Source organism: Prionailurus viverrinus, chromosome A2, assembly GCF_022837055.1.
Source record: "Prionailurus viverrinus isolate Anna chromosome A2, UM_Priviv_1.0, whole genome shotgun sequence".
In the NCBI taxonomy this organism is placed as follows: Eukaryota; Metazoa; Chordata; class Mammalia; order Carnivora; family Felidae; genus Prionailurus; species Prionailurus viverrinus.
The window spans coordinates 13,477,078-13,616,448 of NC_062562.1; the positions used below are offsets into that span (position 1 = coordinate 13,477,078).

The window sequence follows — 139,371 nt, forward strand, 5'->3', positions numbered from 1 at the left end:
AGTTTCTGGCTGCCATCTCGTCCGGCAATGAAGCTGACACAAGGACAGCAGAGCCAAGAGATGGAGAAAGATGCTACCCTGTGAGGTTGGTTAAGTCCCTTGATCCAGCCAAGCCTGAAGCTGTCATTGTCTATTCCATTAGCCAATTAGTTCCCTTTTGGCTTTATGCAGCTAGAAATTCTCATGGATACAGCCTTTATTAGTGGTGTGATAAAGATTGTTAAACCACCTCTCCGGGCCTCAGTTTCCTCATCTGTAAAACAGGTTGTGATGAAAGGACGATGAAAGATGAAGGGAGCCTGTGTGGCGAGTGCCCTGTGCTGTGCCTGATGTTCTATAACATCTGATGTCATCCAGGACACTCCCAGCTCACCTAGGCTCCTGCTTACTCGACACTGGAAAGTTTTCTGAGGGACACAGCTGAGCCCAGCCATCCCCGCCCACTGCAATAATCCACCAAGAATGCTGACGACCAGAAGATGGAGTGGACAGCTCAGGTCCGGGCTCCGGGGGGAAGGGTCACACAATGGCCTGAGGTCGAGGCTGCTCGGACACAGCTTCATGGAGCGGAGGCATCACTGCACCGATGGAACTGCTTGGAAAATCCTTCCTGGTAACTGTATCGGATCATTTTGCCAAACAGCTGCCCATCCAGCACACAGGGGCCGCGGCTCTGTTTCTCTTGGCCCACTTCGGGGCAGGAGAGGCATGTACAGGGGACTGGAGGACATGACACCCTCCCCCCTGGCCTCTAGCACCTGTGGCCTGCCCCTGGAGCAGAGCCTGGGAGAGGATTTGCGGGTGAGTGATTTTTAAAGAAAGCTCCGGGGCAGACAAGGGCGGGGAGTCTGTGCGGTGGGGGGGAGGGAGGGGTGAACACGAAAGGGGGTGCCTCCAGCAGAGTTCCTTTGGCTGCGGTTAAATGGGGGTAGGCATCCAGGGGTGTGCACGGCACAGCACGGTGCCCGCTTCCACTCCTGCCCTTCCAGATTACTCTTTTACAAGTATAAATCGAAGAAGCCAGACACAAAAGGTCACACGGTGTGTGATCCCATTGATAGGAAATGTCCAGAACAGGCAAATCCATAGAGACAGAAGGCAGAGTGGTTGCCAGGGGCTGGGGGTGGGGGACTGGGGAGTGATGAGTCATGGGCGCAGGGTTCCCTTTGGGGGTGATACAAACGTTCGAGATGATGACTGTACGATGTCGTGGATGTGCTAAATGCCATGGAATTGTTCACTTTGAAATTGTGAATTTGATGTGGGTTTTATGATTAAAAAAGTACAAATGGGGCTATTCCCCTGCTGTGCTCTGAAGCCTCCCATGGCTCCCCATTGCCTCCAAACATAATAGATATTTGTCTCTCCCCCCCCCCCCCCACAAGCCCCTCAACCTTGACTCCCTCCCGCCCCTCCCTCCCACAGCCAGGCTCATTTGTACCCCAGAGCCTTGGCATGTGCCATCCCCTCTGCCTGGCATGCTCTTATTCATCCTCATGACACGTAACCTCCCAGACCGGGCGCCACTCCTTCGCTTTCTTTGTACCTTGGATGTTCCCTTCAAATCACTGACTACGCAGCTCGCAGTTTCATCGTGGGGTTTTAGATGCTGGATAGAAAGTTCCCCCAGTTAGGCGTGTGGCAAACGGATGAATGAGCGAGTGAGTGAAATCAACAGATAGAGGGAGGAAGGCAACCGAGAGACTCTGCCAGGGAGAAGCTGGAGAGACTTTCACGTAGACAGAGGTCCTGAAAGGAAGCTTTATCTCCAGGTCGACGCGGAAAGAGACCGGCTCCATGCAAATCTGGTGCTTTTTTTCCTCCGAAAAGCACAGCTGTCTCCAAAACAAAGACCCACAATTGCTGCCAGCATGGGCTTCGTCATTTTCACTTCCTTTGAATATTCTTCAATGGCTTTTTTTTCAAACCGCGCAGGCATGCATGTGCACGCGACAGGCGAGGGGGGGGGGAGGCGGGGGGGCGGGGTAGGAAACACCCCTCCCCCCCTGCCCCGCCCACTTTCCCAGGTTAGAAGCTCTGTCTTCTCGGCCTCTCCGTGTCCTCCTATATGGGGGATCCTGTCCACATCTTCCAAAAGTTTTGGGAAAATCACACCACCCTTTGCGACCGGATTTTCTCTCCCAGGGTGTTAACTGCTTTGTTCAAAGCTGCATCACATTTCATATCCGAAGTTCCCTTAATTTTTCCCTTCCTTCCCTCTATTTGCTTTGTCCCCAGGATTCGGCCAGCACCAGCAAGGCTCCTGGAAGCCCTGTGGATAGGCCTCCCGCCCTGGGTTGACCTCAGTGGGTTTGCCCTTGCGAGGGACAGAAACAGGCTTTATTTATTTATTTATTTATTTAAAAATTTTTTTTTAACGTTTATTTATTTTTGAGACAGAGAGAGACAGAGCATGAATGGGGGAGGGTCAGAGAGAGGGAGACACAGAATCCGAAACAAGCTCCAGGCTCTGAGCTGTCAGCACAGAGCCCGACGCGGGGCTCGAACTCACGGACCGTGAGATCATGACCCAAGCCGAAGTCAGCCGCTCAACTGACTGAGCCACCCAGGCGGCCCCAGAAACAGGCTTAAAAAAAAAAAATTTTTTTTTAATGTTTATTTTGGAGAGAGAGAGAGACCCACACAGCGCAAGCAGGAAAGGGGCAGAGAGGGAGACACAGAATCTGAAGCGGGCTCCAGGCTCTGAACTGTCAGCACAGAGCCCAACGAGCCCGATGCTGGGCTCGAACTCACCAACCATGAGATCATGACCTGAGCCGAAGTCGGACACTTGACCGAGTGAGCCACCCAGGTGCCCCTGCGAGGAACAAGGCTCTTAAAGACATCGGCTCAGATGGGTTGGCGGAAAGTCCGATGTAGGGTCCAACCCCCTGTGGAAAATGGCTCGGCACTTCCTCGAAAGGCTAAATGTAGAGTTACCTCATGATCCGGCAATCCCATTCCTGGGAATAGACCCAAAAGAAGTGAGAACAGGTGTTCACACAAATCCTCGTACGCCCCGTTCGCAGCAGCCCTGTTCGCAATTGCCAAAAGGTAGAAAGTGCCCAAATGTCCATCAATGGATGAACGGATAAACAAAATGTGGTCCATCCCTGCAGTGGAATATTATTCAGCCGGAGAAAGGAATGAAGCCCTGACACGCGCTACAACGCGGAGGAAGCTTGGAAACGTTGCGCTCAGTGAAAGACACCAGACGCACAAAAAACCCACATAGTGTATGATTCTATCTACGTGGAAAGTCCAGAACTGGCAGAAAGTCCAGAAAGTCCAGAACAGTCCAGAACAGACTTAGGAAGGAGATTAGTGGTCGCCAGGGCCTGGAGAGGTTAGGAGAAATAGGGAGTGACCCAGGGTCTCCTTTTGGGGTGACGGGAATGTTCTGGAACCGGACAGATCTGCTGGTCGCACGACATTGTGAATGTACTACCCACCACTGAGTTGTTCACAATCAAATGGTTAATTTTATGTGATGTTTACACCAGTTAGAAACCAAAAGGTTGGGTGATCCCAGCAGGGAGGGGATGTTGCCCTCCCTCGCCAACCAACACAGGCAAGTATTTGGTGTTGGCAATTTTTTTTTTAAATTTTTTTGATGTTTTTATTAATTTTTGAGACAGAGAGAGACAGAGCATGAGCAGGGGAGGGGCAGAGAGAGAGGGAGACACAGAATCCGAAGCAGGCTCCAGGCTCCGAGCTGTCAGCACAGAGCCCGACGCGGGGCTCGAACTCACGAGCCGTGAGATCATGACCTGAGCTGAACTCAGACGCCTCACTGACTCAGCCACCAGGGCTTCTTCTCGGCCATTTACTGGCTGCCTGCATTGCCGTCCTCCGAATCCCTTACACAGAAACTCTTCTCGGTGAATACAATCCTGACCCTTCCGCTATAGCTATCAGATGACAGAGAGGGAGGGCGGGAGGAATATCCTTATTACACAAATGAGGAAACTGAGGCACCAAGGGGTGAAGTGAATTTCCCAAGGTCCCCCACTGTGACCCTTGTACCACATCACAGGGGTTAGGTAAGGACTGGGGACCTTTATCCGTAGCAGGAAGAGCAAGCGGATGGGAAAGTGACAAGTCCGCAGTGACTCAGGACGGTCATCCTGTGCAGCTGACGTCTGTGAGCTTCGCAGTGTCCTGCCTTTGATTCTCAGAGCCCTGGTAGGAGACACTACTTCCCCTGTTATCAATGAGGAAACTGCGGCTCAGAGAGGCGCATCACCGGGCCGCAGGTCACACAGCACAGTGAGGACACGTTAAGACAGGGTGTTCCAGACCTCAAGTTCCCCTTTGCTTTGAGCTGCCTCCAGGCAAAAGAGCCAGTCATTTAGACGTGGATGTTGAAATCTCTAAGCGGAAACCTCGCCGCTCCCCCCCACCCGGACCAGGAAACTCCGGGAACTGAGGGCGGCACTCCCACAAGGCCGACCTGAGAAATCTCTGGAGAAAACTGGAGCAGAGCAAAGCTCAGCTCGTGAGGCCCCCTCCTGGGGTCTGAAGGAAGTGGCTGGTGCCGGATGCATAGGGGAGTTGCAATTCCTGGAAACGGCCAAGTTCCCAGGGCCGTGAGCATGGGCTTGGTGGGAAATAGAAATGGCGTGTTTGCGTGTGCATGTGTGTGCGTGTCTGCGCGTGTCTTTGAGCCTGCACGCGCACACGTGTATCTCTGTGTATGTGCATGCATGCGTGCATATGTTTGTGGCTGCGCATGTGAGCACACGTGTGTGTGTGTGGGGAGCTTCAAAACCAGATTAGATCAGGTGGAAATCCTGACATTGAGTGTGGGTCTGGAGTCAGATTGTCCAGGGCCTCAGTGTCTCCACTGAGAAATGGACCAGCTTCTGCTGGATGTGAGAATTAGAGTCCAGGGGGCCAGTAACAGAAGATTGGTCACAGTAAACAGTCTGTGCTATGGGCTCTGAAGTTGACACTTGTGATCTCCTTTGGTTCTCAAAACAAATCCAAGGCTGAGTTTATCATCCACATTTTCATCGACACTTAATTTTTTGTCATTCAAAAACCATAACAAGCAAAGACTTCAAGCCACACAGAAATGTATGCGGTAAATAGTGCAGATTTCATCCACGACCCAGCCCGCTTTGCAAAGGAAGTTCTGTTAATAGGTGGGTGCGGGTTTTTTCAGAATTAGTGACCTTGCATTTATATATTTGAGTTTGGGGGTGTTTGAGTGGCTCAGCCGGTTAAGTGTTTGAAACTTGATTTCAGCTCAGGTCGTGATCTCACCCCTCATGAGTTTGAGCCCCACGGCGGGCTCTGTGCTGACAGTGTAGAGCCTGCTTGGGATTCTCTCTCCCTCCCTCTCTCTCTGCCCCTTCCCTGCTCACACACTCTCTCAAGAAGAAACGAACATTAAAAAATTAGAAAAAGAGTTTGTATTTATATTTCTAAGTAGTCCAATATATTAATACAGTGATGTAAATACCATAGAAAAGTGGCTTTTCAATCAATAGGGCATTCTTGACTCTCCTAGCTCATGCTTCATTATCCAGTGTTATGGATGAAGGAAATGGGGGCCCCAGAGTGCACAGAGCTTGCTCAAGGTCACCTGTTGTTACACCCCCAAGCTGAGACCCGACTAGAGTCCACCCGTCCATCCCAAGGCGGGTCCCATCTGTAGGAGGGAACTTTAGACAAAGTTCCCTTGCTCATTGTCCTTTCACTAAACATTCACTTAATGCTGAGGGTTTATTATTTAAAAAAAATTTTTTTAATGTTTATTTATTTTTGGGACACAGAGAGAGACAGCATGAGCGGGGGAGGGACAGAGAGAGAGGGAGACACAGAACATGAAGCAGGCTTCAGGCTCTGAGCTCTCAGCACAGAGCCCGACATGGGGCTCGAACCCATGAGCCGTGAGATCACGACCTGAGCCGAAGTCGGGCGCTCAACCGACTGAGCCACCCAGGTGCCCCTAACGCTGAGGGTTTAAAGATAAGATGCAGTCCCCTGTGCAGGAGGCCCCAGCCTGGGTGACACAGAGCCGGGCAACCTCAGCTCAGGGAGGTCAGGGACAGGTCTGCGGAAGCCAGAGGGGCAGCCAGGTCTTGGTCTGGAGAGAGCAGGGTGGGCTGCCTGGAGGGGATGTGGGAGGCGGGCCCTGGAGGTTGAATGGAGGTCCCACAGACGTAGCAGAGTCTGGGGGCATGGTGAAGAGTCACCTACCTCCACTGATGGCCAGCTGGGTGTCTTAGGAGCCTCCTCAATACTTGACATTTATGAGTAGGAACCGATACCTGACCCTGGGGCTAAATTCTAAGTCCCCGCCACTGGCTGGAAAGGCTGCTGCCTGTTGCAACACAGGGCTGCCCCCCGCCCCCAGACGGGGAAACAGGGCGCAAAGGCTTTAAAGAACCGACGCAGCCTGGGGTCAGGCTCTTCCTCTTTCTGGACCGCAGTTTCCCCGTGTGTACGATGGGGGGACGGCGGGCAGAGTAGTAGCCGGGCGAGAATTTGACTCCAGCTACAGCACTGTCACCCTCCCTCCTCCGGGCAACCGACACCCGATCCCCCAAACACATGGGAGTTCCGCAGTTTACCCCTCTCTGGCTGACCCTGGGCCTCGACCCGCCTCTGCCAAAGGTGGTTAGTTTGGAGGTGTGACCTTGAGCCCTCCAGCCGGCAGGGGGGCAGGGGCCGAGGGCACCATGACTAGGCTTGGGGATCCTCACGCGTAAGGTCTGCCTCACAAGGGGAAACAAGCTCAGAAACGAGACCAGCCCCTCTGAACACTCTCTCGATGAGCGTTCCTAGATTACTGCTTTTAACTCTGCAAGCCCAAGGCCCCATCTCACTGGAAAGAAACCAAGGCTCGAAAAGTCCCGCCGCTCACCGCCCGTGGGGAGGGTTGGCTGTGGCCTCCTCCCTGCTGGCGCATCTGCGGCCTTCAAGATCCTCCTCGCCGTGGGTGGGCATCAGGCAGTCATTGCAGAGAGGGGACATCAAGACCCAGAGGGCCAGGGTCCCCTCTGCCCAGGCCAGACAAGGTCACCGGCAGCTAGGTGGGCACCGGCTCTGGGAAGGTTGAAGTTGGGGGGAGCGGCGGTTGTGGCGGGAGTGATGGGCTCAGAGTAGGAACACCTGGAGGAAGCAGAGAGGGGTGCAGAGCTGGGTCCCCAAAGGGAGCAGGGCAATGGGGACAGGGTCTGGAGGCGTCAGGGCCCGTGCTTTATGGTTCAGTCCACCTGGAGGGCAGAGCCCGCCTCTTGCGGGGACCACAGCCCCCCGTATCCTGGAGAGGCAGGCACAGCTGGGGAAAACCAAAGTGCCGACAGGGTCACCTCAAAAACCACATGGCATGGGAATGCTGTGGAGGCAGTGAGGTGGGGAGATGCCGGGGAGCACCCCCTTGGTCCCAGAAATGCGATTTCTAGGGCTTTAGCCACAAAGAGAGTGTTCTGGGATACAGGAGCCAAGGCTTGGGAACGATTCAAATGCCTCTGGGTGGGGCCCCTAAATAAATGGCAGTCCCTTTGAGAAAGGTTCTACCTAAAATATGCCTGTGTACACAGTCGTCTACATGTAAGGGATCCGAGACCTGGGTGCTGGGGGGTCGGGGAGACATTTTTCCGTAGGACACACTTCTGTAGCTTGTGATTTTGGCCAGGTGTTACTTATTCACAAACAGTACTAGAAGTTTCTACTCCCGTGAGAAGACTGGAGACCTCCAGTCGCACGAGGACACGTGTCTCCAGGCAGCAAGTATGTGGTCTTTTTATTTTTTTTCTAATGTTCATTTATTTTTGAGAGAGAGAGAGAGAGAGAGAGAGAGAGAGAGCGAGCATGAGCAGGGGAGCAGCAGAGAGAGAGGGAGACACAGAATCCGAAGCAGGCTCCGGGCTCCGAGTTGTCAGCACACAGACCGACACGGGGCTCAAACCCACAGACCGCGAGATCATGACCTGAGCCGAAGTCGGACGCTCAACCGACTCAGCCACCCAGGTGCCCCTCAGTGTCCAGCAGCACCTTCTGCTTTTGTCGGGGCCCTAGGGCATCCAGAAGGCTTCCAGGAGAGGACGCTGGAGAGAATGAGCGAGGTGGGGCCCTAGAGGCCGAGAATGACATATGAAAGGTCCCAGTTCGCTCTAAATTAACAAGAGAGCAGAGGAAATTTCAACTTCCAAACTGGAAGAAATCCTTCCCAGATCGCAGAGGCGAAACAAGCCTGAGGTCAAAGCCTAGACGGGTGTCCCAGGAAGGAGACCCACACTCCAGGTGTCCTCATCTAAGGAATCTTCAGTAGCCCCGGAGGTGAGAAGAGGAGCTGTCGGCCAGTTAGGGGCATCTGCTGGAGAGTTCTGCTCACCCCCTACCTCCAGTCTCCCGAGAGGGGGTGGGAGATGAGGTGGGGTGGCCGTGGGGTTCTGGGGGACTTTCTCAGGGAGGGCGCTAAAGCCCAGTCAGACACTGCCCTCGTGGGTGGGCTCTTGTGAAGATGAAGGCAAGGGAGGGACATTCTTGACTGGCAACAGCTCCCATCACGGTCAAATGGACCCCTGCCACTCCCGTGTGTCCTCCAGGACACAGCAAGGAGAAGGGAGGCTTAGGTCCCCACACCAGCTCCTAGGGGGCCGGTTTCACCTGCCCCTAACCGGCCGACAGACACCCCAAACCCTTCCTGGGCAACCCCCTGCGCTGGGCACAACAGCAGCCTGGCTCCTCCCCATTACTCTGCTGTCACGTGGAAGCCCCTGCGGGTCTGGTACGTGCCCGCTGTAGCCTTTGCCCTCACCCCTTCCCCCAAGGGCCAGGCGCTGTCGGTGGAAGAATCAGACGCAGGCTGGGCAGCACATGGGAATAGCAGGGAGCTTTGCAGACAGCGCACAGGCCGTCCTCAGTCAGGGAAAGCCTGGGTGGGCCCTGGTCTGACAGCTGGAACCCCGACCGTGGGAGCGGGTAAAGCCTGAGGGGACAGGAGAGTCACCGGCAGCAGGGCATGTCTCTCCGACACTCTGTCCAATGTAGGTGTTACAACATCTCTCATGTGTTCCCCGGCCAGCCAAGTTTTAAAAACACAACAGAGACCATGGAAAATTGGGTTTCCTCTACATTTATTGCAACTGCTAAATGATTAACAACATTCACAACTTCTTAGATTTAAAAAAAGGAAAGAAAAAAAAAAAAAAAAGAAAAAACCCAAAACTTCCATTTTGTAACATCACAAATGTCTTCTAGGTTTTACCAAGGACCAAAACGCTAAAATTCTCTATATGATTTCCAGTGATGGAAACAAGCCAGAGACAGTAAGCACCCAAAGTGGTGAGTTAGTACTTTCCGGATGCCTGTCGTCCTCACGGAAGAGACCCTGGAACTAGAATGACAGAAAAGACACTGTGACTTTGACAAGGCTATGCAACCACACACCACACTCGCACGCACGCTCCCCGTGAGCAGACTTCGCCAGAGGGAGCAAGGGCGAGCTCGGAGGGCCAGTGCTGGTCCCTGGCCGACAGCTGGCACAAGGACTCGCCACCAGGCTCCGCCCCGGCTCCTATGATACCACACCCACAGGAAAAGCATCGCCTGAGTGCTCAGAGGACTTTCCAGGATCAAGAAGGAGGTGTTCTCTTTGACGTGTGCTAAAGGCTCACGGGGTCAGCTCGAAGCGGGATATCCCCAGGAGAAAGGGTGGCAGGAGGCTGCGGGGACAGAGCTTATACCCTGGTAATTCCTAAAGCATTTTACTCACAAACAAAAGCGGAGAAGTCCAAGAACGAATATACTAGCACAAAGTGAATATGATGGTCAGAGCTATCTATGCTGGAGAGAAAGAGCTAGAACCTATTTGGGGAGTACATGCCTTGCTCAGGGCCGATGGGCACTCTGTGAAAGGCCAGAGGACAGAGGCCCTGTTCTCAGAGTTCCATCCATGTGCCCAACCCACAGCCAACAAGGAAGGCTACTGGAAGGATTAGGAAAGAAAAGAGATGAACCCCTACGGCTGCGGTTCCCCCAAACCACACCACCTGTGCAGGCTGCTTCAACTCTGCGGAGGCATTTCCAGCATCTCCCTGGCCATAAAGATCTGCCTGTTGCCCATGCAACAGAAGCAACCAGAAGCAAGCAGAGCCTGGAAGAGATACGGCACAGGCCTGTGACGGTGGGTGTGGGCCCGACAAGACAGAGCTGGAGCAAGCTGGGACCACGGTTGGGGCCTGTGGCTTGAAAAAAGTGAAGACTGGCCAACACGGTAACTCGCTGCTGTGTCCCCCAAGCTTGTAGTGTCAGCAGGATCCCAAGTTTCCCAGGTTTTAGCACGTATTTAAAACTTCAACACTGCTGCTTTATGAGGAAGGGCTGAGATTCCCACAGCCTGAGAACTTCGCACGTAGCTGCGAGGAGCGGAGCGCCGGGAGAAGATGGAAGGGAGGCAATCACGCGCCTGGAAATAGCAAACAGCTGCGGAGCCCGCCCCACGAGGATGCTTTCTGTTCCGTACAAAGGCTCTGAGAAAACAATTCTTTACCCTACTGCACATGCCAAAAATGAAGCGTCTTGAAGAGTTTACACTCCCAGCCCCTTGTAGGAGAGACTCCACATGTGGTTTTAAAACGAAGCACACTGTAGTTGGTGGATTCTAAGGAGCCATGTGAATTTGGGGGAAGTTTCATCAATGTAACGATTACTCCCCACTGAATACGGCTCTATTATACTGTTGCTAAACTTCCATTAAGTCTCTTGGGATGCACTTAAGAGCTGAGACTCCATAAATAACACGTTCATCGAATCAAGTATCTCCACTTGTTCAAAGAGCTCCGATGCTCCGACCGGCAGGCCGCACTACCAGCATGGACTTGGCTAATACTGAATTCTGTCCCCCATTTACAGTCTGCAAGCCACACAAAGACACAATCTGTCATCAGTTTGGCATCAAGGTTGCTAACAGAGCACTTCTAGAGAGAGTTCCCTGGGACGGGAAACCCGACAGGAGCTGGCTCTTGAGCACTATCCAAGGGCAGTACCCCTTCTGAGGGGGGACCAGGAAAGACCTGCAGGGGACTGGCTGCCACAAGCATTTAGAAGAAGGGGGGAAAGCAAAAGCAGATGGGGAATGATGCACTCTTTTATCCTTTAAGAAGAAGAAGAAAAGCCAGCGGAACCTCCGTACAGGACCTGCAGAGACGTTCTGTTTCTCGTGGACACACCAAACCTACTTGGGCACTGGCTCCAGGGCAGATCCAGGGCAGAGGTGGCGCTCTAAGAGTAAGTGCTCCTTCAAGCCTGATCTTTCTCACCAATGGTTTCATCTATTCAGGGAGAGAACGATTTTGTTCAAAACTGAGTTGGAAATTACGGGTGGGGAAGGCAGCTAAAAAGAGAGCAGAAAGAACGGGATATTTATATGGGCCCAAGGCCCTTGAGAACGAAAGGATTTGAAGATGCTCAGAAAGGGATGTGGCAAAGCCACTGCCCTCTGCAGTGACGGCTTCCAGATCGCCCTTACACGTGCAGGACGCAAGGCCATTTCCGCGGTGGCCTATTTCCCCGGGATGGCCGCGTGCAGTTGAGCCTGGGAGCCCTGCACCAAGGCCCGCTGTTGAGCTGCACATAGCTGTGCGGCCGTGCTTGGTGAGCGTGGGGCTCGCTCCTTCAACCAAACCTGGAAGGTGAGAGGCGGGACACATCCATGTCTAAACGCTCCTGGTTACCCTCATAGAATTTTTTGATTTTTTTTGTGTACGTGTGTGGTTTGACGTTTGGTTTTGGGAACGGGGATCTCTGACTTTTCTGGAGAAATCGTCTCTACGTACCAGAATGTCAACTTAGGCAGAAAGCCCCACGCACTAGCTCACACACATACCTATTTGTTGGCCCGTTTGTGTCTGTACATCTGCATCATCCTCTGACGGAACACGTCAAATGTGTCTTCCTTGCGCTCCTGCCCGTCGGCACCTAACCCCTCCCCTTCCGAGGCAGTTCCCCTAGGAGCAAAATGGAGAGTTAGCCACACCTGAGCACAAAGCCTGGCCACCAGGAAACTGGAAACGGCACGAGCAGTCAGAGTGGGATGGAAGCATGTGGGACACACAACAGGGACAGCAAAGGAAAGGGAAAGTGAAGACACGATTCACAGCGCGGAACAAGGGGTACTCACCTGTGCAGGTGTGTGGACCTTCTGAGGAACGAGCTCAGAAGCCCCCGATTATAGCAGAAAGCCTCCCCCCGCAGGTGACAAGCTCAGTTTTAAATGAAATGCCTGCTGGATGTTAATGGGCCCTGACAAACTCTGGGCCACGGTTTCCCTGGCTAGCCTGCTTAAGGGTTCCAGGCAAAGGGAAAGTGGTTTTTATTGTTACTACCTAGAATTACCACTCAGCTTTTATGACAATAACGACTGTGGCTGAAATGCCAGGGGCCAAGGAGTCATTTAAATAGTCTGTGCAAGTGCAGCAAGGGGCCTGTAGGAACACCTGCATATGTAAACGATCTGCTTCTCATCTCATCTGAAGACTCCCTTTGTTAGGAAAACAAACCTGCCGGCTTTAAGCCATGTTTAACATGAGGGGAGCCAAGAAATCAGGCTGCAGATCAAAGGACTTAGGACCAGAATCCCAAAGAAAGCTTCTTATCCCAAGCACGCTGCCCATTCCCACCCCGGCCCCAGCGCCTGCTGCGTACACGCTGACGGGTTCCCTGATGCCCTTCCCACAGGAGCCTAGGCCATGGCCCTCCTTCCAGCCCATCTTCTGCAGCATCTGGAACCCCAGGTTCTTGTCGGTTAACTTCTGCTGGGCAAAGTCAAAGTCCTTGGGTTTCTGAGGAAAGAGAAGAATATGGCAAGTGGGCTGCAGCAAGCACGTGGAGTGAGAGTCTGCCTGTGCTGCTCCTGACACGGTCCAGTACTGCCCCCCACCCCCCATCCTGGATTCCATAGACACTTGGGATCAAGCCATAGGCCCCTCCCCAGTTCCCAGCAACATTCTCTGAGGTGCTAAGACCATGAGGAAAACCCCACAAGAGGCAGGGGTGGGGGGTGGCCCTGAGGCCAAGGGGTTAGTAGAAAGAATCCTAAGTGGTGATAACTTGCGATGACCAGAGGGCACACCCCAGGCTGGGGGTAACCAGGACAGGGCATAGGCTTGAGGCAGGAAGGCCCCGGGAGTGCAGAAGTCAGAGGGGAGACGGGGCTGAGGCAGGAGGGGGCCAAACAGGCCATGAATCTGCTGCAGAGACAGACTGTGTGGAAAACTGGCTTGCAAGGTCCTTTCTACTCCATCTTGAACACTCTTGTGGGCTTCCAGAACTCTGAGCAGAAACCTCTCTGGCCGCCCTCAGACATTGCTCGGCAAACCCAAATGACTTGTCTATTTGTCCAGCCGGCCCTTCCCAGATCTGGGAGCTCCCCAAGGGCAGAGACTAGGTTTTACTGGCACTCTGGGATCCGTGGTCTAGCACAAAGCAGACCTCACTGAGAACTGGTACAGCTGGGAAGAAGGACAGGGCTCGAAAAGAACCTGCAGGTAAAGCCCCAGACAAGATCTGGGCCCCAGAGCTGGCTGTGGGAAGATAGGTTAAAAGGCCTGGGGGTGGGGGGGACCTCTGGAGGAGGGGCCTGCCTGGTGTGAGCAGAAAATATTTCCATTTACTCATGAATATTCATGAGCACCCACTGTCCCTACCACCCGAGCCTGTTTTTTAAAAACATTTACTAAATAAACACTGAGGACAGCCTGGGGAGGCTGAGAGGGCCACACGTGCTTCTGGGGAATGGACTCGTCCATCCTGATCCAGGCAGCTGGTGCGGAGGGGTAATGGTGAGGTTCTGAGGATCTGAGCAGGGAACAAGTATGGGAAGGAAAAGGGTGGGGAAGGCAAGGGAAAAGCTGGCCACAGGTCCCCAAAAGGCTAGCCTGCATCCCTTTAGGAGAGCTGCTCGCCTAGAGAAAAGCTGTGTGGGAAGGCCAGGCTGAGGTGTGCACAGAGAGTTGCAGGGGAAGCTTCCTCTGGGCCTGCCATCACCCCAAGGAGAGATGCTGTTTGCAGGGCACTGCTGCACGCCAGGTTAACGTGCATTTACTTTCACTCTCGAGGTATCTCCGAACCAAAGGTAGGTGCGACTGCCCCACTTTACAGATGCACAAACGGAGACTCGGGAGTTAGATGCCAAGACTAAGTGGCCAGGTTGAGCCTGAACCTGGCTGCTGCCTCACCAGGTTGTGCCCTCACCCGGGCCACCTGATGGGCAGCCGGGTGCCAGCACAAATTCAAACTGAACACGTCGATTAGGACCATGAGCTTTGGGCTCAGAAAGTCCCTCCTCCCTGCTGTAACCGGGGTCACGCCGACACCTCACCTGGCCACTGAGACTGACCGTCCATTTGCAACCGGTGTCCACCACACAGGCTCTCTTTTCCTCACCACTCGACACCAGTAGAGACCTCACTGGGTGGCTGGCTCACCTCCCTGACCTCTGAGGACCTGGGATGTCCCCACATACGTCCCAGGTGACCTCACCCAGCCTTACCTGCCCCCGCACATATCCGCCTAGCTGTCTGGAGTGCAGCGCATCTCCTTCAAATGACCTGCCCCCACAGGGGCTCTCCATTTCACTCAGCGGCAGCTCCATCCTCCTAAGTGCCTGTAGACAACCGTGCAGGTGCCCAGAGCTCTGGGCTTTGGCTCTTCCACACGCAACCCATCAGCAAGTCTCACTGACTGTGTCTTCACCTTCCCAGCCCTTGGCTTCTACCAGCCCCCCAACCACAGGCTGCTCTCAGCACAGCAGCCACCGCGGCCCTGTCTTCCACCCAACTGCCACAGGTCCCCAGGGCCTCCCCCAGAGAAGGAGCCACGCTGCTAACTTCCGTCTACAGGCCCTATGTGACCTGGGGACTCACTGCCTCTACTTCCTCATCTCCCCACCCCCATCTGGGTGCCACAAAGGGCTGCTTGTTGACACAAGACCAACCTGGGGCCTCTTCCAGGCCTCCTTGAATAAATGGCACCCCCAACCCCACATTACTCCCCATCTCCCTTTGACCTGCTTCTCCGTACCCATAGCACACAGGCCACAAGACTCACACACATTCCTGTCACTGTTGGCCCTGCTTGCTGCGACCTCTGGTTGGGCAGATGGGGCCTGGCACACAGGAGGTGTCCATCAGTTAATACACAAGGACACACATATTAGCATGCTCTTGAACCACAGTTATAGTCCACTAAATCTGAACTTAAGGGCCGGGACATTCCTTTGTTCATCTGTCCAACACTTTGCACATATCAGATCTCACCTATTTGTTAAATAACTAATTACTACCCTCCTGTGCTTTGGGCAAAGCAAAACAGTTCCAAGAAATCCCTGAGAAAAAAGGCTGTTTGTTGTGCTTTGTACATTATGCCAGTCTGAAGCATGAGAGTACCTTAGTGACAAGTCACAGTGTCCTTTGAAACACTGACAAATTCTAACTAACTATGTCATACATGGGAACTGTCATGCTCACCTTCTTTTTGGACACGGGACGACCCCGAGGTCTGTCATAGGCGATGCGAACTGGCTCATGAACTGGAAGACATAAGAAACATGTATATACACACACACACACACACACACACACACACACACACACACACGTACTCTTTCCAAATTACTCAGAAAGTGAGGGCGCTGCAGTTTAGGCTAACAACCCCTCTGGTGACAGAAGGCAGCTACAACCCAGACCCCAAAGCCAGCTGTGCCCCCTGCCAGGGTCCTCTCAGGAATCATGTGATCCATGACCAGAGAGCAGAATACGGCCCACTGGGGGCTGCCTCCATGTGGAAGAGGCTACTTAACACAGGACTCCCCGTGTTTACGACAAAGGGCTCAATGCACGGATCGTTTTCCTGACTGCAGAAATACGCTTTGTTTCAACAAATAAACTATTTGCAACCTCGTGCCCTCCTAGTATCTCTGCAACTGTTCTGCTGATAAGGAGTTAAAGTCCACATAGAATTTCCAGTAAAAAACAACCAACCATGCTTCTCACACAGAGCACCGGATCACATCATATCATTATTTTTGATGAAGGAGAATCAGCAGGTCTGGTTTTTTTCTCATCAACCACCCAAGGAAATGAGAGCTTCCAAAATAGAAAGAGCTCCCTCCACTTCTCTCCCACGAAGGACGTATGAGGCATTCAGATAGGCTGCTGCCATCAGCAGTAAGCTCTGAAGGACGTTAAGAGTAGGGCAGAACAGCTGGCAATCTGTGGTAACGCCAAGGTTTCCAAACACAAACCAAAGAACTGTTCTGTTAGCAGGAGAAGCTGAACTGATGCTCCTGGGGGTGAGTGCGACCATCTCAACAACGTAGAGCACACTGGTGACACAAGACGGGGACCGTTCACTACAACCACCTCACGCGAAGGGACTGCGGCGTCAACCCCATGTGTAAAGCACAGCCCAGGCCTGGTTGTATGGAGACACCTGGTGGGGCGGGAGGCACAAGGAATAACCTGGGCCATAGCCAGGCCATCAAAAGGCTGCATATGATGCCGTTCTGCCTACTGACAGTCTAGAAGAGGCAGAACCACAAGGCCAGAAAATGGGGAGGAGACCACAGGGAAACACAGAGACACTTCTGGAGAAAGGCTCCAGCTCCACTGCACTGGAGAAGTTCATGCCTATACACATTTGCCAAAACTCATCAAACTGTCCCCTTAAAAAGGATGCATTTTATTGCTATTAAATAGAATCTCATGAACTTTGACCTTCCCCATGGGAAAGGAGATGACCTTCCACGGCCAAGGCAGCAGACCACATGGCTCCCACCAACCACTGCCTGAGACCAGCCCCACCTGTGTCCTCCTTCCTCATCATTACTAAGCAGGCATCGTTCCCCCGGGCCTTCCAGGGGCTCAGAAGGCTGGGTACTCCCCAAGGTCAAGGGCAGGAAAGAGCTGAGATGACCCAGGCCCTTGCCCTCCACAGCCAGGACCCCCCTCACTGGACTGTGAGCAATAATGGGAGCACCAAGCAGCACCCACCACAAACGCACCGCTGCTGCACTAACACAGCAGCGTGTCCTCGGAGTGCTGACCTTACACCAGCTGGCAACGTGAGCCTCACAGGAACATTTTGGGGTGATGTGCCAACCCGCTAGAATTATTCTAGGTTAAAAACACAAGACCAAACAACCCCATGTTCTGTTGGCCCTGGGGGAAGCTGGGGAGGGAACATCCAGGTCAGCAAGTGTAATCAGAGGCAGGAAGGGTGACAGGGACCAGTTTGGTCATCTTGCGGCTGAGCGTGGGCTGAGGGCAAGTAAATTCTTCCAAACGATCGGGCGACATCGCCTGATCTCTGCAACTTTTCATGGTCCACAACTGAACACCACGGTTCCTCTTCAGGTGCTAAATGGAAGCTCCACGCGAGGGGGGCCGTGGTGACGGCCAGGTACTCACCTTTGGGCTCCTGGATGAGACACAGCCTCTTGGGAGCTGGAATCATGCCAACCTTCAACGACTTGCTGCTGACCCTCTTTCGGGGGAAGCAGGCGCCCGAGGAGGCCTGTGACAGGGCAGGCGCACCAGCTGGGCCATCTTCGGCTGCCTCGCTCGGGAGGCCATCTGTGGGGGGGCTGCCCTCAGAGCACTCAGACTTGGCAGCCGCTCCTGCTGGCCTGGAGGTCCCTCTAGGAGTGGAGGCCTCTTCGCCCCCCTCCTCCTCCTCCTCCTCGTCTTCCTCCTCCTCGTCTTCCTCCTCCTCCTCCTCAGGCATCACCTCCGGGCTCTCCAGCTCAGCCTCGTGCTGAGGGGGATCATCTTCAAACTCTCCTTCCCCTTCCATGGGGTCATGGGGGCTCTCCTGAGAATCAGCACTCTCCCCGGCGTGGAGGTTCAGTGGAGATGACGTAAAACAAATCGATGGGCATAGTTCAAATACTTTCTTCCGATAGAATTTGAAGGCTGAACTATCTTGGTCATGGAGAAACCTGGGATAAGGATGAAATACACTGGTTAACCAGAGGGTCCTCTGAACATTCATATTTGCTGACATTGTCCAGAGTAGATCCGACAAAGCTGGGAGGGGGACCAAGGAGCAAATAACCTGACCTCTTTCTACCAGCTACAGTTGATGGTGCAGCTTCACAATGAGACAGAGAAGTCTGAGGAATATTAGTAATTTAACAAAGGAGCTAGAATGTAGGAGGCCTGATTGCTTTTCAGGGGAAGAGGGTGGAGGAAAAGGTTTGAGGGAATGACCAGGGCCTGTGCTGGAAAAAGCGCCAATGCTGGAGCCAGAGATCCAACCTGGCCCTCGCCTCATCCCTTTCTAGTCTGTCACCATCCACCCTGGGCCTCTGTGTGTTCACCGTGACTGCCTGGTTCCTCTCACACTGCCAGGTAGGAGACGGAGGAAGGGGTGTCACTTCTACCCCTTGTTTTACAGTGAAGCTAAGTGAATGTGGTGGCGATAACGCCTCTCTGCACCTCAGAGTCCTGCGGCCACCGTGACCTGGGGCTGTGGCTAGTGTGAGAAAACTGAAAACATGCCCGAAGATACAAAATATACTTGGACCCAAGGAAAGAAGCCCTTGTTCTTGGCTGGGACAACTCAACCTCATGACTATGTTGATTCTTCCCTAATATATTAATGCATAATCCTATTCTGATAAAAGCGTCATTTTTTTCTGGATTTGAACGTGATTCTAGACTTCATAGTTAAAAATAACTACGTAAAGGTATCTGGGAGAACTTTGAACAAATCAATGAAGGGTTCCAGCCCTACCAGGTATTATAAGGTGTATGAAGCCTCTATAGTTAAAACGGTGTGGTACTAGTCCTTGGACACATGGACAGAAACACCAAGAGAAAGGCCAGAAACAAGGCATCTGATGAAGGTGGTCTCTCAAACCAGGGCAAAAAAGATGATCTTCTCAACAAATGGTGTCAGGACAACTGGGGAGCTTTCCAGAAAAATATTTAATTGGATCCATGTAGCACCCTCTGCTCTGGAATAACCCCACACAGATAGGGGATCTAAATGTAAAACTGAAGCCATACAAGTGCTAGAGAAAAAGATATAAATGTCTTTATAACCCGTGTATGGGGAGAGAACTTCTATGACTCAGTATCCAGGTGCAATTAAAAAGAATTGAGAAATTTGATTATATGAAACACTTCTGCACTGCAGAACAAAGCATAAGCAAAAGGAAAGATAAACATCAAACTAAGAAGAAAACGTGCAACTATTTCATAGGTAAGAGCTCCTAAAAACTGAGAAAGAAGAGGCACCTGGCCAACTCAATAGCCAATAGGGCATGGGACTCGTGATCTCAGGGTTGTGAGTTTGAGCCCCACGTCGGGTATAGAGATCACTTACATAAATATTTTAGAAAAGATTTTATTTTTAAGTAATCTCTACACCCGATGTGGGCCTTGAACACACAACCCTGAGATCAAGAATTGCACGCCCTTCCTACTGAGGCAGTCAGGTGCCTCAAAAACACAATCTCTAAGAACTTGTGCCCCACAAAAGACTGCTAGGATGAGAAAACAAGTCACAGATGAGGAAGTATCTGCAAATCATACACCTGATAAAGGACGCATACAAAGAACATACAACGAAGCCTCCAACTTGATTAATAAGTAAATAAATGTGGTCCAATCAAAGCTGGACCACAGATCCAAACGGGACACTTACATATAGAAAGCACATAGGCATACTTGAAACACTCAGCATCACTAGTCCTTGGAGAAATGAGAACCAGAGAGTGACACCACCTCCCCGCACTGGGACACTAACATGGACACTGACGCTAACAAGTGCTGATGAGGACGGGGAGGAATTAGAACTCTCATCCAGGCTGCTAAAAATGCAAAATGGTTGCAACCACTTAGAAAGGCAGCTTGGCAGTTTCTTCAAAAGTTAACCATGGACCTACCATGGAGCCAGCCTTTGCTCTCCTTGGTATTTACTGAAGAGAAATAAAGGCCTATATGCAAATTCTCACAGCGGCTTTATTTGTAATCATCCCAGACTGGAAACGTCTCAATGCCATCAACAGGTGAATGGGTAGATAACTGGTCCAGCCACACAATGGTATACACTCAGCAACAAAGAGGCGTGAACTGGGGATACATGCAACAAACACCGCTGAATCCAAGTAATCGTGCTGAGTAAGGAGCCAGACAAAAAGCAAGAACAAGGTGCATTGACACAAAATTCTAAAAAAGGCAAACTATTTACAACAACAAAGCTGTTTTTTAAAAGACAATCTTTTTTTTTTTTTTTAAGGGACAAATGAATAGGTTACAGAAGGATACACAAAAGACACTGAAGTTTATGAAAAGATGTTCATGGCACAAAAACAGATATCCAGATCAATGGAACAGAATAGAGAACCCAGAAATGGACCCACAAACGTATGGTCAACTAATCTTTGACAAAGCAGGAAAGAATAGCCAATGGAATACAGACAGTCTCTTCAGCAAGTGGTGCTGGGAAAACTGGACAGCGACATGCAGAAGAATGAACCTGGACCACTTTCTTACACCATACACAAAAATAAACTCAAAATGGATGAAAAACCTAAACGTAAGACAGGAAGCCATCAAAACCCTAGAGGAGAAAGCAGGCAAAAACCTCTTTGACCTTGGCCGCAGCAACTTCTTACTCAACACGTCTCTGGAGGCAAGGGAAACAAAAGCAAAAATAACTATTGGGACCTCATCAATATAAAAAGCTTCTGCACAGCGAAGTAAACAATCAGCAAAACTAAAAGGCAACCAATGGAATGGGAGAAGATATTTGCAAATGACATACCAGAAAAAGGGTGAGTATCCAAAATCTATAAAGAACTTATCAAACTCAACACCCAAAAAACAAATAATCCAGTGAAGAAATGGGCAAAAGACATGAAGAGACACTTGTCCAAAGATGACACCCAGATGGGTAACAGACACATGAAAAGATGCTCAGTATCACTCATCAGAGAAATACAAATCAAAACCACCATGAGATACCACCTCACACCATGGCTAAAATTAACAACTCAGGCTGTTGGCAAGGATGCAGAGAAAGAAGATCTCTTTTGCATTGCTGGTGGGAACTGGTGCAGCCACTCCGGAAAACAGTATGGAGATTCCTCAAAAAATTAAGAATAGAACTACCCTATGGCCCAGCAATTGCACTAGGTATTTATCCAAGGGATACAGGTGTGCTGTTTTGAAGGGGCACACGCACCCCAACGTTTATAGCAGTGCTATCGACAACAGCCACAGTATGGAAAGAGCCCAAATGTCTGTCGTCAGATGAACGGACAAAGATGTGGTATATATATACAATGGAGTATTACTTGGCAATCAAAAAGAGTGAAATCTTGCCACTTGCACCTATGTGGATAGAACTAGAGGGTATTTGCTAAGCAAAATTAGTCAGAGAAAGACAAATATCATATGACTTCACTCATATGAGGAATTTAAGATACAAAACAGGTGAACATAAGGGAAGAAAAGCAAAAATAATATAAAAACAGGGAAGGGGACAAAACATAAGAGACTCTTAAATGTAGAGAACAAACAGAGGGTTGCTGAAAGGGTTGTGGGAGTGGGGATGGCCTAAATGGGTAAGAAGCATTAAGAAAGACACTTATTTGGAGGAGTAGGGGGTGTTATACATAGGGAATGAATCACTGAAATACGCTCCTGAAATCATTGTTGCACTATATGCTAAGTAACCTGGATGTAAATTAAAAAACAAATAATTTTTTAAAAAATTACCAAAAGAAAAAATGTTCAATTTCACTCATAAGAAAAATGAAAACTAAAATTTCACTGTGGAAATTAGAAATTTCTCATGAATCCTATTGGCTCTAAGGTATGTCAAAAGGTAAGAGGTGGGGACTGGTACTCCTGACACTGCGTGGGGAGTGGCCCTTGGGGAGGAGAAGCCGCATTATTTACTGAATTACGTTTGCAATGATCTTGGACCCAATAATCCCCCTTCTGAGAGATAACGGAAGATTTTCTCCACAAACACAAAGCCATTGTGCATGAGGCCATTAAAGGGGCCATAAGAGCAGTGTGAATGCCTGCAGCTACGGAGTGACCCTGGTGTGGCTGCATGTGGAGAATGACACAGAGGACAAGAGAAGGAGGGTACAGGTGGGACAGGCAGAAGGGGACTTCTGGATAGGTTGTGAAAGGAAAAAAACAAGGTGCAAAAGTGTCTACTACATACAGAAGGTCATTTGTGGTGTAAGAACAAAGGGGGAAAGGCACACACACTAGAAATGAACGAAAACAGTTTCCTACTGATAGGTTGAGGGGATGAGGTTTCTCTGAGCTTATCTTTTGTTAATTTTTACTTTAGAACCATGCAAATACCATACTTATTTCTTACATTAAATTAAAAAGGATAGGAAAAATAGTCTCAAAACTGAACCTCTGTAGAAATAAACCTGACTATATGTCATTGTTGACATGACCACACCCACAAAATGAATGAACTCAAACAACTACTGAGCACATCAGAAGTATCATTTTTCTAAAGGAAAAGAAACAAAAAGTCACCTCGGAAGGTCTTTCCTAAATAGGGGTGCTATTGGGTGCCATCATTCTCAAACTACTCAGTGAGCACTGGGGGACAGGGTAAATCATTCCACCTAATGTTACTGTACAATGAGGGGCTCTCTGTATGGGCAAGGTGGGGACAGAGCCTTCTAGGGAACACTGCTGAGAAAAGTCTGTCAGAGAGGGTGACAATGAACCAAAACCATGGCAGTGCCAGGTGCCCAGGATGATGGAGTTCTCGCTGGGGAAAACAGCCAATGAAATGCTCCTGGGCTGTCCCCTTCAGCCGGAACTGCCTGAGCGAGGTCGTGTGTGTAGCAGGTAGCCCAAATACGAGAACCGTTAAGGCCCAGCAGGCCCCAGGGTCACCAGGACTATAAAAGACAGGATCAGGCTGAGCACCCATGAAACCGTCAGTGCTCCAAGGGGCTGGTGTGGGTCTCACAGGAAAACAGGAGGCATGCCAGTGCAGAACTTACTCAAGGTTCCCATCAAGCATGCTCGGTCACAACTGGGTCCCAGAAATGCTCTAGGAAATGGGAAGTTTTCAACGACAGTCTTTTATTTTTTTAAGTTTTATTTATTTATGTATTTTGAGAGAAGAGGCAGAGAGAGAAGGGAGAGCGAGAATCCCAAGCAGGCTCTGCACTGACAGTGCAAAGTCCAGATGCAGGGCTCGAACTCACAAACTGTGAGATCATGACCTAGGTGAAGTCGGAGGCTTAACTGACTCAGCCACCCAGGCGCCCCTCAACTGTAGTCTTAATTAGACTAAAGCATGACTCTCCAGCATGGAAGGAGTAGGGCAAGGGTCCAGAGTTCCCAGGCAACTACTGGATACAATTCACACAGCATGGCAACGGTGCCTGCGATGAGTGGAGCCCAGCAGGGTTACGGCTCAGTACCAGGAACACATGGCTCCCAGGTAGCCTCCCTCTGGAGGGGAGCCTGCACCCCTCAAGAAAGAGCAGGTTTCTGGTTCTGTCACCTGCAGGCTGTGTGGTATTGAGTGGGCCACCCCATCTGAGGAATGGCGAGGGTAACGGCACCCCTTCCTGGCAAAAAGATACCAGGCCACCACTACACGGAAGTGCTTGCTGCCCACAACTGGAATAGGACCCATCCATCACTGTAGGAGCAGCAAATTCTCACCATCCGCCCACAGCACTGATGTGACCAGGGACAGTACCCTGCCCTCTTCCTCCCACTACTCCACACTACTCCACCTCTGCAAAGGTTCTGGGGAATCTATTAGCCTCTCTGTGTGGGTGCTCTCTCCCCCGCCCCTGGTCAAAGCCCAACTGACCTTCAAATACAGCTTAAACTTCCCTCCAGGGCAGGTTTTTCCTGATGTCCCAGAAGAGGGCAGCACCGCCCAATACCACTAAGCAGATGCTTCCCTCTTACAGCCCTGAGCTCACCAAAAGTGAAGCCAGAACTTATCCTGGGGTGCCTCTTGGGGCAGAAGTGTGTCTGCCAGGCCACCCAGTGGGTTCTCAGGACACTTGTGGGATAAACACACTCAGTCAAAAGGGCATGATGGCTACATACCATAAGTCAGGGTTGTCGGTGCTGTTTTCTATGCTGAATTGTTCGATCTCTGGTCCCACCTGAGCAACAAATCTGGCCAGTTTCTCTGCAGTCTCCATTGTCTTGACGTCAACTATAAAACAAAGCAACTGTCGTGTGTCAGTTCTAGGCTGCTGCTTCCAATTGCAACTTTGGGGGACTGTGGAGACTAATTACAGAGACAGCCCTTGTGTCCCCTCACTGCATCCTTGCCCTTTGCCACAGGACTCTGCAGCTCTCTCCACAAATTGGGACTGGCCCTGGGACTCCTGCTGACCAACAGAATGTGACATAAGGGTGGAACCTGGGCTTCGGAGGTCTCGAGCCCCCCTACTGCCTCTTCTGGAGGCCCAACCCCAACTGTCAGGTGAACAAACCCAGGCTAGCTGCTAGGGGGTGACAGGCATGTGGCCCCCATAACCCTGCTACCCCAGCCGATGGCCCCAACCAGTTGCTGCCCATAGACACAAATATAGGCCCAACTGAGTTCAGCAGACTCAGAGCAACACTGGATACCCCCAGTTTGAAGCCACAGTTTGGAATGTTTCGTTATATGGCAGTAGCTAGAGAATGTAGCACTTGTGGACATTTTTTTTCCCCTCTCATTCCCACCTAGTGCTAAGTGACAAATACTGGTCAGGGAGGGGCAGGCCTACTGCAGAGAGAAAAGATAATAGCCAGGAGAAACCAGAAAGTGCAGGTCAGCTAACCCTGAGGATAGCAGAGATCCTAGGGGAAAAAGAGGCAGCAGAATGAGAGACAAGGGCAGCCCAATGGAATGTAAAGAAGGGCAAGAATGGAGTGAGAAATGGATCAAGGAGCTTAAAGCCCCAAGCACGGGCACACGGCACAACCCGGTAGCCAGCAGTAGGACCTTGCAGGGAGGCACAGTCACCAGGTAGCTCGCTGAGTCAGGTCCACCCTCAGGACAGGAGGAATACTGCTACGGGACTCGAGGGCGAGCCCCTCTAGGAAACTAGAAAAAAGAAAGTGCCTCCACGTGCACCTGTCCTGGCCAGGTTCCTACTGCTTCTGCCTGCTGCTCAGACCATCCAGGTCGTACCCCCCCAACCCTGAAGACTGGTGAATCAGGGCCGGGGCCCAGAAGAGGGGGACAGGAATGAGTACTCACCGTCAGCAGATGGGCAGGGAGAGGAAGTTTGAGGGGCTTCAGGGACTTCCACTCCTGTTAGCTTGGGGGATGGGCCCGAGGCTTCTGGGCTGGGGTCCCCAGGAGAGGGTCCGGCTGGGTCTGGTGGGCAGTCCTTGGCAGCAGCATTTCCATCTGGCTGGGACAGCTTTCCCTGCAACGAACCTGGAGCCTGCCGGGCATGGTGTTTCAGTCTGGCACCCGAGGACAGGAGGGTCTGGGTCCCAGTGGTTGCTCTCCTCACCTTCCAGCCCCGGAGCCCTTGAGTGCGGAGCAGCCCCCGCCGCCGGCTGGGGAGGAGCTTCTTCTTGAGGCTCCGGATTGCCCGAGCATACAGCATGGCCCGGACCGCACACTCTGCTGCTGTGGGCTTTTGATCTGCTCCTGGTAAGGTATGGCTCATCCTCTGCATTTCTGCCAGCTTCAGTTTGTAATATTTATACTCCAGACTACTATCATCAGACAAAAACCTGTATAACAAAACAGGCACCGAAGGATATTGGTTAAAACACCACCCGATACCAAATCATTGCTACAACCACATTTCTGCACATCCTTTCTAAGTGGCAGCCTCCCTGCTGCGTGAGAAGCTCTGCTCCATGGACGGCCCAGGTCCCCCATCCTGCCCAGAGTAACTGTAGGGCAACAGGGAGCTCTGATCCAGCACTCGATTCCTCTTTGGGTCCCACCATCACCTGCCACGAAGGAACTCACAACCCCTGGTGGCCTTGTAACACAAACCAGTCACTCTGGAGCCACAGAGACACTGCCATTCTGTCAATTGTAGAACCCATTTTTGGGAGGTGACACCCTTCAAAGGGCCCAGGGCGGCTGGGTGCTCAGTAACCCTTCAACAGCATCACTGAGGCCAGAGTGCCATGGTTGTGAAATCGTGTGCCAGAGCTGTAACAAGAGCAGTACAGGAAAGGGGAGGAGGCTGAGTCACGAGTACTGACACAGAAAGACATCCACCATAGGGCCAAAGAAGACAGCAAGCTACAGAGGAACACCAACATTGGTAAGGACCCCATGAACTTGCTTTGTGTACATACATCCACGTGTATTTACTTTTCTCACATAGGTTCAAAGAATTTAAAGCAAACTTAATTAGCTCTGGGGAATGGATAGAAAAGAGGCATGGAGGGAAACTTACACATTCTTCACTTTGTTTCCCATTTCACTGGCCCCTTCTTTCATCTCTATTAACCCTTCCCTTCTAGGGTCGGTTTTTTTTTTTTTTTTTTTTTTTGCCATTTCCTTCTAGCTTCATGTGGTGAATGCTTACGTTTACTCTTATTTCTGACAGATGCGTCCCAGTTTGCATTTTTCTCTACATGTGGTTGCAGCTGCATTCGGTGTATAGACCTCCCATGGCTGCTTCCCTCTAAAGAGTTTCCAATATCAGTTCTGATTCCCCTTCACTCAAAAGTTATTTAGAAGCAGGTTTTATTTTGGTTGTTGCTAGTTTTGACTTTTATGCGTTGGGTAATGTGACCCACGTGATTTTCCTTTCTTGGGATGTGCTGAGATTTTCTCTGTGACCTTATATATAACAGGTTTTTGTGAATGTTCAATTTCAGTCTGTGTTAAAGAAGAATGAATATTATTTGGTGGGTATGGCAATATTTCAGGTGGCCTTCAGACTGTTAGACATTAAGAGGCCACTTACTAGGTGAGGTTCCTGATCACCAAGGACAGAAATCGAATGGATGCCAGCTGCCTGCATGAAGCAGGGTGCCAGCAGCACCACGGGACATGGAGTGTCCCTGGCGGGCAGCTCCATGGAACACTCCTGCTGCTGCTATCTGCACAGTTAAAGTCTGGCTGGATGTGAGGAAACAGGCTGCATGCTGCCTGAGACACTCTGCTGGGCCAACAGCAGCATCCTGCCAGATGGCACCCTAAGAAACAAGGATTCCTACATAAAAGAACACTGACCAACACAGATGGTCTGGTTCTCTTATCAAATGCAGCCCCAGCAAGGGTACCCTTCACCCGGGGCAAAAAGCAGAGTCAGCACCCAGGTCATCCAGAACCCCAGGATGCAGGTCCCTTTCCCCTGGACAGCTCTGATGCCAAGTTCAGTCTGAGGATGTCAGTCACAAATTAACTTCCCCAAGTTCCAGTGGACCATAATGTTAAAAGCATAGAACAAGAGTTGCCTGGGTGGCTCAGTTGGTTAAGCATCCGACTTTGGATCAGGTCATGCTCTCATGGTTCACGGGTTCGAGCCCTACATTGGGCTCTGTGCTGACAGCTCAGAGCCTGGAGCCTGCTTTGGATTCTGTCTCCCCCTCTCTCTCTGCCCCTCCCCTGCTCGTTCTCTGTCTCGGTCTCTCTCTCAAAAATAAACATTAAATAAATAAATAAATAAATAAATAAATACACACACACACACACACACACACACACACACACACACACACACACAGAACATTCCCAAGCCAGCCTGCTGGGTTCAAATCCCAGCATAGCCACTTATTAGCCACGAGATTTACTGAATTTTTCTGTGCCTCAGTTCCTCTATCTGTAAGATGGGATGGACAGATGGCAATAATAAACTACATCATCACGTTGTTGTGAGGCTTGAGTTATACACTTTTACTTGTAAGGAAAACCCTTTAAACACTGCTTGGCATTCATTACTGCTCAACAAACATTAGCACATCATCTTTACCTGCTTATACCCGCTCACTGTGTTGTAACTATTCCCTTATTTAGATGACATCTACCCATCTCAGAGAATTATATTCAAGTCTCCTGACACGATACAGAGCGATCAATTCCTCTTGTATTTCCAAATATTATTTATTCACACAACTCTAAGCTGCGTAGTTCGGGCATCAAGATTCCTAACTGTTGCAGCGAAGCAGCACCTGGAAACTGTGCCTGGGACTTCCAAGTCTGGATAATACCTTACCCAGAGGGTTTGGCCTCTGCTTTCCCCTACCAATCCGAGCCTCTCTAGCTTCCTTCCTTCAGCATGCACACTGATTGAGAACAAGAGCCTGGATGAGAATCTCAACTCTGTCTTACTAGCTTTGTACTCTTGAGGTAAAAGGACTCCCTAGGCCTCAAGTTTCTGGTCTGTAGAAGAAGGATGGCATCAGACCCGCCTCATGAGGTTTACGAGGATTCAACCAGTTAGTGCTTAAATCTATAAAGCGCTGAGAAGAGTACCAAGTACAGAGAAAGCAAAAGTGTTTGAAAATGAAGTTTTCAATAAATAACGATAGAACAGTTAGGTTGCTGGTTTTTTTAACTTTTAAGTTATATGCTCACCTCATTCTAAACATGAAAATAATCCAAATGAGTGCAAGAATTCTGTAAAAATAAAACCAAATAAGATCCAACCGTTCCCCTTCATGCTGCTTAAGACCAAACCTCTGGTACTGTTACATGGAAATTTATGCCTTTCAAGCATCTTTAGTAATTACAATAGCAAGAATACTAAGTCCTGGGTGCCTGGGTGGCTCAGTAGGTTGGGCATCTGACTTCGGTTCAGGTCATGATCTCATGGTTCATGAGTTTGAGCCCTACATCGGGCTCTCTGCTGTCAGCATAGAGCACACTTCTGATCCTCTGCAGCACCCCCCCGCCCCTCCCTACTGGTTGGTCTCTCTCTCACTCAAAATAAATAAACTTAAAAAAAAAAAAAAAAAAGGCAGGGCGCTTGGGTGGCTCAGTCGGTTGAGCGTCTGACTTTGGCTCAGGTCATGATCTCACAGTTCATGGGTACAAGCCCTGCATCGGGCTCCCCGGTGACAGCTCAGAGCCTAGAGCCTGCTTTGGATTCTGTGTCTCCCTCTCTTTCTGCCCCTCCCCCCCTCACACTCTCTCTGTCTCTCAAAAATAAATAAACGTTATCAAAAAAAAAAAATTAAAAAAAAAATACTAAGTCCAGTATAGGTACAATGCTGATCAGACAAGGCCTGAATAGACACTGAAAAAAAGAAACTACAACTAGATGTACTATGAGGAAATGTGTAATCTTTGTTAATTAACAAAGGAATATGAGGTAAAACATCACACTATGAAATTATCTCGAAGTCAAAACACAGTTGAGGGCACAGCATGCTTACAGAGGATAGCGAGTGTCAACTGGGACAGATAACCCACAAAAAATAACCTGATGATAAAGATCGACGGTCTCCACCAGGGACAACTCCTGCCCCAGGTGGGTAGCATTTAGGAGGGAGGATTCTACTGGCATCCAGCATCTGGGGGAGGCCAAGGATGCCACTAAATAATCTGCAAAGCACAGGACAGTCCCCACCACAGAGGCTTATCCAGAGTCAGAAGTCAATCATGCTGCAGCTGAGAAACAGTGACAGAGATCAAACAGTGACAGAGATCAAAGCCTCTAAAGTTAACTTTGGGGCGCCTGGGTGGCTCAGTCGGTTAAGCGGCCGACTTCGGCTCAGGTCATGATCTCGCGGTCCGTGAGTTCGAGCCCTGCGTCGGGCTCTGTGCTGACAGCTCGGAGCCTGGAGCCTGTTTCGGATTCTGTGTCTCCCTCTCTCTGACCCTCCCCTGTTCATGCTCTGTCTCTCTCTGTCTCAAAAGTAAATAAATGTAAAAAAAAAAAAAAAAAAAAAAAAGTTTAAAGTTAACTTTGTCTTTAGCCCAGCAATTTCATGCCCAGATATTCCCCTAATAAACTGCCAGACATGTAGACAGAAATACAAGCAAAATGTTGTTCATCATAAAAGTATTTACAGTGGGGAAAAACTAGAAAGTATCCAAGAACCCACCAATGGGCATTGGTCAAGTATGCTATGGTACCTGCATACGACGGAAGGAGTGCAACCACCGATTAACAGGGACAGTGATGTTACATTTGAAACGCAGGACATACTAAGAGGGAGAAACGGTGGAGGTGAGTGATGGTATCTTTACCTTTTTATTTTTCTCTATTTTTACAAAGGGCATATGCCACTTTTAAAATATTTTCACTTGCAGCAATCAAATCTAGAGATAATCCTAAACACATAAGAAAATATGAGACGTTAAGTGATTCACTGAAGCAGTTTCAGACAGTATATAATCAAAATCATTCTGAAAATCCAGTAAGAGAGGAATGGCTAAACTCTGGCCACCTTCTCTATGGAGTGTAAATGCAGCTCTCTGAAAACGCTTATGAAGAATAAAGAATATGAGCATTTTCCTGTGTTCTCTAAAATGAGCAGGAAAAATACATATAAATACATACATACAAATAAAAATAAGAACAGGACAGATCATAGTAAAACCACAGCTACATTAAACAGAAACCCAAACAGCCCACAGTGAGCAGGAAGACTGGAGGCAAACATGCAAAAATGTCAGTAGATGTTGGTGGGCACACAGGTGGCTTCCCCCTACTATCTGTTGTTCCTGATTTCCACTAAAAAGTACTATATTTATGGTCAAAACTTTAATTTTAAAAAGTTGTTCTATTCATGTGAAGAGTGAATAAGGCAAAAGGAAAGAGTTTAACAAAGAGTAGCAGCAACAAGTCACAAACAACTGCTGTGACACATTCCTTAACTTCATGTGCTCTGTGCATGTACCTCTCACCTCATCCTTAAGTCAGCACAGAGGGTTGAGAGGTTCCATGCCTGGATGAGAGAAGGCCACATGGCATGCCTGCAGGAGGGCCAGGGCTTGAATGCAGGTGAACCTCACCCCCCCTCATGCTCTTCCCACTGGCAAATACCAATGCTCAAAACAGATATCTCACTCACCCTCTGCATTGGATACCATCACGACACCAAGTTTGCCATGTGTTCTATGGGAGGGATGTGGAGGGCCAAAATTTAAAGACCTACCAGTAAGCAGGGTCCTCCTTGAGAAGAGTTCTCTCTTTGGGAGACAGGCTGCCTCCGACAATACGTGTGACCAGCTGGTCGATAGTGTCCACCACCTTGTGATCTGCTCGCTGAGGAACCGCTGGAACACACAAAAGGGCTTTTCTGAGAAACGCATTGGACCGCGTGGGGCCTGAGACAACCAGGACAGAGCCAGAGGCTTAGGATGGAACTTAAGCAGGCACCAGTGACCAAAATCCTCATTCCCGAGAAACCAGCGTTGAAAAGAGGAAAGCAGCACAGTATTTTAAAAACCAATATGTAAAATATCTTCCCAAAAGACAGAATAGCATAAACACTAGGAAAGAAAGTCACAAGCTCACGATGACTATACAGAGCAATGTATGCATATATTCTATAGAAGGAAATGATCTGCAGCAACTCAATTCTGTTTTTCATGTATCGCTTAACTAGAATGTTCACATTCAGGAAAAAATATAAAAGATATAAAACATGTCTAGGTATAAAACACATAAAAAAATATTTAGGTTATGATTCCCAATATAAAAGAGGTAAGAAAAGATATATAAATACAGACATGTAGTAAAAAAGATTAGAAGGAAATATTCCAGAATGTTAATAGATGTTATCTATGAACGGTAGATTTACCAGGGACTTCATTTTCTTTGTGCTGTAGCTATAAAAAATAAATATGTAGGGGTGCCTGGGTGGCTCAGTCGGTCCAACTTCAGCTCAGGTCATGATCTCCTGATCCGTGAGTTTGAGCCCCTCATTGGGCTCTGTGCTGACAGCTCAGAGCCTGGAGCCTGTTTCAGATTCCATGTCTCTCTCTCTCTGCCCCTCCCCAGCTCATGCTCTGTCTGTCTCTCAAAAATGAATAAACATTAAAAAAAAAAAATTTAAATATGCATGCTTTATAATCAGAAAACATATATATAAATTTGCAAAACAAAATTCCCTAATCAAAAAAGTGAGTGGCCCTAAGGTAGATGTTCATAGAAAATATTCGAATATATGAAAAGAAAAGCATTTCCTAAAGTATAAACTTCCTTCAATATGAATTTTAATTTACAAGGCCACCAGCAACACAGAAGAGCATCTGTGCCCTCAATTAATAAGACTGTTTATTTAGTTTTCTGATATTTGCTAATTTTAATATCACAGAATGGTCTGTTCGGTCATTTGATAAAAACCACTCCAGGAGGTACCTGGGTGGCTCAGTCAGTTAAGCATCCGACTTTGGCTCAGGTCACGATCTTGCGGTTTGCAAGTTTGAGCCCCACATCAGGCACTGTGCTGTCAGCCCAGAACCTGCTTCAATCCTGTCACCCTTTCTCTCTGCCCCTCCCCTGCTTCTGCACTAAGGTAAATATTTAAAACCAAAAAAAGAATCTGCAAAAACCACTCCTGAACTGGAGAGGTTTGCCCGTTTGTTGTGTCGAGTAACTAACTGCATTGTCCTCTCCTTGCCTATGTCCAAGATACAGCTTTGAGCTTATTTTAAATATCAGTGTAAGCTTTTTATACCGGATAAATTGATTCTTCAATCGTCGTGCTGTTGCAAGTATTTCCCCTTTGATTATTGGCTCTCATTTTATAGAACTTTTAGTTTTACATGACTTTACAGAGGAGTGAGTTCAAAGTCAGAAGGTTTCAAAAACAATACAACTTTTGGATCACTACAACCACCTCTTGAGAAGGTAACCACAAGGAAGGGCCCCAGCTTTGGCCCCATAATCCTCCTCTTGAGACCAAATTCTACAGAGAACTTAAAAAACAACAGGAAGAGTCATCAAAGCATTCAACCGAAGATGTCATCTCAGCATTTCTAACAGTAATGGAAGCAGCAGCAGAGCAGTGCCCCACAAGACATGGGCTCTGGTGCCATCTACCTGCTGTCCAGACAGCCCAGGCTTGCAGATGTCAATTACTAGGGAACCCGCCTCTGCTTAGCCTCAGAGGCCTCTAGTAAAAGGCAGCATGAGTCCCACATCGAGGGAAGGGTGAGGTAATTTACGTTAGGTCAGTATCATGATGCAGCAATTGCTGTAGAAACACAGAAAAAGACCTTTGATAGTCCTGTAAAAGAACAGACTGTAGTGTTTTCAGTACACCAAGACAGCAGCTGCGGGCAAACCTGTGAAGCAGCAAAACCAGGGAAGGGTGGTGGACAACTTTAAGTTACGGGAGACTTTTTCATACAAAGTTCTTCAGTACTGACATTACACTGACTTTCCACTCCCCCACTTTGTGGGGTGTGGGAAGGAGGCGTCCTGCTTCGGCCCTGAGCCCACTTCTGGAAGGCTCCCTCTCCAAGAGGTAGGTGTGGCTGCCCATCCATAGTGGGACCTACTCTGTGCCTGATGTAGTCAGGGTTCCATAAGTGTATAGGGGAGTAAAGAGATTCAGGGACAAATAAGGCTTTCCCACATGGCTGGGGCAGTGGAAGGTGAAAACTGTCTTGGGGGGAAAAGGACTTCCTCCTCCGGAGGTAAAGGGGGGAAAGTGCTTCCTCGCCGGTCACAAAGCCACCACATAATGCTCATGATTTCTGGGTCAGGTCTGGACTATGACAGCATTCATCCTGGGCGCTAAGCAGGAGAGAGAAGGGATACCAAATAGCCAGTGTTTATATTACCTCTTTGTTGGCCTTTCTGGAACCTCCTCAAAGCTGATTTGTTAACTGCAGGTTACCAGATGTACCTAAGTGATCTATCATCTTTAGCCATTCTAGAAAACTGAGTCTCTCAGGGTAGACAGGTGCTTCTACTACCTGGGCAGACCTGGCTAATCTCTGCCAGTCCCTTGACACAGCTCAAACACGGCCTCCCCAACTCCCCTTGGCTGGGATCTCTTCCATCCCCCTTAATCCTGGCACAGGAGAAGCTGGGTTTTATCATTTCTGTCCCTTAAGAGCCTGGGGACTCCCCAGAGACAGAGCCCAGTGTTTACTTTCCCAGAGCCCAGTGTTTACTTTCCTCTCTAGTAATACCTTAGGGTGGGAAAGATGGGGATGCTGTAACAACAAGGGCTTCTTAACCTTGGCTGCAGAATGGCACAAACCCTCCCCCCCCGCCCCGCCAGAAGGCAGAGGCAAAATTGTGTACAAATACATGTGCATTTTTCCTGACCAGGGCCACAGCTTTTGATCAGGAGTCTGTGACCCAGAAACATCTAAGGACTTCTGTGGTAGACAGAAGATTCCTAATATATGCTTACAGAATGAAGCAGACATGTACACTGGCCAATCGGAGTTTTCTACTAAAATTCTGATGTTTCCAGTTGGCTAAAAAATTCTGTGTAAAAATCTCAAAGAAAATAAGAGACATTACAAGAAAACATGACAAACAAACTAATCACAAGAAATAGGAACTTTCGCTGCTTTCCTTACCATCACTCAGCCCACTTGGAGACGTGGCCTGGACTTCGGGTTTGGTAGGAGGAACCGTTTTCTCCTCATCTTGGGTTGGCTCGGGTTCGGCTTTCTTGACCTGGAGGGGACACCCACTGCTGACCAGCCAGGCCTTCAGGTGATCGATGTACTCTCTTCCAAACAGAGTAGAGTCCTCAAAATTTGGAAACGCGGCAGGAGAGGGAGCTAGATCTTGGAGGCCGACAGCTTCTAAGATTTTCTCTTGCCGGAAAGAAGAGGCCAAGGAGAAAGTCTGTCCCAAGAGGGCTAGAGATTTCCGGCAGAGAGAATTGGTGGTCTCCAGGGCAACAGCCAAGTCCAGGGGATTGCTGAGGGTCTTCATTTTGACACTCAGCTCATAGGCATTGCAGGCCATGAGGAGGGGTGTGACACTCTTCAGAAGCCGGTCTTGAAGCCTCATTATATACTTGTCAAAGGGCTTTATGATTTCAAAAAAGCAATTTTTGGTCTTCACAGCACCTTTGTCTAAAAGCATATTTAAAAACTCGTTATCAACTCTGGGTGTTTTCAAAGCAGAGTGCTTTAAAAATTTGATAGTAAAAAAGCAAAAATCTCTGTGCTCTGGTTTTAAGGAGCATTTGAATGAAGCGAGCATTTTAGCACAGGTTTCGGTTTCGAGTTCAAAGAGAGTCTGGAAAAGCTGGGAAAATTTAACATCATCTTTTATGGTGTGGAATCCTGCCCATTTGATTATTTCTATCCCAAATCTCGAAAAAACATCAGACTTATCTATGAGGTCAAAGCTCATCTTTCTTCTGGGGAGCCGAATATCCTTCAGACTGAGCCCCAAAGGGATCTGAGTAGGAAACTGGATATCTTCTGTCCCTGGGTTCGTCCCCAGGGTCACATCAGGACTTGAGGTGGTTTTCTGGATTTGGTTGGTGCCCTGAGTTTTGGGAGTAATACGGTTTACAGTGGGTACTTTTTTCGTACTCACACTTCTTAGTGTGACAAGCTTTCCAACTCCCCCTTTAGATGGGAGGAGGCCCTGAGTCTCCCCCTTTCCTAAAAGGGCCCCCTCCTGGTCAACGATGTTTAGACCCCGGCCTCTGCCCTGGACTTGGCCACTGCCCCTCAGCACAGAGTCTGTCTCCCCTGGACGGTCCACGTCGTAATCCCGACTTTCTTTCTCCAGACACTCTTTCTCAATCAGCCTGGAGGAACCGAATTCCCCCAGTAGTGCAGAAGGACCAAAACTATACTCCTGCGACCAGGGGGATTCTTGAGAAACAGGGTGGCCAAAGTCTTGTTCCCAAGAGCCACGGAGTGCAAATTTCCAGTCCTGAGAACGGAAATGTCCCAATTTCCGGTGGCCAAAAACTTGGTCTCGGGAATCAGAGTGGGAAAATTCCAGATCCCGGCCACATTCTTTGCGAAAGAAGCTGTCTTCACTTACAGAAGGGTTGCTTGATCTGAAAGAAGGTCCTGGAAATACATCACCTCTCAGGCTTTCTCTCCCAGTGTCTCGAGGGTGGGCTACAGATCCAGCCAGAGTGTATCTGCTGTCACTAGGAATGTCATCATACATATCTGCTCTGGCTCGTGGGACTGTCCTTAGAAGATCTGAAATAAACGATCCAAAGAAGAACACAAAGGTAATTTAGACCAGAGGCTGCAAACGGACAGTCCACAGACCATCAGCCAGCAAGGGGACTTTATCTGCCAGAGCGCAGTATTTATTTCCAACATTTAAAATAAGTGTGGCTTTATTTAGAAATCTGGGTTTACTACTTATAAAAACAGAAGAAGACCTACAACCACTGGGCACACACATGCCCTGATGACAGTCCACAGAGGCTGGGCAAAAGTGCCCCTCACTTATTTGGGCTTCCTGTCCGGGCTCTGTAGGGATCTTCTTTTAAACTAACGGAAGGGAGGGGTGCCTGGGTGGCTCAGTCGGTTGAGCGTCCGACTTCGGCTCAGGTCACCATCTCACAGTCTGTGAGTTCGAGCCCCGCGTCGGGCTCTGTGCTGACAGCTCAGAGCCTGGAGCCTGCTTCAGATTCTGTCTCCCTCTCTCTCTGCCCCTCCCCACCTCATGCTCTGTCTCTCTCTGTCTCAGAAATAAACATTAAAAAAATAATAATAAATTAAAAAAAAAAATAAACTAACGGAAGGGTGTCTGGTCCCCAAATAATCTGGGCTTCTTTACTAAAACTGGAGCGCTTGTATGTTTCTACTTCTACCACACAGAAGACAGGTTTGCAGGAGGCTATTTGCCCTCCCTGCGTCTAAGGAGTGTTGGACCACAGTGCCACTGAGGCAGAAGCCACGGCTGACACTTCACACCCCATAGCCGACCACAGCGGAGCACTTGACCCAAAGGTGGCAGATAGGCTCCCCGTGGAAAGGTCCACTGGGCCAACCAATCTTCTGAAATAACAAAGGAACTAAGAGGGGACACAGAAGCTAAACAAGCCACAGCAAGAGAGGCCATAATGAAAACTGAACAGTGTGTGTAGAAATGAGAAAAATAGGAATCTAGATTTGCATTTGCTTATTCAAGTAGCTAACTCTTGATTTTGGCTCAGGTCATGATCCTAGGATGGGCTCCACACTGAGTGTGGAGGCTGCTGAAATCTCTCCTCTCTCTCTCCCCCGCTCATTTTCTCTCTAAAATAAAATTTAAAAAATTTAAATAATTAAAAGAAGTGAACTATGGGCATACGAGAATAGCAGACCTCAGGGAGACTTTGCAGAGTAGCTTCCTGACGTTCTAGCTTGTGAATCAGAACCTATTACCTAGTCAAGAAGTCAAAAGAGAGAGAAAGATACCAGGAAGTAGTAACGGGCCAAGAGGCCACAGGAAGCTAAAGCTTTACATAAACCCAAGTTTATGCATTCAACAAGTACTTACTAAGCAACTAATATGTATGGGCACTGCTCCAGGCAACATGATTATAGCAAGGAAAGGAGACAGTAAAGTCTCTACCCTCCTGGATTTGTCAGTTGAGGGAGCCAAACAATAAACAAAAATCCATCACATGTAAGAAAGTTCCAATAGGAAATATCCAGCAGGAAGGAACACAAACAGGGGAAGCCATTTTCAGACAGGCTGATCAAGGTGGGTAGCTCTAACAACGTACCTGAGCAGCAGAGGCCTGGTGTGAGAGGCCAGACCGCGAGGTTATGGAGGAAGCCTTCCACGCAAAGGGAGCATGAGCACAAAGCCCTGCAGCAGGACTAGCAGGGAACGAGTGTAGCCAGAATGGAACAGAGGAACAAGGGGCAAAGCAGTAAGAAGGCAGCTCCTAGATTCTGTCGTACACTGGAGCCCTCAGGGACCCCCAGGCATCCTGATTTAATTGATTAGGAGAGGGTGTGGCCTGAGCAGTAGGGTTTCTAAAGGGTCCCCAGATAATTCCAACAAGCAGCAAAGTTACAGAACCACTATGACACAAAATGTGAACAGGAGTACCAGATCAAGTGAGGCCCTCGATGGACTCTACAGTTTACTCTGACCAAGATGGAAAGCCATGAAGGGGTTTGGAGTAAAGGGATGACTTCGTTGGCTGCTGCTCAGGGAACTGACCACAAAAGACAAGAGTGGATATGGATGTTCCAGCAAAATCCACCGGGATAATCCTGGTATCGACAGCTATTGATGGCATGAATGGGGCACAGCATTAAAGGAAGAGTAGAGGCTGGAGTCTGCACAACAGGATTTTCCAATGCCTTGTAAACCAATGCAGACTAGAGCAGACACGGTGAAAGGCTGACCAATGGACCACACGGCTAGCTCTGTGACAAAGTGGTGGTTCCAGAACCATCCAGCATCCTATTGGTTTCCGAGTACAGATCCCGCCCCCCATTTTTCTTGACAAAACTAAGATACGTATTGATGTTTGAGTCTCTAGGTAAAGACAAAATCTCCACATATACGTGTACGTGTGTACATATATGTATAAGTATACACATGTACACATGTGAGGACACATGTCAACATGTAAGTATTCAGGATTACACGAACATATCACTAGAAGAACCGAAGGATGCACAAATCTGTGGTGACACAGATACGGTTACTTCAGAGGGCTAAGGAAGCAGCTACGAACTTTTAAATTTTTACTCCTAACTACTTTATAATTCTTCCAATCCTTCGTAACGGGAATGTATTTGTGTACCACTCAAGCAATTTTTAAAAACTCAGAAGCTGAAGACAGCTTCTAACCTCCAGCTTCTCCACATCCAAAGCACACAAGTTATCCCTACCCCAAGCACTTAATTCACTCAACCAACACTGAGGAAGTTTCCTCGGTGGAGACTGGCTCAGGGGTGGGCGCGGTGAGCAGCACAGACCTGAAGGAGGCCTGGGGGAGGCTGGCCCACCTCAGAAAAGTAAGGGCTCAGCACACTGCCCCAGGACTCGGAAGAACAACCAAACCAACCTCAAAACCTGCAGGAGCTTCCAGGGGGAAGGCACCAGCAAGCTGGGTCTTAGTGCCTGAGGGAATTAACCAGGCTGGGCTGGGGAGGGATTCAAAGGCAAGGACAGGCAGCACAGTGTCCCTGAAACACGAGCCTCGAGGCAGGGGATGAGGGCTGCGACCCTCGAGACCCTCGAGCGCCGCGGTGAGGAACCTCCCTGTCATCCTACAAACTCCGTGCACACCATTTTTTATTCTGCTGGCATGACATTTCAAAACTTTCCAAAGGGAAGGCTCTCAGGCAGGGCCTACACCTGGCAGCCTCCCATGCCCTTGTCTCGCACACACCACTGTTACCTGGCCGTTCCTGTACTTCTCTGAGGATGTGACCCCAAAACGGGGGGCCCCAAGAGTCCAAGTAGGGCCTTGGCCCAGCAAGGCCGGCATTAATAGATCAGCGGGGAGGGCAGACTTGAGGGGAATGAAGCCAGAAGCCGAGAGACTGTTGAGGAGATTATTGCAATAATCCAGGTGAGAACTAGTAAGAGCTCAGATCTGGGCAGCAATGGTGGGGATGGAGCCGGGAGACTGATCCAAGAACCCTCCTTTAGGTGGGGGAGGATGCCTGGGGCGGAGAAGCTTCCGAGAATGACAATCCCCACTTCCGCGTGACGGGCTGACAGGGGGACCAAGAGAAAAGTTTATCTCCCCTCGACAAATAAGGAAGGCAGGATCAGAAGAACTCCAGAGTGTGCCCAAGGTACCGATATCCTCCTGCCCTGACCCTAAAAGCATGCCCCGTAACTACCCTCCCACCAAAGAAACCAAGCACTTTAATTCACCTTGAGCTTTAAACTGAAGAGCTTCACCTACGGCCTCACCACTGGGGTCCATGTGATATCGGTTAGCTTTTTCTTGCAAAACAGCATCAAAAGTCTCCTGTGCAATTCGCCTAGCTGCCATGTTTCTCTGACCTGTAGTGAGAGGGGGAAAAAAAGACACTAAGAATGACAACTAATGCTCACATGGCCCGCTCTGTTTCACCTAACCCTCAAAGTAACAGGACAAGTAATCGATAACTCAACACGGTGCTGCAGAGGGAGGCCAGATTATTCTAGGGGGGCTTCTGAGAACCCTCGCAGAGTTCACAGGGGCGTTGGCTGAGGAGCAAACCAAACCCAGCATCGTGATCTTAGACAATTTATTTTGCTTCTCTGAGCCCATTTCCTCAAAATCCCTACCTGCTGGGGTTACTGCACGTAAGAGCGTAGGCGGTGGGACCATACCCCTCGCACGTGGGATCTTTAGGAGAGCTGCGATCTTTCCCATTTCTATTTTCCTATCTCACAGACACGCAAAGAGGATCTGAGGACTGACTTGCCCTCTGAGAGGAGCCTCTCAACCAACAAGTGACTGGAGGAGTCCCTGACTGGTGACAGAGCTTGCTCTGTACCAGGTCCTCTGGTCGGAAAGGGACTCTCACAATCTCGTTTACTTCTTCCAACAACCCAGTGAAAAGCGGGCGCTGTTAGAAACGACACTATACAGAAGAAAAGACAGACTCGGGCTAAGTGACCCACCCAAGGTCAGACAGCCCAGACTGAAACCTGGCAAACAGGGCACGGGTAGTGGGGACAAAGCCCTGAACGCTGACGGGAAAAAGACGGGAGAAGCAACAATGAGGAATCCAGCGGCTACCTCCTTAACCAAAATATCCCTTCCATCTTGAAACATCCAACCTCAAGACTCAAACCTGCCCTACCTCATAGTCATTTCTTACACCCATCACCCCCCTTTGCTCATCCTTAAGCCCTTTTCCTGGGGCGCCCCTTGTTCGGTGCCATCGAAGGGCAGGGTCTCCCAGCCAGGGGGCTCCGGATCAAATCGAGTGACCTAACCTTTTTACGCCTCCATTTCCCCATCCATGGAATGGGCAGCTCGTGGTGGGGGCTGCTGTGGGGAGTGAACCAGATAAAAAATGGTAAAGGGCTCGATACAGCGGCTGGCCGCCGTAATCCCCGTACGGGCTGGGTGGAATGAATGGACGAAAGAACCCTTCGGGCGTGGCCCGCCTCCTACCGGCCTAGCCTCCGAAGACGAAAAAAAGGGGGCGTCGGGCCTGGGAGGCCGAAGACCGCCCCCCAGGCCGACCCGGCCGGGACGCCGCCGATGCGCAGCGCGAGGGCCGTGCTCGCGGCATCACGCCCCGCGGCCCCCGGGGCCGAGCCCGAGCCTCCCACCCCGGGGCCCGCCCACCGACGACGCCCGGGCCCAGGCCTCATTCCGGACCCACCGCGCGCGGAGCCGCCCCCGCCGCTGCCTCAGGCTCCTCACCCGCCGCCGCTGCCGCCGCCGCCGCGCGAGGCGGGGACATGCAAATGAGCCAACGGTCTCCGCAGCGCCGCGCCGCGCACGCGCAAGCTACCGCCGAGCTCTGGTGCGCAGGCGCAAGCGGCCGCCGCCAAGTCCTCTTGCGCAGGCGCGCTGCTCGCTTCTACAAGGCAGACGCTCCCGAGGCAAAAGATTAATTTGTTGGGGGCGGCGGCGACGGGGAGCGGCCGTCAAAAGACGGCACGGACGCCGCCTCTGCACACCTGTTGGCTCTCTCAGCTTTACCCGTACTCGAAGTCACCCTTGATCACTCCGCGAGCGGTCCGTGGAGCTGAGGGAGGCCGAGGCGAATTGGCGCCAGCGCGCCTGCGCGCGTACGGTGGCCGGAAGGGACCAGAGGTGGCAGTGCCGGGTGACAGTCGCGAGCCCCACCCTTTCCCCACGTGGCTGCGAAGACCGGGTGAGAAGCTGAGGCTGCGGAGTCCCTTTGCGCGGGGAGGGGAGTGGGCGCCCCCGGGTCGGGCTGGTGACTGTGGCGCCGCCCTCGCGGACCTGGTTTTGGGGAATGACCCTTACAATGACTCTTACAGCTGCCGGGGGACAAAATTCTCCATTTCCCTGGCCTCTGCTTTCTTTTCATTCATTTATTCATTCATTCATAACCTATGTACTGAGTGCCTGCTGCGTGGTGGTGAACAAAGTTGACTTGACCCCAGTTCTCCTGGAGGTTAAATTTGAGGAAATGCCTCGACAGTAAATGCAAATGAAATAAATGAACCATGTAGCTCCAGGTAGATGTAGTATTAAAATAAAAGGATGATGCAGTAGGAGAAAGGGGGCTGCTTTAACCAGAGTGGTTATGAAGAGGGTCCCTTTGGTAGCTGGGAAAGAATGAGAAAAAGGTGGGAAAGTGCGGGTGGGAAGGTGTAGGTAAGAGACCTATAAAATCCACGTAGACAAAGGGCTGCTGGTAAGGAGACTGGATTTTGTTCTGAGAAGGTTGGGATGCTACCGCAGGATTTTGAGCAATGAGGTCTCTTTATGATTTCAAGTTTCTGTCTGGCACTAAGTGGAGAATAGAAGTGCAGTGTGGCAGGGAGGAAGCTGCAGACTGTGCCTGAACCAGGGTGGGTGTGTCCAGGTGGAGGAAGGTGAGGAGTCATTAGAGTCCCTGCTGTGTCAGGGCGGTGTTTTCTTGATGAGCAGAACCCTGACTTAGAAAGGAAAACTGGGTGTCAGTTGGGCCTTGCTAACTCCCTTTCTTGGACCCATGAAGGGAGCTGGTAATGCTGTTTCCCCCCTTTCTTAGTGTGACCTGTTCCCACGTGGCTCCCAGATGACCATTCCTAGGCACTGTCTTTCTCATGAGCTCCAGATCTGCACTTTCATTCTGCCCCCTAGCCCCGTGCCTGACCTGGGGGACCCCTGCAGGACTCACCCTAGAGGTGGTCCCAGAGCTAGACATTGATCTCCCCAGCTCAGGGAGCTCAGGACTGGGCAGGGGGAAGTTCATGGGGCAGGGGAGACAAGGTCAGAGAATACATATAGGTCCTAAGTGGTCAGGGGAGGCTCCCAGGATGAGGCAGCCTGGAAGAGCTAGCAGAAACTCCTCAGAGAACCCAGGTGGAAGGAAGGTGTTCATGAGGCAAGGTGGCATGATGGCCAGACCTTTTCCTGCTTGTGTGATCTCTGGCAGGTTCTTCCCCTCTCTAAGTTTCAGATTCCTCATCTGTAAAGTAGGCGTAATGGCATTTGCCTTTAGGATTGTGCCTCTGTGACAGAGTGGCCACTCACTGTTGGCCTCCAACAGCCACAGCTGGCAAGTTCTTGCCCCTTGGAGCTGGTCAGGAACACTCCTCGCGCACATACCAGCCCAGGTGTCTCACTGAGAAACTATTGAAACAGAAAATCTTCACTTTTTTCCTTCACCTTTGACCTGGAAAATCCTTAGCAGTCCCTAAACAGGCTCCTTGTTCTTCTGGGCCAGAAAGGGGTGGGGGGCGGGGGGCGGCTATCTGCAAGGGAGCAAGGTGAAGTGTTTGATGCCCTTATGCCTCGCCCCCCTCTAAGTAAACTGGTCTAATTACCTCTAAGCAACAAAGGAAAGGAACAATAGCTAATGTTTACTGAGCTCTTACTCTGTGCCAAACCCTATTCTAAGCACTTTATGGAATTAACTGACTGAGTTTGCATCGCAGCCCTATGAAGTAGATTCTCTTTGTTTATCCCTATATTACACAGGAGAGAGTTGACTTGACCAACAGTGAAGTTAAGTGGAAGGCCCGGGATTCAAGTCACCCCGGCTGGCCCCAGAGCCCGTCCTCCTCCTCCCCAAAACATCTGCACAAACACAGATGGAATATTCACATCCTGCGCCACCTCCACAAAGAGAAGCATGGGCTTGAATGGCCTGTTTCCCACATGGCCCAAATTTGCACTCGAATTTTTGTCACATTCCCCTACTGCTGTCTTAGAACTCCCTGTGCCTTTGTTCCCCTAACGTTTTCTGTGATGTTCAAATTCTATAACAGACCTGGGACCAGAAACAAAAAAAATTGTTTTGAAAGACAATATTAGGGCAATTGAGAAAGTTGATCATGGAGCGTATATTAGCAAATAGTATTGTATCACTGTTAAACTTCCTGTGTTAAATTTTCGTTGTGCATTGAACATGTAAGAGCGTCCTTTTCTTTGGAGATTCATGCTGATGTCTTTAGGAGGGAAGAGTCTGATGCCTGGAGCATATTCTCGCATGGTATGTGTGTATGCAGGAACATACAGTGTCTCCAAAAGAGATTAACTTGGCCAAATGTTAACAACTGGTAAAGTTAGAATGGAACAGGTGTTCTTTGTACTATTCTTGCAACTTTACTATAAATTTTTAAAATGATGTATTTTTTTTTTTATTTTTTTTTTTTAGCGTTTATTTATTTTTGGGACAGAGAGAGACAGAGCATGAACGGGAGAGGGGCAGAGAGAGAGAGGGAGACACAGAATCGGAAGCAGGCTCCAGGCTCCGAGCCATCAGCCCAGAGCCCGACGCGGGGCTCGAACTCACGAACCGTGAGATCGCGACCTGAGCCGAAGTCGGACGCTCAACCGACTGAGCCACCCAGGCGGCCCTAAAATGATGTATTTTAACAGAAAGTAGTACGTCAATAAACGAGGTAGATAGAGTAAAACAAGCAAAATGAAAGGAGTTGTTAACCCCAGGTGGGCTCTGGGTCTGAGGCCTGTTTCCTCCTTTGTTAAAACGAGAGGGTGGTTAATATTAGGTGTTAAACCACTTGTACCCCAAAGACCTCCTTGTTGAGATCATAATCTGTTTTTACTTAGGGTTCAGTCTTACTTGACTCCGTGATTTACCACTAGTCTCGCAGAGGAAAAGATATTGCCCAGGGTTGCTGGGTCATCCAGCTGCTGATACAATCCTCTGGCTTTCAGCCTTTGCCTGTGCCAGGTTTCATTTGCTTTTGTTTTTAAACAGTACTTTTTTTTTTTTTTTAATGTTTATTATTTTGTGAGAGAGAAAGAGCGCAAGCTGGGGGAAGGGCAGAGAGAGAAGAGAGTCCCAAGCAGGCTCTGTACTATCAGCGCAGAGCCCAAGGTGGAGCTCGATCTCACAGAAATAAGGAGCCGAAATCAGGAGTCAGATGCTTGACCAACTGAGCCAACCAGGCGCTCCCAAATAGTACTTTTTAAATTGATCTGTTACTTACATACCATGATATCCACCCATTTTAAGTGTACGATTTAGGGGCACCTGGCTGGTTCAGTTGGAGGACCATGCAACTCTTGATCTCAGGGTTGTGAGTTTGAGCCCCACGTTGGGTGTAGAGATTACTTAAATAAATAAATCTTTAAAAATAAATAAATAAATAAATAAATAAATAAATAAATAAATAAATAGTAAAGTGTACGATTTAGTGATTTCAAGTATATTCATAAAGTTGTGTAACCATCACCACTGTCTAATTGTAGAACATTTCATTACCCCCAAAGGAGACCCTGTACTCATTAGCAGTCACTGTCCATCCCCCTTCCCCCGCCCCTACAACCGCTGGTCTGTTTTCTGTTCCTATGGATTTGCCTGTTCTGGACATTTCATATAAATGGAATCACACACTATGTGTGTGGACCTGTGTCTGGCCTCTTTCACTTAGCATGGTGTTTTCAAGGTTCTTCCACGTTGTAGTATGTGTCAGTGCTTCCTTCCTTTTTATGGCCGAGTAATATTCCATTGTTCAGACATACTACATTCTGTTTGTCCATTCACTTGCTGATGGACGCCCCCTCCTTTTCATGGTTGTCATGATTTATTTGTTGACAACACCAGGTGTTTGTCCTGTAGTTAAGTTACCCCCCTCCTGAATGGTGATTTTTGCAGACCCACATCACCATAGTATTGGTTGACGTGTCCCTCTGACCTTGATTTCCTACAAACTGTTCATTAGCTCTAGATCCTTGCCTGTCCAGTATGATAGTCACGAGTCACAGATGGATGTTTACATTAAAATGAATTACAGTTGAAGTTAGAACATACACAGTGCCTCAGTCACACTAGCTACGTTTCAGCTGCTGGAACTCACATGGATGGCACAGATATAGAATATTCCATCATCACAGAAAGTTCCATTGGATGCATGGTCATATTGGGTTTGAGTTTTTGGCAAGATACCTTCATAGGTGCTTTTCATTCTTGTCCAGGGGCAGTGGTGATGGGTTTCTCTTCTGGTGATGTGAAATCACACAGTGGACCCAGGTACTACCCACTCGTTGTCAGGTTCCTTATCAGTTTCGCTCCTCACAGTTTTGCAGCCTGTGTGGATGGTTGTCTAAATCTGTCTTGTGGATAATTAGTTGGAGTTCATCTACAAAGCAGAACTTTTCCTCATCCTCTCTTTCTAACCTGGTAATTATATGAGGGACATAGGATAAATGTTGGATTCTTTATTTGCTGGTTTTCAACAGAACGAGCAGGGTGTGTTTTAGTACTATTATGAACGCACAGATTTTGATTTTGATATCAAAATACTGTTTTTTATTTTGTTTTCTTTTACTGCTCACCTGTCACATCTTTGGCCCATTGACGACTCTTAGGGTTTGCTCCCAAGTCCTTTGACGTGACCCTGTCTGTTTTTAGAAGCTCCCTTGCTTTTTGGTCTGACAAGATGTTCCTGGCTCGTCTCCTCTGGCCTGTTTTCTTCTCAGTCCTAGAATCAGCCATTCCTCCAGCAGCCCTGTCTTCTTTGGTGGGAAATGGGACTAAGGGACCACAGTTGGTGTTCAGGGTGTTCACTTCCTCAGGGTGTTATTTCCTCAAGGTATTTTCAGTTGATATCACTAGAAAATTGGTTCCTATTGCCTAAGAGAAAATACATGATGAGTTCGTATTAAGAATTCCAGTCCGAATTTAGTTCTAAGTGTCTTTTTTTACCTTTTTGTTTGTTCTGTTTTGTTTTGTTTTAAGTAGGCTCCATGCCCAGCGTGTAGCCCAGTGTGGGACTTGAACTCACGACCCTGACATCAAGACCTGAACTGAGATCAAGAGTTGGACACTTAATCGACTGAGCCACCCAGGCACCCCTATTTTTTGGATTTTTTAATGTTAGAATCTTTTTTCTTTTAGGCTAGTTCCTAATGACATAAATATTATGACTTACTTGACATATCCACATTAGCTTCTGAATAACATTACTAATATCATTTTCGATAACGTGATTTCTGAAAACTGTTGAAGATTTTCTTTTGTAAATTTTTCTTTTCTATACTTATTGTACATCCCAGTAAGAACATATGGTTCTATCACCGCATTAGTGATAGATGTGCAATATGCATCGTAATATGTAAAAAAAATTTTAAATATTATATAAAATATTAATAAAATAAAATAATAAAACAAATTAAAATAATAAAATTAATAAAAATATTAAAAATATATAAAATATTTAAAAGTTTCTAATGTTAATTTATTTTTGAGAGAGAGAGAGAGATAGAGTGCAAGTGGGGAGGGGCAGAGAGAGAGGGAGACACAGAATCCAAAGCAGGCTCCAGGCTCTGAGCGTAGAGGCCGATGCAGGGCTCGACGTCACGAAATTATGACCTGAGCCAAAGTCAGACACTTAACTGAGCTACCCAGGTGCCCCAATCATTGCATTTTTTAAGTTTATTTATTTATTTATTTTTGAGAGAGAGAGAGGGAAGGAGGAAGGGGCAGAGAGAGAGGGAGACAGAGAATTCCAAGTAGGCTCTGCACTGTCAGCATAGAGCTCAATGTGGGGCTCAAACTCACAAACTGTGAGATCATGCTCTGAACCAAAATAAAAAAGTGGGACACTTAACTGACTGAGCCACCCACATGCCCCCATCACTGCATTTTTTTTTTTTATTTAAAAAAAAAATTTTTTTTTTCAACGTTTATTTATTTTTGGGACAGAGAGAGACAGAGCATGAACGGGGGAGGGGCAGAGAGAGAGGGAGACACAGAATCGGAAACAGGCTCCAGGCTCCAAGCCATCAGCCCAGAGCCTGACGCGGGGCTCAAACTCACAGACTGCGAGATCGTGACCTGGCTGAAGTCGGACGCTTAACCGACTGCGCCACCCAGGCGCCCCCATCACTGCATTTTAAACTCCATGTAGATAAACTGTTAGATTCACGGTTTTCATTGTATTCTTGATTTTTAGGAATTGCTTTCAATTTTTTTTTTTTTGGTTCATATTGACTTATTTATTTTCCTAAGCATGTAAAGCATTTACATCAGTTCTAAATTTAAACCAATGAAATAAGGTACATTCGGAGAAAATAATCCAGCTTCTAGTCTTGCCCACATCACCCTCTTCCCTACCTCCCCTTTTGGGAAACTATTTCTATTAGTTTTTGATTTAGTGTTCCATTTTACTTATTACTATTAATTTTTATTTTGAAGCTTTTATTGGTATAATAGCGTACCATTGTAAGTAAGTTGTTTTATTATATAGTTACATTATGGAATACCTAGTTATATAATGAAGTATCATATAGTTATAACATTACGTATTACAATGCATATTGCACATCACAGATAACACAGGTTACGTATAACATAGTATTATAATCATATATTATTTCTTTATGATGGTGTAATAACACATAATGTTGTTAAGGTTATTTTATCCTTTCTTTGTTGTTTACTGTAAGGACACATATTAATGTCTCCCCTTTCTTAGATAAAATGTAAACTACCTGCCCTCTTCTGCACTTTTCTTTAATGTTTATTTTTGAGAGAGAGAGAGACAGTGCAAGTGGGGAAGAACAGAGAGAGAGGAAGACACAGAATCCAAAGCAGGCCTCAGGCTCTGAGCTGTCAGCACAGAACCCGACATGGGGGTCGAACCCATGAACTGCGAGATCATGACCTGAGCCCAAGTCGGCCGCTTAACTGACTGAGCCACCCAGGCGCCCCTGCACCTTTTTTTTTTTTTCAAGAGAGAGAGAGAGCACAAGCACACACAAACAAGCAAGGGAGGGGCAGAAAGAGAGAGGAAGAGAGAAAATCCCAAGCAGGCTCTGCATTGTCAGTGCAGAGCCTTATGTGGGGCTCAATCACATGAACCGTGAGATGTTGACCTGAGCCAAAATCAAGAATCCAATGCTTGACTGACTGAGCCACCCAGGCATCCCTCTTCTGTACTTTTAGAAGCTCTGCACATGGTGGGGTATCAGCCTTTTCTGTGATCCAGGTTGTAAGAATTTTTCCTGGTGGGTCCTGGACTCTGGCCCCTGGTTCCCTAAATGATAGCCAGGCTCTCAGTTGTCCTCTCACCCTCAATGAAACTTTCTTCCTCTCTTGACTTCTATCAGGCGGGCACCTGCCACTCCAGGCACAGGAGATGAAGATGGCCTCCAAGCGCATCACCCAGGAGACCTTCGATGCAGCCGTTCGTGAAAACATTGAAGAGTTCGACATGGGACCAGAGGAGGCGGTAAAAGAAGCTGTGGAACAATTTGAATCGCAAGGTAGGGCAGCATGGCTCTGTCCCAGCGCTAGTCTGGCTCTCTGCCCGATAGCCACCTCCAGTCCACAGCTCTTAACATACAGGAGTGATGTCCTACCGTGGCTCTGTCTTGCCTGTGTGGCAGCCCTGGACCTGTCCCTTCTCTGCACTCTGCCCCGGATAGGCTGGCGGTCTTCTCCCACTTGACTCTCGCCCTCCCTCTACTTGCCTTGACCCCACCCAGACATCTACAGGGCTGAATCCTTCAAAGTGGGTTTCATTTTAATTGAAATCGAACCCATCGATTTCAGGCTTCTCCTGACCACCTCTCAGGAAACAGGGCCACCTGCCTCCCTGCCCACCTGCATTCTGGCTTGAGTTCATGGGGACAGAAAGGGGTATTGTCATACCTGTTGACACACAGGGGACCTGTTGTCCCCTGGCCACAGCAGGGACCTCCCCTGCCCCACAGCAGTCCATGGCTGGGGATGGAGAGTCATCTGATGGTGGCAGAGGCAGGGAGCTGGGAATGAGTACCCCACCGTACCGCTCCTGATCTCCAGTCCCGGTCCCTGTTGGCCAAGCCCAGTCAGATACCAGAGAGCAAGGGAACCCAGGGTCCAGCTTCTGTGTCCTGGGCACAGAGTGGGGTATAGACACTGGACAGCGACTAGAGGAGTACCCAGAAGTGTTCTGTGCAATGGGGCCTTCCTTGGTGGTGCCAGGGTGGGTGAGGACACAATGGGAGGATGCAGGGTAAGGAGCAATGGGAGCCCCAAGGGATAAGTCTGTGAGGTCTTCTCCCATCTCAATTCACCAGGTAGAATGTGTCCCTCACTGCAGTGTGGCCTGCAGCCTCACTACTGCTCTGCTCCCATTGGTTGGAGAGGGTCAAAGGGCAAAGACCACCCCCTTGCCACATCGTTATACCCCTGTATGGATGTGGCTACTGGGTCCTGGTGCAGAGGGTTTGGGGTGGGGAGCTGGGTAGACCTCCAAAGGTCTCCAGAGTGGGGTGGTCCCTGAAGAAGGGACATGAGGTATGTTCCAGCAGGCCTATCAGGATGATGGCTGTCACTTGTTTCCTGATTCCCCCACCCCCACAGGGGTGGATCTGAGCAACATTGTAAAGCTGGCACCCAAAGTCTCTGCAGATGGACCCCAGGAGCCTACACATGACATCCTCCAGGTAGGAAGGGGTGGCCCATGTGGACAAGGCTGGCCTTACACATGTGGTTCCACCTTTTAACGGTCTGTTAGGGATACCTTTTCATTGGTTACCAGATGGCAGATGCAGGCTCTGAAGGGCAGGCACCCAGCATGTACACACAAGCCTGAGCTGTAGCCAGGGCTCCCTGAGTTAACATTTGAGGGCCTTTTGGGGCTGGATGGTGTTCATGGTAGTCCCTGGTGTTGGGAGCTTTGGGGTATAGGGAGCCATGGAGGAGTCTCTTGGGAGGAGCCTCCCAACACTGTGTTTGCTCAGAGACGGACAGGAATTGCAGGAAGAGAATGGGACCCTAATAAGACTGTCACCTATTAAGCACTGACTGTTCACCAGCACATTACAGCCTGCCCTCTTAGCACTAAAACTGGCCTGCGAGGTAGGTGGTCCCTGACTTACTGATGGGGAAACAGAGACCCAGAGCCTGTCCTCACTCTCCAGCACCCAAGCAAGGAAGGTAAAGTTCACAGAAGTTAAATGCTTTCCTTAAGATCATCCATCAAACACTGATAAAACAGCTCTTGATGAAACAGCAAAAGGCTCTAGTGTTTATTGAAAACTGACTATGGAATCAGTTCTGTGCAAGGTGCTTTCTTTGTGCTATATCAGGTTATTCTCCCAAAGACCCAAGGTTGAGATTATTATCCTCATTTATACCCACAGATGGGTACTGCAAAGAGGAAAAACATGATTTACCTGACAAGAGAGTGTAGTGATAAAAGAGGAAGTTAGAAGACACAGCCCTGGGTGTGAACCCAGCTCTGCCCAAGGCAAGGTATTTACTTCTTCCTGCCCCAGGTTCCTCACCATCTCCTGCCTCACAGAGGTTTTGAGAAAATTCTCATTGTTGTTTTGACTTATTTGCTAGTGAGGATGAATATATTTTAAAATAAGCTTGCTGTCTTGGCCATTTTTTTATTGGGCTGTTCATCGTGTTCTTATTGATTTGTAGATGCCCTTTACATATGAGCCATCTCAGTCACAATAGTCTTTAGTAATCACTGAGTATTTCTTAAGTGCTCAGCATTGTGCTAAATTCTTTTTTTTTTTTTAATTTTATTTTAAATCTTTATTTATTTTGAGAGAGAGACTGAGTGTGAGCAGGGGAGGAGCTGAGGGGTGGGAGACACAGAATCAGAAGCAGGCTCCAGGCCCTGAGCTGTTAGCACAGAGCCCAACGCAGGGCTCGAACTCACGAACCCTGAGATCATGACCTGAGCCAAAGTCAGACGCTTAACCAACTGAGTCACCCAGATGCCCCTGTGGTAAAGTCTTAAAACATATTATTTCAATCTGTTGTTAGTCCATTTTGCTGATCAGGAATCTGAGGCTTCCCAAAGATAACTGACTCAACTGTGGTCACAGCCAGTGAGGGACAGAGCTGGGACTCAGACCCAGGTCCCTCTTCCAGGACAGTCAAGCTGGGAACAGCTCTGATGTTTTTACCAGCAGTATAGGAAACTCCGTTTATTTACAACCTTTGCTCTTTTACTCCTGTTAATTTTGACTTTAAAATTTTTATTTTTCATTATTGAAGAAGAATGTGAACGTATCTGGCATAAAAGATTTAAGTAGTAGTCAAGCATTTATAGCAAAATCTGAAAGTCCCTGTCCTATCTCTCCCATCAACCCCTTCTCTCCCTTTCCATGTGGGAGGCTCCACACACATTGGGTTTCATATCCTCCCAGCCTTATTCTCACCTTGAAGTTGAATGAGCCCCTTCTCGTGCCACAGCACCGTTGACCGCAGTTGTTGTGGCTCCGATGTGTGAAAAAGGCTTATCTGTAGAAGGAGAAAAATTCAACTCCATGATGTCTTTTGAAAGGAATCTACCAGAGTCATGAAACTTGTTGCCCACAGACTTGTAGAAACAAAACCAAGAAGTCCTGGAACTCTCTGAGTACAAATGAACCAGACCAGTTTGGTTTTATTATTTTACTATTTTTTTAATTAAAAAAAATTTTTTTTTATGTTTATTTATTTTTGAGGTGGGGGGAGGGGCAGAGAGAGAGAGGGAGACACAGAATCCGAAGCAGACTCCAGGCTCTGAGCTGTCAGCACAGAGCCCAATAGAGGGCTCGAACTCACAAATCATGAGATCATGACCTGAGCCAAAGTCAGACGCTTAACTGACTGAGCCACCCAGGCGCCCTGGACTGGTTTTATATGTGAGGAGTTTCAGAATAAAGGCCATCAGTCATAGAGAGAAGGACCCCAGGGTGGAGGCCAAAACCCCTATCACAATGCCGAGTTGTCACAGGTGGAGCACAGTTGGCTCTGCCACTTTCACGTTAGCAACTGTCCTTTCCTCAGCCATCAGCAGGGTCACAGCACCTAGGGACCGTGAAGACCACCAGCCAGCTCAGAGACTCGCCTTCCTGATGTGACCCAGGACAGGAAGAGATTCCCCATAAATTGAATGGTTACTAGGATGCCAATTTTGGTCATTTTCTTTTTCTGTCTTACCTTACTAAACCCAGAGTTTGAGAACTCCAGCACTATGCATCCTCAATGGCACTTGTAGCCCGGCTTTTCAAGTTTCTTGCAGGGTTCCTGCTAAAATGCTACATTCCCTGTCTTGGGTCTATGGTAAAATATATATAACACAAATTCACCATCTTAGCCATTTCTAAGCATATGGTTCAGCAACATTAAGTATAGTCACATTGATGTGCAGCCATCCCCACCATCCATTTCCAGGACTTTCTTGGATTCTCAGACTGAAACTGTCCCCACTAAACACGAACTCCCCACTCTCTCCTTCAGCCCCTGGCCATTCTACTTTCTGTCTCTATGACTGTGACTCTTCTAGGGACCTTCTGTAAGTAGAATCACACAGTATTTATCCTTTTGGGTCCTGCTCATTTTCCTGAGCATAAGGTCCTCAGGGTTCATCCATGTTGTCACCTGGGTCAGAATTTTGTTCCTTTTTATGGCTAATAATATCCCATTGTGTGACTGGACTACCTTCTGTTTATCCATTCATCCATGGATGGAAATTTGGGTTGTGTCCACCTTTTGTCTACTGTAAGTAATGCTGCTGTAAACGTGGATATACAAATATCTCTTCAAGACTGCTTTCAGTCCTTGTGAGTATGTACTCGGAACCGGGATTGCTGGATCATATGGTAATTCTCTATTTAATGTTTTGAGGAACTTCTAGGCCATTTTCCACAATGGGTGCAGCAATTCACATTCCCACCAGCAACACACAAGGGCTCCATTCCTCCACATCCTCACTAGCGCTTGTTATTTTCTGGCTGTGTGTGTGTGTGTGTGTGTGTGTGTGTGTGTGTGTTTATTGTAGCCATCTTGTAATGGATATGAGGGTATCTCATTGTGGTTTTGATTTGCATTTCCCTAATGACTGGTTATGTGGAACATCTTTTCACGTGGCGATTGGCCACCAGTGTATCCTCTTTGGTAAATGTCTATTCAAGTCACATTCTCTGCTTCTAGTCCATTAATAATTCCATGTCATTGAAACATATGCTCAGGTAACTCTACAAATCTAGCTCAGTGAGGGTTGTCCAATGGGCATCCTAGCCTTTCAGGGCAGTTGTGGCTAAATCAAAGCCCTTTGGGTTGGGTTGATGGTTATCTGTAGAACTGCCTTCCCTGGGGCCAAGGGCCAGTGATTTCCTGAGCTCCAGGAGGCTTGGGCTCATCTTAGACTCATTGCTGAGACAGGTGTGGAGGTGATGGAGTTAAATGGTGGCTAGACTTGTATGCTCTTTTTTGTTTAGTTTATATGTGAGAGAGAGAGAGACGGAGTGCAAGTGGGGGAGGGGCAGAGAGAGGGGGAGACACAGAATCTGAAGCAGGTTCCAGACTTGGAGCTGTCAGCACAGAGCCCAATAGAGGGCTCGAACTCACAAATCATGAGATCATGACCTGAGCCAAAGTCAGACGCTTAACTGACTGAGCCACCCAGGTGCCCCTGTATACTCTTTTCAAATTGTTTTCTCTTGTTATTACTTTTTCCCCCAAGGGCTTTGTGTTGAATTGGGGTAAATCAACAGTATGTCTGGTGTGGTTTCATTTGGCAGATATATATCTGTGGAGTGAATGGGAGAGACAAACAGGAGACATCTGGTATCGGCAGGTCTGGCAAAGGTAGCTTTCACCTTCCTCGGAGAGCTGGCCACTGGAGGGTGTGTTAGTTACAGTTGCATGATAGGCAGCCCCAAACAGCAGCCGTTTTATGTTCCTTATGATTCAGCTGGGTTGACTGAGCTCAGCCAGATGGTTCTTCTGCCGGTCTCTCTTGGACCCTCTTGCAATGGCAGCTGGGGCTAGAATGTTTAATTTGTCAGCATTCATGTGTGTGGCTCCTTGGAGGGACACTGAGATAGCTGGGTCTGTCCTTCTCTATGTGGCCTCTAACGCTCAAAGCTCCTAAAAGCACAAGGTGGAAGCTGCCACAGCTGGACTGAATTTCCACCACAGTCCTAGATCCCAGAAGAGGGAAGCGCGCGGGGGTGCGACACTCACCGTGGAACCTCTTCGGGCTGAGCTGACACTGAGGCTTCTCCCGTGTCCTCTAGGCCCTGGATGACCTGCAGGAGTCCGTGGCCCACTCTCGCCCCCAGGAAGTGTCAGCGCATCTTGCCCGCTTTTTTGAGCAGTGCAAGCAGCACAAACCTTGCCGCTTCCTGGCAGCCCAGAAAGGGGCCTACCCCATCCTTCTCGCTGCCTGGAAGCTTGCTGTAGTGAGTGACCAGGGCCTCCTGCTCCAGGCCCTCAATGCCGTGTCGGCCCTGACCGAAGGCCAGCCCGATCTCCTGGACACCCAGGGCTTGCAGTTGCTGGTGACCACACTGGCCCAGAATGCCGATGCAGCCGATCTGACCTGTTCTGGGATCCGCTGTGTGTGCCATGCCTGCCTGAAGCACGAGCAGAATCGGCAGAGCCTGGTGAAGGCCGGTGTGCTGCCCCTGCTGACCGGTGCCATCACCCGGCATGGTCACTGCGCCGATGTGGTCAAGGAGGCCTGCTGGGCCCTCCGAGTCATGACCTTCGATGATGACATCCGTGTGCCCTTTGGCCGTGCCCACGACCATGCCAAGATGATTGTGCAGGAGAATGGAGGCTTGAAGGTGCTCATTGAGGCCGCCAAAGGTAAGAGCAGGTGTGAAAGAGAGAGTTGGGTTTTAAGATTACTTCAGGCTGGCCCCAGAAGATTACTTCTGCTTACCTCTTTTGGCTTACCCTCACCCACACGGCAGCGTTAGTGGAACAGTGTACCTACTCTTGGTTGCTGCTCTTGGGGAGTTCCAGGCCAGTGCTCGTTGGCCAGGACCAAATTTTGTGCCCATTTCTGGAGCCATTTGGGGAAGGGGTTTGGCTCTGTCCACTCACACAGAGTGGAGAAGGGAGGGCTTCCCAAGGGGACAAATAAGGGTGTTTCCCAAAGATGGTCCCCAGTAGAGGTTTACACTTTGGTTCATACTTAGCCACAAATACTTAGGCATGTACATGTTCTTGACTAGGGTGATCCTGGCGAGCCAGCCACAGGAGGTCACAGTGCTAATGTTCAGACCCTAAATTCCCTGCCTCTGTCCACTGTACCCACCAGAAAAGGCCTGACTGGTTTGATGCATAGAAGATGCTAGAAGAATGAATTCTTCCCAGCCTGCCTGTGGCTCTGGCTCTATGGCTAGGCTTGTGTGTTTGACTCTGGCCCTGTCTTCTGGAAAGACAGGCTTGCCTCAGTTTCTTCTCCACACCTCCGGAGAGGGTGGAAACAGGTTCTGACTATCTGCAAAGTCGGGCTGCTTTTCTGAGGGGTAGTTTACATCTTTCTTGTTTATCAACAGGAATTCATACCAGTCAGGGTTCTACCAGAGAAGCAGAACTAGTGGGATCTGTTTGTGTATGTATATGTATATTTATTTCAAGGAATTGGCCCATGTGGCTGTGGGGCTGCTGAGTCTGAAATCCATGGAGCAGGCTTGAGAGGAGCCAACACCACAGTCCTCCAACGAGCTTCTTCCTCTTCAGGAAGACCTTAGTTTCCCTCTAAGGCCTTCGGCTGACTGGACAAGGCCCACCCAGACCATCAGGGTCATCTTGAAGTCGGCCGTTCATAGATGTCACCACATCTAGAGATACCTCTACTCAGATTAGTGTTCATGCCATTGCTGGGTGCTGCACCCTATCCCGGGGTGGAGGGTGGGGGGGGCATACCAACTGACTGTCACAGAGCTCTGTATAAATTATGGCTATCCGCCACCCCCCATGTGGGCCTCAGTGCAGGCAGGCGTCTCTTCCCTCGTGCCTCTGAACTTAGTCTTCGGCATCTGTGTTCAATTTTGCCTGGGTCAACTCTATCCATATGTCCCTCTACAGTTTCTGGGTTTCCCGTTGCACTTAGAAAGGTCATTCCCACCCCAAGAACATAAAAATAGCCTTGGATGTTTTATTATAGCACTATTATGGTTTTCTTTTTTTAGTTGAGATCATCAGTTGGTCTGGAATTTATCTGGGACACGGTGTGGGGGAGGGCGGGTTCCCGTGTCTTCTCCTGTGGCCAGCAGGGGGCACTGCAGGTTTGGGCAGCCCTGGTGTCCACCGGGGCTCTCCTGTTACTGGTGGCCACCCTGCCTGGCAGAAGGGCCCAGCTTCCCAGGTTGAGCAGGATTTGTATCAGGACCGCTGGCTCCTGGCTCCAAGCTGGGACTGGTCCTCTTCCATATGCTCACCCCCCAGTGATTCCTCTTCTTCGCCCTCCACAGCATTCTCTGACAACCCCAGTGTCCTGAGTGAGCTCTGCAGCACCCTATCCCGCCTGGCTGTCCGCAACGAATTCTGCCAGGAGGTCGTCGACCTTGGGGGCCTCGGTGTCCTGGTGGCCCTCCTGGCCAACTGCAGCGACCACCAGGTGGGCCTCCAGAGCCGTCTTAGGGTGTGACGCCCCCTCATTTGGGTTTCGATTTGTCATTTCTCTTGATGCCAAGGGAGGGTTCCAGACTTCTCAGTGAACTCTGCCCCTCTGGGTCCCTGCCACCCAGACAAGCTTGAACCAGAACATGGTTGACACCTGAAGCAAAGTGCAGTTTTCACTTCTCATTGACCCGAGGGTAGGAAGTAAAGTTTTTTGGGAAAACAAATCCACCCACCCTCCCTTACTGTTCTCTAGCACCTTTGTATTTTCTGCCAGCAGGGGGAGGAATGCAAGTGGGTGTTGGCAGGGGCTGGCCCTTACCCTGGCTCAGGTGTGTGAAGCTTGAGTGAGGCAAATCCTTGGTGCCTCGGTTTCCCCATCTGTAAAATGGGGCAGGGACCCCTATTCATTATTCTTTCATTTAGCTGTCACATATCAACCCTCTGTGTACATGCCTGGCCTGTGGCAGCAACGGTCCTGTTGTCCCCAACTCCCGCTCATGATGTCACCCAGGCTCCTTCTGTGCAGGTGACAGAAAGCTGAATTTGACCCAGCTTAAGCAAATGAGGGGATGGATTTTGTTTGTACTTCTGCACTGCCAGGGGTGGGTGGAGGCTTGGTTTCCCTCCTACTGTTTTCTCTTTCATGGCTCTGCCCCTCACTGGGGAGGTCAGCAGTCCCAGCAGCATCTGGTCAGCTGTCCTCAGCTCAGGTTGGTTGGCACTCACCTGAGGACTCAGCTGTGGCCAGGGGGCCCTGTGCTCTAATTCCTGGTCTGAGCCATATGTCCCCTCTGTGTGTGAGGGGTTTCAAAGTTGTCCAAATGCCTGGCCTGGACTTAAGTGTAATTCACAGGGTCTACCCCGCTAAGCCTCCCCTGCCTTTTTTTTTAACTTTTTTTTTTTTAACATTTATTTACTTTTGAGAGATAGAACATGAGCAGGGGAAGGGCAGAGAGAAAAGGAGACATAGAATCTGAAGCAGACTCCAGGCTCTGAGCTGTCAGCACAGAGCCAGACACGGGGCTTGAACCCATGAACATGAGATCATGACCTGAAGTCGACACTTACCTGACTGAGCCACCCAGGTGCCCTGCTCCCTGCCTTTTTTATGCAGCAAGTAATAACCCTGCCATTACACGTTGCTTGCGTGCCCCAGGCTGGCCCCACCAATTGTTCAAATAGCAAAACCATCCTAGACCCTCCCTCAAGTCCCCCTTCCCACCAACCAGCAACCAAGCCGTCAGCGTCTGGCATAGCACAGGAGGATGAGCTGGCCAGAGGTGACCCCCACATTGCCCTCCCTTTTAGGACCTTGTGAAGCAAGTGTTGAGTGCCCTGAGGGCCATCGCAGGCAATGATGATGTGAAGGATGCCATTGTTCGAGCTGGTGGGACAGAGTCCATCGTGGCTGCCATGACCCAGCACCTGGCCAGCCCCCAGGTACCTACCGCAGGCGGGACGCACACGAGGTGGGGCACGGTGGCTGTATCTGCATGGTGCTCTTTCCCATTTCCTCAAGCAGGGCTAGGGCTGGAGTGGGGCACACGAGAGGCCTGGGTTGAGACCTTCAGAGCGTGGTTGATGTTTTTATCCCTTGGTATCACTCTGGTTATTACTGATCTGGTATATACATGGGCTGGCAGCCATCTATCCAGGTGAAATTGCAGGGCACTCACCTGGGGGATTAACTGTGGGGGCCCGCCAGGGCATCTGTCTCAGCCATTCCCATGACACCCACAGGTGTGCGAGCAGAGCTGTGCAGCCCTGTGCGTCCTGGCCCTGCGAAAGCCAGAGAACAGCCGGGTCATCATGGAGGGTGGTGGGGCCCTGGCTGCATTGCAGGCCATGAAGGCACACCCGCAAGAGGCCGGAGTGCAGGTGAGCCTGGGGATAGGAGGAGGGAGCAGGACTCAGGCCCTCCCTGTCCCTGTCCCTATCAAAGCCCAGTTCTCTCAAGGTCTCCACTTCTCAGCCCCCCGGAGTCCTATATCTGTTTCCCAGTTCTGCCCACGGCTGTCTTCCTGTTCCTTTGCTGTTCCCGCAGTGATCTTTTCCTTTCCTAACAGTCCCTATAGAGGGATAGTTCGAGGAGCGGGAGATGGGAGGAGAGCAGGTGGGGATCTGCTGGAACTTTTGGAAAGCTCCTTGCTGACCATGGCCACTCCTTCATGTTCTGCATGCAGGACCCACTGTCCATACCTTGCTGGGGAGTCAGGGAAGCCGAGCAGTAGACAAGGCTGTGCGTGCCCCTGCCGGAGACCCACACACCTCCCTGTATCTGCCAGGACTGTCCCCACCTCCCCCACTCCCACCTCTTGCACCCTCCCAGCACAGGGGCCTCCTTGTTGGTCCTTAGACACACCAGGCTCTGTCCCACTCAGGGCCTTTCTGCCGATAGTGTCTCCTCTGGGACACTGGGCCCTTGGCTCGCTCATCACCTTGCCCACGCTTGATCACCCTGGCCAGACAGCCCCTCGCACCTCCCTTCCTCATCTAGCCTCCCAATGGTGCGATGCTTTGTGGCACCCACACATGGCAGAGGAGCAGGGCACAGATGTTGGCTGAATGGGTGATGATGTAATTGACAGGTGGACCCCGTGCACAACCCCCCTCTTCCCACTGACTCTCTGCTGGCTCTTGCCAGCCTCAGGGGATCTTGCTCTGAGACAGAGGGTCCTACACCTGAGGGATCTGCCCCACCTGCCAAGTACTTGGCTGCCCCGAGCTTCAGTTTCCTCGCTTGGGAGATGGGGAAATCAGCCCTGCCTCCCGGGGCAGCTGAGAGGATGAAGTGGAGACATGAACCTAGCCTGATGAACCACAGCGTAGGTACCTGCTGTATGTTGGTTGTGGTCATCTTTGCCCCATTGTGTTATGGTGAGGGCCCCAAGGTCAGAGTAGACCCCATGCACCAGCTTACAGCCACTCACCTTCAGTTCTCCCTCCCAGAAACAGGCCTGCATGCTGATCCGTAACCTGGTGGCTCGAAGCCAGGCCTTTTCACAGCCCATCCTGGACCTGGGGGCTGAAGCACTCATCTTGCAGGCCCGTGCTGCCCACCGTGACTGTGAGGACGTGGCCAAAGCTGCCTTGCGGGACCTTGGCTGCCGCGTTGAGCTCCGGGAGCTGTGGACTGGCCAAAAGGGCAACCTGGCACCATGACCCCAGGCTCAGTCTGGGCCGTGGCTCTGGATGAGTCATATGACTCAGGAATAGGGAGGAGGTCTGTGTCCTGCCACTCTACTCCCCGGATTCCTCCCCCACTCGGCAAGAGGTGTTTTCTGATGGGATCAGGTACCAGGCACCGGGCTAGGGTGTGGAGGGAGCATTGGTGAAGCATCTACACACCAGAAAGCAGCTCCTGGGACCTGGTCTCTGTTCACCTCGTTCCCCTCACCAGCCAACAGCATTGGTGTTACTCATCCTGCCCTCTCACCCCCACCCCATGCCCCTTCCTACCAGAATGGCCTCCTTAGCATTGCCCAGGGGTGATGTGCTGATTGAAAGATTGAAATTTAGAAGCCTGCCGGCCAATCTCACAGCAGGGTGGGGCCCTGCTTCAGCGCCTACAAGTCTGTTTTCTCCCCTGCTGGTCTCTCACTTGTTATGGGTTGCAGGTGCCTTGCTCTGCTGGACAGAGGGCGAGGACCAAGCTCTTCTGCCTCCAGGGGTCCCAGACCAGTCAGTACTGCCCAGTAATAAAAGATTGTTAGCTGAACAATGGAGGGATCTCTTCCATAGTGCCGTGGAGTATGGAGGCTGCATCCAGCTGCCTAAGAGAATGGGAGATGGGCAGACATCTGGGGAGGCTGTGGGGTCACTAAGAAAAGCAAAGGAGTTTTTAGAACAGCCTGGGATATATGATCTGCTGTCACTCTCAGACAGTCTGCTGGGGCCATGGTTCACACTTAGGGTCTCTGGGCCCCAAGGCCACTATTTCTGAGTTTGTATCATTCAGTTCTGTGTCCTTGAGCTAGTGACGTAATCTCTCTCAGCCTTGAATGATCCTCTGTAAGATGGGGAGGGCGAAAATAAAGGCTCCTCTCCGGGGGTTCGAGCAGTTAGGCACATGGGAGGTACCCAACTGTCTTAGCTTCACTACCTCAGTTACCCTAGAAGGACTGACCTGTATTCCCCTGCCTGGGGACTTGAGGTCATTGCTCTTTGGGTGGCTTGGGCAGCCTGCCTGCCTTTTTTGAGCCTCACTTTCCCCATCTGTAGTATGGACATCACCGTAGCTGCCCCCAAATGCCCACCGCAACCCCCAGGTGTCCTGGGGGTCCCCAGGCAGCTGTGCCCAGCAAACCCCAGCTCTCCTCTGCCTTTCTACTTGGGGGTCATGTTGTGGTCGTCTGGCAGCTTGTGCAGCCCAGGCAGGGTCAGGTAGCTTCAAGACCCCTGGTGGGCTCCGGGCGCTGTGCCTGACCTCTCTAGACCACACATTGGGAACCCCTCGCCTCTCTTGGAACGCTCAGCCTGTCGCTTGTCATTCATCTCCCCTAGCTTGAGAAGGGCCTGAATTTGGTCCTTGATATTAACTCACGCCCTTTCCTAGAAGCCTCCTGGTTTCCATGGCTGATGCAAATAGCTGGGGCAGGGGTGGCATCACCCTGGTCCTAACTCCCTATGTGGCCAGTTCTCCCCAACCATCGACTGGGAGGACCATGCCAGTTCAGGGAGGCTGACGTGAACCTCAGACCCAATCACCTCATTCTGACTCCCCCACTGGGGACTCACCAAACACGTACAAGGATCTTGCATCTGCTCCAGGAACTGCTGTCCTGACTTGACTTCTGGGTAGGCCACCCATGTGACCTTGGGGCAGTCTTCAGGCCCTGTGAGCCTCATGCCTCCTCATCTGTCTAATGGGAGGTGGGTGGTGCCAGCCTATTTCTGGGGAAGCCTGAGGCACCATTCCTATAGTTCCTGCCCCAGCTCTGCTCTCAATCTGCCCAAGGCTCCCCATTGCCATCCCCATAAAACCAACTGTTCTTCAGGCTCTGCCCACCTCCCAACCTCATCTTCCCCGTACTCCTTTTTAGTTGTCTTCCTAGCCACATCAGCCTCCCTACCTCTGGACCTTTGCACATGCTGTGCCTTGCATGGAGCACCTTTCCCCCAGCCCTCCTCATGGCCAGCTCCTTTCTGGCACTAGGTTCCAGCTCACATGTTGCCTCCATGGGGATATTGCTAGTTCCCCTTCCTTGGCACCCTCGTCCCATCACCTTGTGTGCTCTGTCTCTGAGCTGTAAGCTTGTCTGAGGTCACCTTGCTTATGTGCTTTCCTGTTTGTCTGCTCCCTTCTGTCCATGAGTTCCATGTAGGCAAGCTCCTATTTTCCTTCTTTTCTCCAACTTCCTGTAAATGTTTTTGAATATACACCTAAGTAATAAGGGGGTGATTTGGAGGGAAGGCCTCTGCCCCCACAGCTCCAGTGTTCTCCCCTGGGCTCCTGGCCAGCCTTCCTCCAGCTGCAGGCTTCTTTGGGGAGGCATGGCTCTAGCTTATCAGCCCTTCACACCTTAGTCTGAGAAAATGGGCTTTGTCAGTGGGTGTGGCTCAGGGTCTGTTTGGACCCAGGGTGGGTAGGCATATCACTAAGGTTGGGTTCCAGGCTCTGCTCTGCCACCTGAGGTGAACCTCAACGTCCTCTCCTGAAAACGGGTTAAGTGTGTTGCTACACAGGGCCACAGCTCCCAGCAAGGCACACAGCCCCTCTCTAAGGAGTGCTTGCCATCCTTGTGGACTGACATTGAAACCAGAGCTGAGGAGGAAACTACTGCAAAGGAGGGGCCAGTATACTCGGGCAATGACCCTACTGCTGTGTGCTCAGTATAGCTGAGCTGTGGCCCAACCTCTCTGAGCCTCTGGAAGGCTGAGTGAAACTGCCTTGAAACCAGTTGGGTTTGGCTGTCAACGCTGCTACATTCAGCAGGTGTCCCTCCAGCCAGAGGAGGACCCAGTGTCCTGGGTTATAAACACATCTTTGAGAGGCAAGGCCTCTGAACCCCATTTTCCAGATGAGAAATAGACTCCTTGGCATTTGAGGGGCCACAGTGGGCTGAGAACCCAGCTTGGCCTGCCTCCACGCTCCTCCTCTTGCCAGCGTTGCTAACCTGACCTTGGGCAAATGGCTCTCTGGCCTCGGTTGATTAAGCCCTGTCACTATGCCCAGGCCTGGCTCACAGCCATCGTGTCAGATGATTCCTGGGATCCCCGCGAGGCAGAGGAGACTGGGGGGCAGAGAGACAGTGTCCTGCCCAGAGGCAGCCAGGCTGACACAGAAGAGTTAGGATCCCAGGCACCCTGGCCAGGCACAGCTGAAGTGCCCATAGTGGGGGTGTCAGTTGCTAATGCCAAGGGGCATTACTGGCCATTGTTGGAAGGCAGAAGGGAGGTTGACCGGCGCCAGCATGCTGACAAGCAGACAGAAGCCAGAACCCAGGCATTGCCTTTGGCACCCTCTGGAGAGGCAGCCTAGTGCTGGGCTGCTGCCTGACCCTTGTCTCAGTTGGCACTGTACCTAGGGGTACCGTGGGACCTTCCAGGAGCTCGCTGCCTTCCTCCCAGGGCCTGACAGGTAGGTGCTGTGAGCAGGGACTCTTGTAGCATAAATATCTCCCTCTTTGGGTGGTAAACCCCACCCATAGTTGGTCTATGTCCACATTCCATGAAGCGCTATTTACAGAAAGGGAACAGGCCCCAAGAACAGTTTATCCATCACCGACACTCAGCAAGTCCTGGCTGTGGACCAATAAAGTTGTCAGTGTTTCACTTCCATTCATTTTGTTAGTGCTGCCATTAACCCTGGGAGGTAGTTGGAGAAACTGAGGCAGAGAGTTTGAGTCACTTGCTGAAGGTCTGGTAGCCAGCAAGTAAAAAAGAGCAGGGACTCAAACCCAGCCTCAGGCCCTTCCAGCAAGGAATACCTGTAATGTGAGGATCAGTTTTCTCATCTGCAAAGTGGGTGCGGTCTCCCTCCTTGCCCCCCGCCCCCAACCATCTGGAAATCAGGTCACGAGATGGTGTTAGGGAAGCACCCAGCCCAGTAAGGACCTGATACCCATTAGGTGTTCAGCAGACCTCAGAGCCCTCCTCTTATCCAGAGAGCAGAATGGAGACCAGGGTCTAGAAGTTGCTGGAAAGCAAACCACAGCTGGGAGGTATGGAGAGAGGCCCGGGTGGGAATATCATGAATCAGATGGTGGCCTCAGGCTAGTGACATCCACAGTGTGAGCCTTGAAGTTTCCCCCCTCCTCCATACTAGGAGGCCTTTGTGCTGTTGTGGATTAAGCACCTAGCAGGGGGCTTGCACAGCCCTGAAATGTGAACCCTTATTAAGGCCATCCTCAGGTTTGCTCCCTCCCAGGATTCTTTGGCTATGAACTTGATCTCCACCAACTATACCCTGCACCTCGAGGAAATAAGAGCCAGTATCTGGGAACATTTATAACCCTCTCCACCCTGGCCCTGGAGATTAAGGGAGTGCACTTAGTGAGTCAGGAAACTGGGTGGGCTTGGGCGAAGTGCCAGTGACACAATGGAGCACTGGATGGCAGGTGTCTTCTCTAACTGCTGGCGTCTATCTGCAGAGAATCCCATGAACCGCACCTCACAGAGAAGCTGAGGCCCATAGGCCAGACAGATCTGCTGAGGGTCAAATGCTTTCACCAGAATAAGACAAAGGCTGGGATAGAAGTTCTCACAGGGAAGCCACCCAAAAAAGGAAAGATTAAGGTGTAGCAATCATTGTCCCCTGAGGAAACATCCACAAGCACCTTGACCAAGGTTGTGTGGTGGGCGTGTAGCTGGACATAGATTCGACCCAGACCGCTCAGGCCTCTGGTGGTTCTTCTCTGACACTGCCTTACCCCACTTGCAAAGAGCAGGTTGCTCTAAATTCACCCCCAGATTTAGCCACTTGAAGCGCCGTGGGCATGGAGCTTGACCTCTCTGCCAATGGTGGCTTTGACCTCCTAGGATCAGGATTAGTTTTCAGTTAATTCACAAAAGGCTTATCCGGGAGAAGGCCTAATGGGGATATCATGAACTCAGAGAAGTCAAACACTTCCAGAAAACCACAAAGCTCGTAGGTAGGATTCCACCTGTTTCCACATCTTCACAACAACCTGGAGCTGCAGAGGACAAGCCCGAGTGACCTCAGAGAGTCTGCCCTCTCCGTGTCTTTAGCAGAGAAATAACGGAGAGTGAAAGAATGGAGAATTATCCCAGGAATCTTTCAGCCGCGATGGCCCATGTTCACAGCCAGAGTTGGAGGTCTTGCTTCTGTGCTGTGTGGTCAGAAGGACAACAACCTCTTTGACATAGCCTCAGGGGACCCTGCATGGGGCATCCAAGGCCATCTACGGCAGTCGCCCTCCGGGCCAAACCCTGCACCTTGCACACGCCACCCGGCTCGGAGGTGCACCGCCCACTGCCCCTGCGACCGGCCTTTGGGCCTGCCTGTCTTCGGCTTTGTAGCCAATCCTCATCGCCCTCCAGGCTACGCCCTCCGTTCTTCTCGAGCCAGCCGCGCCAGCCACTTCTCTTGCCCCCCAGGGATTGGTCGTCAGGGCTGCTCGTCTTCCGCCAGAGTTCCAATCTTCGCCTACCTCCAGGCCCTCACCTCCCGGCACCTCGCACCCTGAGAGACCACCTCTGGGACCAAAAACCTCACCCAATAGCCCGCCTTTGCCCCTCAGTGATGGGCTCTAGGGGCTGCCTGTCTATTTCATGCTAACCAATCCCTGTCTTTCCGAACGCTGATTGGCCAACGCGCAGCCAATCGGAGCGTGGCGTGGACCCCTCCCGCGGCGCGCGCTGAGGGTGCGCGAGGCGGGGCCGTGGTGGCCGGAGGCGGCGGCGGCGGCGGCGGTGGTGAAGGCGACGCGTCCCAGACGGTGAGGGGGAGCAGGGGGCGCGGGGTGGCGCAAGCGTCGGAGGGTCCGCTCCCCTTGGGCCGAGCGAGGGCGAGGCACGATCCTGTCATGTATCCTGGGGCGGGGGCGGACGAGGCAGGGCGTGACAGCAGCGTCAAAGGGGCAGGGAGAGGTTAAACCCCCCCATCCCTGCACCCCGCATCCGGTGCTCCCTGGGGACCCTCCCAGCCGAATCTGAACCTTCACGGTCAGTCCGCGCACACCTGACACCACGTCCCTTCTTGTTGACAACCCTCCCCCCCCGTACACCTGATACTGCCCACTTCTCTGACATTCCCCACACCTCTAGAGCCATGCCCCCAGGAGCTCTGCACAGTTGAGGCTTCACACCCACAGGCATCTGAGTCTGTACCCCCACTGATATTCTCTCACACACACCTGACATTGCACACCCCCACATCACCTAAGATCGTCCCTCTTGGTGACATCTCCACACCCAGATCCATGCACCCCCACCTCTGCAACAGGGCCTACATCCCCTACTATACCCATGCCTGAGCCTGTGATGCTAAACTCTGGCCCCGCACGCACACCTGGTCCGGGTCATATCCCCTCACTGACTTTGCTCACATCCAGGTCTGTGCCCTTCTCACTTGCCCCCTCCCTTCAGCAACTCGGGTCAGGGTCCTCAGGTACTCTCCCCCTACCCCTGCATCTGCCCTGTGGCTTTACAGTTCCTCTCTCCATCACACGCCCTCAGTCTGTGTGCCCACCCGTACCTTCTTACAGGTGCACCCATGTTTGTGCCCCTCTCTGTAATCCTTGAACCCTCCCCCCACCCTAGGTCCTCTACCCTCCCCCACCCAAAAGAAAAGCCCACCCAGATGTTATATTTTCATTTATGAGAGTCTATAAAGTAACTTCTAGGCTTAGAATAATCCCTTTGGCCGGACGAAATTACAATTATCTCCATTTTACCAGCAACAAACCTACAGGGACTTCAGTTGGGGAGGCAGAGCCCATCCCTGAGCATTGCTGACTCTTCTCTGTAGACCTTCCCTGTTTTTGCCCATCTGTTGTGCTTATGTCTGAGGGATTGGCAGGGGAAGGGACCCCTACCTTCCCTGCAGCTGTGCCTCAGGAGTCATGACTTTGAGTCCAGAGAGACTGAGCTGGAAGGGGTGGCCCCTGATTGTTGCTGTAGCACGTGTCTCCGAGTCCTGGGGCTGGGTGGGGGTGGGGACCTTGCAGGAGTGGGACTTCAACACCTGGGGTGCCACCAGAGGCTAGGTCACCTGGGAGGGAGCCGCTGGCCTCCCGCCTCTGGCTCCAGCTCTTGCAGACTGAAGCCCCTCACTGACCCTCAAGACCTCCTTGGGCCCTTAAAGCTGATAAACCTGGAGAGTAAGGAAACACTCTTCAGAGTGAGGCGAGCTAATGTTACAGCCACTTAGAGCCAAACTGTAAAACTGGAGCCTGGTGTGGTGCTGGGACTAATGATTTTTCTGGAACTTTTCAAGTTCCCTGGAGTGTAATTTGCAAGTGTGCAGCGTAGAAGGAACGGGTGGCTTTGTTGTTGAAAAGTAGTAGTGTGGTGTGGTTTCCTGTAAAGTTTGCATAGTGCCTCTTACCCCCCCTTGGTCTCTCCCTGCAAAGATGGTGCCAGAATATTCTGGAGGGTCACCTTCAGCTTCTCCTGGAGAAACTGAAGCCATTGGGGTTTTCTGTCCAAATTCAAAAGGAGTCATTTAAAACGTGTGTGTTTATGTATGTGTATATATATGCTTATAAGTAGATAAACACATGTATGTACATCACACTCATATATGCATAGACACACATTTTATAAATACAGATGTATACACATTTCTTATATATACATACACAAATCTATAAAATTTAACAAGGTAATTGATGTACGTGGTAAAAAAAAAAAAAAAAAAAAGTCCAAAAGGGCATCCAGTGAAAATTAAGCACGTCTCCCCTTATCTGCACTCTGCCCTTCTAGAGGCATCCATTGTTAATTGCCCTGTTTCCTTCCAGAGATAGTCTATGGCGTGGGGGAAAGATGTATATCCCCCACCTCTTCTAAACCCCTGATACATTTGCATGAGCTTTTTATCAAATGGGTGTGCCAGTGTAATAGCCAGTCCCTCGCTGATGACTGTTCAGGTTGTCACTTGTAGCTTCTCTTGCAAACTGAGCTTCAATGAATAGATGGAACCATGCATGAGCAAATATGGAATGAATGTGTGTGGGGCTCCAGCACAGACCCTTCGAAACCTCCCTGTCTTCCTGGAACTCCCATGCCAAAGGGCGTGTCCGTTTAAATGGTTAATGTTCCGGGGCGCCTGGGTGGCGCAGTCGGTTAAGCGTCCGACTTCAGCCAGGTCGCGATCTCGCGGTCCGTGAGTTCGAGCCCCGCGTCGGGCTCTGGGCTGATGGCTCGGAGCCTGGAGCCTGTTTCCGATTCTGTGTCTCCCTCTCTCTCTGCCCCTCCCCCGTTCATGCTCTGTCTCTCTCTGTCCCCAAAATAAAAAAAATAAAAATAAAATAAACGTTGAAAAAAAAAAAAGAAATTTAGATTGGAATCACCTTTAAAAAAAAAATTTAAAAAAAATAAATGGTTAATGTTCCTCCAGAGAGGCTGTGCTGCCATCAGTTGTCTCTCGGCTGTGAAGGTGGAATTCTTGTTTTCTCTCCCAGCATCCAGAATAGATATTATCAAGTGTTTTGGTCTCTCCAGTCTGATAGGTAAAGCACAGCCTACGAGATCCTTTTGAACACCACTTCTGTGCTTTCTATCTATCTCCTTGGCGTTCTAGCCCGGGTGGTGGTGATTAAACATTATACTTCTGTTTCTCTTCCACAGTTAGACTAACGTTCAGTCCAAGAACTATTTGAATCCCTTCTCTGTGGAGCTCTGGAGGAAACCTTGGGTGTGTGTGTGGTTGGGGGGGGGGGGGTCCCTGCAAGACAGAGACATGGGTATTGGCCACAGTCCTGGGAGGGGAGGTCTTAAGATGTCTAAAATTTTTTTTAAGAGGTGTAAAAGTTTTGTTCCCGCTTGGATCCAGCAAAATCACTTGGGTGTCAGATGAAATTGAGATAAGTCAGATGTAAATCTTTTGGGGAAGCTGTCTTGAGATTCTCTCGAGTCGTCGGCTGTTGCCCACTCTTGGTGCCAGGTGGAGAGCACCTTTTGACTGAGGCCAGGCCCTTTCGCACCTGTCATCCTGTTTTTTTGTGCTTCTGTTTTGGCAATTAGACAATACTGAAATGGTCAGAACTTTCAGCTTGGTTAGGTTTTGCAAACCAGCTCTTTTTAAAAGCACATATATTCTTTATTTTTACTGTGAAACACTTAATAAAAAGTATGTGATGTGCACATGAAAAGAAAGTATAAAGGATAACGAAGCTGATACTTAGTTGAAGAAGTAGAACATTGCCTCCGGCGGCCCTTCCTTCATCACTGCACTATTTTTAAAATATGCTTGTCAACGTGTGTTTTCTTCACTGAGTACCTTTTGCTGCAGCTGAATGCTTGGATTCTAGGGTCTTAGCAAAGATCAGCAGAAGCCAAGTTTTCTATCAAAGCTGTGTCAATAGGATGACCTGAGAGGTCCACGGAGGGAAGCAGTGATCTCAGGTTCGTGGGCAGGTCACCAGCCAGTACCAGGAGCTTTGATCTTAGAAGACTCCTGTCTTGTTAGTGTCCTGGGCCTGCTGTGACAAATTACCACAAGCTGGGTGGCTTAAGACAAGAGAAAGTTATTCTGTCATAGTTGTGGAGAGCAGAAGGCCAAAATCAAGGTGTTGGCAGATGCCGTAGATGGAATGCTTCTGTCTCCCTAAAATTCATATTTTGACTTTTTTTTTAATGTTTATTTATTTTTGAGCGCGAGTTGGGGAACGGCAGAGAGAGAGGGAGACACAGAATCCAAGACAGGCTCCAGGCTCTGAGCTGGCAGCACAGAACCTGATGCGGGGCTAGAATTCACGAGCTGCAGGATCATGACCTGAGCCGAAGTCGGACGCTTAACCAACTTTGCCACCCAGGCACCCTAAAATTCATATTTTGAAACCTAATCCACAACGTGGGTGGCATTAGGAGGTGGGGCCTTAAGGAGGTGAGTAGGTCATGAGGGTGGAGGCCTCATGAATGGGATTAATGCCCTTATAAAAGAGGCCCTGCCCCTTCTGTTTTATGAGGCACAGCAATACATTAGCTATCTGTGAACCCGGAAAAGTGCTGTCACCAGACACTCAGTCTGCTGGCACCTTGATTCTTGGACTTTCCAGCCTCCAGAACTGTGAGAAATACATTTCTGTTGTCCATAAGCCACCCAGTTTATGGTCTTCTGTTACCAGCCCAAACAGACTGAGACAGCAGGTCGGTTTCTACTGAGGGATCTAAGGGAGAATCTTACCAGGCATCTCTCCTGGCTGTGGTAGTCGTTGACAATCTTTGGGGTTTTGGCTTGGAGCCACATCATCCCAATCTCTGCCTCCATCTCCACACAGCCTTCTTCCCTGCGTGTGTGTCTTCTTCTTTTTTTTTAATGTTTATTTATTTTTAGAGGGGGGGAGAGAGAGAGCGGGAGTGGAGGAGGGACAGAGAGAGAAGGAGATACAGAATCCGAAGCAGGCTCTAGGCTCTGAGCTGTCAGCACAGAGCCCGACGCGGGGCTCAAACTCACAGACCACGAGATCATGACTTGAGCCAAAGTCAGGTGCTCAACTGATTGAGCCACCCAGGCACCCCGTGTGTGTGTGTGTGTGTGTGTGTGTGTGTGTGTGTGTGTGTGTCTTCCTACAAGGACACCCATCATTGGATTTAGGACCCACCATAAATTCAGTACGATTTCATCTCAGTGTCCTTAACTAATTTCACCTGCAGAGACCCTATTTCCAAATAGAGTCACCTTCTGAGGTTCTGGTGGGACATGAACTTTAGGGGACACCATTTAATCCCTGTAGCTGCAAAGCCAGAATTTCTGTCAGGGTGTTATGCAAAGAAATGCTTGTCTAGTGGCGTCTACTGCTTCAGGCAGAAGGGGGCGGGTAGGGTTGGAGCACACGGCCGCTCACTCACCTGCCTCCCTACTGGAAGGTGGAGGCATCTGCCCAGAGCTAGCAAGGACCTGGGCAAGTAAACATGTATTTGCTAGCCCTTGGCGCATGCTTACAGGACTGTGAGCTTGGTCCTAGATCATCTCAGTTTACAGAAGGGTCATCAAGACTTAGGGGCCTTTGCCTCACCTGCAGGGAGAACAGAAGGGGAGCCAAGATGAACCTAGGTCAGCCCAAATCCAGACCCCTGTCCTTTAAGCACTCACCCGTGGCATGCATGCTTTCTGCCGCTGTTAGACACTCATGTCTGTGAGCTGTACTGAAATACCACAGGCAGTCTGCCTCCAGGAATGGAACAAACTTGAAGCCTGACCACCCCGTTGTTTTGCAGTCTGTAAAAATCTATGCACCGGGGACAGGAACAGGTGCAGAGGAAGCAGAAATACTGGGGCTCTGAAGGGTAGGGGACACAGATGTGGATCCCCAAGTGGTTGGGGCTCTGTAGTTGATCAATTCTAGCAGAGGATTGAGGTGCTAACTCAGGGAGGGGAAGGTTCTCGGAGATCTGAAAGCCAGCAAGGAGTCAGCCAGATGGTGAAGCGTTGTCAGCAAAGGGAACAAGTGAGCCTGGATGTTGTGGGACCCAAGGCATGGAATTTGAGAGAGGATTGAGGGACCTGGTCCATGGAGCCGGTGACAGGCACAAGAGGGGACTTAACCTTGAGGCCACTTGAGGCAAGGCATCGCCAGCATACCTTAGCTGAGAGCCTCTAGCAGCCTGTGCTTTCCCACCCGTGAGATGAGGCCACCTTGTGAGTAGTTGCAAGCCTTCCCTGATCAAATGTGCCAGTGAAGGGCTCCCAAAAGACGTCAGTGCTGTTCCGTCCGCAGGTCGCATGCCTTTGCCATGGGATGAGTTGAAAAAGCGAGTATGTATGTTTCAGTTAAGTCTTAATTAGCCACGCAGACCCAAGCCCCACCCAGGCTGCGGTATTTGTCCCGGCCCTGTCTAAGGGGTAGGCTCCCAGACCTCACTGTGGCAGCTGTGACTTAATATGCCTGAGGAGGAGCTCAGGAATCCTGCACAAGTGTCCTGGAGATTCTGGGACAGGTGTTCCTGGAAACACCTGGTGTAGCAGCTCAGAGCTGGAGGAAGATGCTAGACCCTGCCTGTCCCCTGTGGTGGCGGGCAGGTCCCCGCAGCCAGAAGAGGGGAGGGAGCTTGGCTTACAGCACAAAGGGGAGACAGGACCCCTTACTGGCCAGGCCTTAGCCAGTGGCTAGTCTAGCCTTGGGCTGGCAAGGCGATGTATAAGAGCCAGGCCTTGAAGAAGGGACAGGTTTGGGGGCTGTGAACAGCCCCTTTGGCCTGGAGCACACCGGTCAGAGCCAAGTGTCGGCCAGCCCGGAACGTGAGAGTCAGAGACTGCCCCACCTGTTGTGCTGGACAGCGGCACTGGCGTGGTAGTGTTTGGCGGGGAGCACGTGCTTCCTAAACCATTGTCACCTGGTGGGCACTGGGGCGCCACTTTCCAACTTCTGTTTAACTCTTTGGGGAGATGAACCTGGAAAAAGCGGGGAGCAGCGCTGGAGACCAGGGACCAATGCTCAACTCTTTTAGAGACCCTGGCATGGGGAATGCAGGCTGAATGGTGAGATCCAGGAACTGGTGAGGCCTGCTCAGTAGGGCCCTTAGTAGGGCCTGTGATGGGCTCCATCCCAGGTCCATCTGACTCCTTATTAGGCAGAATGATACTTACCAATACTTAACCAGTACCCATGACCCACTTGAGCAGCAGGACCCTGGAAAGATGGTGATGGATGGAAACGGAGCCCTGAGGAGGTTTAGCAACACGTCCAAGGTCACACGCTGGACCCCATCTTCCCAAAACACCAGCATGGTGTAACTGGGAGCCTGTACACGTTCCTACTTAGGGAATGAGGCGGACAGTGATAGAAAAGGTACATTTCTGCTGCCACATGAAGGGTGTCTGAAGGGCAGGAAGATGGACAGAAAAACCACCTCTGTGTAGGTATATGCTTCTGACTTCTTGCTAAGCATGGACACTGAGCGCAGCCCAGGCCATTGCCTTCCACAGACACCCCCCACCCCAAGCCTAGCAGAGGAAGCTAACGGAAAGTGACCCCTCCTGGTGCAGCAGGGAACCACGGGGTGCTCAATGTAGGGCAGAGCAGCTAAGTTTTGGGAGGTGAGGCCGGGACATTTAGGGAGGGCTTTGAAGGGTGCAGAGGAGTTTGCTAGGCATGGGGTGGGGAGAGTGCAGCCAAAGCAGAACTTGGTATGTCCTGAAAGTTAATTGCCTTATCCGGCAAATAACTGAGTGGATACAAGCACTGTGCTAGGCTCCACGTGGCGAGTGAGAAAACAAGACTTTTGGGGTGAGGGCTTTACACAAGTGCACCCTCTTATTAGAGGGACCTGAGTACCACCGCGTGCCTCGGTTTGTTGTAGATCACTACGGTGCAGTTGGTGACAGGTGTTGGCAACACTTTCTCGCGAGGGCCGAGGACAGTGATTGACAATAGGATGTTCTGTATCTTTTAGGACTTGGATGCCTGAGTGTCTGACCCATAGAGATTGCAACACAAGGTTGTGGTGACCAATTTGTCTGAAAGGCACCAATAGAAGGGAATGCAGCAGGGAGAGATGGGCAGCAGCTGGTGGGGTCTGGGTTAACAGGGAACAGCCATTATGTAAGATGCTACCGCTCTCTTAGGCAGAAGTTAATGCCCATTAACTGGAAAAGAAAACAGCCTTTATCAACAGGCAGATAGGATGTTAATTGGCTTCCGTTTACTGAGAGATTACAGGATCTGTCCACGACTGCTTGTAAACTCCATCAGCCGAGAACCCCCCCCCCCCCCCGCTTTATGTAAACATTTCCTTGGCCCCATGGGGTGGTGCACACAAGCGCTCGTGAACATGAATGGTGGCCTTGGTCAGGGAGCTTCTGAGGGAATTGGGCACAAATGTGTGTGTGCAGGTGCGTGTATTAGGACGGATGCACACGTGGAGAGGCTGCTGCGTGGGGCTCATAGCCTAGGCTACCTAAGATCCCAAAGCACCTGGTTCACATTTCCTAGACAGTGCTGTTCAGTATGTTATATTGCTGAATTGCCTCCCGACCCTGCTTTGCTTTGTTTTTTGATGAGTGGAACAGAAATATGGTACACAAAATGAATTTTTGTTGATTGGGGCTGGTCTGTGAATGCTGCCTGCCCATGGCGTGTGGGGGGTGAGCCCCATCTCACTCCACTTTTAGCAGAGACTCTGGCACCTGAATCCCAGGCCGTGGGTACCTGTTAGAGGTACGCCCAGAGAACATACTGAGGCTGGGCGCACCGGGGCCGCAGGATGCCATTGTCCATGGTTGGAAATGCAGCACGGGCCCGGAAGAGTATAAGGGAAATACACAGATCAGGGCTCTAGAAGGCTGTGCAAGGGACAGAGACCCATCCCAAACTGGCTGAACTAGAAAGGGAGCTTTGTGGGCTCCAGGGTGAAAAAGTCTAAGTGCTTCTAGCACCTGCCAGGTTCTTCGTCAGCTCCCAAGTTCTGCTAGAACCATTGGGCCCCAGGGCATCCCGAGTCATGAAGACATATGTCCACCTCCCTCCCTGGCCTTGGCTCTGTCAGCTCCCCTTGGGGCCTACCTGTTTCCCCTCCTGAGACAAGGAGGACTTCTCCGGCCCAGCGGTTCCCTCAGAAATCCCAGTCTTTGGGTCTGGTGCTCCAAACTGAGGGTCACCCTAGGGTCAAGGGGAGGGTCAGCCCTGCCTTTCTCCCAGGTGACAGAGACAGAGTGGGTGTCTGCCCAGTGTGCTGTCTCCAGAAGGGGGGCAGACATCCCTTGTACATGTGGCCTTCCTTCTAGGAGCTTAGGCATCTCCTCGGACTTTTAGTCATTGCCAAAATCATCAGCAGGCGTTCTCCACAGGTGAGGGGAAAGGTGAGCATCAGTGAGCAATGCAGATCACCCCTCTGCTGCCATCGGAGTCCCCTCGGAGTTAAGAACACAGTACCCAGGGGCGCCTGGGTGGCTCAGTCGGTTAAGCGGCCGACTTCGGCTCAGGTCATGATCTTGCCGTCTGTGAGTTCGAGCCCCGCGTCGGTCTCTGTGCTGACAGCTCAGAGCCTGGAGCCTGTTTCGGATTCTGTGTCTCCCTCTCTCTGACCCTCCCCCGTTCATGCTCTGTCTCTCTCTGTCTCAAAAATAAATAAATGTTAAAAAAAAAAATTTAAAAGAACACAGTGCCCAGGTTCAGGGTCAGGTGGTCTGGGAGAGGCTGGCCAAGTTTGGGGATTCTCTTCTTTAATGTTTAATTTTTTTCTTGTGGTATAACTGACACACGGGAAAGTGAGTAGCTTCTGTCCACAGCTCAAGGAAGTTTTACATGTGTGTTCACCTGTGAAATCTGATCAACATGCAGAACGTTTCAAGCCCCACTCTGGCTCCTCCGTGGCCCTTCCCTGTCCTACCTCCCACAGCAAACCCCATTCTGATCTTTATCACTGCTGACGCTTTATTGTCGTGCTTGATCTATTTTATTTTACTTAATTTTTAAATGTTTGTTTATTTTTGAGAGGGGTGGGGGAGACAGAGGGTCCGACGAGAGCTCTGCGCTGACAGCAGCGAGCCCGATGTGGGGCTCAAACTCATGAACCGTGTGATCATTGCATGACCCAAGGCGAAGTCAGATGCTCAACCGACTGAGCCACCCAGGTGCCCCTGATTTTTTAAATTGTGATGAAATATACACAACTTAAAATATACTGCCCCCACCTTTGCTTTGCATATAGTTCACTGACATGAAGCGCGTCCTCATTGCCGTGCAGCCATGACCACCAGCCAGCTCCAGAGCCTTTCCATCTTCCCAAACTGAAACTCTGTCCCCATTAAACACGAACCCCCCATTCCCCTCCCTCGGCCCCTGGCACCCACCATTCTGCTTTCTGCCTCTATGAATTTAGGGACTCTAGAGACCTCACAGAAGTGGATTTAAACCTTTGTCCTTTTGTGACTCGTTTATTTCACTTAGCGTGATGTCCTCAAGGTTCCTCCATCCTGTAGCCTGTGTCAGAATTTCGTTGCTCTTGAAAGCTGAATAATGTTCAGGTCACCTGGGTGGCTCAGTCGGTTAAGCAGCCGACTTCAGCTCAGGTCATGATCTTGCAGTTCGTGGGTTCGAGCTCCATGTCGGGCTCTAATGCTGACAGCTCAGAGCCTGGAGCCTCCTTCGGATTCTGTGTCTCCTCTCTCTGCCCCTCCCCTACATGTGTTCTGTCTCTCAAAATTAAATAAACATTAAAAAAAAATTTTTTTAAAGCTGAATAACATTCCACTTGTACAGAAGGCCACTTTGTGTTACTGTGCTTGGATGTGACTTAGACTCACTTGGTGCACAGTCTTTTGTGTTGGCTTCTCTTTCTCCACTGTTTTGTCTGAGATTTGTGCCTGTCAGTTGCGTGTGGCAGCAGCCGGCCCTTCTGTCTTGTTGTGTGGACCGGCTGTGTGACCTTGCCACCTGCGAGAACTTGTTCTCTTGTGGGTGGCTGTCTGGGTTGTGTCCCCAGAGGGTGCTCGTCATCACCGTGAGATAGGACAGGCTACCACGCAGGTGTTCGGAGTTCCCAGATGCCATCTTAGGGTCTCAAACACTGAGGAGAGGCACTGGGGGAGGGATTTGGGGGATCATCCTGGCTGGGGTCCAGAGGTAGAAGAACCAACAGGGATGTTGCGGGATGGGGGTGTTTTGTGCTCTCCCACTAGCAGAGCCTTCCGTGGCCCGCATGCGCTCGCCTGCCTTTATTTCCCTGATCAGCCTGAGCTGGCTCCAGCCTTGGGGGAGCCCCCCTTTTTACTGCTCTGGCTACACGGGGTGCTCCTTCCCAGACCCCAGGACATACCCTGCCCTGCACCTCTCCTACCACAGAGCCCCGCTCACCAGCACCGCTGTGGGTCCTCTGCCCACACTCCCCGCCCCCCACCACTGTGGTGCCGTTTCCCCAGAGTGTGTACTTGGCAGGCACACAGTTAATCAGACTCGAAGGAACCCCAGAGGGGTAGTGTATATTGGACCAGAGCAGGGCAGTCCTTAGGGCTCCCCTTTCCAGGACCATCCCTTCAAGGATCAGGACAAGAGGATTCTAGAACCTTCAAGCCCCCACTCACAGGCTCCCAGACTGGCCAGGCCCTGGCCCTGCCCAGTGGCACCTTTCCTCCTTGTCTGGGTTCCTCTAACTGGGAACAAAGGAGTGAATTCCCTTTGGTGCCCACTGCCCAGCCACCGGGCAACCCAGAGGGCCCTGTGGAAGGCTGGGGTCACACGAGCCAGAGGAGCACAGTGAGCAAGTGGGGTGGAGGGAAGACATGGGAGCAGCAAGGACCAGGATGATGAGAAGCAGAGCTGGGCCTCAGACAAGAGCTTGCACCCTGCCCTGCACCACCCTGCCTCACCTCTGTATCTACAGAATCAGGCTTGGGGCCCACAGGCACACGTCAACATCTGTCCCTTGAGCACACTTAGTCCAACTCCTGCAGCTACTTTGGACCACCCCTTGTCATCTGCGTCGTGTTGATCCCCCCACTGCCCTCCACCCCCACCACCCTCCTGCCAAACCTGCCTCTCCACCTCCAGTGGGTGCAAGACATCTTGGCCTGGGGCCAGCATTAGAAGATCAAAGCAGCCAATGAGTAACAGATCATCTTGTTTTAACCCAGAGCATGAAGCGGTCATCTGCAAGGTCATACTGATATATATTTTTTTAAACGTTTATTCATTTTTGAGAGAGAGGGAGAGAGAGAGAGACAGAGCGTGAGTGGGGGAGGGGCAGAGAGAGGGAGACGCGGAATTGGAAGCAGGCTCCAGGCTGTGAGCTGTCAGCACAGAGCCTGACGTGGGGCCCGAACCCACGAACTCTGAGATCATGACCTGAGCTGAAGTCGGACGTTTAACCAACTGAGCCACCAAGCACCCCAAGGTCACACTGATCTGAATAAATGACAGAAAAAGTAAATTAGTTGGGGAGAAGAGGCCACAGTTCCTGTGTAAGAATACCCAGTCATGTATTCTCCCCCTCCAGGAAGAGAGCTTAACTCCCCTGACCCCCAAAGGTGGGCTGGTTCCAAGGAGAAGAGTCTGGAAAAGTGTCACTCAGCAGGGGGACAGACATCTGGCAGACCCCACCTTAACCAAGAGGTCCAAGTCAGTCTCACCTGGATTAAGTCTGTGTTCTCAGGTATAATGTCATGAGGAGGGCTCACCTCCAAGGTCCTCCCAAGACCACACAACCCAAGCTCATGGTGAAAAAACACATCAGACAAACCCAGATGGGCTGGGGCATGAGGGAGTGGGATTCTGGGGCAGAAAAGGGAGATTAGGGGAATAACTGGAAAGCCTGGAGTTCTGTGGACAGTCATGTTAGAACAGGAGGAGGAGTAGGCTCACTGAGCAGACCAGCCCAGGTCCTCTCTTCACGGCCAACACCTCAGGCTGGGCTCCCTTTCGTGGTCACCCTTCTCGAATCTGCGGGCTGTGACACTTGAGGGTCTCAAGAGGCCTCTGCTTCTTATTTTTCCGTTTTATCAGATGCCACCATGTGTCACTGTCCACTGTCCCTAATTCACCTCTACTGCCAGGGGACCAGAGCCTCGGAGGCACTGAGCAATGTTTCATGTGGGGCCCCACGTCTGGAAGGTAGGGCAGCTGGGGTTCTTCCCAATCAGACGTGCTGTGTTTTCAAATGTCTGTGTTTCAAAATATGTTTCAAATGCCCAGCCTGCCCCCATGTGCCTCATTATCTTAGGTTTAAATTTTTTAAGTCAGGCAAGGCCCAGGGTGTCATCTCCCAGACATGATTTCTGCTGACTTCTTCCAGGCTTGTGGGAGCCAACAGGCCAAGGCTATCTTCCAAGTTCAAGACTGGAAGTTCTCAGGCCCCCAGACACCAGGCCTTGGTCCCTCAGGGATCGCCTCCCACACCTTCCTTCTGCCAGGTGCCAGCCCATAACAGGGACTGCTTACCCAGAGCCCCACCTCGGTGATACAGACTCTGACTTCTGTCCCGGTGGAGTGCCAAGCCAGCCCTTGACTGCCTCTTCCAGGATCATGTCCTAGGGACAGAGCCTTGGGCACCTCCCATCCATCACAGCCCAGGAACCCATGGCGTCCCTTTAGCTCTATGAACAGGTTGTTTGTGTTCTGCTGGGCTTTGCAAGTTGCCTTCAGGGGACTACTGAGTACAGCCAGATCCTCTTCCACCCTTCCCTTAAGCCGTTGTTCCTTCAGGTTAAACAAAGTCTTAAGAGGCACTTGGTTCTCCAGGAGAATCATGTGGGATGAAATGGTGTTGAGGCTGGCCTAGGAGCCATGGTTTCTTGGAGAAGGATATGGCCATGACTTTTGGAGTCCTATGTCAAGGTTGGAGTTCCCTCTGCCGTTGGTCTGACCAGGTTTTTCCATGTCTCATCAGCAAAATGGAGAGAGAAACCAGTGACCGTGACACCCCTAATTGTTAGTGACAGCGATTGTCACCATTAGTGGTCTCTAGCAGGGAACTCATGCTGCCTTAACTTCCCCATTGGTAAAGCAGCACCTATACCCAGTGGTGAAGGCTGGCCAGATGAAAGAACACAGGAACAAAGGGATTTAATAAACAATAGCTACCATTGTGTCATTGTGTTTATCGCCTGCCTTCACTCCCAGTTCTCATCCCACACTTAGAGCCAGAGATGACCTTGAGCAAAGGCCGTGGCCTGGGGCCCTGCAGCTGCTGACCTCTAACACCCTGCTCCAAAGAGAGACCAGGATCAGGGGGTGCCTGGGTAGCTCAGTCGGTTAAGCGTCTGACTTCAGCTCAGGTCATGATCTCATGGTTCGTGGGTTCAAGCCCCTCGTTGGGCTCTGTGCTGACAGCTGAGTCTGGAGCCTGCTTTGGATTCTGTGTCTCCCTCTCTCTCTGCCCCTCCCCTGCTCATGTTCTGTCTGTCTCTCAAAAATAAAATAAAAACATTAAAAAAAATTTTTTTAAGAGAGGCCAGGGTCAGGCTATGCCTGCCAAGAAGAGCATCGGTCTCCCCACAAACCAGGCAGCAGCCCCAATCCCTCTCACGGGGCTCCCATGGCTGCCAAAGCCCTTCCCCAGCCCAAGATACTAAGCTGCTGACTTGGAGGCACCAACTGGACAAGGAGGGGCCAGACCAGCCAGCCAGCCCCTCAGCAGCCGCAGACCTCTGAAATTGGTTTCTCTGAAACCTGTAGCAAATCCAGAAGGTCATGGTTGCCTTAAGGCATTTTTTTTTTAGCTTTTTATTTTGAAATAATTTCAGCCTTACAGAAAAGTGACAAAAATAACCAGAGTTCTGGTAGACCCTTCATCCAGCTGCCAGTGTTAGCATCATACAGGATATTAGCATCATACAGGATACAGCTACCTGAACCAGAAAATACCATCGAGGCAACTTTGGAGCTCACCTCCAGCCTGAATTCAGATCTCCCCGGCATTTCCCCTAACGTTCTCATTCTGGTCCAGGCTCCCACACTGCATTTCGTCAACCGATCTGCCTAGTCTCCCCTGATCTGTGATGTGCCCCAGTCTTTCCTCATCATCCACAAGCGCCACGCTTTTTTTTTTTTTTGCAGTGTCCTTTGGTGTGGACTGTGTGCTGTTTACTCATGGTTAGCCTGTGGGGTCCATCTTTGGTAGGAATCTCACTGCAGCAATGTCGTGTCCCTCCTAGGGCATCATGTTGGGGATGCAGGCTGTCTATAGGCCCTGTCACCGGTGGTGTTGACCTTGCTCACTTAGTCAAGGTGGGCTGTGCTCATTAGTGACAGGCTGAGTGGCTTCTCCCCATGGGGATGTGAGTTACACATTCCCTCTGTCACCTCCCTGTGCGTCGCTTCCCTTCCAGGCCTTTGCTGGGACCAGCAGCTGACGGTGGCCTTAGGGCCAGTGAGTCCTCAGGCTCATGTACTGGGGTAGCACACATTCCAAAGTGTTTGCCAGACCACCTGCAAAGAGGTGTGCCCCCCGCCACTGCCCCCTCCTTGTCCACCCCCATCTCCTGGCATAGTTGTAATACTTGCAAACAGCCCTTCAGTGAGGGGTCAGCCTGACTTTCTCCGTTATCGGTCTTTTATGTTTTGTCATATATTTTTTTAAGTTATTTGTTTCTTTCCTGGTGACCTGGTGTTTCTTTGTTTCTTTGCCTTTTTTTTTTTTTTTTTTTTTGTCTTGGGCTGTTTTTTGTTTGTTTACTGATTTTATAATAACAAGGAGCTCTTTATTTCTTAGATTAACCTTTGGCCTGAGGGACAAAATCTTGAGATCTTACCCCCTTCATTCCCCCAGGGTAAGGATCTCCTCTTCATCCCATGATCCTTGGCGAGTTGCCAGGAGGCTCTGGACCCTGGTGAACAGCTGGCAGCCTGAGACCTTTCACTCTACTGGGGTGGGGGTGCCTGGAGCCCCACCCCCCACTCTCTTCCCTAAAAAGGGCTCTTAGTCTTAGTTTCCTGTGGCTGCCATAACAAACCACCACAAACTGGTGATTTTTAGTCTCTCATAATTCTGGAAGTTAAAAGTTCAAAACTAAGGTGTGTGACCGTGCACTCTGAAGGCTCCGGGGCAAGATCTGGTCTCTGCCAGCTTCTGGGGGCTCCAGCAGTGGCCAGCTTGTGGCCACGTCACTCAAATCTCTGCCTCTGTGGTCACATGGCCTTCCTGCCTATGTGTCCTCTTCTGTCTTATCAGATCACATTGGATGTAGGGATGATCCAGGATGATCTCATCTCAAGATCCCTACCTTAATTACATCTGCAAAGACCCTTTTTCTAATCATACCACATTCACAAATTCCAGGTGGAGATGTCTCTTGGGAGCTACCCGTCAGCCCTCTGTCCCAGCATGCCCTATGACTTGCTTTGGGCGCTCTGTCACCTGCAGCGACACACTCTTATAGGTCTGCATGGGTTTGTTTCTGTCTGCATCCACCACACCCGGGCCCCTTAATGAATTCTCTGCGCCGAGAATTCTCTGCCTGTCCTGGAGCCAGGCAACCGAGGGAAAAAAGGTCCAGGGGGCTCCACGGGCCGCCCCCACCTGAGCTTGTACATCCCGTCTGTGCAGAGCACCACCTGCCTGCCTCCAAAGCAGCTATGGCAGGAGTTGGAGGGAGGGAGGAATGGAAGGAGGGTGAGGCCACAGATCAGAGCCTCGTGTGGCTGGGACCAAAGGGCTGGATGCTGTCTCCGGAAGACACTTTTGCAGAATGTGTCCACACTTAACATGCCCATGCCTCAACACAGCCGTAAGAAAGGCTGCACCACCCATCCGAGCGCCCAGATGTGGGGACCATCCCCTGGAATCCGTAGCGTCAGGGACGGTGCGGAGCCACAGCCGTACACGCTAGGGGGTGAGGGGACGAGACAGTCTCGGTGCACCCTATAGGCCGGTACCCCAGCAGCTGGCTTGAAAAGGTCCCTAGAGCCTAGCTTCTCGTTGTTGGTTTGTGAAAAGTTTTGGATTTATATAAAAATTGGCAAAGACAACAGTTCCCCTACACCCCACACACCTAGTTTCCCCTCTTAATAACATTTTACATTACTTTGGTACATTTTTTACAAATGTAGAAATACTGATAGGTTACTATTAATTAAAAGCCATAGTTTATTCACGTTTCCTCAGTTTCCCCTAATGTCCTTTTCTTGTCCCCAAACCTCACCTGACATCTAATCCTCGCATCTCCTTAGGCTCTTCTGGGCTGGGACAGTTTTTTGGACTTTCTTGTTTTTTTGATGACCTTGACAATTAAAAAAAAAATTTTTTTTTTCAACGTTTATTTATTTTTGGGACAGAGAGAGACAGAGCTTGAACGGGGGAGGGGCAGAGAGAGAGGGAGACACAGAATCGGAAACAGGCTCCAGGCTCTGAGCCATCAGCCCAGAGCCCGACGCGGGGCTCGAACTCCCGGACCGCGAGATCGTGACCTGGCTGAAGTCGGATGCTTAACCGACTGCGCCACCCAGGCGCCCCTAAAAAAAAATTTTTTTAATGTTTATTTATTTGAGAGAGAGAGAGAGAGAGAGAGACAGAGCATGAGTGGGGGAGGGGCAGAGAGAGAGACACACACAGAATCCGAAGCAGGCTCCAGGCTCTGAGCTGTCAGCACAGAGCCCGACACGGGGCTCAAACCCACGCACTGTGAGATCATGACCCGAGCCAAAGTCGGACGCTCAACCGACTGAGCCACCCAGGCACCCCTTGACCTTGACGATTTTGAGGAGAACAAGTCAGGTATTTTGTATGACGCCCCCCAACTAGGATTTGCTTGCTGTTTTTTCATGGTTGGCCCTGTGTGATGGGTTTAATGAGGACCACGTGGGTGAAGTACCCTTCTCATCGTGATGCACACCGTGTCCACCGCACAGGCCACCAGCATGACTCATTTGATATTGACCTTGATCACCTGGCTGAGGTGGGACCCGTCAGGTGTCCTGTACTCCTTGGAAGGAAATCACCACACGCAGCTCACACCTGAGGGGTGGGGAGCCATGCACCCATGCCCCCTCAAGATTGGAGTTTCTGCACAAAGTATTTGCCTGGGGGATTTGTCTCTTCTTCCCATTTATTTCTGTATTCAATCATTTCTTTCTTTTTTCATGTTTATTTATTTATTTTGAGAGAGAGAGAGCAGGGAAGGGGCAGAGAGAGAGAGAGAGAGAGAGAGAGAGAGAGAGAGAATCCCAAGCAGGCTCTGCGTTGTCAGCACAGACAACGGGCTTGATCTCACAAACCACGAGATCATGACTTGGGCTGAAATCAAGAGTCAGACACTTAACCAACTGAGCCACCCAGGTACCCCTATTTCTTTCTTTTTTTTTTTTTTTAAAGATTTTCTTTTTAAGTAATCTCTACATTCAACGTGAGACTCAAACCCACAACCCTAAGATCAAGAGTCATATGCTCCGTTGACTGAGCCTGCCAGGCACCCCTCATCATTTATTTCTATCTGCGGACTTGTGGATATTTAATTTATATGTTGGATGATAATCCAGTACTCGTCGTTCAGAGAGTTCCAGCTGTGGGCCACTGGGAGCTCTTTGACTCCCCTGCCTGTCTCATTGTCACACCGCCATTGGCTTTGGTTCCTCCCTGGCACCTTAGGGTGCTCTGGGATCATTTTTATGCTTCCTGCCATCTTGGAAGCAGCCATGCTTCCTGGAGCCAGGGCCCATTTTAGGTAGGAAACAGCAGCAGAGGACAAGTGGAGGGGAATCCTGTTTGTGCTGTCTAGGACCTTCTGCCCTGGGATTGACCTGGGAGGGCCTGGGAAGGCCTGGAGGGCAGGAGAGGCTTTAATAGTCTGCATTATTTTGTGGGAAAGTGTATTGATTTATTGGATGATTTTTTAAAATTTATTTATTTATTTTGAGAGAGGGAGAGAGGGAGAGAGAATGCGTGCGCACACACATGGGTGAGGGGCAGAGAGAGAAAACCCCAAGCAGGCTCTGCACTGTCGGTGCAGAGTCCAACGCGAGGCCTCAAACCCACGAACTGCGAGGTCATGACCTGAGCTGAAGTCAGACTCTTGACCAGCTGGGTCACTCAGGCGCCCCAATTTATTGGCTGATTTTAAAGCATGGGACCCGAGCACCCCCGCTTCCCCCCATCCCCCAAACACCAATGCACAGTCGGCATCTTGGTGACACTAGTCTTTCATTCTTTTTTCCTTCTGTTCCTGTCACTGTGGTTTGCTGGGCTTTGCATGCACTTCCACTCAGAGGTTAAATATAGGTTCCAGGGAGGAATCCTCAAGTATTAGGACCCTTTACTGTAAGCTTGGCCAGAAACATCAGGCAAACTTACAGTAGGAAAACGATTAATTTTCTAAGTGTTTCTGTTGATAGATACTCAGGTCCAAGCTGACAAAAGCCCAGTGGGTGCTTGGGTCCAGGCAGGTGGGGACCCCCCCCCCCCCCACTGCCTCCACAGCCGGCCACACCTCTGCCTCCTGCTGTGTGACCTTGCAGGGGTGGCTTAACCTCTCTGAGCCCATCTGCCTGGGGTTGTTGCTCGGTTCAAAAAAAACAGACAACTCAGAGGCTTGTTTGTGATGAGCAAATCAAAGATGAGAAGGGCTTTTGTGAATGATTAAGCCAATGCTGGGGATTGGCATTCAGATGCAGGTGCCAGAGTCCTTCCCCTGTAAGGAGACAGAAGCCAGGCTGGAAAGAGCACCCAGCTAGGGCAGTTCTCGCTTCAGGTGACTCAGGGATGAGTCACAGGCCTAAGGCTGGTGGGGGAGGTCTTCCTCTCACTGGGTCTTACCCTGCCTCCCTCTCCCAGGACCAAGTCTCCTGCTGCCTGGAGCTGGCCTGGAATGGGTAATGGTGTGAAGGAAAGTGCGGTGCGTGTGCGTGAGGATGCCGAGGCCGTCCTGCCCTCACCTGTTAATTCCAAGGCAAGTACCCCGCCTCCCCGATGGGCGTTTTCATGAGCTCTCTCTCTTCTGTGTTCCTGCACCCCATTACAAACCACACACACACGCACACACAATCCTTTCAGAGCTGTGTTGTTGGGAGGCCATGAGGGGCAGGTGGTGCCGGCTGGCCACCTTCCGTTCCATTTAAAGTCCCGTTTGCCATGTGGTTCCAACCTGCCCAGCCGCTTAGTAAGAAGCCAGAACCTCGCCCAGATTTGGCTAGAATGTCAGAAAGTGTCCTTTTTTCTCACTCAGATTCTAGAATTAATCACGGGCAGGGCCAGCTGTGGGGGAGGGGGCTCGTGTGTGGGGTGTGCTCTCAGCTGCCAGTTTTCCTCTCTGAAGCTCGTCTCGGATTCCACCCTTCACTTGAAGAAAAGGTATGTTCCCCCTTTAAAGAAATTGGATCGGCTCCATCCTTGTTCACCATAGAAGCCAGTAGAAGTTCTTCCAGTGGAACCTGGAACACAGACTGCCCCAGCCCACACAGAAACCCAGCTCCAGGGCACGTGGGCCATTCTCAAAGTCCACAGCATCAAAGGCCGAAGCAGCATCCTCTGGCCCTCCCAACCTCTCCTCAAATTCTAGGCCCCCCTTGGAGCACCAGGTGGGAGGGAGGACGGCCACACTGGGGGTGGATGCAGGGAGAGTGAGGCCAGACCCCAGAGCAGGCACACCCATCCCTCACAGGTTAGTGAACTTCCCCACAGAACAAGAGGGAGATGTCACCCCCCCTGCCTCTGGCTGGCTGCCTGAATCGCACCAAGTGGACGTGCCCAGCCAAAGGACCAGCGCCCGTTGTGTGCCAAGCCACGTGCAGTGCCGGTTCTCCATGCTAGCCAGCCACTGCCACCAGTCTTGGTTCACTTGACCAGTCAGCGGTGGGGAGCTTCCTCTGTAAAGCCGTTTCTTTGGTTAAGGAGCTGAGTATCTTCTTGTGGTGTTCGCAGCCCGTGTGGATCCTGTCTGGATTGCCCACTTTCTCTCTACTAGGCCGTCCGCCTCGTTCTTCATTCGCAGGTGCTCTCCATATGATACATACAGAGACAGACAGCTCCCTGGTGCCTGGGCCGAGCTCTTTCAAGAATAAGCCAGGCATGGTCGTTTAAGGGTCACCGGAAGCGTTGGCCACAGGCGGCAGCGGCCTCATCCGCCGAGCATGTGAACTGGGCTCCCAGCACATCCCCGGAGCACCACATCCTGAGTCAGGGCTGACAGCCGTGTGTTCCCGACGTGCAGAAGTAGCTTTATGACCGTGAGAACTGCAGGCTGCGCAGGAAGTTGCCTAGTGAAGGGCGTGGAAGGGACGCGTTGGCTCCACCTCTAGGACCAGGAGGGCACGTGGCCTGTCCACAGGGGACTCCCTCTGCTCTCAGCGGCCCGCGAGACGAACGGTCATCACACTGATTCAGAGAGGAAATTGGGAGCCACTTGGGCCTTGGAGCTGCTGCCAGGAACACCACTGAACCTCACGGCTTCTGCCGTCCACGCTTCTCAAGGTGGTGGAACCAGACCTCCAGAACCTTCTGTGTGATCCAGAAAAGGCACGGGAGCCCAGTGACAGGCTTCTGTAAAGAGAGGAGAACATGGAAGCCCACGGTGAAGCTCTGCCACAGAAACCGAGAAGGGAAAACACTGCCATGAGAGATTGTTTCTTTAGGGAAGAGAGGGCCAAGCTGGTGGGGGAGGTACTGGGGGCATTAAGGAACAGGAGGTGAGGCCCTCCAGAGACAGGGCCAGATCACAGGGCACCACGGCCCCTGGAGGCACCCAGACCTGGCCAGGAGACAACACATCAGTGTCAGAGACGAGAAAAGGGACATCAGAAAGGCCATGGTCAGTGCAGGCAGTTAGGACAGAGCCCAGGTGCAGGCCAGGTGTGCAGACAGACTTGGAATCCAGCCCTTCACCCTTGATCTACCCACTGAGCTGAGCAAACTCGGGGAGTGACCCTGGACTCCACCATGCCCGCTCAGACCCAGGCTGCCAGTGTACCCCCCACATGCCTCTTACCCATCCCCTGGGCCTGGCCTCCGTCTCTCCACCCTGAGTTTCTGCAGGCGCTGTCTCCTCTCTGGTTACGGTTACAAGCAGGCCCTGTCTGCTTGCTGGGCCCCCAGGCTCCCTGGAGTCCAGCCCCCACTTGCCTTTGATCTCTTCTCTCCTCCCTGCGCCCCCTCCTTTTCCCTGTGTCAACCACCCTGCCTGTCTTGTGGTCCCTCAGGACCCCCCACTTCTCATCAGGGCCTCTGGGTGTTCCATTCCTCCCCCTGTAATACCATCTCACATACACACGCATCCCCAGTTAGCTGTGCCTCATCCTTCAACCTCAGCCCCTCACCCCCCACCCCATGTTCCCCCGGGACCCTAAGCCCCCTCATCACAGCCATCCAAGATTGGTGACTCAACACATTTGTCTGAAGATTTGGTTCCTGTCTGGCTCTCCCCGTGGACTGGCAGCCCCAAGGGGAGGGGGAGCTTGTACATATCCCCCCCCATACGCACTGTGTGTCCCAAGGATCCTCAGGGCACCTCGTTCCTGTCAGACTCCAGGGACTCCGGAGATCACTGAATGGTCTGCCCCTCCCCCCATCCTTCCTCATTGTGGAGCCAGGAAAGATGGGAGCACCGCCAGGCCCTAGTGCTCCCCTTGGTGGCGAGAGTTCTGTGGCCGAGTCAGCTGAGGGAATGGAGACTCTAGCAACATGGTAAGCAGGTGACTTCTTGTGTAACTCCTCCCAGGGAGCTTTGAGAAGACTCGGGAACAGTGCTGGCTCTGAGGCTAGCCTCGTGATGCAGGCCAGCACCGTCACTGTCACCCTCACCTTGGCTGGAAAAAGAACCACAAATGCTGGCCTCTGGCAGTCCTGATGGAAAGTTGTGGAAAGGGGCCACACTGACACAGAGGGTCTGCTTGCCTCACACCACTGCCTGATCTCCAGCCCACAAGGGCCCTGGTGACTTGGCTCTAACCACCGCAGCACGGAGCCCAGGGCGCACAGACTGTGGACGCAGCCAGGGTTTGCACTTGGGGTGCAGTGACTCTTCTTTTTGGGGTCGGTCCTATTTTGGCGGTCTCTGAGAAGTTGGAAACTCATGGGACAGCCCAGCCAGTGGGTCACCTCTCACGTGGATGGTCTCTGTCACCCAAAAAGTTTTCACCGTCGCCCACACAGGCTCTGTGGCCACTGGACTCATGACGGCTTGCCCTGTGCCCCACTGTGCCCAGGGCCCAGCAGGGCTGTGACACTTGGACAGCTGTGCAAGTTACAGCCCTCCACCAGGAATAGAAGGAAGATGTTCCTCCTGAGTGAGGTCCCCAGCGGAGCAGACCCCTTTCCCTTTCTCTCTCTCTCTCTCTCTCTCTCTCATGACAGACTGTGTCCGCGTGTTTTCTTGCAGAGCGACCACAGGCAAGTTCTCAGCTCCCTCCTGTCTGGGGCCCTGGCTGGTGCTCTGGCCAAAACGGCGGTAGCTCCCCTGGACCGAACCAAAATCATCTTCCAAGGTAAATGCTCTCTGTCCGCCTGTCGTGTACGATAGAGATGCTTCCAGGTGCTTGCCCTCCTCTGCAGCCCCCCCAAACTGCACTGCAAACTGGCTTTAAAATGCCTTTTTAGGGGCACCTCAGTGACTCAGTCGGTTAAGCATCCAACTGCTTGATTTCGGCTCTGGTCGTGATCTCACGGTTCATGGGATCAAGCCCTGCATCGGGCTCTTGTGCAGAGCCTGCTTGGGATTCTCTCCCCCTCTCCCTCTGGCCCCCCGTCCCTACTGCTCATTCTCTCTCTAAATAAATAAATAAATAAATAAATAAATAAATAAATAAACTTTAAAAAATGCTTCTTAAAAATCCACTTAGAAACCCTGGTAGCCCCCCAGGGCTGCCATCACAAAGTACCATATACAACTCAGCTCACACTCCAGAGGCCAGAGGTCTGGAATCAGGGTGTCATCACCGGTCGGTTCCTTTTGTGGACTCTAGGGGAGGAGCCTTCCAGCTCCCAGGGCTCCAGGCATCCTTGGCTTCTGGTCTCATCTCCCCAGACTCTGCTTTGCCCTCTGCGTCTGTGTCCACTCCTCTCATAAGGACACTTGTCATTGGATATAGGGCCCACCCGACTCCAGTAAGGTGTCATCCTAATGTAATTACATCTGCAAAGACCCTGTTTCCAAATGAAGTCCCATTCACTTCTACTCGGCATGAGGACATGGACACTCCTTTTGGGGAGGCCCAGTTCACTCTCTCCTTGGGGTCAAGCAGCCACAGGGTCCCCTGAAGAGGAGGCCTTTCCGTCCCATAGACAGTGACCAGTGCCTACAACAGGGCAGTCACAAGCGGGGACCCCTGCCCCTCAACTGTTTGGGAGGAAGGGACTGCAGATTCAAGTCAGGCCCTCCTCGAGCTGGTCCCCGAGCCTCCTTGTGCCTCAGTTTCCTCATCCACAAAACAGGACTCTAATATCAGCCTCCTCCCAAAGGAGTGAGCTGACGTGGGAAAGAGTGTACTGTTACCTGGAGCGTAGTGCCCTGCGGGGAGCTGGGTTTAGCTCTGAAGGCCAGTAGGTGTGCACAACTGTCCGCACAGATGAGACTGTGACGGTGTCCTGGGAACACGGCAGACGCTCGGAAAGTGAGGAGAGGGAGGCTGCAAGACCCCTTGTGGCGCAGGCGCCCGAGGGCAGAGCACACTGTGGAATCGGGGAGCGAGGCGGCAGCCATCAAGGGTGCGGGAGGCCGGTTGGGGTGGCCGCCTGCACCTGTGAGAAGATAGGGTCGGCTCTGGGCAGGGGACACCTCCCAGGACTTGTTCTGAGAGGACCAAGCCCCTTGGCTGCTCTGCACAGCTGGAGCCAGGGAGGCCTTTCCCAAAGGGGTTTGGTTGAATTGGAGTCCGGCTGGGTGGGCCGAGCTGTCAACCCCAAGGGGCAGAAGCCCCTGCAGAGACCCTCGCTTTTCTGGGGAGTGAGGCGGCAGCTCCCTTCCCTGGGGAAAAGTTCACAGGCAGGGGGCCCTGAGCCAGTGAGGAAGTTCCCTGGAGGAGACTGACCCTGCTCAGAGCGCCCCCCCACCCCCAACCTCAGCCCTTGGCAGGGAAGCATCCTCAGGGGCTGTGGCACTCCCCATGCTCAGACCTGAGCCCAGCAGTGGGGTCCCACAGACCGAGGTCCTGTCCTTCACATCTAATGGTCTCTATTGTGTTTTTGTTTTCTTCCAGTGTCTTCAAAAAGATTTTCTGCCAAGGTGAGCCACTGGGTCACTGACTCCTGGCTCTGGGGCCATCACCGTCCGCCCTGCTGAGCTGGCAGGAGGTGGTGGCACGTGGCCAGGGGTGAAGGAAGATGTTTTTCAAAGTGTTTTTTCCCTTTCATCTCCCCAACAAGCGAGCTCCCAGGCTGCCAGGTGACCTGAGGCCTCCCCCACCAGCCCCAGGGCCGCCTGTCCTAGTGCCCCGACCTCGGCCTGGATGCAGCCCACCCCAGGAACTGACAGGAGACACTCATCCTTGGGGCGGTGGGGAGAGGACTTGAAGTTCTAAACCTACAATTTCACATTTGATTCATTTTTGAACAGAGAGCAGGCATCACCTTTGTAATACAGGAAGAGCTAAAGAATATCTTTGAAAGCTAGACTACCGGCCAGACCTTCTGTGTGGGGCTCTTGTCTGCAAACCTTGTTTCCCCTGGCTCGTGACTATTCCTCGGGCCAGAGGAGTAGGGAGACAGGGGTCCCTGCGCGGAGCCCAGAGAATGTGGGGGGTAAGGTGGGGTGGGTCCGATAAGGTGGCCCCAGTCACAGTGCTGGACAAAACAGGGTGTTCTCCATGGATGGAGCACAGGGCAGGCGAGGGTGTTGACCTTGCCCCCCTCTCCAGGAGGCCTTCCGGCTCCTCTACTTCACCTACCTCAACGAGGGCTTCCTCAGCCTGTGGCGTGGGAACTCGGCCACCATGGTGCGCGTGGTGCCCTACGCCGCCATCCAGTTCAGCGCCCACGAGGAGTACAAGCGCATCCTGGGCCACTACTATGGCTTCCGCGGAGAGTGAGTGGCCGCCCCCAAAACCCGTCTCAACCCTGCACCACCACCCTGTCCTCCTGTCTCTGCACGCTCACCACGGCAGAACTCTCGTTTGCCCAGGCTCCCCTCCGAACCTAAGTCCAGGGAGGGCCCCTGATCCCCACTGCGCCCCAGTGTCCGCAGGGAAGGAACACGTCATGACTGCATACAAGCAGATGCCAAGGAAAGGCAGCTGTGGGAACCTTAGAATGATGTCCGCCCAGGAGACCCATCGCTCTGCCATAAGGCGGCCAGGCCCCGCCCAATCCTTGCTTCTCCCCCCTGGCTGAGACCTGTGGGCACCCCAAGTCTTGGGGGGGGTCCTCATTTTCTCTCGTCTCCTCCCCCTCTTTCAGAGCCCTGCCCCCTTGGCCCCGCCTCCTGGCAGGCGCACTAGCTGGAACAACAGCTGCTTCGCTGACCTACCCCCTGGACCTGGTCAGAGCAAGGATGGCCGTGACCCCAAAGGAAATGTGAGTTCCTAGGCCATGTGTTCTGTTCTGCCGCTACTCGCCACACGGGCAGTAATTGGTTCTCTTAGCCGATACTAGGACCATTACTAGTATTGGCTCTCGTTTGTACTTCTATCAAACCGAAAGTCTTCATTTTAATTTTTTTTTAATGTTTGTTTATTTTTGAGAGAGGAAGAGAGAGCATGAGTCGGGGAGGGGCCGAGAGAGAGAGACACACACACACAGAATCCAAAGCAGGCTTCGAGCTGTCAGTGGAAAGCCCAACGTGGGGCTTGAACCCACAAACCATGAGCCAAAGTCAGACGCTCAACTGACTGAGCCTCCCAAGTGTCCCCCAAAGTCTCCATTTTGGATTGGCACGGATACATTACCAATGCCCATGGTGAAAAGACAAGGGCTGGGCACAGCAGAGTGACCTGGGAGGTGAAGGTGGGGTACAGCCTTAGGCACGCATTTCCCCCTCCAATGCCAAAGCTTTTGCAATGTGGTTGTGTTCCTTAAAGAAGGAAGGCGTCAACATCCAGACCCTGGCCCGCCCGTCTTCGGGAGGAGCAGAGAATTAGTCAAGGCCAGCGGCCCCTCTGCGTGCCCATAGCCCACGCACTCTGTCACTCTGTCCTGCAGGTACAGCAACATCTTTCACGTCTTCATCCGCATCTCCCGAGAAGAGGGCCTGAAGACCCTCTACCACGGGTTCACGCCCACCGTGCTGGGGGTCATTCCCTACGCCGGCCTGAGTTTCTTCACCTATGAGACGCTCAAGAGCCTGCACAGAGGTAAGGAGACGGAAGCCAGGGCAGCACCTCCCAGGGTCACACACACTCCGAGGCGGGACTCTAAGATCCCCCCACCGGGCCTGGTCAAGGTCCGAGTCAGAACAAGACCCGTATCAAGCCACCACTGAGGCTGCTAGACTCCCAGCCTTTCGTGCCGCATTTTGAGACCAGCTTTGTGAAATCCAGAGTGTCATCCGGAGCAGTGGCAGCCACTTGTGCACAGAGCGTCCCGGGTACGGTCTAGACGGCAGAGGGAGTGCCCTCTCGTGTTTAGGTAATTTTGAGAAATTCAAAAAGTGCAGAAAAACAGAGAACAATATGCCACCACCCATACCTGCTACCCGCCCCCGCCCGGTGCAAACAGGTGGTGACATTGCTCCGAGATGTTTTCTGTTAAAGAAAATGTTCCAGGTGAAGCGAGGTCCTGTGTTCCCCACCCCCAGCCCCGCTCCCCGCTGAGGCCTCTTTACAAGAACTGCATCCCTCGCGCTGGCTGCTGATGCTTCCACCCGCATTTCTATGTGCAGCAGGAACAATACCTTGTAATGTTGTAAACGGTGACCACAGTTGAGTTACCTACTCCTGCAGCGAGTGCAGCTGGGCCCCAGCTCTCAGTTCACCCTGGGTCCGGGTCGGAGGCTCTGAGTCCACCCTGCCGGGTCTGAGGCTCTGCCGTGCCTTTTAGCAGTGGAGTGGGCCTCCCCTGCCGGGGGCTGCTGGGTGTTCCCAGGTTTTCAGTGATCAGACACCCAGGGTGTGAGCCCCCAGTTTGGGGATGTACTCCGCTTGCCCCCCGGCCCTGTCTCCATGCACTCACCCAACGTGGGTGCCAGCGGATTCCTTCCTGTCCGGCCAGCGTGCTGAGTGAATAGCGGTGTCCCACTGTTTGTAATTCCTAGTTTACCTTTACAACCACACCGTTTTTCTTCTGTTTTCTTTTGTTTAATTTAAAAAAAATTTTCAATTTTTTTTTTTAATGTTTATTCATTTTTTGATAGAGACAGAGTGTGAGTGGGGGAGGGGCAGAGAGGGAAGGAGTTCGAGAAGGGGCTCGAACTCACGGACCGTGAGATCATGACCTGAGCTGAAGGCGGACGCTTAACCGACTGAGCCGCCCAGGCGCCTCTTAATTTTTTTTTTTTTTTTAATGTTTGTTTAGTTTTGAGAGAGAGAGACACAGAGTGTGAGTGGGGGAAGGGCAGAGAGAGAGGAAGACACAGAATCTGAAGCAGGTTCCAGGCTCTGAGCTGTCAGCACAGAGCCCGACGCGGGGCTCGAACTCACGGACCATGAGATCATGACCGGAGTCGAAGTCGGATGCTTAACCAACTGAGCCACAAGGCACCCCTACAACCACACAGTTTTAAAGAACCCCTCTTGTTTGGCTGCTGCCCCTTCCTGTGTCCCACATGTCCCGTCCACCCAGCTGCTCACCTCACCGCATCCCTGCAGCCCTGTGGAGGGTACCCACGGAGCGGGCTGGGTGGTGGAGAGGGTCGCGGTCGCCCCTATCACTTTCCTTCTTTGCTTGATGGGAAAACAAGAGTGATCAGATGGGAGTTCATTCTGGGTCGTAGGCCTTGGTTAAAGGGATTATTTGTGAGTTTCTGCCTTTTTAGAAACTTTTCTTCTCAAATTTGATTAAAAGGAATGGCCGGGAGGTGAGGAGGCCAGGGTGGGAAGGCCCAGGGGAGCCAGGGGAGTCCTGAGCCACGGCAGGGACAGAGCACGGGCCTGTGTGAGTGCCGGCTGTGGGGGTGCACCCACAACGGACCGGGCCGTGTGCCCCCTTGTGACGCCCTCACACAGCCCCTCTGTCCCTCGTCCACAGAGTACAGCGGCCGCCCACAGCCCTACCCCTTTGAGCGCATGATATTTGGGGCCTGCGCTGGCCTCATCGGGCAGTCAGCCTCGTACCCCCTGGACGTGGTGCGGCGGCGCATGCAGACAGCCGGGGTCACGGGTCACCCGCACGCATCCATCGCGCACACGCTGCGTGCCATCGTGCGGGAGGAGGGCGCCGTGCGTGGCCTCTACAAGGGCCTGAGCATGAACTGGCTCAAGGGCCCCATCGCCGTGGGCATCAGCTTCACCACCTTCGACCTCATGCAGATCCTGCTACGGCACCTGCAGAGCTAGGGAGCCCGCGGGCCGGCTGCTCTCGAGACGGGGAGCCGAGCTTCCACTTGCAGCGGACCACTGACCCCTTTCGTTTCTGAGCCCGTGGAGTGAGGGTGCGCATGGTTCCACCCTGGGAGCCACGTCGGGAGCACCTTGTAGAGTAAGCTGGGGGACCTGGCCTCGGTCCCACCAGCCGGCAGCCCTTGAAGTGCAATGTTGAGGCTGGTGGGCGGGGGCTACCACACTCTCCCATCCCTCCTCCCTGGGCTGGCACTGTCTCCTGGAGGCGTCGCCCTAAATGCCCTGAGCCGGGAGTGACCAGCACCGCCTCCTGGCACCCTGTGACCTTGGACATGCTCCTGGTTCTAGTGACCCCATGCCCACTGGGCTCAGAGCCAGACTCCACCTGCCCCTGCGCCCACAGAGGGGAGTCCCAGAGTGTTCGGAGAAGCCTGTCCAGGCCCTGGTGAGGTGGGGCCAGACTTCTGCTCAGCTGGGGCTACAAATACAGCCTCTTGCCCCACCCCGCCCCACCTGTCCCACCTTTGCCATTACTTCCCAGGTGACATGACTCCCCTGTCACCAGAGCCTCCTGCTTCGGAACAGCCTTCTCCCAAGAGGATTATTTGGATCCTGGACTCCGTGGCCATAGTAGGGCACCAGGAGTGGGTCTTCCCCTCTGTCGCCCACCTGTCTGGTTTGTAATGTTTCCAGGAGGGTCACGTCTCCTCCACACAGCAGGGTTTGAGGAATTGCCACGGGTTTGGGTCTGAGTCCTAGCCGGAGGGCATCTGCTGGACACTGGGCACCCAGGTCACCTTCTCTGGGCCTGGAAGCTCCCACCCCTATCGCTATCCCACAGGCCGCACCACTAGAGGCCTGGCCTTAGGCCCTAGCCCTCTGCCCCTAGGCACAGCGGCTCCTGTGGGGATGTGTGGCATGTCCCTGGCTCCCCACCTGAGCAGGCCAAGACACAGGGCAGTTTAAGACCCACAGGGTTGTCGGATTTCCATGAAGAGAGCGCATGGAGGCAACTTGCAGCCTTGATCTTCCCAAAATAGGGGCCCCTGAGACCGTGTGTAGCCCAGGGGGGGATTCTCGGAGAAATTGGGGAACCCCAGGGCACCTCCAGGGAGCTGGTCTCGTGGAGAAGTCCCCTAGGGTCTGCTCGGTATCACATTTCAGAATGACTTTGGGAGTTTCTTGATTTCTTTTGGTTTTGTTCTTCAATCTGGCTGACCCTGGGTCTAGTCACAGTAAACCCCGACCCGTGTGATCTGGTTCCGGGCAGAGGTGACCAGAGGGTCGGTTTTCACAGAGAGCTCCTCAGCGACGATGTGTGAAAGGGTCTAAGAGGGCGTGTTTGCCCCATGCACATTTCCAGTCGTGACCTTCATTTCTCCCCTTTGTTCTGTCCCGTTGGTGTCCTTGCCTGGGGCCCCTGCAGGTATGAAGACCCCTCTCTCTGTCCTTCCTTGCATGTGTCTGCCGGCCAGCCTGACTCTCATCCCCAGGGTCTCAAGGCTGTTTTGTTGGGTGGACTTCGCTCCTCCTGTCCTTGCCCTGCCCAGCGCCCAGGCTCGGCAGGAGAGGCAGGGACCCCTCACAGGGAGACGGGCTGGGGACCCAAGGACCACCAGGCAAGAGAAAGCAGCAGGGGCTGGGGGGGTCCACCGCAGGCAGGTGAGACCAAACGAATGGCTCTCTGAGCCTCAGGCCGGGTGGCAGAGGGGAGGGGCCCCCAGGTCCCGCCACCCCCACCGTGCCTCCCCAAGTCGAGTGGGCCTCAGCCACACACACAGCTGGGCTGGTGCCCTCCGTGGCCACACCCCTCCCACCGGTGTCCATCTTGATCTGGAGTTACATTTTGATGCCATGAAGACACTTTGTTTATATATAATGTTTATATATTTTAAAAGATTTGTGCCAAGAGAGTATATTTAATAAAAATTAAAATGACTTTTTTTTCTGCCCATGTCTCTTCTCTTCGGCTCTAACCCCCAACCCTCCCTCCCTTTCAAACCAAAAACAGGGTTGAGGTTATTTTGACAGATTTTTAAATATATTCTTGAATAAACCCCCCCCCACCCACCCACCCTTTTTTTTTTTTTTTTTAAGTAGGCTCCATGCCCAACGTGGGGCTTGAACTCAGGACCCTGAGATTTGGGGAGGACATTACCAGCTCTACCAACTGACCCAGCCAAGCATCCCTTGAATAAACCTTTTTAATGTAATAATTGTTTCAATTATTAATACATAGCATGGTCTTCTAGAAAACTCAGACTGTAAAAGAGTTATGGTGAGAAGTAGGTCGGCCTGCCCGTTCCCCCTGCCAAGGTGTCTTCTGTTACCAGTTTCTCATGTGTCCTTCCGGAGCCATCCTGTGCATAAACACTCGTCCCTTTTGTTGTTGGTTGTTTGTTTTTACATTTATTTATTTTTGAGAGACAGAGACCGCGTGAGCAGGGGAGGGGCAGAGAGAGAGGGAGACACAATCCGAAGCAGGCTCCGGGCTCCGAGCTGTCAGCACAGAGCCCGACGCGGGGCTCGATCTCACGAACCGTGAGATCCTGACCTGAGCCGAAGTCGGACGCTTCACCGAGTGAGCCACCCAGGCGCCCCAACACTCGTCTCTTTTGAGGACACGCATGACGAGCCACCTCATCAGTCAGGATGGGTTGCATCCTGCTGCAGCCAGCATGGCCGCAAAGTCCTGTGGTTTCTCTCCCATGCCCTGCCTGTCTGCCATGTGCTGGGGCCCCCGCTCCCTGGCCGCTCGAGGCTTTAGGAGCGAGGGTGGCTGTCAGCAGGGGCACGAGGATGAGGAGGCCACCAGAGGTCTCAGTGGCCATTGAGACTGCAGCCCATTACCTGGACCAACTTGTAGGGCTCACCTGAGCAGAGGTGGGGAGTGGGAGCCTCCACACGCCAGGGCAGGAGGGGCGACTGGATGTGCGCACTCGTGTGGGGGTGTGATTTGAGTACATTCTACCTTGCTGACCCTGAACTGCTCTGCGAGCTGCTTTCAATCAACCATATTTCTTGCACGTTGGTCTCTACTGTGTACTGTTTGTCTCAGTTTAGCCACAGGTTGGCGTTTCCCTGGGGTGGTGGCCTGTGATGACATCCCTTGACGGTCATTGAGGTTGTTCGTGATCTGTTGCCATGACAACGAGGTAGTGGCTCCTGGGGACTGCTGAGCTTGCCTCTCACGTCCTACTGATTTGTGGTCAGTCCCACCTCTTGTACCAGCCCCTAAACCTGGGAGGGTCTGGGTCAACTCCCCACTTTCCCCCAACCACTGTGGCATCCCCTAAAATATAGAGGTGGGCACGTGACTCCATCTGCACCCATGACAGCAGAGAAGATATTTACTAACCACTTCCAGATAGTACTTCTGGAAGCACCCTTTCTCTCTCCCACGGGCCCTGTGGGAAGAAACACCAGCCCAGGCAGTTGTTGGGACTGTCCTGTGACCACAAGGTAGAAAGCCATCCCAGCGTGAAACTGACACTGCAGAAAATGGAGCAGAGATGAACAGAGGGGTTGGCGTATTTGTGACGTTGTCTGGGCTGCTGGATCCAGCCTTGCCTGAAGCTCTCAACTGCCTCTCAACTTCCGGCAAGATGAGTCGCTTTATCCTGTTTATTGAAGACAGAGTTGAGCTTCTTGGCACTCTCTGAAGCAAGTCTGTTATGTGCCTCTTTGTGTTCACGCACTAGTGTGGCTCTGGGTTTCCAGGAATGAAATTGCTAGGTAGGGATCGAGGGATACGTTAACTGATGCTGCCAGTGCCCATTCCTAAGTCCAGCAGTCACGGCTGCCAGCAACTGCTTTTGGCTGTAAGCCGCTGCAACCCAGTCTGGGGGCTTCCCCGTAGGAGCATGACTCAACACCCCAGGAGCAGCCCTCGGCCAATGATTGTGGACAGCCCTTCACCACTGGGGTGGGTTCACTCGGGTCGGATCTAACCGTCCCCCCAGGTCCCCAGCAGGACCAAGCCCGGGTTGCCCACTTAGTCACCTGTTCATTGGCACCCCCACAGGGCTCCTCCCTCCCCGTTTCATTTCTCCATCCGCAGGGAGTCTCCCTGGGGTGACCTCCCAGGTAAACCATGGGCCCTGAGTCCTCGTGACAGGGTCATCTTTTGGGGAAATCTATCCAGAGATGAACAGAAATGCCAGATACTCCTGCAAGGAGATGGTAGCCATTTATATCACACACCCTCACTGTCTTGAGTTTCCTGTGCCTGCCTTAACGAAGCACCCCAGACCGGGGGGCTTAAAAACCCAAATGTATTCTCTTACGGTTCTGGAGACCAGAAGTCCAAAATCAGCGTGTCAGTGGGTTTGATTCCTTCCAAGGTCTTGAGGAAAGGACGTGTCCAGGCCTTTTCTTGGCTGCCGGCTGTCTTCCTATCGCCTTCCCTCTGTGCTTTTCTGTATCTAAATTTCGTCGTAATAGAAAAAAGAAAAAAAAGCAAATTTCCCCTTCTCAGGACCCACCTTCATGGCCTCATTTTAACGTAATCGTCTCTTTAAAGCCCTGGTATCCAAATCCGGCCCCACTCTGAGGTCCTAGAGGTTAGGACTTCTGTGAATTTGGGGAGGGTGTCATTCAGCGCCTATCCTCACCAAGGCCAGGCTTGCAGATCCTCACTATTCTGACGGGGGAAGCAGCAGGACATCCAGGGCGTGGGTGGTGGCCAGGCGGTGACAGGGGAAGAGACAGCAAGGTCAGGAGGAGGCCTGAGGACTGGACAAGGTGGAGGTCCCAGGGACCCGGACAAGAGTGGCTCCAAGGTGCATCTTGGGTCCTGCTTCCAGTTTGTTCTGTGCCTTTTCTTTCCGCTGTTTTTCTCCTTTGCTCGTTTCTCTGGAGTCATTGAAAGTTTGACTTGCCATTGGGTTTTCCTTTTTCTTTTTCTTTTAAATCCTCTTTTCTTCAGCCGGTTTAGAAATGACACGTTGCGTTTCTTGTCACATAGGGCTGCTGGGCCGGGGCATTGCGGACTTCCGGGGTGGGGGCCGTCCTGGGCACCTCAGGTTGTTGAGCGGCACCCTTGGCCTCCGCCCACCAGCTGCAGTAGTGTCCCTGTCCCCGCTCAATCATGACAGCCAAAAATGTCTCCAGAAAAAAATGCCTCCAGACATTGACTAGTAACCCTTTGGGGCAGAATCATCCCTCCTGTGAGAAGGCCTGAGGTGTGGTGACTGCCACTGACATGGCAGTTAAGGTAATACTTCCCCTCCTGGAAACACAGGGTCCTGACCACCCCCTTCTATCTTCCCTATTTTCCTCTGTGGCTCCACCTTGTGTCTCTCAGTCTTTTTTTTTTTTAATTGTGAAATGTGTCCCCAAAAGAGTCTGTAAGACCGCTGTGGTTTAACGCACGGCAGCGAAAGCCTGTGACCGTCATGGGTTCTTCCTGCCTTGGCTGTCCCATGTGCGCCTCGTGCCGGTCACTCTCTTGCTTTTCTTTAGGTGTTTTCAACTTCCTGTGTGTCCCTAAACCACGTGGTGTTGAGCTCTGAGAGCAGAGAGCACGCAGAGCCCTGGCTGAGCAAGGGAAGGGCCAGGTGGCCAGAGGCACCACCGCCGGGGGTCTGTGCCGGTGGGCTCAGGGCACCGGTTTCGGGGGCTCCCGGGGTGTCGGCCATAGTGCGGGACCAGCAGAACGAGGAGGCGACGCTCCATCATCTCGGAGTCCTGGGCCAGTAGGTGTGGCCTGTTCTGTCCTGGCTGGGACTTCATTCTGAAACTTCCCGACACGTGCCTAGGGATGGGGTTCTCGTCCGGCAGCACCTGGAACCGTGCGGTCCTGGGGAGTTCCCATTGCCTGGCTCCATCAGCGCCTCCCTCTGCTCGGATGTCTCTTTCCAGAACTCTCTTTCTTTGGAAGATTCTTCTGGGTCAGTCCTCTGATTTCCTTTGTCCCCTCCCTTGTTTTCCATTATCTTTTATCTTTCTGTTCCTCCTGCAAGATCTCTACAACTTTATCCGCCACCTCCATTTCCCTCCCTTCTCTTCCTCTGTATCCGCTCCCGCTCTCGGCCGCTTCCGCCCTCTCCTCCCTCTTGCCCACCCCCAGCCCTGACTGCCTTTCTTCCTTCTCCAGCCCCTGTCTTCCTCTTCTCCCCTGACTTGTCGCCTCCGGGCCCATTGGAACTGGAAGTTTTACAACACTTGCGTTTCTTCTCCCCACCTTTCCTCCTCTCTTCACTTCCTGCTCCCAGGCCTTTGCTCTGGGTCGCCCTTCGCTCAGCACGGAGGCTCATCCCCCAGAAGCCCCCACAGGTACCCAGGTGGCCTGAGCCACACCAACATGCAGAGAGCCGCCTCCCAAACCACTCCAATCCTCTTTGTAAAAGCAGTCTGCTCTTTTATTCAGAAGAATGAACCCCCACTTCTGCCTCAAATGGGGGAGGGGGGCGTGCCATCTGGGAACAATGGCCCTGGGATCCTCTGCCAGTGGGGCCCAGGGCAACAGTTTTGAGGCAGAAACCTGGGATCCAAGGGGGCCACAGCTCAGGCACTGCGGTGAAGTGGACCCGCACAGCAGGCGCTGCGGGGACTCCCAGGCCCGCCTTGCACCTGAGGACACTGAGGCACACACGGAGGAGGCCCGCCGGGAACTGCTAGCTCGGCCCGGACCTCGGGGCCCCAGGAGCGTCTTCTGCGGGCGGCTAGGAGCCCGCCAGGTACCGGTGGAAGTACAGGCCGAAGAGGCTGGAGAGCAGTTGGCAGGCGGCGGTCCACCAGATGAGGAAGGTGAGGACGCCGCGGAGGAAGAGGGGCGTGAGCAGGCTGCCCAGGGCCCCTGCGATCCGGGCCGCCGTCTGCTGGGCCTCATCCTCCTCGGGGCCCACCAGGCGATCGTGGGCTGAGGACGGGGGAGGGGACAGCATGGGAACCGGGCCCAGGCCCCAGGAGTAGCCGCCTGTGAAGGTGAAGGCACAGGCGGGGTTTGACCGCTGGGACTCCCACTCATCGCCACCATCCCAAACTCTGACTCCTGGCCCCTACCCCGACTTCGGGCCCCTCCTCCCCTCTCCGCGTCTCCAGGCCCTCGGGGCTCCACCCCCACCCTACCCCCACGTACCACCAGGTCGGGTCTCCGGCTCCACCTCCTCCACCTAGCTCAGCTCTAACACCAGCGGCGGCCCGCCCCGCCCCGCCCCGCCCCGCCCGCCCCTGGCCCCGCCCCGCCCCCGCCCGCGCCAGGCTCCGCCCCCGCCCAGGCCCCTTCTCACCCAGCGTCTTGAGCAGCAGCGTGCAGTTGAAAGTGAGGATGAGGGGCGTCAGGTACTGCAGGCTCACCACTGTCACGTAGCAGTAGACCCGCACCACCTAGTGGGCAGGTAGCAGTGGCTACGGGGCGGGGGGAGGTGGCAGGGGGCAGCCTTCTGGGCCTTCTGGGCTTCGGGTGACCCTACGCCCCAGGGATCGGGATCCTGCCCTGAGCCCCGTATTCCCTCCCAACCTCGGGAGCCCGTACCCGCCTCTGGATCTCACGAGCCTCTATGCGGCCGGCCTCCCGCCGCAGCTGCTCCACGCGGGCCTTGGCCAGGCACAGGTAGGCCTGCAGGTGGGGCCGGGTCACGGCCAGCCTTAGCAGGCACAACGCCACCAGCACCCAGAGGCGCAGTGAGTCGAAGGCTGAGTCCGACAGCCTGTGGGGAGGGGAATGAGGGGGTCGGGAGGCCGCCCCTGCCCCGGGATTTTCCCCCAGGACCCAAGGCTCTTCCCTGAGCCTCAGAGACTGGGGCACACAGAGGGGCCCCCAGCTGCCCTCCCTCCCAACCCCACCAGATTCGCACAGGGAGAAGGTCATCTCCCCAGCAGGTGCCTGGTGCAGGAAGTCCCGTGCAATGGGCTTGGTCCAGAGCCCCAGGATGATCAGAGGGGACAGGAAGCTCATCTGCAGAAGGAACCTACGGGGCAAGGGCGCAGAGGAGTGAGTCCTGGGCACCCACCATCCCCCTAGCCCCTCCTTTAGATTCCCAGCCGCCCTCCCATCTGGCACTCCGCATAACTGCAGCATGGGCCGGTCTTCCGACATGGTCAGCGCATCCAGGTGTGTCTGGGCCAGCCGCAGGCCTGGAAAGGTGAGGAAGGCCCCCAGCATGGATCCCACGAATGCCAGCCCCATGCGGATAGCCAGTTTGGCCAGAGGGAGCCTGAGGAGAAGAGGAGGGTCAGGAGGCTCTGAAGCCTGTCAGTACCCCACCTGCAGGTCACAGCCTGCCCTTGCCCCACCTCACTTCCCAGGACTCACGCCCAGTCCCAGCCCTGCATCTTCAGAAGTGGCTCCAAGTTCTGGGTCATACTGGCGAGGCCTAGGGAAGACAAGGAGAGGGCAGTGTCTAATAACCGCTGGGGCCTCAGAGTGTGCTTCTACTCCCCAGAGAGGAACGAACCGGTGGGAGCCAGGCCCGGTGCCAGGCAAAAGGACTACTTTGTGCTCTGGATATGGGCGATTTTTTTTTTTTTTCAACGAATAGGAAGCTGTACCAGGCAGACACCCTTGATTGGACTAGGGGAGATGGGGGTGGGGTAGACTACTGAGTCTGAGCTTCCTGGATTATACCAGGAATCCAGAGGGGCATGAAGGACTCCCATAGGAGAAAACCAAAGTCTTGGAAAGAATCCTCAATGCAGGCCCTTGGATTTTCCACAGAGTAAAAGCAAATAAAAATGAGCTCACAACCAAAATCATCAAACACACCAGGGAATAAATCACGATAAAGGAGAGTCAGCAGAAAGAAAAAAAGAAAAAAGAAAGAAGGAAAGACAAGTTCATACCCTGCAGACTACAGAAATTTTGTAGGTGTTATCATGTGTGAAACGATTGAGGAAAATAAAAGTTGGAGTCACAGAAAGGTGACACGAGGCTACCTCAGATGACCAGGTATATTTGCAAAGGAACCAATTAAGCTCACCCAAAGGGAAAATACAATTATTGGAATGATAGGTTGTTAAATGGCATATTCAAATCAGCCAAAGGAGTAATGAATGAATTGGATCCGAAGATCACTCAAATTCCAACTCAGAAAGATAAAAAGGTAGGAAATATGAAGGGAGATTACGAGCATAGAAATTGCAGCATCAGTCAAAAAGGAGGCCGAGAGAGACAAGTGAAGAGAGAATGGAGGAGGAGAGGTCTTGGAAAAGAATGACTGAAAAGTCTGCAGAATGAATGACACACACAAAGTATATCAAATTGGATAAATACAATGAAATCCATACCTAGACACTGTAGTGAAACTGGGATACCAAAAACAAAGAGATCGCAAAGCAGCCAGGGATTTAAGACAGATCACCTATAGAGGAAAGACAATTAGATTGGCAGCCAATGTCGACAGCAATCACAGAAAAAGAACAAATAGAAAGTGAAAAGGCAAGATGGCAGAAACAATGTCAAATATGTCAGTAATCATAATAAATGTAAGCAGGTTAAACTTTAAAGTTAAATGACACAGACTGTCAGACTTGATTGAAAATACCCAGCTATATGTTTTTAAAAATTTTTTTTTAATGTTTATTTGTTTTTGAGAGACAGAGTGTGAGTGGGGGAGGGGCAGAGAGAGAGAGAGAGAAAGACACAGAATCTGAAGCAGGCTCCAGGCTCTGAGCTGTCAGCACAGAGCCCGATGCGGGGGCTCTAACTCACAAGCCATGAGATCATGACCTGAGCTGAAGTCAGTCGCTTAATGGACTGAGCCACCCAGGTGCCCCACAGCTCTATGTTTTTTAAAGGAGACGTACCTCGACATAAGGTTCCTGTAAGGTTGAAAGAAAAGGGATGTTAAAAAGTCATGACAAATACTAATCAAAAGAAAGGTGGTATTGTGTATTTGAGAGTTGCTAAGGGAGTAGATCATCACAAGAACAAAAAAAGTTATAACTGTATGGTGATGAATGTTAACCAGATTAATCCTAGGGATCATTTTGTAATGTATACAAATATTAAATCTTGATGTTGTATACCTGAAACTAACAATGTTATATGTCAATTATATGTCAACTAAAGAAAAGAAAGCTGGAAAGGCTACATTTTTGCCACATAAACTACAGTAAGACAGAATGTATTATTAGAATCAGAATACATCCTAATAAAATGGTTGATTCACCAGGAATATGTAGCAATTCTAAACTTGTAAACACCTTGTCAGCCACAAAACATATAAAGAAAACACTGATGGGGCGCCTGGGTGGCTCAGTCGGTTAAGTGGCCGACTTCGGCTCAGGTCATGATCTCGTGGTCTGTGAGTTCTAGCCCCGCATCGGGCTCTATGCTGGCAGCTCGGAGCCTGGAGCCTGCTTTGGACTCTGTGTCTCCCTCTCTCTCTGCCCCTCCCCCATTCACACTCTGTCTCTCTCTGCCTTTAAAAAATGAATAAATGTTTAAAAAATTGTAAAAATGTAAAAAAAAAAAAACCCACTGACAGAATAATCTGGAGAAATTGAGGGCTCCACCATCTCCAAGGGAGATTAACCCTTTAATGACTGACCAAAAGTTAGGAAGGAAGGAGATTTGAATTCATTGGGTAGAGTCAGGGAATAAATGTTCTTCAAAAAGTCACTAAAACTGATCATATTCTAAGGGTATGATGCAAGTCTTAACAAATTTTAAAGGATTTACTTCAAGTAGACCATCTTCCGTAAGCACACTGCAATTAAGCTAGAAAAAATTTTTTTAACAACTTAAAGTTCCACATTCAAGGGGCACCTCCTAGCTCAGTCCATGGAGCTTGCAACTCTTGAGTTCCAGGTTGTGAATTCGAGCCCCATGCTGGATGGAGAGATTACTTAAAAAACATAAAATCTTAAAAAAATAAATAAAGTTCCACGTTCGAAGTTTCTTAAAAAGGTTGGGGCGCCTGGGTGGCTCAGTCGGTTGAGCGTCCGACTTCAGCTCAGGTCACGATCTCGCGGTCTGTGAGTTCGAGCCCCGCGTGGGGCTCTGGGCTGATGGCTCCGAGCCTGGAGCCTGTTTCCGATTCTGTGTCTCCCTCTCTCTCTGCCCCTCCCCCGTTCATGCTCTGTCTCTCTCTGTCTCAAAAATAAATAAACATAAAAAAAATTAAAAAAAAAAAAAGGTTAAAAGAGAAATCACAATGGAAACTTTAAAATACCCAGAACTGCCTGATGATGAAAATTACAAGTCAAAACTTATGGGGTGGACAAAAGTGGGACTTAGTAAAATATTTACAGCCGTATATGTGATAAATGCTAGAAATAGAAGCAGCTAAAAATTAATGGCGTAAGTAGCCAACTAAGAAATTGGAAACAAGAGAAAAGCCTACCAGAGGAGTGCCATATAATACAAAAGCCAGAGGTCCTAGCCACACAAAAGGGAAAAGTTGGACAAGATGAAAGAAAACCACAAGAACCCACAATTCACTAAAAATACAATTGTATAGCAAGGTTGTCCCATGGAAAACACTCAGCTTGATCCCTATCTCATAACACAGTAGTGAACTACCAGGAGTTTAAGGGTTTATGTGAAAGGTAAAACTTGAAGTATATACATATATAGTATTTGAGAGAGGGAGAGCACAAGTGAAAGTGGGAGAGAGGGACACTGGGAGGGAGAGAGAGAGAGAGAGAGAGAGAGAGAGAGAGAGAATCTTAAGCAGGCTCCACACTTAGCTCAAAGCCCGACCCAAGGCTCGATCCCACGACCCTGGGATCACGACCTGAGCCAAAATCAAGAGAAGGATGCTCAACTGACCGAGCTACGCAGGCACCCCCCAAAACCTGAAATATTGTGTTGGAAAATATAAAAGTCTTTCTGATTGTAGGGAAAGGAAGGAAATTTCTTCAAGACAAAAACCAGCTAAAATAATGAATTGCTTGCTGTCCCTCAAAAGACACCAGAGGTGAAGGTTACAGCTGTATTCAGCGGCTCAGCCCAAAAAAGTGTGGTGTGTGTGCGTGTGGAGAAAAGATAACGCAAACACGGCCAAAGGAAGCTAGGTCAAGGGCGTATGGAGTGTCTTTAGAGGATTCGTTGAACCGTTCTGTAGGTTTGAAATTTTTCAAAATACGGCATTTGGGGACAATTTTTTTTCAAGAGGAAAGCACACCACAAAGAAAGTGAAAAGCTGCACCACAAATTAGAGGATACAGTTCTCCCCCGCTCACACCCACATTTCAACTTCTTTAAAATGGGGATACATTGGGGCGCCTGGGTGGCGCAGTCGGTTAAGCGTCCGACTTCAGCCAGGTCACGATCTCGCGGTCCGGGAGTTCGAGCCCCGCGTTGGGCTCTGGGCTGATGGCTCAGAGCCTGGAGCCTGTTTCCGATGCTGTGTCTCCCTCTCTCTCTGCCCCTCCCCTGTTCATGCTCTGTCTCTCTCTGTCCCAAAAATAAATAAACGTTGAAAAAAAAAATTTTTTTTAATTGGGATACATAGGACCATTGATGGCATATAATACTTTAAGTAACAGTGTTTTTTATCTTCTTTCAGCAGTTCATGAAATAATGGTGTGTCAGATTTGATAGGAGGAAGTATGTGCAACACATGTAACGAAGGTTCAGTTTCCAGAATATATAAAGAAACTCTGAAAACCAACAAGAAAAAAAAATAAATAAAGATATATAGCCCAAGAAAAGCTTCATAACATTGGATTTGACAATGATGTCTTGGATATGACACCAAAGGTACACACAACAACAACAAAAAAAATAGATAATTTGGACTCATGAGAATTAAACATTTTTGTACATCAAAAGATACGACTGAGGTGCCTGGGTGCCTCAGTCAGTTAAGCGTCAACTCTTGATTTCGGCTCAGGTCATAATCTCAGAGTTCATGGGTTTGAGCTGTGGGTCGGGCTCCACACTGACGGTGCGGAGCCTGCTTGGGATTCTCTTTCTCCCTCTCTCTCTGCCTTTCCCATGCGCTCTCTCTCTCTCTCTCTCAAAATGGATAGATAAACTTAAACACACACACACACACACACACACACACACACAATCAATTGATGAAAAGGCAACCCACATCACTGGAGAAAATATTTGCAAATCATACATACGATAAGGGATTCATATCCCGAATATAGAATAGAGAGAGAGAACTCTGAAAACTGATCACGAAAAAAATAGGTTCAAACAAAAGGCAAAGCGGGGAGCAGGGTGGTGCCTGTCTGGCTCAGTTGGTAGAGAGTACAACTCTTGATCTCAAGCTTGTGAATTCAAGTCTCATGTTGGATGTAGAGATAACTTAAAAATAAACTCTTTGTGGGGTGCCTGGGTGGCTTAGTTGGTTAAGCATCCGACTCGATCTTGGCTCAGGTCATGATCTCACGGTTCGTGAGACTGAGCCCCACAACAGGATTCGCTCTCTCCCTCTCTGCCCCTCCACTGCTTGCACTCTTGCTCTCTCAAAATAAATAAAATAAACTTAAAAAAATTAACATAGAATTACCATATAATCCAGCAATTCCACCTCTGGTCTATACCCAAAAGAATAAAAACCAGGGTGGCACAAAAACAGACACTAAGATCAATGGAACAGAATAGAGAACCCAGAAATGGACCCACAAATATATGGCCAACTAATCTTTGACAAAGCAGAAAAGAATAGCCAATGGAAAAAGACAGTCTCCTCAGCAAGTGGTGCTGGGAGAATTGGACAGCGACATGCAGAACAATGAACCTGGACCACTTTCTTACACCAGACACAAAAATAAACTCAAAATGGATGAAAGACCTCAATGGAAGACAGGAAGCCATCAAAATCCTCGAGGAGAAAGCAGGCAAAAACCTCTTTGATCTTGGCTGCAGCAACTTCTTACTCAACACATCTCCGGAGGCAAGGGAAACAAAAGCAAAAATGAACTATTGGGACCTCATCAAAATAAAAAGCTTCTGCACAGAGAAGGAAACAATCAGCAAAACTAAAAGGCAACTGACAGACTGGGAGAAGATATTTGCAAACAACATATCAGATAAGGGGTTAGTATCCAAAATCCATAAAGAACTTATCAGACTCAACACCCAAAAAACAAATAATCCAGTGAAGAAATGGGCAAAAGACATGAAGAGAACTTCTCCAAAGAAGACATCCAGGTGGCCAACCGACACATGAAAAGATGCTCAACAACATTCATCATCAGGGAAAGACAAATCAAAACCACAATGAGATACCACCTTACACCTGTCAGAATAGCTAACAACTCAGGCAACAACAGATGTTGGCAAGGATGCGGAGAAAGAGGATCTCTTTTGCACTGCTGGTAGAAATGCAAACTGGTGTGGCCACTCTGGAGAAGAGTATGGAGGATCCTCAAAAAATTAAAAATAGAACTACCCTACAACCCAGCAAATGCACTACTAGGCATTTATCCAAGGGATATGGGTATGCTGTTTCAAAGGGGCACACGCACCCCAGTGTTTATAGCAGCACTATCAACGACAGCCAAAGTATGGAAAGAGCCCAAATGTCCATCGATGGATGAATGGATAAAGAAGATGTGGTATATATATATATACAATGGAGTATTACTCGGCAACCAAAAAGAATGAAATCTTGCCATTTGCAACTATGTGGATGGAACCGGAGGGTATTATGCTAGGCGAAATCAGTCAGTCAGAGAAAGACAAATATCGTATGACTTCACTCATATGAGGACTTTAAGACACAGAACAGATGAACACAAGGGAAGAAAAAAATAATATATAAACAGGGAGGGGGACAAAACAGAAGAGACTCTTAAATAGGGAGAACAAACAGAGGGTTACGGGAGGGGTTGTGGGAGGGGGGAGGGGCTAAATGGGGAAGGGACATTAAGGAATCTACTCATGAAATCGTTGTTGCACTATATGCTAACTAACTTGGATGTAAATTTAGAAAAAATAAAAATAATTTTTTAAAAAAGAAGAAAACCCAGGGTTTTGAAGAGATGCTTGTACACCCATGTTCAAGAGCAACACTGTTCACAATAGCTAAAACATAAGGCAACATAAATGTCCATTGATACATGAATGGATGAGCAAAATGGGGTATATTCATGCGATGGAATATTATTGAGCTTTAAAAGGGAAGGAGAGGGGCGCCTGGGTGGCGCAGTCGGTTAAGCGTCCGACTTCAGCCAGGTCACGATCTCGCGGTCCGTGAGTTCAAGCCCCGCGTCGGGCTCTGGGCTGATGGCTCGGAGCCTGGAGCCTGTTTCCGATTCTGTGTCTCCCTCTCTCTCTGCCCCTCCCCCGTTCATGCTCTGTCTCTCTCTGTCCCAAAAATAAATAAACGTTGAAAAAAAAAATTTTTAAAGGGAAGGAGATCTGGACATTGGTTACAACATGGATGAACTTTAAGGACATTACACGGAGTGAAATAAGCCAGCCACTAAAAGACAGATGCTGCACGATTCCCCTCATATAAAGCACCAAGAGTGGTCAGATTCATAGAGACAGAAAGTAGGATGGAAGGAGCCCGGGGCTGGGGCTGGGGGGTGGAGAGTCAGTGTTTAATGGGGACAGAGTTTCAGATTTGCAAGGCGAAAAGGCAGGAAATGGATGGTGATGATGTTCGCACAATAATGTGAATGTACTTAATGCCACTGAAGTGTATGCTTAAAAATAGTTAAAAGGGTAACTTTTAGGAGCGCCTGGGTGGCTCAGTCAGTTGGGCGTCTGACTTCGGCTCAGGTCATGATCTCGCAGAGTGTGAGTTCAAGCCCCGCGTTGGGCTCTGTGCTGACAGCCTAGAGCCTGGAGCCTGCTTCAGATTCTGTGTCTCCATCTCTCTCTGCCCCTCCCCGGCTTGCTCTCTCTCTCCGCCCCCCAAAATAAAATTTTAAAAAATGCTAAAAAAAAAATTTTTTTAAAGAATATTCCCCATAGCGACTGTGAAAAGCTAAAATCTGGAAACCACCTAAATGTCCATCAACAGGAGAAAGAAAAAGTAAAGATAAGTGGTCTCATGAGAGAACATCATTCATCCGTGAGAAGAGATGAACTAAAGCCACCCAGACCAACGTGGCCTAGTTTTGTAAACAATACCACCGAAGACAGAAAAGTACCAGCGGGCAGACTGCACACTGGCTGAAACCATCCGAGACAGTGAGCAAAACTGTATGATGAATTCTTCAGGGACAGAAGCATGAGTGATGAAACTTTTTTTGTTTTTTAAGGCAAAGGAATGATAAACACAAAGTTTGAGAGACTGGTTGGGGCTGTGAGTAGGGGAGGAAGGTTGATGGGATTGGGAAGCAGCCCCAGAATCACGCAGGAAGGTTGGGAGTGTTCTAGTATTCATTTGAGAGGTGAGCTCATTACATTGTTATTTTGCTTTGTAATTTACATATACATGTTCATCGATGTGTGCGTGTTTATATATATAAAACAGTATATAATTTTAAAAATCAAAAAGCAGGGAGAATTGGTGGAGATGAAGCTCAAGGAGCAGGCAGAGAGGTGTGCGGACCATGGTGAGTATTTTGATCTTTATCCAAAGACACTAGAGTCTGGTATTAGGCAGAGAGGTGATGTGATCCAAATTCTATTTTTAAAAGATCATCCAAAGAGTAAGTCAAAAGAAAAATGAGCAACTAAGAAAAAATATTTGCAGCTACTATCACACACAAAGGCTACTGTCTTTAATATACAAAGAGCTCCTACAAATCAATAAGAGAGCCAACAACCCAGTAGAAAACTGGGCAAAAGAACAGAACTTTTCTGCAAGGAAGATAGAAATGACTCTTCAACATATGAAAAGGTGCTCAACCTCGCTTCTATTCTCATCCATCAGGTTACCCAAGACAAAAAAAGTCTGAGGAAACACATTGGAGAGAACTTAAGGAAACAGGAACTTCATTCATCTTTTCCTAAATGGTAAGTTGCAACATTATCAAAATTACAAATGCACTTTCTCGCACAGGGCCACATGCGTAAGGCTATTCCCATATAACACTGTTTTATAACGCAATGTTGTATAACATTGTTTAACAGTGAGAGACTTAGATGTCTGTAAGTAGCAGACTGGTTAAATAATCATGGGACATCCATTAAATGAAATACTATGTGGGTACTACCAAAAAAACCGCACCGTATGTAGCATCAAGGGACAAACTCCAAATTGATGTTTTTAAGGGGAAAAGGCGGCGTAAGAGCCATAAACTCTACCACTTCATGGGAGCAAAGGAAAGTGGCCCCCCAGGTTTCCTCTCGGAAGGAGAGGCAGTGTGGGTGATTTTTCCTCGATACGTATCCTCTTGGACTTTATGAATTTCGTGCCATTTACCCATTTCCTTCACCAGATTAAATTCGACTAGGTCGATATTAAATCACAATGGCTGCCAGGGAGAGGACAGATGAGAGGAACAGAAGTGCCCTGTGGAGAAAGACAGCTGCAGGCACCCATCAGAGACAGTGAGACAGGATATCCTCTTGCCCCCAAAGCCCCGGGGGGTGCCCAGGGTAGCCAGCATCCATAGAGACACTCAGGCCCAAGAAGTCCCCTCCTTCACCTGTTCTGTGCCGCTTAAACCCCACCCTCACCAACTTCCGGGAGGGAGTGATGGCCGTGGGGACCCCATGCCCCAAAGACTGCACATACCTGGCTCCAGGCCCAGCTCGAGAGTCTCCTCCCGCACCACCTGCACCAGCATGGCCAGGAGCAGGAAGAGGAAGGCAAAGGTGAGGCACACAGAGCGTTCACCCCCCTCCTCTGCGCTGAAATACAACCGGGTCACTGTCACGAACATCTTGCTGGGGGCAGGGCTAAGGAAGCCGTGAGCAGCTCTAGTGCCCCCTCCCCCACTCCCAGCCAGTGATCCCCCAGCTCTAGAACCCGAACACCACAGCTGGGGTTTGGAGTCTCAGGGGGCAGGGCAGTGGCCGAGGAGGAGAGTAAGTAAGCTGCTGGACAAGCCCAGGACACAAGGTCCGGTGCTGCTCATGCCTGTGTCAGCTGGGTTGGGGTGTATGGGTGGAAGGCAGGCCTGGGCCTCCAGCTCGGCCTCATCACACTACCTGTGGCCATTTCTGACTAAAATGGCCAGCAAGGGGGCGCCTGGGTGGCGCAGTCGGTTAAGCGTCCGACTTCAGCCAGGTCACGATCTCGCGGTCCAGGAGTTCGAGCCCCGCGTCAGGCTCTGGGCTGATGGCTCAGAGCCTGGAGCCTGTTTCCGATTCTGTGTCTCCCTCTCTCTCTGCCCCTCCCCCGTTCATGCTCTGTCTCTCTCTGTCCCAAAAATAAATAAACGTTGAAAAAAAATAATAATAATAAAATGGCCAGCAAGTCTGTCTCTTTAGGAGGTCTGGCCTCCTGGCTGCATTCACAGCAGGTGAATTTTCCCTTTCCTCTGAGAAGCCATCAGAGATCCAAGGGCTGTATCCCCAATCTGCTCTGAAAGAGACCCATGGGGCTTTCCAGAACCAGTGTGGGCTTCAAGATGGACTTCTCTTCTTCCCATGCCCATTCCACAAGGGCATTTTGTCAGACTTGGGTCCTCGGTGTCACAGGTTTGCCTCTGTCCTCTGGGCACTTTCATTAAAAAACAAAACAAAACAAAACATAGCAGAGGGGCATCTCTTTTCCTGCCCCTGCATCTGCTCTGGTGAGTTGCTTTGGCCAAGACAAGGGACAGGGATGGGGGTGGGGGCTCAGGAGGCCTGCGGCACCCCTTCTCCCTCGCTGGTGTTTCTGCTACCCCCAGGAAGCTTGGCTTAGCCTGCCGGAAGGTGGGACCCCTTTGGCGCAGAGATGAGGCGGCCCAGCTGAGCCCAGGCCAGGAGGAGAGCAAAAAAAAATAGTGACTGCTTTATACGACCCAGTCCTGGGAAGTTTTGTGGCAGGGCGGCCCATGACAGACCAACTGGGGGCAGGGGAAAATGGGGGGGAAAAAGGAAAGAAAGCTCAAGTCCAGCTCCCACCTGCCTCCCTCCTCCCTGAGCGACTGGGGCGCCTGAGGAAGGATACATGGAGAAGGCGACGGTGAGCAAGCACCAGAACACGGCGATGTTGGTCTCCTTGGCCGGGCCCAGCGCATAGTAGTAGGCCTCTGTGAAGACATACACGCCACCCGAGTACACCGCGAAGTCCACGAACCACTGGTACTCCAGGAAGAAGCGCAGGACTGCGGGGAGCGCGCAGCTCAGCCCTGCGCCCAGCGCCAGCGCGGGACCCTCCCCTCCCCAATCCCGCCAGGGTGTGGACTCAGGTTGGGGAGTTGGGGACTGAGCTGGACTGTTACCAAGGGCATCAACCGCTGTGAGGGGGCAGGTCTCCAGCTGGAAAGGGGCGTCTCGGGGCACAGACAAGGGCTTCTCTTCACTATAGCCATTGGCCCACCTGGGTGGGGGGAGCCATAAAGGGGGAGAATCAAAGCAGGATCCTCTGCTCTCTCCTCCCCAGTCAGCCATGGCGGCCCACCCCACACCATCCCGGGAGGCTGCCCGGTGCCAGGCTCAGAGCACAGGAGAGGCTGGCTTGGGAGTTACCTTCCCCCCAGGCCTCCGTCTCCTACACACCAGGGCGAGGACACCACCCGCCCCCTGCTCACAGGGCTGGTCCAGAGCAAACTTCCAATAAGCATTAGACACCCAAATGGATGACAGTGATAGCTTCTCAGCCTGGGGTGTCCCCTACTCTCCTCGATGCCCAGAGCTGCACCTGGAAGGACAGCCGCTCACCTAAGGCTGGGGGCTCACTCACCGCTCCTTCCTGCCTCTGGGCTTAGGCTTTCCCTCCAGGGCCCGAAGCTCTTCCTCAGAAGGGTGCTTGTATCGGAAGAGACTGAGAGCAAAGACCGGAAGTCAGGAAAACTGGGGCACAGAGGGATCAAGGCAGTGAATCCTCAAACCCGGGACTGGAGTCAGGAGGAGAGCTGGACCCAAAATACATGGGGACAGGATGGGCAGGGGCCATGCAAGGTCAGGAGAAGGCCCGGGAGGTGGGCTGGGAGGTTTGCTGGGGGGGAGGGAGTGTAGTGAGAAGCTCTGGGGAAAAGGCAGGGTGGCGGGGATGGGGGGGGTGGTCCTGGACACCCCTGAAATCTGCTATCTCTTCTGGCAGAGAAGGCATGTGCGTTGTCCAGGAGAAAAAGTTCACAGTTTCCACCCGATCTCAGAAAATGTCCGAGATCCAAACAGGGACAAAAAGCATTGCAGGAAACAGATCTCCAGCGAGAGCAGTGTGGAAGAAGGGGTTGGACTGCGGCAAGGCAGGAGTGGGGGGAAGCAGCTACTCTTCCACGTGCGGAGATGTGGTCTCATGGGTGTGGACATCTGTCAAAACGGACCCAACTGTGTGCTTCAGACATTTGCAGTTTATTGTACGTCAAGCACAACTCAAGAACGTTGTTTTAAAAAAACCAGAAACACTGCAGGACGTCGAGGGGGGCGGGCACAGGGGGCGGGGCCCGGTGGGGCTCCTCCCACCACCTGGGCGGGGCGGGGCTGTGGCTCACCTGCCATTGCAGAGCAGCCATCGAGCGAAGGAGCAGTGTGGTGCCAGCCTATGCATGAGGGTGGCCGTGAGCAGGGTCACCACCAGCTGCACTCCCAGGACCGCCTGGGGGGAGGGGACATGAAGGGCAGTGCCAGCCAGAAGGTCACAGACTCCAGCTGCATCTTGGAGGGCCTGCAGTGGGCTCAGACTCAACCCTGGGAGCTCGTGCTGTGTGCGGATCCCCCCACCCCCTAACACCACCACCTAGCTGGCCTGTAAGGTGGTGGAGAGCACACGCTTGAGTAGAGACTGGGGTTCCCTTCTGGCCTCTGCTGTGGGTTTTTCAGGTATTCGTCTCCCTGAGGCCTCGGTTTCCGCATCTGGAAATGGGATGCTGCCTATTTTGTTTCATGTGCTGTGAAGAACACCTTCCGGACCTACAGCGAGCCTGGCACAGCCAGGAAAGAGGTTCGTCTCGCACACATCCTAGTACACCTTGGCAGTTCTGTTCCCGTCTTTGCCACCTTAAATTATCCTGATGATTCCATCGCCCTCTCCTTCTCCCTCCCTTTGTAATCAACCTCTTTGGAAAGCCTATTTCCTGGCCACTACCAGTTTCAGGACAAAGACTATACATTTGAGTGGGATGACTTTTTCAATTAGGAATTTCTCATCAAGGTCTACATAACAAACCTTCTAACAATTCATAACACGTTTTCAGCTATTAATTTGTAAAACGTTTTAGAAGAAACGCTTTTGGTAATCAGTCTGATGCTGGGCTTTCCTGCTTGAATGCAGTAAATACCAATTTGGTATCAGTAATTATGTAATTATATAAAATTATGTGCTCAGGAGAGCTGTCGACTAGTATTATCCTATGATAATTAACAACAAAAGGGAACTAAAGATTACTTTAATATTAAAATTAATATTTTAGATTTTATGATGTAATATTAAATTTTAATTTTAACATTAAAGTAATTAATATTAAAATTAATTATGAAAACTGCCCATTAACCAGGCAAAAACATGCTAACTTTAATAGGAAAAGCTCTAGTGTGATGGGTAACGGGACAGCACAGGAATTCAGAGTGACTGCTGAGAAATCCATCATTAAAATAACTAACAGGGTATTTTCTCTATGCCTATAACTTGCTTTTTTATTTTATTTTATCTTTTAATTTGAGAGAGAGAGAGAGGGCAAGCAGGGGAGAAGGGCAGAGGGAGAGTGAGAATTTCAAGCAGGCTCCGCGCTTAGTGGAGCCCAATTGGGGGAGGGCGGGGATCGATCCCATAACCCTGGGATTATGACCTGAGCTGAAATCAAGAGTAGGTTGCTAAACTGACTTAGCCACCCAGGCACCCCTCTAGGCCTGTAACTTGTAAACTGAAACCAGAAACATTTGCTCAGTAATAAGGTCAGGTCTCTAAATCACACTAATCTCCTATTCTCACTGCTCACCCTCTCTAACTAACCCCCAAGTGCCGACTGGCTAGCGGTCACAAAAGACCCTGTGCACGGTCAGGGTCAGGAGGCTCCCTTCCAAGCCCAGTGAGGAGGGCCCGCCCCTCCTCCTAGGATCCTCTTCCGCCCCTCCCTGCGCCCAGAACCTCCCATCCACGCCTCCTCAGACATCAGATCCTGGGGCTCCCCTGCCGACTTTTCTCTTCCCTCTGCGGCCTCTACTTTGGTACTCAATCCCCTGTTAGGCTTTTAACCACGTACCGCTCAGCACGACCCAGCAGAGCAGCACCTGTAGCCTGGACCTCTCTGTGGAGCTCGCAGATCGTCTCGGGAGGCCCCAGTACCCGCGCATCACTGCCGCGGACACAGCACTCTGCTCTTCCAGGCGACCCAGGACGTCAGTGAACATCCAACTCCTTTTCGCAGCCCGCAAGGCCTGCCGGGCCCAGCTCAAGACACCCTGCCTCACGGCCTGTAACTGCCCGGTTCTCTCAGCAGCCCTCCCAGCGTCCAACCACTGAGGTCTCAGAGGCCCTCCCAGACCTCCGGGCTTTCCATTGCAGACCCCATCACCCTCTGATACCTCCCAGGGAGGGGACTCATTGTTCTAACTTCGGTTCCAGCACCTAGGACAGGCCGAGCGGAAGGAAGGAGGAGAGAGTAAGAGGGAGGGAAGAAGGAGAAAGGGAAGAGAAAGAGAGGCAGGCGTCCCTCCACCTGAGGCTCCCGAGGTCGATCCAGGGATGTTTCTCAAGGCCCGACCCCCAGCAGCCTCCGGTCTTGGGGTTTTGGCTCTGCTGATCTCCAAAGATATCTGGAGCCTCCCATCAGCCTATGTCCCTCTCCTGCTCAAAGCCTTTCCCTGGATCTACAATCCGAGAATACAAGAATCCTACTACCTGCTAACACCAATGAGACTTTCCTCCATCCTGTTCCTGAGAACCCCTCGGCTCACCTCCCACAGCTTCCTGCACCTGGGCCTGGAACCACGTCCACTTTTCACGTTCAGGCGCACCTCCAAACCCCCCTGGTTGGGGATTCTCCCAGGCAGGGTCGGGTCATGTTCCAGGGCCCCTCCTTCTGCCGGTCTGAACACCTAGGTGTTGGGAGTTCCCGCTCTCGCCCCGCAGCAGCCTAACCCACAAGTGGCCAGGCTAAATTTTAAGGATAAAGTCAATAGGTTGGACCCAGAGCCACGTGAGACCTGAAGGTTCCAACTGTGCTGTCTCCAACTCTGAGACCCTGCCTCGCCCCGCGGCCACCCAGATACCTTCGACTTGGCTCCTCCTCCCAGGGCTCTCCCTGGCCCTTCCACACACCCCAACACACGCAGCGGCCCCCATGTTTCTGCAGGACCCACGTCGCCAGCGTGGGCTCCAGGAGGACCCCAGACCTCCCTAGCGAGGATCCGTACGTTCTCGGTTCCCCAGTCCCCTTCGCAGGGCTGCGACCCTCCACATGATTCCAGGCCCCTGGAGGGTCCCCGGAGATCTTCCAGAATTCCCGAACGCTGAGGGGCCTCCAGTCCCATAGGCAGAACCCTCAACCCCCACACAGGTCTGGCAGCGAGACTCTGAACCCAGAGAGGGACACAAGGCCCTCAGCGCAACCCAGAGTCCCTCAGAGCTCCCAGTCCCCACAAAGAGATCCCCGTCCTCTCGGTGTCTCCCTGGACCCCGTCAGAGGGTCTCCCACCCCTCAGGGCGCCCCGTGCAGCGGGCAGCCGGCTCACCATGTCGCCCGCGGGAGCGCGGTCCGCTGACCTGCGGCTCTGAGCACCTCGAGGGAATCCAACCAATCAGGATCCGACTCCGTTCTGACAAACGGCCCGAAAGACCAATCGTCAGGCTTGGAGCTGGAGCAAACCAAGAGGGAAAGGGGGTCGCTCGCGTTGCATGCCGGAAGTTGTAGTTTGAGGACGCTCGGTAAGCTCAGACTCGATCGAGTCAGGACTGTCCCTGGGACCTTGTGTGGTGGCTGTCCTCTCTGAGATTCAGTCTTCTAGCGTCTGGACCTATCTCTCAGGTCGGAGGCAAATACATTAATTTATCCACGCACTGCCTCCCGCTGGAGAGTTTTGAGTGTGGAACTCCCCTGATCTAGAAAAATCGATGGCTCCCAATTGACTAGATTCCCAAGTGTCCAGACTGAATTCGTACACTTCTACCTGACTTCAGTCGGCTGCCAACACTATTGTACACACTATGGTACAGCTTGCCACTGGCCATGCTGCTATTTCATACCTCCAGGTCCCTGTAAATTTTATCACTCATCTCGGAATATCTCCTTTCTCAATCTCTTTCATTTGGCAAAGCCTTATTCATTTCTATTAGCCAGGACTCTGATTGTGACACACACACACACACACACACACACACACACACTCCAACTCAAATGAGCTCCAGCAAATAATAATAATAATAATTAAAAAGGAAAATTTTTTATAACAACAAAAACTCTAAAAGCATAGTCAGCTTCAGGCATGGCTGGATCGAGGATCAAAAAAAAATGTCAGTTTCAAGAATCTGGTATTTTAGGGGCGCCTGGATGGCTCAGTGGGTTGAGTGTTGGACTCTTGATTTCTGCTCAGGTCATGATCCTAGGGTCATGAGATCAAGCCCATCATCAGGTCCAGTGTCGATTATGGAGCCTGCCTGAGAGTCTCTCTCTCTCTCTCTCTCTCGCTCTCGCTCTCGCTCTCGCTCTCTCTTCCCCACTCCTCTGCTCACACATGCACGCGCTCTCTCTCGCTCTCTCTCTCGAAAAGAATCTGATGCTTTGTGTTTCAAGGCTTGGAGGAAAAAGGCTGATAGTCTGGGAACCTAAGTTTTGCATCTGTGTTTTTATGGATACGTGTGTCTGCCTGACATACATGGGGGTGTGATTAGATGTCTGAGGGTTTTTATGAGGCCCGTGAATGGGACCTGTATAGTTGATTACCTTGTCCCTGGATGTTTTTGTCTTTGTTTACGAGCATGTATGGATGTCTGTTTGGAGGGGATTCACTGTGGCTTCAGTCCTCTGGACACAGAGAGGGGCCTCTTGAGAAAGGATGGGTGACAGTGGTGGTGAGGGTCACAGGACTTCCCTGGACCGACATGGGGGCCATGAGCTGATTTATGAATCCACGAAGGATGCAGGAAAGCTGGGATTTAGGGAGGGTGTGAGGAAAGGGGGAGAGGAGGGAGGGGTATTTCATGCAGGTGCACTGCACGCCAGGCTGGGGAGGTGGGCTAGTTTACTCATGTGCCCCCTCTAGTAGGCTGAGGTGGCAGGACAATTGTCTCATTTTATTGATGAAGATACCGAGGCTCTGGGAGGCCCAAATCTCTACGTCACACCTTGTCCTCTCCCCCTGGATCCAGGGCTTATGAGTTTAGGTGTCACAGCGCCCCCTAGGCGGTGAACTACAGGAAACTCCCACACATCCTGGACCTCAGGGGGGTCCTCATCTGCCATCCACCATCCTCCACCTCACCCCCAACAGTCTATTTTTCCCTGAGCAGCTTGAGAGTGCCTCTTAACACTAGAGCCAGATAACGTCCCTCCTCTGTCCTAAAACAGGCACTACTGGGGCGCCTCGGTGGCTCAGTCGGTTGAGCGTCCAACTTCGGCTCAGGTCACGGTCTCACGGCTTGTGGGGCTGAACCCCACATCGGACTCTGTGCTGACAGCTCGGCGCCTGGAGCCTGCTTCAGATTCTGTGTCTCCCTCTCTCTGCCCCTCCCCCACTCACACTCTGTCTCTCTCAAAAATAAACAAAACATTTAAAAATGAAAATGAAACACACTCCTCGCTCTTTTTTCTACGTTGGATGCACATGTGGTCTGTTCTCCATTGGATGTTCCTTGTTCTCTGTTCTCCATTAGGTGAATCCACATTCTCTAGGCCACAATTCCCATGATGCTTTCAACCAGTGACTGAGCTCCTGAGAGATTCAGTGACCCTCTGATGGTGACAGTGGCCCTGACTGACGTCACCATGGTGTCTTTACAAAGACTGGCAGAAGACAGTTCCACACAACCCTCCCTGTATCCTCCTGCACAGAGCCAGCACGTGCAGAGCTGGAGTCTGGATGCAAAGGTGTCTCCAGAAGCCGGTAGCCTGCTCACTGACCTCTCATGGCCCAGGTCACCCCAAGCTGTACATGTAAAATCACACATGTGCACACAACATGTGACACAGCCCTTCTGAGTCCCCAGGCTCAGAGCCTGAAAACATGGGGTGGAACCCCTGGAAGCCAAGAGGGATTTTATTTATTTTTTAAAAGTTTATTTTATGTATTTTGAGAGAGAGAGAGACCATAGAAGAGGGGCAGAGAGACAGGGACAGAGAGAGAATCTCAAGCAGGCTCCACGCTGTCAGCACAGAACCCAATGAGGGGCTCAAACTCACAAACCGTGAGATCGTGATCTGAGCCGAAGCCAAGAGTCAGACGCTTAACTGACTGAGCCCCCTAGGTGTCCCGGAATTTTATTTTTTTTATTACTATTTCTATTTTATTTTTGAGTAGGGAGCACAGAATCGAAAGCATACTATTGGGTGCCACCTGATGGAAAATGAAGAAAGTGCAGCCTCCTGGGCCGGGTATACAGAACTCCACCCACCGGCCTCACCACTCAGTCTTTGAAAGCTGTCCACATTTTAATGAACCCCACACTGGGCACTTAACCTGTGGGCACTGACTTCAGGGACAGGTCTGACTTCTTGTCCACAGTGAGGGTGAGATCCAGAGGCTTAGAAGGGACCCTCTCCAGTCTTGCCTCCATTTCACCCAACCAAGTCTTGGGACTGGAGTATTACTAGGGGGGGCTCAGGGCAGGGGACACAGTGGGCGACAGGGGCAGACGGAATAGAGTGGGTGGGGGCAGTCTGGGAACTCGGGAAGGTCAGGGATCAAATCTGCATGTTATAAACATCCCACTGAGACCACCTCGGGGTGCCTGGACTGGAGAAGCAAATGGAGCTGCCTCTGGTCCCTGGACACCCAAGTCTGCCCTCAGGAGACCGGCCAAAATGGGGGGAGGTTGTGGGCCCCAAAAGTGGGTTGGTAAACGCCCGGCTCCCTCCTTCCTCTAGTGGGTCGAAATTGCTGGGTCAAGGGATCAAGGGACATTTTTTTTTTAATTTTTTTAACGTTTTATTCATTTTTGAGACAGGGAGAGACAGAGCAGGAACAGGGGAGGGTCAGAGAGCAGGCTCCAGGCTCTGAGCTGTCAGCACAGAGCCCGACGCGGGGCTCGAACTCACGGACCGCGAGATCATGACCTGAGCCGAAGTCGGCCGCTTAACCGACTGAGCCACCCAGGCGCCCCGGGATCAAGGGACATTTAAAAGATGAATAATGTATCGACCGCTGCCAGCCGGCAGGTAGCACATTCAGGATTCCCAAGTGCTTCTTGCTGTAACCCAGCCTGGGGGCTTCCCCTTGTGCACAAGGCCCGACATCCAAAGGAGGTGAGGGTAAATAGCCCAGGTCTCTCGCCCCTGGAGTGGAACCACATTAGGTGCGCGCTCTGAGCGGTTCCCCGGGGTCCTCAGGGGGAGGGGGAGGGGGGCGGTGCTGCTCTCGAAATCACCTGCTCCCTGGCGCCCCTGCGGGGCTCTTCCCCGCCACGCCCCTCCTCCTCAATGGCCTTCCTCCGGATACCCATCCTCGAATCCTTGTCTCAGGGTAGGATTCTCATCTCCCAAACCGAGACAAGGCAAAGCTGAAGTCTCTTGGGAAAAGATGGGAGGACCCGGGAGTGGTGGTGGCTCTGAGCAGCGACAGACAGATAGTTTCGTCCACGGACACCAGAAGTGTTTTATTGGTGGATACACACACAGGAAAGGGAGAAAGGAGCCACTCCCCACCCCCCCCTCCGACCGTGGATCCGAACGCCAGGCCCTCACTTCGGAGGGTCGTAACTGCTGGGTCTTCTCTAAGGACGCGGGGAAGGATGCGGGGAAGGGACCCCACGTGCCCTAGCCCAGCCCCGCGTGGGAAGAAGGACCGGTGCCACCCCTGGGTCCACTACCGGGCCCAGCCGTCCGCAGTGGGCAGCCGGCGCAGGGGGGGGCCTGGCCGTAGGGGCTCTGCCAGGGGCCGGGACAGGAGCAAGGGGTAGGGGAAAGTCTTGGGAAAGTCGCCGGGGCCCCCGGGGGCTGGCGAGAGGCGCTCGGACTTGATGCTGACTGGGGGGGTCGGCGGGGAGGCGCCGCGGGTGGGGGGACCCTCTTCACCCAGGCTTCGACCCCCACTGCAGGGAGAGAGAGAGAGGAGAGCCATGAGCTCAGCGGGGAAGGGAGGAAAGCCAGGGAGGTGGCACGGCGTGGGCAAAGGCTCGGCAGGAGGACCTTGGGAAAGGAGTGGGTGGCGATCCCTCTTGGGGCTTCCAAAATAGCCACCCATCCTGAGCAAGAACAGTCGGGAGGGGCTGAGTGTAGAACCAGAAGTGGCCACCAGGGGTCAGCTTTGGCCAGGGGCTTCAGAAGACAGAGGGACCCCCCCACAGCGACCCGAATTGGGGAGGGAAGAGAGGAGAGGCAGTTAGGGTACTTACCTGGGCTGGGGAGGAGCGGCTGGGGGCCCATCACCCCTCGAGTGCTGCCAGGGAGCCAGGGTGGGGGGCTGCAGCAGGCCAGGGGGTGGCGGGGGGTCTCCCAGGCTATATTCTAGGGGGTAGGAGGAATAAACTGAGGCCCTGACCTCAGGGAGCCCCGGCCCAGCCAAGTCTGACCTATCCCGCCCACCAGTTCAGAGTTCTGGCGGGTGGGGAAATGTTGACACCCACCCCCAGCGGGGGTAAGGATGTCTCTCACGGCAGGGCAAGTAGAGGGTGCATACCTGGGGGGCCTGCGGGGAGAAAGGGGAAACTCCCCAGTGGGGGTCCCGGAGCTGTGGCAGAGCACGGACTCTGTAGGCTACCATAGAGGCCTCTCTGTGGGGAGACAGGGAAAAGGGGAAACTGAGGCCCACACCCCAGGCCATCCTGTCTTCCCCCATCAGCCCTGCCATACCTTCCCCTCACTCACTGAGGTGCTCAGTCCCCCTCGGGCCCCCGCCAGGCCACCAGGCAGGTCCGGCCTCCGCCCATCTGCTGCCAGGTACAGGGGTGGTGGCGTCTTGTTGGCAAGGTGGCTTGGTGAGAAGAGAGGGTGTGCCAGGCCTGAAGAGCAGGAGACCCCAGAGAGAGGGCACGTGGCCTGTCATCTAATGAAGTCTGAGGTCCAGAGGTGATACACACAGACAAGCAGTGCCAGAGCCAAGGTCCCCCCCTACAAGCCTCCCTGGGACTCCCACCTCCTTCTCCCCCAGGGCCTATGCCCCATGCTCACCTGGGGGCCCAGCTTTGGGGGCTGCTGGCCGGAAAGGGGATGGGCGGCTCTGGGCCGGCAGGGCCTCCCCAAGCCCACTGGGGTCACAGCCTGGTGGGGGCAGGGCTCCATATACCATGTCCGGGCTGGGCATAGTAGGGGCTGCTGGCTGAGGGCAGAGAGGACGGGATTGGTTGGAAGCACGTGGAGATGAGGGGATTAAGTCCAAGACAGAAAATCAGGGGCCAGGCTCCACCTCTGGAAGCCTTGCTCCTCCTCCCTCTGGCCTACCCCCGTATGGCTGAAGGAGACTGTCTGGGGCCATCACTTCTTGACAGGCCCAGAGCTGAAGCTTCTTTTTTTTTTTTTTTTAATTTTATTAATGTTTATTTATTTTTGAGAGAGACAGAGCATGAGCAGGGGAGGGGCAGAGAGAGACGGAGACACAGAATCCAAAGCGGGGTCCAGGCTCCGAGCTGTCAGCACAGAGCCCATTGTGGGGCTCGAACTCACGAACCGTGAGATCGTGACCTGAGCTGAAGTCAGCCACTTAACTGACTGAGCCACCCAGGCGCCCCTGGAGCTGAAGCTTCTTACTCAGCACAGACTTGGCACTGAGGAGGCTTCCCAGAGTGTTTGATGAATTAAATAAATACAGTGGGAAGGAAATGGTTGTCCATTGAACTCTTATTCATCCTTCAAAGCTGCAGCTATAATGCCTACCCCTCCAGGAAGCCTTCCCTTTCCACCTAGGCAGAGATCTGCTTCCAGACTCTAGGCTTCTTGGCCTTAGGTCCCTGTCTTAGTCTCAGCCGTAACCACTTGGGCCTAGGAGGTGAGGGAGGGCCCCTTCATAGTGGCACAGGGAGTCACTTACATAGAGCCGGGGCCGGGGCAAGGCTGGGTCACCCCCATCACCTGCCAACCTCCGCACCTTCTCTCCTGGCCCCTCAGGCCCCTCATCTGGCTCCAGCTCTGGTCCATCGAGGCCCACACCTCTCCGCTTCAGTGTCTGTGGAAAGAGGAGACAATAGGGTGACTCTCCCTCCAGCCTAGCCAGGGAACCTGGTTCTAGAGGAGAGGGGAGAGCCCTACCCATCCAGCTCTGTGGGTGGACAGGAGTGCAGGCACAGCCTGTTCCAGCCAGATCCCATTGGCCAAAACCCGAGTGCCTGATCACCCAGTCAATTCCAGAGAGGCCCCGGTTACACGGTGGGGGCTGAGATCCACCAGGACCTGCTGGCACTGTCCTAACACTCCTCCTGAATATGACCCTGGTGCTTCTGTTCTGCACTCACGTGCAGCGTCGGGGCCTGGAGTGCAGTAGGTGTTTAATAAATGCTGGCAGACTGAGCACCTGAGGACAACTTGATAGGCCTTCCTGAGCTGCTTCCTCCTGGACCTGCCCATTCCTGGACCCCTGCCTCTCCTTTGACAGCTTCTCCTCACCCTCCTGAAACATTAGGGGTCCCCAGGCGCTGTCCTAGGCCTGCTGGTCTCTCCAGCTCTGTGGCTTTAGCTTCCCAACTTGCATACAAACTCCCATATCCAAAGGGACAGTGATCTTGACCATCCGCTAGTGCGCAGGCTGCTTCTGCCTCTTTCTCCTGAGGACCCAGCAGCTCAGACAAAAACACTCTTGGACTTCAGTGAGGTGGGCTTGCTCACTGGGACACTGGGACACTCAATGTGTCCTTTCAACACAATTTGCAACACTCATCTATTGTGCAAACCACGAGTCCCCAGGCTCCAAGCGAGCACAGTGTGCTGGACCTCAGGGCGCTGGGGAGGAGGGCCCCAAGGGTACCTCGAGGATATCGGTGTTGGTGCGGCTCTCGTGGGGCTCACTGTACTCCGTGTACTTCAGGAGCACGCGGTCCATGTCTGTGCTGGCATACTGGAAGAGGCGATTGGCGCTGTTGAAGATGATGAGGGCGATTTCACAGTCGCAGAGCACGCTCAGCTCATAGGCCTTCTTCATCAGCCCAAACTTCCGCTTGGTAAATGTCACCTGGACCCAGGACCCACAGGCAGAGTGGGAGAAGACATGGGTTTGGGGTGGCACGGGGGAGACAGAGGGGCCTCACTACTCCCTGAGCAGGCCTTACGATCCCGTGCCTGGCACCTGCTCCCCCTTTCCCACTTCTCAACCTGACAAACTCCTAGTTTTTAAAATTTTTATTTACTTATTTATTTATTCACAGAGAGAGCACACGAGGTGGGGACAGGGGCAGTGGGAGAGAGAGAGAACTTAATAAGCAGTCTCCAGGCTCAGTGCAGAGCTCGATGGATGCAGGGCTCGATCCCATGACCCTGGGATCACGACCTGAGCTGAAATCAAGAGTCAGAAGCTCACCCGACCGAGCCACCCAGGCACCCCTCAACCTGGCAAACTCCTACTGGTGCTTCAAAGACCCAGCCCAAATGTCCTCTCCTTTTGGGAAGTTTTCCTTGGTCTCCAGGACAGAGCCTACATTCTCTCTCTGAGCTTCCTCAGGTCTGTGCCTCCCTCTGGACCAGCCCTGTGCGTTGGGTGTGTTTGTGTCCAGCTCCAACTCTCCTATGACTGGGGCTTCAGTCATCAGGGAGAATAAATGAATAAGCCATCGTGAAAAGGATCAAATGCTACATTTCAAACTGCGGACACCACATCAAGTTTCCCCAATCCCCTGTAGCTCCCCCTTTGCCCAGGCTGTATCCACTGCCAAGAATGCCTTTCCCCTGACCACTGTTGTACCCACTGAACTCACCTGCCGATTCCTTTGGTCCAGAATGCGTGAGATCTGGATTTTTTTCCTCCCCATTGTCCCAGGCTTGGTGGAGAGAACTTGGCCTTGGGGGGAAGGAAAAGAGGACAGAGTGGGTACAGGAGAGAGTGAGACCAGGCATCCAGCCTCCCCTCTGTCTTCCACCTGCATCCGCCAAGCACTGAGGGGAAGATGTTGGGGGAAATCAAGGCAGGCTGGGTCACCTCCACAGCCCCCACCCTCAACCAGCCCAGGATAGAGTACATGCTCAGTGAACACCTTTGGACCAACTCCACACGAAGAGAAGGCTGACCAAGGGCAAAAGATAGAGGCACAGGGGCACCCGGGTGGCTCAATTGGTTGAGCGTCTGACTTTGGCTCAGGTCATGATCTCATAGTTCATGAGTTCGAGCCCCACATCGGGCTCTCTGCTGTCAGCAAGGAGCCCGCTTTGGATCCTCTGTCCCCCTGTCTCTCTCTGCCTCTCCCCCACCTGTGCACATGCTCTCTCTCTGTCAAAAAAGAATAAATATTTTAAAAATTAAAAAATAGAAAGTTATCCTCTTTAAAAAAAAAACAACTTTGAAGTTTATTTATTTATTTATTTATTTATTTATTTTAACGTTTATTTACTTTTGAGACAGAGAGAGACAGAGCATGAACGGGGGAGGGTCAGAGAGAGACAGGGAGACACAGAATCCGAAACAGGCTACAGGCTCCGAGCTGTCAGCACAGAGCCCGACGCAGGGCTCGAACTCACGAGCTGTGAGATCATGACCTGAGCCGAAGTTGGACGTTTAACCGACGGAGCCACCCAGGTGCCCCTGAAGTTTATTTATTTAGAGAGAGACAGAGTCAGCACAAGTAGGGGAGGGACAGAGAGAGAGGGAGACAGAGAATCCCAAGCAGGCTCCACACCATCAGCACGGATCCTGACACGGGGCTCAAACTCACGAAATTGTGAGATCCTACCCGAGCCGAAATCAAGAGTTGGACACTTAACCAACTGAGACACCCAGGCGCCCTGAAAGTTATCCCTCTTAAAAAAAAGAGAGAGAGAGAGAGAGAGAGAGAGAGAGAGAGAGAGAGAAGAGTTACAGATGCCCCGCCCCTACCTCTAAAACACAACAAGCTGGTAATTGTAGGACCTCCAGGGAGCCTGACCTCCCTACGCCCCCCTGTGTGTGCAGTGGGGATAACAGTGTCATGATCAGCCCAGTGTTGTCAGGAGATAAAATAAAGTAGCCCATGTGAGGCATTCAGATCTGCCCGACACACAGGTGCCACATATGCACCGCTATTACGAATACTGGCAACAGCCTAAAAGCCCTTGACAGGCCAGGTTGGAGGGACCTCCGATTACTGATATCTGGCGGCTCTAAGGATACATTGTTCACTGAATCACTAACCCTGAGCCACTGGAAGAAACCCTGGTCCCCACGTTGGACACCTTTAACTCATTCAATCCTATAACAGCTCCCCAACAAGCAAGATTGAGGGCTGTGGTTACAAGTAAACACATATTTAAACATTGCATTGAGAGGAGAAAAAAGACTAGAAGGAAATACACAAGATAGGAGTCACTGCTGGGTGGAAATTTATGGGTGAATTTTCCCTCCTTTTTTAAAAAGTTGACATGCGATCACACAACCTAAAATTAACCATTTTAAAGTGTGCAATTCAGGGGCACCTGGGTGGCTTGGTTAAGCATCTGACTCTTGATCTTGGCTCAGGTCATGATGTCACCATTCGTGAGTTCAAGGCCCCCTTTGGACTCTGCACTGAGCATGGAGCCTTCCTGGGATTCTCTCTCTCTCTCTCTCTCTCTCTCTCTCTCTCTCTCTCTTTCCCTCTTTCTCTGCCCCTCCCACACTTGTGCGTGCTCTCTCGCTCTCTCTCGCTCTCAAAATAAATAAATAAACTTAAAAAAAAGTTCCTTCTAGGGGCACCTGGGTGGCTCACTCGGTTGAGCATCCAACTTCAGCTCAGGTCATGATCTCATGGTTTGTGAGTTTGAACCCTGCATCAGGCTCGCTGCTGACAGAGAAGAGTCTGCTTCGGATCCTCTGTCCCCCTCTCTCTGCCCCTCCCTTGCTCATGCTCTCTCTCTCTCTCTCTCAAAAATAAACAATGAAAGAAAAATACCTTCTAAAGTGTGCAATTCAGTGGCATTTAGTGCATTCACAGTGTTGCACAACCACCACCTCCAGGTGGTTCCAGAAATTTTTGATCCCCCAAAAGGAGACCCCATGCCTATTAGCACTCACTCCCCATGTCCCTCCCCCAGCCCCTGTCAAGCACTAATCTACTTTCTGTCTGTATGGATTTGCCTGTTCTGGACATTTCATGTAAATGGAATCATACAATGTGTGGCCTTTGGTGTCTTTTTTCTTCCCTTTTTGATTTTCTGAATTTTCTAACTTTCCCCTCTCTTATTCTTAAAAGAATAACAGGTTGGGGTGCCTGGGTGACTTAGTCGGTTAAGTGCCCAATTTTTTATTTCAGCCCACGTCATGATCTCATGGTTGTGAAACTGAGCCCTACATCCTGGGCATAGAATCTGCTTAAGATTCTCTCTTTCTCCTTCTCCCTCTGCCCCTCTGCTGCTGTCTCTCTCACTCTCTCTCTTTCTTAAAAAAAAATTTATTTATTTATTCATTGATTTAAATGTAACAGGTGGGAGGAGGTCTGGACAACCAGAAAAGACCTCAAGTTTGGAGCCCAGACAAGGGTTTGGGCCCGAGTTCTGCTTGAGAGAAACCTTGGAACGTTCTCATGAGGACCTTGGATCTCCCTGGAGGGGTGCTCAAGGGTGCGAATGGGTAGGCCTTCCCCAGTGCTCCCCATTCAGCAGGGGTGCTGGGAACAAAGGAGTCACATTGCCCATAGTGGGGCACTCACCCCACTCTACAGCCACCCCACGGCATCCAAGACCCCCTCCACCAACTCTATGACCACATGACCTCCTAGCCCCTCTCATGTCACGGGTGACTGAGGCTTCAGGTGAGTGGCGTGCCCAGGGTCAGGTAGGTGGGCCTGTGCTCAGGTCCCAGACGGCCTCTGACCCACTTGGCAGTCAGTCCTCAGCAAGGGAAGCCTCTCCCTAGGCCTCAGTTTGCTGTTCTGTGGTTGGGCTGGGTATAAAATGCAGAGCACCTGATACAAGGCCTGGGAATGAGCTCTTGGGAAGTGGAGGAAAATGTGGGTCCATCTCCAGGAGCAGCCATACCTGCTTCCCAGACTCCAGTCTCAGGAGTTTGGGCAGGACCCTCAGAGTCCCAGGGCCCAGGAGTGTTAGACACTGTCATATGCGGCCTGCTGTGTGACCCTAGGTGTGCCCTCCACTCTCTCTGGTCTGTGTCTCTGAGTAGTCACAACTATGCAGAGCCAGGACCCATGGGAGCCCCAGCCCCGGCCCCCTAGCTCCAACTTGACTTGCTAAATTTAACTTCCCAGGCTAATTTTAATCCCCGGCCGGAATCGGGTGCGTTCCCACGACTGGGACATGTTGCCCCCGCCCTGACAGGTCCCTGGGGACCGGAGGGGGGCACTGGTCCGGAGGTCCTGGTGCCAAGGTGGCTCCGGAAATGCCCCCGTGCCTGGGGTCCCATGGGAACAAGGGACTTAGACGTGAGTCTCCGGGCCTGGAAGATTCGAATCTTGACCCTTTTCAAACTGGACCCTTTCCTCTCCGTCCCCAGTTTAGACAAGGACGTCCTGGCCAGGGCAGAGTTCACATGACGAGGGAGCCCCAAGAGCCAGAAGGCCGGGGTTGGCGGGGGGGTGGGGGTCTCTTTGCACTGAGACTCAAAAGCGGAGACAGGAAGTGAGTTCCATTTAGAAGCAAGAGCAAAGGCCCTGAAGGACACACTAACAAGGAGGCCAGGAGGAGAGGCCACAGACGCAGGGCCTCTCTGGGTCCTCTGAGCTGTGAGGAGGACTGTGGGTTTTGGTCTAAGAGTGACAGAGGGCTCTGAGAGGGCTCTGAGAGGGTTCTGAGCAAAAAGGGAGGGAGGTTTGATTTATCATTTAAAAACTTTAGCCACAGCTGCCATGGAGAGCAGGACTGTTGGAAGCCGGGCTAGAGACGGCAGGAGACTTGAGGAGTAGACCAGGGCTGTGTCCATCTGGGCAGAGCCAGGGGGTGAGGCCCCCTCTGTCCTAGGCTGGCATCATACGCTTTAAGTCGCTGTGCTCCAGGGGTCTTTGGTTCCTCCGGATGCCACCAGACCCTATGGCATCTCTGGGGCCAGGCCTGACAGATGCCGGTGGGCTTATGCAGGGCTTTGACTCTTCTGAGTCTTGTGATCCTGAAACCCCCAATCCTCACCCAAGAACCAAAGTCATCTCCATTCTGGCCCTTAAGGGATCTACCCAACACACAGCTCTGATCATACCCCTTCCTGCTCACACACTCTCCGTGGCTCCCCTCTGCCCTCAGGGGAAAGTTCTAGTCCCCAGCCTGGCATTTGAGGCCCTGCCCCAATCAACCCCTGCCCATCTTAATCTACCTTCAATGAAATGACTCTGCTTGGAAAGCCCTTTTTTCACTTGGCCAACTCCTATTCACACTTCAAAACCCAGCTCAAAACATTTATTCCTCCACGAAGCCCTTCCTGCCCTCACTCTGGATTCCTACAGCTCCCGAAGTTTCCCTCCAGTTTTGACCCCGTGGAGCTAGGGGTACGTATATCCGGCTCTGTCTCCCTCATACTGGAAGCCCCTCATAACCAGATTTAGTGAATGGAGCAGGTCAAGAGAGACTCTGAACTCCCCCCAGCTTCCCTCAACAACTTCCTCTCAGACTCCCCCAGCTGACTCCCTACCCAGAAATACATGGGCATGCAAATCCAGTCACTCAGCGTTGACCTGTCTCAAGCCCAGGTGTGAAGGGCCAGCCAAGGAATGCGGAGGCGGAAGGCCCAGGGTGTGCATATATATTTGTACTCACATGCAAATCCCCACTGAGCCGCAGACAGACCCGGTGGCCTGGTCTCCAGATGTTGGCGTGATCGGAACTGCTGGGGGGAGGTGGCAGCACATGCTGAATGTGCCAGGCACGAGGGGGGAGGCCTCTTCTGTGCACACATTCCCCACCCCCACCCCCCAAAAGATATCCCGCCAGAAAGCAGAGAGCTTATAACATCTGCCCAGCAGAGAAGCAGAGAAATGGACCCATTGACCTGGGAATGGAGCAGCGAAGGAGGGTCAGGAGAAACCCAAGAAGGCATCTCAGAGGAGGAAGCATGTAGTTGGGCCTTGGTGGACAGGCTGGATGGGGGCCTGAGCAGATGGGCAGGGGCTGGGCATTTGAAGCCGAGGGTCCAGCACCTCCCTCCCTTTTTCTTCACATCCTCATACTTAGCCGGTATGAAGTATCAACCATGTGCCAACCACTGTAATAAGCTGACCACAAAGGAAGTAGAAAGTTTAAGTAGACCAATGACCATAGAAGATTAGAAAAGTGACACGAGACCTACCATTAAAAGGACAACAGGAAAAAAAAAAAACCTCAAGGAAGAGGCAAGTGCAATGTTATTTAAACTAACTCAGACCTTCGCAAACAATGGGCATCGCCCCAGTCATGTTTATGAAACTATCGCATGTCAGAACCCGGCTAAGTCCAAACCAAGAGAAGTATTGACCCTGAGAGGGGTGAGCCAGGGATTTCAGAAAAGACCTCTCCGAAGAGGTGAGATTGGAGCCAAGACCTGAAGCACAAGAAAGAGACAGCCAAGCAAGGGAAGAGCCAGTAGCGGGAAGATCGAGGGGGAAGGATGTTCCTGGCAGGGGGAACTCCAAGGGCAAAAGTCTGCAGCGATCATGAGTTTGGCATTTTAAAGAAATCGTAGAAGACTGTGTGGCTGGACAGCATGGCAGTGGGGAGAGGGAGAGAGGTGGTGGGGGGGAAGACTGCAGGGGTGAAGACTGCAGGCTTTACTCCGAGGTCAACGAAGAGCCATGGAGAGTTTGGGGGCACAGGACATAATTTTACAGTTTTAAAAATCCCCGTGCATTCTCTTACATTGCTGGTGGGAAGGGAGAGAGGTAGAGCCACTCTGGAAAGCTATCTGGCATCTGCTAAAGCTGAATATACATCTTCCCTATGACCCAGCGATCTCTCTCCTCAGTATTCACCCAAGAGAAATGGATCCATATTTTACCAAAGGACAACACCGACAAGAGTGTTTTCAGTAGCTTCGTTCACCATGGCCCCAAGCTGGAACGCACCAAATGCCCTCAATGGGAGAATCAGTTAGTACTTTCTGGTAGATTCTATGATGGACTACTACACAGCACGGTAAAAGGATGCACTCCAGATCCACGCAACCACACAGGTGAATCTCTCAGACCACACGCAGATTCAACAATGCTGGACTGGACAGAGGGGACACGCTGTATAATTCCATTTACGTGCAGTTCTAGAGTAGGCAAAGCTCACAATGATGAACGTCACACGGTGGCCATCCCAGGCAGGGTGCCATGACAGAGCAGTGGGAGTTTCAGGGGTTCCTCCCTGGTCCACAGTCCGGGTACACAGACGTGTTTAGTTTGTGCCAATGTATTAACCCTACTCCAATGATTGGTGCATCTTTCTCTCTATGATTTATCTCAACCAAAAGATTTTTTTTTCTAAAGCTTCTCCTGCTCATGACTGCTGTGGGGAGTAGCGTCTAATAAGGAGGACAAGGAAAGGCCCGGACAGGTGTCCAGTGGGAGACATGAGGCCTGAACTAGGACGGGGGCAGAAGTGGAAGGACTGCTTGGCAATCAAAGGGCCAGGATGCACTGGTGGCACGCTTCTGGGGGGAGGGGGAGGAGCCCAGGGTCCCAGGCCTGAGCGCTGTGCAGGGGAGGAATGGAGAGGACAAAGGAAGATTTCATGAGTGCCTGGTGGTCACTAAGTCAATCAACAAACACCTCTGGGGTCCTTTGGGCCATAGACTGTCACCTCCCAGGTCTGGCAAGATTATTTAGCACTTTGGTGATAGAGATATGGGGCTGAGGAAGAATGCCACCCTCCCACGGATGGTTCACCCGTGGCAGTCTCCCCAGCGGGGGGCTCAGTTTTCTCACCTGTAAATGGGGGTGACAATCCTTCTGCCACCACTTGGGGAGAAGCGGATGGTGGATGGCTCTGCGGACCTTATCTTCTGGCCTTCCAGAAGCCAGAAGGAAAAAGGGCCGGGCCTTGGAATGGGGGGCGCTGAGTCAGCATGCCATCTTGCAAGACCACAGCAACACTCACACGGTGACACGCTGGGTGACATCGAGCCCCCATTTCCTCCCCCCATAAAATGGGTCACAGAATTCTGACCTCAAAGGCCTTGAAGCAAGGGTTTGAGAGAACAGATCAGGGGTCCATCAAGTTCCCCTTCTTGGTTCCCAGTGGGGCTTTAACGAGGGGACAAGTGGCGAGTCACACTGCCAGACCCCTGAGCCCAGAGGCCACAGCTTGGTGGGGCACCCGCACCGGGAAAGGAGGGGAGGAAAGGAGAAGTGAGAGGCAGGTGGGTGGCAGGGGGGAGGTGAGGGCCCGCGGGGACGCGGCGAAGCGGGGAGGGGGCGCTGCTCCTGGGTGGCTGCAGCGAATCAGGCCTGCGGCCCCGCCTCACGCAACCCAGGCGGTGGTTTCATCACCTGCTCCCCAAGTACCTCATTACAGGCAACAGGAAGAGCCCCTTGGAAATCCGGGACACCCCCCCCCCATCTCTTGAGGGCTCAAGCAGTTTTGACCCCAGCTGCCAGCGACCCTCCCCTCCCCAGCAGGGGCCCTGGGTCCGCCTCCTACCCTGGGGGCCTAGGGAGATGGTGCCCCAAGTGGGGGGCCTCTGTGGGTGACCTAGAGGCTGGCTCAGCCCACAGTGGTCCCTGAGGGTAGGTGGGTTCTGGCAGTGACTCTGGTGTGGCCAGACTTCTGTGGGCCTCAGTTTCCTCCACCAGAAAATGGGGAGAGTCAGAGCCAGTGAGCTCGGGGACAAGGCTTCACAGTAGGGGGTCTATACATGCCCTTCCCTCCTACCCTGCCCGGGGAGCTTTTCTGGTCACTGGGCCCTGACCTTCGGTCATCTCTACTCAGCCCTGGGAGGTGCCCAGATCAGAGCAAGGGTCCTAGGCAGATCCAGGCAGGAGGACTGAGAACAGGGACGCAGGGATAAAGCCCATTCCTCAAATGGACAGATGAGCGTAGGGAGATTCCATACATAAGGAGACCCCCAAACACATGCAGAGCCCCTCAAAATCCACAGATGCTTAAAACATATATAGATCTGGGGGCGCCTGGGTGGCTCAGTCGGTTGAGTGTCCAACCAGCTCAGGTCATGATCTCACCATTCGTGAGTTCGGACCAGGCATTGGGCTCACGGCCGTCAGCGCAGAGCCCGCTTTGGATCCTCTGTCCCCCTCTCTCTCTGCTCCTCCCCAGCTCACACTCTCTCAAAAAGTAAACATTAAAAATAAAACATATACACATCTCCTGGACACACATATCACCTTCAAACACATGTGGATCACTCCATGCGAAAGTCCCCCGAAACGCACGCAGCCCATAATAAATGCAGACCCCCCCAAACCCATACAGCTATCCAAACACACATATTCCCAAAAGACACCCAGATCACCGTGTATATGCAGACCCCCAAATACACACAGACCTCTCCAGTCACACACACTGAGACCACAACACATTCCAGTTCTCCAAGTGCACACAGACTCCCAAATATGCACAGACACCCCCCAAAATACCATGCCCCCCCCAGTACAGGCATGCTTGTCGTCCATTTCCCATAGATCCCAGACACACGTAGGGCCCCCATACCTGCGGTGGTATTGCCCAACCTTCTAGCTTCTTGAGGAAGAGTGGTCAGCAGCTCCGGGGGAGAGATGGGGGTTGGGGAGTCTGTGGGAAGTGAGCGTCTGTGGGGGGCACGTATATGGACGCTTCATGGGACTCACAAGCTATATTGGTGCACGAGGCAGGTGACTGTATGGATCTTCGTGGTGTTCCTGGGAACTGTGGGGGGTCTAGGGGTGTGGTATGTCACCCACAGGTGGCTCTGAATCCCAGAAACTGAGAATGTTCCAGTTGGAGAAGGCCCCTTATGGTCCTTTGTCCATAGGTCCCTTTGGCACCCATAGGGGAACTGAGGCTCAGCGGCGTCCCTCAGACCTCGCCTCCCCCAGTCTTCTCCTTAAGGGGGCCACTGTGGCCATGTGCTGAGAGGGTTGTGGCTATAGGCCTGGCCAGATGAGGGTTCAATTCCTGGCTCCACGCATATTCGTTGCCTGACATGTTCTGAGCCTTGTACTACGAGTCCCTGGGAGCTCCCCAGGTGCCCACTACCTGTCCTTCCTCTTTAGAAAGGCCTCATCTACCAGCAAATGCCCAGTACACCTTCTGTCCCTTTTCGGGCACCTGACACACCAGCCCCAAACAGACCTGCTACATTCCCATCACTAGGCCTTTGCCCAGGCTGGGCCTTCCCCGCCCCCCCCCCCCCCCCCCCCGGAAAGCCCTTGTCAGGTTTGAGGAGATACCTCATATCCTTTGAAACCAGGCAAAAATCCCTTTTTCTGGAGGAGCCAATTTTCCCAGGAGAGATTCATCTCTCCTTGAGGCTCTTAGCCCCACCAGATACTTTTTGTGCTTCGTTGTTACTTTCTGTGATGGTCATGTTACCCTAGCATGTTCACTCAGCGAGGGCAGGGTGGAGCCTTCCCAGGGCCCTGCACACAGTAGGCCCCCAGTCACCCTTCCTTGAATGAACGAGCCAACTGCTTAACAAATGGAAGAAACCCGTTCAGTTTCTTTTCAAACACCTTGTGGCCCACAAGACAAATTTGAGCCCCACCCCCTACCAGTTTGAGACCCTTGCTCTAATGGCCAACAGCACAACCCCCCACTGGAGGTGCTCAAGTGCCTCTCAGGCCAAGGTACGACTGTCCATTTGGGAAGGAAATCATGTCCTTCATCTGCCAAGAAGGCCAGTTTCTCTGTCACCGTCACTGCAAATGGAAGCCCACCACTCCCTCTTACCTCCCCGAGGGGGTTGGGTCCCTAAACCCCTGGAGCCGAGAGAGACTCTACATTCAGAACCCAACTTCCTGTCCCAGATTGGAGTCCAGGGTCACCCAAAGCACCCAGTGATGTCCCCGAGCCATAGGAGCGACTGCAGGGAGAGCCCAAGATTTCTCTCTTTGTTCCAGAGAAAGAGCTCCCCATGGGAACCCCAGAAATTCATCCCCTGAGGCCAAGGCCTCCCTGCTTGGGAAATTAACACATCTGTCAGCTCTGAGCGGAAGGGACTCAGCCTACAGACTGACAGACCTGAGATGTAGTCATCAAGGACCCAAAGATGGGGTCTTGGGGCATCCCTGGTCTCCACTCTCTTCCCCCAGAAATGTCTGAGAGCCCACCAGGTGCACGGGACACAGGGGTAGGGAGTGAACAGACCCAGCCTGACTTCCTCCATTGCCCAGTCCTGTGGGAGAGGTGACAACAGATGCATAATCCTTTCAGAGACAGAGGCCTTCAAGGAAGAAATTCAACAGGGGGAAGGGGTAGGGGTAGGTGGCAGGGGAGGGAACTGCTTTGGGCCTTTCTGAAATGGGGGTCCTCAAGGACGAGAGGACATCAGCCATGTCAGGATGTGGGGGAGGGACTGCCTGGTGGAAGAAATGGCAGGTGCAAAGGACCTGAGGTGGGAGCGTGCTGGTCAGGTTCCAGGTGCAGGGGAAGTCAGTGTGACTAAAGCACAGTGAATGAGGGGCACTACATGGGGCCTCAAGGGTGGGGATGAGAGGGTGGACTGCAGAGCAATGGGGAGTCATGGCGGGTGCATGAGCAGGCGAGGGCTGTGGTCTGATTCAGGATTTTCAGAAGACCCCATGGCTGCTGTGGGGAGAAGTCCTGTCAGGGCAGGAGGCCAGGACAGCAATTGGTTGGAGACAGTGGGTGCCGTGGGTGTGGAAAGTGGACAGAAGCAGGCCTGTGCCCATGGCAGTGACTCCTTGTGCCAACCCTCCTCAGTTGCTCCCTTCTGAGGGCCCTGCCTTGACCCCAGGCAAACCTGGACCTGGAGGAGATCAGGCCAGGAAAGCTGACAGGCCTGAGGCCTCCTTGGCCCTGGTAGAGGGTGGGGTGATGGTGGGGGGCCTAGATGGGGCTCACAGGTACCTCCACTTGTCACAGTTCAGATGTCACCTCCTATTACTGAGCGCCTACTGTCTGCCCAGGCCCACATGCCACCTCATTTACACACAGGACCTGCCTGACCCACAGACAGCCCAGTGAAGCGGAGATTGCTATCCCCGTTTCACAGAGGAGGAGCCCGTCTTTCCCGGGCCACACAGAGAGACCCCCAGATTCTCACTCCAGCCTGGGCTTGAGCCCTGGGGCTATCTGGCTGTGGCCCAAACTCGCCACCCCTGCACGGTCTGGGAAGTGAGCCTGGAGCACTGTTGGGATCCTAGACACTCATTCCTCGGCCTGAAGATGACCGGGAATCCTCACAAGCTCCCAGGGCACGGGCCCAGGAAGACCCTTTTGGGGGTTGAGAAATGGGACCCAACCTCTGCGTGTACCTCACGGGGATTCAAGGGCCAGGGTTGGGGTGAGCTCTCTGACCCCAAATGGGATCTCAGTGTATGATAAATCCTCTCTGAAAAATGACATCTGTGCATATGTGCCTCCAATCTTCTGGAAGGCCAGACCCCTAACATTTCTACGCTCCTTGCATCTGAGTCGGGGGTCCCTTTCCCCTCTTAATTTGCATCTTCCATATGTCTGCCCGGTTGGGTAATGATTTAATGAAATAAATCATTAGTTGGAGATAGGATGTAAAACTGAGCTCAACTGGCTCAGGTCACAGGGGCAGCCACAGAGCTCAGAGAGGGGCAGTGATCTGTCTGAAGTCACAAAGAGAGGAGTGAGAGAAGGCTGGGCCCCTCGCTCCTGGATTTTATTCTTTTGCAGTGGCCCAGGAATAGCATTGAGCCTATCTTTTTCCTGAGGGGCCTGAATGTGTCCATCTGGCCTCAGTCTTCCCTCCCTGCAAAGTGGGGGCTTCAGACCAAATAAGCAGCTTCCGACTCTTGAAGGTGAGGCCCTGGGCCCTAAATGTTCTGAAATTCCATTCCCTGGAATCCAAGATTCACTCCTTGACTCAGACAGGCAGTGGTAGGCAGACAGGGGGACAGGATGGAGCAAGGCTGACTTCTCCCAAAGTCCCTTTGACCTTTGTAATCAAACTCCACACACTTGTCTTTCCAACTCTAAATACTGTTTT

The 139,371-nt window shown here is 51.7% G+C and overlaps 5 protein-coding genes across 22 annotated transcripts in view; 2 read left to right on the plus strand and 3 right to left on the minus strand.

Annotated features, from left to right (window-relative positions):
• Nucleotides 1-9,075: 9,075 nt before the first annotated feature.
• On the minus strand, nucleotides 9,076-41,531 carry SUGP2 (SURP and G-patch domain containing 2). Of its 10 annotated transcripts, none has more exons than XR_007148882.1 (12): nucleotides 41,199-41,388; nucleotides 39,707-39,838; nucleotides 34,456-36,060; nucleotides 31,065-31,185; nucleotides 25,237-25,724; nucleotides 24,087-24,198; nucleotides 17,424-17,953; nucleotides 15,483-15,544; nucleotides 12,661-12,797; nucleotides 11,843-11,963; nucleotides 11,196-11,288; nucleotides 9,076-9,352 (listed from the first exon to the last, which is right to left on the minus strand). XR_007148882.1 is itself a non-coding variant. In XM_047843505.1 (12 exons), exons 1-11 carry the CDS (start codon nucleotides 41,236-41,238, stop codon nucleotides 11,843-11,845), a joined length of 3,276 nt encoding a protein of 1,091 aa, XP_047699461.1. In that variant the 5' UTR covers nucleotides 41,239-41,388; the 3' UTR covers nucleotides 9,076-11,288. The 10 variants fall into 10 exon arrangements, 9 of the variants coding, with proteins under 9 accessions (XP_047699461.1, XP_047699444.1, XP_047699451.1 ...); XM_047843505.1 differs by having other exon boundaries at nucleotides 9,076-11,288; nucleotides 25,237-25,426; nucleotides 25,499-25,724; XM_047843488.1 differs by lacking the exon at nucleotides 41,199-41,388 and adding an exon at nucleotides 41,459-41,531 and having other exon boundaries at nucleotides 9,076-11,288.
• Nucleotides 41,508-61,003, plus strand: ARMC6 (armadillo repeat containing 6). 3 transcript variants are annotated; one of them, XM_047843529.1, is made up of 8 exons: nucleotides 41,508-41,655; nucleotides 49,038-49,193; nucleotides 50,278-50,360; nucleotides 54,945-55,518; nucleotides 57,135-57,280; nucleotides 58,594-58,725; nucleotides 59,026-59,163; nucleotides 60,235-61,003. In XM_047843529.1, exons 2-8 carry the CDS (start codon nucleotides 49,067-49,069, stop codon nucleotides 60,445-60,447), a joined length of 1,413 nt encoding a protein of 470 aa, XP_047699485.1. In that variant the 5' UTR covers nucleotides 41,508-41,655; nucleotides 49,038-49,066; the 3' UTR covers nucleotides 60,448-61,003. The 3 variants fall into 3 exon arrangements, with proteins under 3 accessions (XP_047699485.1, XP_047699502.1, XP_047699495.1); XM_047843546.1 differs by having other exon boundaries at nucleotides 60,222-60,391; XM_047843539.1 differs by lacking the exon at nucleotides 59,026-59,163.
• Nucleotides 61,004-66,109: 5,106 nt separating this feature from the next.
• SLC25A42 (solute carrier family 25 member 42) lies at nucleotides 66,110-97,136 on the plus strand. Its single transcript, XM_047850604.1, has 8 exons — nucleotides 66,110-66,185; nucleotides 85,609-85,723; nucleotides 89,147-89,252; nucleotides 90,963-90,988; nucleotides 91,620-91,786; nucleotides 92,158-92,274; nucleotides 92,899-93,050; nucleotides 94,882-97,136. Exons 2-8 carry the CDS (start codon nucleotides 85,643-85,645, stop codon nucleotides 95,187-95,189), a joined length of 957 nt encoding a protein of 318 aa, XP_047706560.1. The 5' UTR covers nucleotides 66,110-66,185; nucleotides 85,609-85,642; the 3' UTR covers nucleotides 95,190-97,136.
• A 4,393-nt stretch (nucleotides 97,137-101,529) lies between these two features.
• TMEM161A (transmembrane protein 161A) lies at nucleotides 101,530-118,848 on the minus strand. Of its 5 annotated transcripts, XM_047850288.1 has the most exons (13): nucleotides 118,771-118,785; nucleotides 117,300-117,411; nucleotides 115,593-115,696; nucleotides 114,839-114,919; nucleotides 114,378-114,475; nucleotides 114,104-114,260; nucleotides 112,739-112,890; nucleotides 103,450-103,510; nucleotides 103,208-103,351; nucleotides 102,992-103,105; nucleotides 102,670-102,844; nucleotides 102,425-102,521; nucleotides 101,530-102,111 (listed from the first exon to the last, which is right to left on the minus strand). In XM_047850288.1, exons 3-13 carry the CDS (start codon nucleotides 115,646-115,648, stop codon nucleotides 101,858-101,860), a joined length of 1,389 nt encoding a protein of 462 aa, XP_047706244.1. In that variant the 5' UTR covers nucleotides 115,649-115,696; nucleotides 117,300-117,411; nucleotides 118,771-118,785; the 3' UTR covers nucleotides 101,530-101,857. The 5 variants fall into 5 exon arrangements, with proteins under 5 accessions (XP_047706244.1, XP_047706247.1, XP_047706242.1 ...); XM_047850291.1 differs by lacking the exon at nucleotides 117,300-117,411 and having other exon boundaries at nucleotides 114,104-114,185; nucleotides 118,771-118,848; XM_047850286.1 differs by lacking the exon at nucleotides 117,300-117,411 and having other exon boundaries at nucleotides 118,771-118,848.
• A 3,971-nt stretch (nucleotides 118,849-122,819) lies between these two features.
• MEF2B (myocyte enhancer factor 2B) overlaps nucleotides 122,820-139,371 on the minus strand; it is a 17,625-nt gene continuing 1,073 nt past the window's right edge. For 2 of the 3 annotated variants that reach the window (XM_047844777.1, XM_047844785.1), the window contains exons 2-9: nucleotides 127,088-127,170; nucleotides 126,145-126,348; nucleotides 125,215-125,349; nucleotides 124,359-124,506; nucleotides 124,056-124,189; nucleotides 123,868-123,961; nucleotides 123,584-123,695; nucleotides 122,820-123,280 (exon numbers count right to left, since the gene is read on the minus strand). In XM_047844777.1, the coding sequence (XP_047700733.1) occupies nucleotides 123,055-123,280; nucleotides 123,584-123,695; nucleotides 123,868-123,961; nucleotides 124,056-124,189; nucleotides 124,359-124,506; nucleotides 125,215-125,349; nucleotides 126,145-126,348; nucleotides 127,088-127,141 (1,107 nt within the window). In that variant the 5' untranslated portion in view covers nucleotides 127,142-127,170 and the 3' untranslated portion in view covers nucleotides 122,820-123,054. The remainder of the gene's footprint in view (nucleotides 123,281-123,583; nucleotides 123,696-123,867; nucleotides 123,962-124,055; nucleotides 124,190-124,358; nucleotides 124,507-125,214; nucleotides 125,350-126,144; nucleotides 126,349-127,087; nucleotides 127,171-139,371) is intronic. The other variant, XM_047844791.1, reaches the window with a different exon arrangement.

Coding starts and splice junctions, on each gene's coding strand:
- SLC25A42 (XM_047850604.1), top strand. CDS start 85,643: ATGGGTAATGGTGTGAAGGAAAGTGCGGTGCGTGTGCGTGAGGATGCC. Junction 89,253..90,962: donor AACCAAAATCATCTTCCAAG/GTAAATGCTCTC, acceptor GTTTTCTTCCAG/TGTCTTCAAAAAGATTTTCT. Junction 91,787..92,157: donor TACTATGGCTTCCGCGGAGA/GTGAGTGGCCGC, acceptor CCCCTCTTTCAG/AGCCCTGCCCCCTTGGCCCC.
- SUGP2 (XM_047843448.1), bottom strand. CDS start 41,238: ATGTCCCCGCCTCGCGCGGCGGCGGCGGCAGCGGCGGCGG. Junction 31,186..34,455: donor TCCAAGTGGGCTGAGTGATG/GTAAGGAAAGCA, acceptor TGTGTGTTCCAG/CGGTTCCTCAGCGAGCAGAT. Junction 24,199..25,236: donor TCCCTGCCCATCTGCTGACG/GTGAGTACTCAT, acceptor TTTGTTTTATAG/TTGACGTCAAGACAATGGAG.
- TMEM161A (XM_047850286.1), bottom strand. Junction 103,106..103,207: donor GAAGACCGGCCCATGCTGCA/GTTATGCGGAGT, acceptor CTTGCCCCGTAG/GTTCCTTCTGCAGATGAGCT. Junction 102,522..102,669: donor CTCGTGAGATCCAGAGGCGG/GTACGGGCTCCC, acceptor CCTGCCCACTAG/GTGGTGCGGGTCTACTGCTA.
- ARMC6 (XM_047843529.1), top strand. CDS start 49,067: ATGAAGATGGCCTCCAAGCGCATCACCCAGGAGACCTTCGATGCAGCC. Junction 49,194..50,277: donor GGAACAATTTGAATCGCAAG/GTAGGGCAGCAT, acceptor CCACCCCCACAG/GGGTGGATCTGAGCAACATT. Junction 55,519..57,134: donor GCTCATTGAGGCCGCCAAAG/GTAAGAGCAGGT, acceptor CGCCCTCCACAG/CATTCTCTGACAACCCCAGT.